We start from the raw sequence: 129,415 nt of genomic DNA, 5'->3' as shown, positions 1-129,415 counted from the left end.
ACTCCTAGACCTCAAAAGTGAGGTGGTGGTCAATGCGGGGAGGCTCATGCCTGTGGGTAACCAGGCCACCCACCTCCTCCATCTGTCTCAGTTGTCCCCATTATAGGCAGCAGTGCTGGTGTGGGTCCAGGAAGGACAGTTTGTTCAATCTGCACAAGAGAGGAGTGATTACCAGCGCTGGAGGGGTGAACAGCTGTCCCTCTCCCTAGCCAGTCCCTTCCACCCTCACCTGATGGTCTCCCTACGTGTTATTGAATCTGTGAGTCTTGCAATTACCTCTAATTTCATTGACTTCATTGCAAAGGAAAGAGTTTTTCCCTGCAGCTGTTTTTTATGTTCCCCGGGCTTTGCCTTCACAGCCCCTAACCTTTTCTTTTCTCTCCCAACAAGCAAAGTGAGTCAGTGTTTTCCAAGACAGGAGTTCTGCCAGAACCCCGATCCCCAGCTACTCACACATTAAGACACTGCCTTTGAGAAGAAGCAATTGTGGTTTGGATGCCTCATGGAGTCCAGCACTCTCCAAGGTAATTCTGTTATCCCTGCTCCAAAGTTGAGGAGAGTGAACCTAAGAACCTTTACACTTTCTTGACCACTTGCCACCTCCCGCTCTGCAATTCAGGGATGTCAATCGTGTTTTGGACCCTGGAGATGCTGTGCCATTCTCACCTCTCAGTACCTTTGCCCATGAGGTTCCCCACATTTCCTTCAGCATCTTCAAAAGCATCAGTTTTTGGAGCACTAGGTTAAGTGCCATTCACCAGCTGTGCAGAGTCTGACTGAGTACTCACCACTGCCTGTGGAAGGGGCTGCTGGCCAGCCCACCAGCCCACAGGCGACTCCAAGGCAATAATCATGACTTCTCCTGGTCCTACTATCCCAGCACAGAGCCAATATTCTAAAATTATTGGCTGAATAGCACAGAGAGGTGAAGCCACTTGTCTACAGCTGTACTGCCAGCCTGGGGCGTAGCTTTGAAGCATGGTTGCTGCCAACAGAGGGCACCTTTGTGTGAGTTAGGAAGTCTCCCCTTCTGAGTGGAACTGCAAAAAGGCAAGTGCTCTGGTGGATCAGTTGGAAAAGGGCAACTTTCCTGGCTGCCACAGCCTCAGTGACATGGCTGGGCCAGTGTGGACAAGGTTTTAGCCCCCACTCATGTTCCTTGGGCCAGGGGTCCCAGGTCAGGCATGACAAGGGGTGGTTTATTTGAACCCAAGTCAGCTTAGTCCTAAAACCCACACTTTTCTTCTCTGCCATGTGAACAAGAGCAATGGGTCCCAAAACATTTTCAAACTAAGAAAAACTTGTGTGTGTGAGACAGAGATTTTTTTTTTTACAAGAAATAGGTAAACTAGTTAATGCCCCAAACGACTACTGCCTCGTTCCTTTAGAAGTTATTCTCCCCCAAACAAGCGGAACAAAACTCATCCCCTTTCTCTGAGCATCAATAGTTGCCAGATGCAGTGGGGCAAGAATGTCTGAGAGCTGGGCATGGTGACACACAACTCTAATCCCAGCCACTTGCGAAGTTGAAGCAAGAGGATCATAGATTTGAGGCCAGCCTGGGTAACTTAGTGAGACCCTGTCCCAAAATAAAAAAGAATATAAAGGGCTGGGGGTGTGGCTCAGTAGAGTACCCCTGGGTTCTATCCTCACTAACAAAGAGGAAAAAAAAAGAGGATCTTGAGAAAGACTAAAGTCTGCAGGGTCAGCAAAGATCAAGCAAAACCACTCCCAGGGAGCAAGCATTGAGGAGAGAACACAAAGGGAAGGTGTGTCTTCAAGTGGTTAGTAAGAATTTGGATTTGAAATCTGAAGGCTGAGGATTTGAAAAACTGGGCATTTTCTGCAAAGAGCAATGAATGTAAGTAAGTATGCAGAGGTAAATCTTGCAGGGCTGGATTAGGGCCAGTGATCCAAAAAAAGGGTGAGCCTTAGTTCTTTCATTTGTAGAATGGGGTTAATTATACTTGCCTCATGGAGTCCTCATGGGAATTAAATGAAATAATGAGTAGCAGAGGGTCTGGCATATATTTTATTTATTAATAATGATTGCAATTATCTTGATTAAAGGATTTATGATGCCCACAATGGTGGTGGTATAATACTCAGGGTAAGAAATGTCTGTCACCCAATGTAGATGTGAAAAGCACTTGGCCAGACTCTTCTAGAAAGAGAGAGCACAGGAGTCTCTCATCCTGCTCTTGTTCCTGATGGCTCCTTGCAAGGCTAATGCAGGTATTGAGCAGAGTTGCTAAACATGTTGGCAGAAGAGCCACAAGGGGACTGGAATGAGTGGAGAGAAAGTTCACTGAGTCCTTCAGGTCCCTTGCCTGTCATCCCTGCCCCCTGCCACAGGGGCACCCTGTGGGCATGGAGGAGCCAGGAGTGTGGGGTGGAGTGGGATTCAAGGTTTAGGGTAACTCCAGGGGTGAGAGAACAATGGAAAGGGAAGGAAGGAACCAGGAGCAGGAACATCTGGGACAGGAGAACTGGAGAGCTGTGGAAATCAAATGTGTCAGTCTGGTGTGCTTGAAGACCACGCTGCTGCTGTGCCGTTCACTCGTGTTATTTGGCATTTGGCATTTACTGAATGCCTATATGCCTGGCACTGTGTTAGGCCTTTGGGATCCACAGTCACACAGCAGAAATGATCCCTGTCATTGCAGAACTGACTTCACAGTTAGCTGAATAGTCTATTCTGTTCTGAGAGCAAAAGTATCCACAGTTGCATAGGCCAAATCTTGGTACATTCTTGTCTTCTTTCTTTCTCTGACACTGTCCAATCCATTGGCAAGTGTGGCTGCCTCCATCTTCAGTATATGTCCAAAATCTGATCACTTCTCAACACCTCCACCCTTATCACCCCAATTTAGTCCACCATCATCTCTTGCCTGGACTACTGCAGTAGCCTCTTGGTTGCTCTCCTGCTTCCAGCCAGGTCTCTCAATGGTTCCTTCTCCCTATGGTAACCAGAGTGAAACTTTAAAACGTGAATGCTTATTCTGCTTCTTTGCTTAAAGCCCCTCCATAGCTCCTTATCTCACTCTGACTGAAAGCAAAGTCCTTGCAATGACCCACAAGGCAGTCAGGGTCTTGCCTCTGGTTGCCTTCACAGCCCTGTAATACTCTGATAGCACTGAGAACTGGAAGAATGATGTGATCTCCACTCCCTGGAAAAGGCAGGGGAGAAGATCACTTTGGACCTAGCAGGTTTTCCAGGAAGCACTGTGCAATGACCTCCCCAAGAATAATGGGAGGTCAGATCACCTGAAAGCATCACTATAAAAAAGTTTAAAAATAAAGACAAAGATTGGGCACCTGCCCACAATCCCAGTGACTCAGGAGGGTGAGGCAGGAGAATCAAAAACTTGAGACCAGCCTGGGCAACTTAGTGATACCCTGACTCAAAATGAAAAGTAAAAAGGGCTGGGGATATAGCTCAGTGGTAGGACATCTCTGGATTCAATCCCCAGTGCCATAAGGTAAAATAAAATATTAAAAAATAAAGACATGGATATGCAGGTGTAGCTCAGCGGTGGAGCACTTGTCTAGCATGTGTAAATTCAATCCCTAGCACTGCAAAAGGAGAAAAAATAAATAAAATAAAGACAAGTCTCACAGAAAAAAGGATCGGTATCCAGAATAAATAAATAGCTCTTATAAATAAAAAAGAAAAAAATGAACCAGTAGAAAAATGGGCCAAACATATGCAAAGGCAACTAATAGTACAAATGTAAATTGTCATGCACATCTGGAAAAAACAAAGTCAACCTCATCAGGAATCAGGAAAATATAAAACAAAGCAATAAAATATCATATTTTACTAATACAACTGGCAAAAATAAGAAAGATGTATGAAAGGGTAAGGATGTAGAGAAATTAGGGTGCAAACAGGTACAATCTTTTCATAATTAAGATGTTTCATTAAATTTTTTTCTTTCTTTTTACCTGGTGCTAGAAATTGAACTCAGAGCTTCATTCATTCATGCTAGGCAAACACTCTTCCACTGAGCTATACCCCAGTCCTATTCAACTTAAAACTTTTTTGACATAGTAATTTTGTTGTTCATATGTCACAATTGTGCCGACTGAGCTAGCTAGGTGCTTCCGAGGTAGTTTTTAAAGGTGAAAAATTGGAAGAGATTTAAATGCTCACAAGTAGGGTTATGATTCAGTCACAGGTCATTCATTCCTTGGAGCAGTGTGCATAAGTTAAATCTCTATGCATTGATAGAGAACCTTCTCCCAAACACGTTCTTCTTTATTTTTCTTTTTGTGGTGTAGGGATGGAACCCAGGGCCCTGCACATGCTAAGCAAGGATTCTATCACTGAGTCACATTCCCAGCCCCAAACACACTCCTAAAAGAAAACAGTGAGTTGCAAAACAATATGTAAGATAGTAAAATGAACAATATGTTCATTTTTAAAGAACAAAGCGAAACAAAAATCCCATTTACAGGTCTCTATTTATACATTCATGTTGATAATGTATGTAGGACAGACATCTAGTTCCTAGAGTGGGAGGGATGGAATTGAAGATGTGAAGGAGTTCTTTTTATTTTATTTCTATGCTATTTGCTGCTTTACCAGAATAATGTGTTCATGTATTATTTGTGTAATTAAAAATTGTGCATAAATATGATGTATTTAATTTATAAATGCATATAAAATAGGTCTTTCACAAACTCAGTGTTTTCCCCACACCCCAGTTCACTTAAACCATTTCACAGATGGGAAAGTAGGCAGAATAAAAAGGACTTGTGAGACTGCACAACAAGCCAGGACTTAGGGAATGGAGAAGAATATCTGCAGAGAAGTCAGAGTGGTCAGCGTAGGGTGAGAGGCCAAGGGTATGAAACAGTCCTCATTCTCAAGAAACTTAAGAGTCTCACTGATGGGACAAACCATTCCAAGACAAAGTGGTCTAGCCTGGTAAAAACCCATTTAATCAGAGCTAACATTGCTTAAGGGCTAAATATGTGCCACGCAGATTGCTAAGGGCTTTAGATGCAATAAGTAATTTTATTCTCCATTGACCTTCTGATGTAAGTACTCCAGTTATTACCCCGATTTTACAGGCAGGAAGACCAAGGCACAGATGGTTTAAGGAACTTGTAGGTAGAAGGTATTGGAGGCTGAACTGAATCCATCTCACTCAACCTTCCTGTTGTTGAAAGAATGGATTTTCTGGGAAAGTGGACAAGCCAAGAGGCATTAGGGAAGAGAAAGCACGTTCACAGTTCTGTTGTTCCTACGCAGTGGCATGCCAAGGATCCTGCAGTGTGGCTCTTTATCCCAGGGGAGGGAGCTCCTTCCATGGCTAGCTGGTCTTGCAGATTAAACATGAAAAGCATTATCAATGAAGATATACACAAGTTGCTTGGGTGCCAGGCAGGTTGAAGGGGACCTTTACCTTTTTGGTTGTTGTTTTGAAAATTTTCAAACATAAGCAAAAGTAGAGAAGAAAGTAGGATGAACTCAATGTTCCAGGATGCTTTGGGTTTAAACTATGGTGCTTGGCAGGGAAGGACCCCCTGGGAGAATTCAGAGAAGCTTGGGGAAGCCCTGCCTCCTTTGTGGGGTATAGGGGTGGGCTGTGGAGAGGATGAGAGGGTGTTGGGCTGAACCCAGAGGAAGGGCACATCTGACTGCTGAAAGCCCTGCACCCACTAAGAGCTGGCTGCAGACCTTTCCAATTCTGTGGGACCATCCGAAACTTAGAACTCTTTCTTTAATAAAAAATCACAATGTAATCTACATACCATAAAATTCATTATTTTAAAATGTACAATGTGATGGTTTGTAATATATTCACAGAGGTGCACAACTCTACCCATTATCAAATTCTGGTACATTTTCATCACCCCCAAAGAAACTCCATGTCCATTAGCAACTACTCCCTATTCTTCTCTTCTTATGGCTCCTGGCAACCACTCTTCTACTTTCTGTTTCTATGGATTTTCCTATTCTGGAGATTTCATATAAATGGAGTCAGACAAAATTTAGTTTTTGTGTCTGGTTTCTTTCAACTATGCTGTTTTCAGATTCTATTCATGTTGTAGTATGTATCAATACTTCATTCCTTTTTATGACTGAATATTATTCCATCGTATAGATACAATGGCTTTTGTTTGTTCATTGATCTGTTGATGGGTATTGGGTTATTTCCACTCTGCAGCTATTATGCATAATGCCACAAACATTCATGCACAAGTTTTTGTATGGACATGTTTTCATTTCTCTTGATCACATACCTAGAGATGGCATTTCTGGGTCATGTTTTAACTCAATGTTTGAATTTTTTTTATAATTGAAATTTTCACAAATTGTAGATTCACATGCATTTGTAAGAAGTAACACAGAGGAATTCCATGTGCTCTTTATCCATTTTCTGCCAATAGGAATTTGCAGGCTACAGTACAACATCACAACCAAGATTGGACTTTGATACAATCCATGGGTTATACAGATTTCTACCTGTTTAACTTTTTGAGGAACAGCTAAACTGTTTTCCATAGGAACTACACATTTCCAACAGCAGTGTATGAAGAGTCCAATTTCTCTACATACTCACCAATATTTCATATTTTCCTTTTTAAGGCATTATAATCATACTAGCAGGTATAAATATCATTTTTTTTGTTTGTTTTTGAAACATGGTCTCTCTATGTTGGCCAGGCTGGCCTCAAACTCTTGGGGTCAAGAGATCCATCTTGTCTCTGTCTCCCAACTACCTGTGAATATAAGCACACACATTGCACTTGGGTTTTAAAATCATGTGGCTTTGATTTGCATTTCTCTGACGCCATTGATGTTGAGCATCGTTTCATGTCATATATGTATCTTCTTTGGATAAATGTCATTCAGATCTTTGCAACTTTTTCCTTTGAGTTTCCTTTTTCTTCTTGAGGTATGTAAGAGTTCTTTATATTCTCCATGCTAGGCCTTTATGAGATATATGATTTGCAAATATTTTCTCCTATTCCATGGTTTGCCTTTCCACTTTCTTGTGTTCTTGAAGTACAACCATTGTGTTATTTTAAGTTCAATTTATTTTTTCCTCTGGTTGCTCGTGCTTTTGTTCTTCTATCTTAACGAATCATTGCCTAAATCAAAGTTACAAAGAAGAATGTTTATGCTTTCTTCTAACAGTTTTATAATTTTAGTACTTATATCATTTAGTCTGATTAACTTTGAGTTGATTTTTATATATGGTATAAGATAATGGTAGAGTTTCCTGTGGGGACTGATCTCTTTCTCTCTCTCTGGCCCAGTGGTGCTCAATCATAAAGGAATGCTATTTTACTGTTCATATTTCAACAACTGGTGTTGGTGGGACTACCAGTTCAAATTCTAGGTCCAGAAATGAAGTAGTAGCCTTAAATGTTTCCATGTGAGTAGCATTTGATAGTTTAAACTCCATTTTCCTCTCAGATGAGAGGTGAGTTGCCGAACCCATATGGAAGTTAGAACTTGAACATTGAGGAGAGAGCCCTGGAAAAGGGAGATGGAAATTCTGGATGTTAGCTACAAAGTTCTGCTACTTGTTCTTGGGTGAACTTGCACAAGCGATGTCCCTCTTGGAGTCTCGGATTCACCATTGGTAGGTAAGGAAGATGTCCCTGAGCAATTATCATATTGATAATGTACTGAGGTTCCATGCCAAGAACTTTTAAGTGTAACACCTCTTACTCTTTTAATAGCCTTATAAGTTAAGGATAATTTTCATTTCCAGAAAATGAACTGGGGATTCTGAAGCCAGTAACTGAGGACAGTTGGCTTGGACATGTGAAGACAGAGCCAGAAACCCATGCTCCTTCCTCTCAGCCACTATATCTCCAAGTCACTTACCCTCCTTGAGTCTCAGTATCCTCACCTGTAAAACTCCACAGTCAGGCACTTGGCCCACACCTGAAATCCCAGCAATTCCAACGGCTGAGGCAGAAGAATTGCAAATTCGAGGTCAACCTCAGCAAATTGGAGAGGTCCAAGCAACTTAGCGAGTTCATGTCTCAAAAAAAAAAAAAAAAAAAAAAAAAAAAAAAAAGTGTTCAATCCCTAGACAAAAGCAAAAAACAAAACCAAAATCAAACCCAATAACAAACCCAAAGTGAAAGGCAAGTAGAGGTTATGAGAGTAATTTAATGCAAGGAGCTTTCACTGTATGCCCACCATGTGCCAGCATGTCAGTATTGGACACTGAGTATTCAGTTTGATATGATAAATACTATACTGGTACAAGAGGAGATCAGCAAGAAGATGATTTCTTAGCTAATGAAATGGTATGAAGAATTATTATTATTATTATTATTATTGGTACAAGGGATTGAACTCCGGGGTGCTTAACCACCGAACCACATCCCCAACCCCTTTTTATTTTATATTTTGAGACAGGGTCTCTTAAGTTGCATAGGGTCTCGTTAAATTGCTGAGGCTGGCCTTGAACTTGTGATCCTCCTACCTCAGCCTCCCGAGTCTCTGGGCTTACAGGCGTGCGCCACCACGCTCGGTTTACGAAGAATTCTTATGCATGTAATTGAAATGTGTCCTGGTGGTACAGAGATACTGCTGCAGGACAGCAGAGAAGTCCCCAGGTTAGAGCACCAGGTTTTTCTTGTCTGTCACTAAGCCTCTGTGGCTTCCCCTCCTCCCGGCGCCAGGGTCGCTGCAACATTTCTCAGCTGAATGGTGCCGCGCTCTCCCTACTTCCCGTCTCGCTGTGAATAACTTCCGTTGGTTAGCGGAAGCAGGGTCTGCGGCCGCGGGAACCCGGGACCTGAGGCATGGCGGGGGCGGGGCCGGGGGAGGTGCGCACGAAGCTGACTGCGGCGTCCCTCGCCCCGGCCCCTTGAACCAGGACCCGACAGGTGAGGACTTCTTCCTTTTGGTCCAGCCTCCAAGCGGGTCAGACCTTCCCCAGCAGGCTCCTCCCCGCCTGACGCCGCGCCCTCGCGACCCCAGCCATTCCTCAGAATTCCCTTCCCATCGAGGCCCCGCCCAGGGCTTTTCTTTCCGGGGGCGCCTCCTTGGGCACGTGTGTCTTACCCTTGGCATCCTATTGTTGAGTTGGAAGCTGTGGCGAGGAAATGAGGGATGTATACACATGGGGAAACAGACCTAGTAGGCGGAAAGGACTTTGTGTCATACATGAGTTGCCCGATTCCTCCAGGCTTTCCTAACTTCTTTCATTCCATAATATACCGAAACGCCTAGTACGCGACCCAGGTTGGACTGAGACTATCGAGGTGGAAAAGTAGACATGGTTATTTCCTGTTTGGAGAGTAGAGGGTTGCGGGAGACTCAGACATTAAACACAACCATGCAAGTGAAGGTATAAATACAAATTGTGATAGTTACTCTAGGGAAAAAACAACAACAACAACAACAACAATGATGAGTCCTGATTTAGATAGGGTGGTCAGGGAAGACCTTTTGAAGGAGGTGACACTTAAGGTACAACTGGAGAAGTTATAGCAAGGGCAGGGAGAACATTTTAGGCTAGGGAATGTTCCTAGTGGATGCCTGAGTTGGCAGAGCACTTGGCATGAGGTAGATCCAGTTTTTAAGAAGAAAGTCTTGCTCCGTGTCAAGCACTGTGATTGGCATGCAGGATGTAGTAGTGTTTGTGTACAGCTCACCATCTGGTGAGGGCTTTAGGCATAAGAAAAAGGCAAAGGCAGAGTTGGAAGTGTAGTAAGTGCAGTGAAGGAGAGAGGTGGTGAGCATATTGGGATTTTATCTAATGGAAAGAGAAGAAAGACTTCCCTGAAGAAGTGATGATTAAGCTGATATAGCAAGCCAGAAGAACTTCTGTAAAGGGCCACATAGTAAATATTTTAGACCTATGTGATCTTTGTCTCAGCCACTCAGCTGTCTCTTTATAGGGCAAAAGCAGTTATGAGTAATATGTAAATGAATAGGTATGTCTGTGTTCCCATGATAAAAACTTTATTTACAAAAACAGGGAGGCAGGCTAGATTTGGTCAGAGAGCATTAGTTTACTAAACCCCTCTTGCTCTAGTCTGGATTAGTATATATTTTATATCCTTATCCAGTTTGTATAACTTATGAAAAGAGTTTTACAAAACAGTGCCCTTACTGTATATGTAAATTTTTTTGGTGGGGGGAGCATTGCTGGGCATCAGACCCAGGTCCTATCACTAAACCACTCATCTGATCCCCCATTCCCCATTGTAGTTTTGATTTGCAGTTGATTAATGATTGTGTGCATTCTTTCATTTGCTTTTGGCCATTTGTATGTCATTCTAGGTCTGGGAATGTAGCTCAGTGGCAGAGCACTCACCTAGTTTGTGCAAGACCCTGTGTTTGATCCCTATTAAAAAATTGTATGTCTTTTTCTTTTTTCTTTTTTTTTTTTGGCAGTACTGGGGACCGAACCCCTCAGCTGTATCCTCAGTCCTTTTTTAAAATTTTGATACAGAGTCTTGTTAAGTTGCCAAGGCTGGCCTCAAATTTGGGTTCCTCCTTACTCAGCCTCCTGAGTTCCTGGGATTACAGGCATGTACCACCACACCTGGCCTACTTTGTCTATTTTTAAATTGAGTTTTATGATTTTTTTTGTTGTTGAGTTTTAAAAGTTCTGTATATATTCTGGATTTCAGCTCCTCATCAGATACATGATTGACAAATATTTCCTTTCATTCTGTAGACTGCCTTTCACTTTGTTGATTGTATCTTTTGATGTGCAGATATTTTTAAGTTTGATGTGTTCCCATTTGTTTGTTTTTGCTTATGCTTTTGATATCTTATAAAAAAATTGCTAAGACCAAATGTCAGCTTCTCTTTATGTTTTCTTTTAGGAATTTTATAGTTATAGGTCTTATGTTTAGGTTGTTAATTCATTTTTAATTTTTGTAAATAGTATAAGCATCCAGCTTCATTCTTTTACATATGGATGTGAGATTTTCTCAGAACTATTTGTTGAAGAAACTGTCATTTTCCTATTGAGAGGTCTTGGTATGGTTGTCAAAGATCGTTTGATTAAATATGTGAGGGTTTATTCTCAGGTTCTCTATTCCTTGGCCTATGTCAGTACCATGCTTTTTTGATTATTGTGGCTTTGTAACATGTTTTAAAATCAGGAAGCACGAGTCCTTCACCTTTGTTATTTTTCAACATTATTTTGGCTCTTTGGGTTCCTTGAGATTTCATGAATTTCTATTTTTACAATATTTTTTACATTGGAATGTTGATAGAGATTGCATTGGAATGGTAGATTGCTTTAGGTGATAGTACCATTTTAATTGCCTGGTAAGTATTTTTTGTTTGTATGAGTGCACATTGAATATCATTCTTATACTGTTCAAATCTGATACACTTGTATTCTACTGAACATTGTTATTAGCTGAACATACTTGGGAGATATTCATTGTGAACTCCATTCCTCAAACCTATTTCAAGGCTTAGAAGTATCAGAACTACTTCCTGACTATAATCTGGAAACACAAATTGCTGGTTACTGTCATCTCAGGGGCTCCTAGGTTTACGATAGAAATCTCTTTGACTTGTGTATCTTTACATTTGGTAAATTTTATTTTATTTTCTTGACTTCTGCCTTACTTTTCTGTGCAGAGATGTGATAATGGATCATCATGTTTCCACTATTAAGCCTCGAAGAATACAAAATCAAAATGTCATTCACCGTTTGGAAAGGCGGCGGATCAGTTCAGGCAAGGCAGGTACCCATTGGCACCAGGTTCGAGTGTTCCACCAGAATGTCTTCCCTAACTTTACAGTTGTCAACGTTGAAAAACCTCCTTGTTTCTTGCGTAAATTCTCACCTGATGGACGCTACTTTATTGCTTTTTCTTCTGACCAGACATCTCTTGAAATTTATGAGTACCAGGGCTGCCAGGCAGCAGAGGACCTATTGCAGGGATATGAGGGGGAGATCCTATCCAATGGCAATGACCAGCGGTCTGTCAACATCCGGGGCAGGCTTTTTGAACGCTTTTTCGTTCTGCTGCACATTACAAATGTGGCAGCCAATGGCGAGCACCTGAACCGGGAGTGTAGCCTCTTCACTGATGATTGTCGGTGTGTGATTGTGGGCTCTGCTGCCTACCTCCCGGACGAGCCTCACCCTCCTTTCTATGAGGTATATCGGAACAGTGAATCAGTGACCCCAAATCCACGGTCCCCTCTAGAGGACTATTCCCTCCACATCATTGACCTTCACACTGGCCGCTTATGTGATACGCGCACATTCAAGTGTGATAAAGTGGTCCTGTCACACAACCAAGGGCTGTACTTGTATAAAAACATTCTGGCCATCTTGTCTGTGCAGCAGCAGACCATCCATGTCTTCCAGGTGACTCCTGAAGGCACATTCATCGATGTGCGAACCATTGGCCGCTTCTGCTATGAAGATGACCTGCTCACTGTGTCAGCTATTTTCCCTGAAGTACAGCGGGACAGTCAGACAGGCATGGCCAATCCCTTTAGGGATCCTTTCATCAACTCCCTAAAACACCGGCTACTGGTATACCTGTGGCGCCGGGCAGAGCAGGATGGTAGTGCAATGGCCAAGCGGCGCTTCTTCCAGTACTTTGACCAGCTGCGGCAGCTGCGTATGTGGAAAATGCAGCTTCTGGATGAAAACCATCTGTTTATCAAGTATACGAGTGAGGACGTAGTGACACTGCGAGTCACTGATCCATCTCAGGTATGCGCTGAGCTCTCCCCTTTACATTATCAGTCTTCTTGACAAAATGGGAAGGTTTCTCTGTTTGTGTGTAGCCAGCCCCTAAGGAATACACATCTTAGGTAGTCTGAATGTTTGCTATCCCAGTACTCAAACAGAATCAGCTCCATTTTTCTCTGGCCACAGGTATTGGTCTGGACAAATGGAAGCTAAATCTCAAGCTATTGACCATATAGATAGTTCAGTCTTTAATTATATCCTGATTCTTCTATAGAGCATTTTCAGGACCCCTGAGATGGAAACTCAAATACTATAAGGTCAGGGTTTGACAACCTAGGGATAATCCCGCCTTGATTTTGTAAGACTGTGCTTACGGAGCTGGCTGATTTGGTTCTGGTAATGAGATGAGCACTCCATGCAAAAATGAAATTCCCCTAAAACTCTAACTTTGCTATCCTGCTTAAGTAGTTAAGTCAATTTACTTCTCAATAAAGTCCTTTTTCTAAGGTAGATATTAGGTAAATTCATTTGATGCAGTTTGGGACTTCACCCTGACCTTGCCTGTGTACTAAAACAAGTTGCAGATCAGTGAAAAGATCAAAGGGAATCTCAGATTCCTGCTCTACCAGGAGAATCATCAGGAATATAGGTATGAAGGACTTTGAGTTTGGGTGACAGATGTTCATAAGTGGAGAGGCATTTCTCAAAAGGGATTAGGGGGTGTTACAAGCGGAGAAATATAAGCAAAAAGTTCATGTGGAAATTCAGGGTGCTTTGAGCATTTGTCTTTGAGAAGCTGTGCACTTTTCAAGTAAAAGATGAATCTTTCTGTACCTTTGCTCTCCCCACCCCAGTCTCCTATTGCAGACTGCTTAGGTACTAGTTTGGAAATTTAGAATAGCCAGCCCACCAGTAAACGATGAAGCCAGTTGAGTCTGGCGTCTCTCATTGACCTACAGTTGATTCTGCCATTGAAAGAAACTATACAGGGCTTTGTTCTCCAAGCCCTCAGCAGCCTCCTGTGGTAAAATATCTTCCACCAGGTTTGTTTTTAATCAGAACCTGTGTATTCTAAAAGAGTAGTAAGGCTGATTATATTTTTGATTCTTATGATGAACTCAACCAGTTAGCCATCGCAGGTGAACTCCTAGTTCACCTTATGTGTTATGGGAAATGGGTGGTACAGTCCTTGCCTTCTATCCCCTCCTGTCCTTAATTTCCTAGTTTGCCCTAGAGAGAAACCTAGCAAATGTTTGTGTAATTTTATATTGATATAATTATGGGAGATTCTGGTAATGCCCTGATATGATCAAAGTGTTATCTGGTCTATAGAAAGGACACGAGTTAATCTTTTATTTAGGTTAGAACTATAATTACCCTTTTATTTTGGAGGGAATAAGTTGTCTGTAATTACTGCATTTGAGATTATCCTTTTTTCTGTTGCTAAAGGGTGACCTATATTTTTCTGGTAGCTACAATAAGTTGTAACTGGAAAGCTTCTAGGGCTCTGTCCTTTGCTTACAGAGTTTGTAACTCTAAACCCAGTCTCCTTGCCCCAGTTGTCCTCACTCCTCCCCCAGTTTAATTTGATAGGTTCCAATAAGGTTGATGAGTAAAAAATGCATCCAGACACAAAGCCTTGGTAATATTATGGGTACTATTCTCAGGTTACTCTCCAGCCTCTTTAATTTACAGCTAAATTTAATTCCAGGTGACTGCAAAAGCCATGTAATAGAAACTCTGGGAAGAACTAATTACTAGTAAAACAGGTGGGCCAAATGGCTCCAGAAATTGGTAATGGAGATTTAAATAGTCAGAGGAGGGTGAAATACTAATCCCAGTGTTCTGAAAACTTGTGTCTGGAGTCCTGTTGGAAGCTTTCAAACTAATCCACACTGCTACATTCATGATGACAAAAAGTAGGGTTACTGGAGCTTCCTGTTAGAGCACTGCACTGGAGGTTTAAAGGAAGAGGGCTAGTCACCTAGGGGCCCATTCAGAAAAAGCTATAACTGCCACCTATGGCATTTGAATGCTTTTCAGGTTCCCCCTCTGACCTTAATTGCTACAAATTTCAAATGTATCCTACAAACGCTCTTGACTGAAAGAACATTTGCAAAGAAAGAAATGGAAAATGCCTCTCTGATTTTTCATTTGTTCAGCAGCAGTATCCTGCATGGATACAACTTACCTGGGCAGTTTTAGCACACAGTGTACTTAAGGCGTCTCTCTGCATGTTAGAAATATTAAGAAGAAAAAGTAAATGCCCCTAAATTGAACTTTCAACTATACACACAAGAGAAATTCATTTGCCAACAGGCAGCCCCAGGCTGCAAATCACTTTCTCAGTAGGAAAGAAAATTAAATATGGCATTTTAAAATAGTGGTTTTTTTTGGTTCTGTTTTGTTTTGTTTTTTTTTTAATCTCAGGGTGGGTTGGGGAGCAAATAGGGAATAAACACTTGGAAGGAAAAATATCGAATGTGCAGTTTGAAATGAATGATTGAAAACCTTTCTATACATAATATGCTGGCAATGCAATAATTCTAGCAGCAAAGATGCCATGGGAAATCTGGCAGCATTGAGACTCCTTATTGATAAGGCCACTGATGCTTCCTCCTTTCCCAGAACCACTGGCAGCCATGTTTCTACTGTAGTGTAAAAGCTGAGGTTTTTGCTTGTTTTGTTTGGGAGGCATGCATTTTAGGCCAACTGATAAGTTTCTAGACATGTCATTACACTCAGCTGTCCCATAGCTCTCTCTCTACCTCTACAGGCATCTTTCTTTGTAGTGTACAATATGGTGACAACAGAGGTGATTGCTGTGTTTGAGAATACATCGGATGAGCTTTTGGAACTCTTTGAGAACTTCTGTGATCTCTTCCGTAATGCTACCTTGCACAGTGAAGTCCAATTTCCCTGCTCAGCTTCCAGCAACAATTTTGCAAGGCAGATCCAGCGCCGGTAAGTTGTACCACCAAACTTCACAGGCTTAACTTTTCTTTAGAAAAATTATTGTTGTTAGGCCAGTAGTCATTTCCTCCAGGACACCCCCTTCTCTGTCCACCTGACCTTGGTTAGGTCTGTCTATTGCAACCAACCCCTTGTGTCATGCTGAATTTCTCTCTTTCAGTACTTGTGGAATTTGTGCATTGTCTGGATTCTTTCTAGACTGTATGTGAGCTGCAGATATAGAGTGTGTCTGTTTATTACTATATCCTCAGTGGTGCATTGTTGAGTACGTAAATGTTTGTTGAATGAATGATTAAGGAAATCATGTTAGAACTTTTGCTTAAATATGATGTGTTGAACACATGAATCTATTTCTATTTCACTGCAAAACTCTGCCAAAGTGACAGTAAGGAAATTAGAGGTATGAACCTTTAAGAACATAGAGAATGAAAGAATAGATAATTGGACACAAGAGGCATTAACAAAGTTTTGGAGGCTGAAGAGCCAGTGGATGAGTGAAAACTAACCTAGCATACCTCAGGGAGAAAGACTGAAGGCTTCTGAACTTAGTTATCAAGAAACAAGCCTGCCTTATAACAGAGCTCCACAAAGGGTCAGAGGTTGGAGGCCCTAGGTACCTCCTAAGGTACCTGTGAGGTAGGTTGAAATCAGAATTGTTAGGCCCTCTAGAGTCCTTCCCTAGACCATCAGCAACCAAGATACTCTGTTCCCCTACCTTCACGAAGGGTTTTAAGTTTATTGTCTGGACATAGTAAACCAGAGAGGCTCTGGTTTCAGGTTCATGAGACAGAACTGACAGTAGGGTGAAACATATTATGCTTAAAACAGAAATTAAGTTAACATACTGAAGGGTAAGGTACTTATCCTTTTTCTCAGATATGATATACAGGTTTATATGCCCCACACAGGAGTTAGAGATTTTTCCGTAGGGAAACTGACCACCCCAAAGAAGAGACCTTCAAATATTGATACTTGAGTTCCTTCACCAAATACCTTGGCCATTCCGGATTGATCCATACCAGTTAGCAAGGTTCTCTTATGAACCAGAGCTTCTAATAACTACCTTAGTTCATTATCAAGAAAGGAATGGTTTCTTTGGGCTAAGGACTCAAGATAAATCTTGCTCTAGTCAAATAGGACTTCAAATACCTTAATTGTTCTAACTTTAACCAGATATGGAAGATATTTGCTTTAGTTTCTGAGATGGATCATACCACAATAAGTAGTTGAATTGGATTAAGTATTACTGCTACTGGAAAAAAATGAGCAAAGCACATATCTTAATATATTGGCCTCATATTTATATGAAAGGATAGGATTCAACTGGTAATAGAGGGATGTTGATGTTCAGCTAATTAACTTACCTTTCCTTTTTCTCTGGTGCACACAAATCTTTTGCCTTATTAGCATCTCTACTCAATGTAGAAGTTGTTTTTGGAAATTGAACATGGCTCAGATTCTGCTTCTTTCATTGTGGAATGAATTTTCTTTCTCTCTCTCTCTATTTGCAGTGCTGGGGACGGAACCTAGGAATTTTCTTGTTTCAAAATTAACTTTTATTTTATTTTATTTTATTTATTTTTTAAATTTTTATTTCGAGATAGGGTCTTACTAAGTTCCTTAGGGCCTTGCTATGTTGCCAAGGCTGGCCTTGAACTTGCAGTCCTCCTGTCTCATCCTCCCCAGCTGCTGTGATTTCAGGTGTGTGCCAGTGCACCTGGCCAAAATTAACTTTTAAATTGTGCAGATCATTAGCAAATTCAAAAGGTGGTCCACTCAGTCAAAACATCAAAGACGTCCGTAAGAGGTAAGCTCCATTAGGGCAGAGATTTTTGTGTATTGTATTCACTGCCATATTCTCAACACCAGGGCCAGGGTCTGTCATTTGGGAGGAGCTCATCGCTATTTGCCAAATGAATGAAGCATCCAGAAAGTAAAGGAAACTGTTTTCTGAAAAGTATTTCACAGTGCCTCTGGAATTAAGCAGAACTGCAAGAAACCCCTGGAGGAGAAAATAAAGAGAAAAGTTGTATATTTTAGCTCAGTGATCTTCAAAACAGTTTTTCTTCGTATGACCAAAGGATTTTGAAAAAATATGGATAACCTTCACATTTTTAAGTTGATCTCTAATTTTTTTAAATGATTACTACTAAATTTAAGTAGTTTTAGAGGACACTATTCTCAGTGTATGTTGAACATTGACATTTAAAAAATAAAATAATTGCCAGGCATGGTGGTGCATGCTTGTAATCCCAGCAAGTAGGAGGTTGAGGCAGGAAGATTGCAAGTTCAAGGCCAGCTTCTGCAGCTTAGTGAGACCCTGTTTCAACAAAAAATAAAAAGGGCTGAGACTGTAACACAGTTGTAAAGCAACCCTAGATTCAATCCCCAGTACCAAAAATAAAAATTAAAAAAAAAATACATAAATAAAAATAAAATTGTGATTCCCAGAATCATAAACACACACACAGAAATAATAAAATCATTATAGCATTCTTAAGTATAGCCAAAGGACTCTGTCATAATAATTTGTGTTCAAGTTACTTGATATAAAAAATATAGAGCAAATTATTCCCATTATCTTGGAAATTTTACATTATTTCTTCCTATTTTCAAATTCATATATTATTCCATCTCACCTGAACAAGTGTATCCCAACATAATATGTTTCGTTGACTACCCTGTCATACTTACACTGAAAATATAATGTATGTGTAAATAGAAACAATTTTTCATTTCATATGAACACTGGGCTTTAAATTCCAAATTTTATGGTTTTTTTTTCTCAGTAATCTTTTAATAAAAATAAAAGAACATGGGCCCATTGTCAGAATTTTAAAAAAATTCCAAGGGTCATGAATCATATCCTTTATCTTAAAAGAGAACAAAACAACATTATAATGCATAAAGAGAAGGGTATCCACATCAAATTCATTTTAACAATTGAAGATATAAAAATAGTAACTTTCCTAGAACAATGAGAAGCCCTTGGGACTTAAAGATTATTAGATATAATTGAGGAATTCTCCAAGAACATAAAATAAAAAGATAAGGGAAATGGGACAGAAACAGTTAAAAAAAAAAAAAAAAAAAAAAAAGAGGATCTGCTTATGAGGGCGAGCATCTGGCTAATTCCAGAATAGAGAAAACGAAGGGGAAGAAATCATGTGAGCTGTTTTTTATTACTGAAGTACCTAACTTTCCCAACTGGCAGGGCCATCCAGTGGTTACTGGAACTGACTCATTGAGTGTGTTTTCATGAGAGCTGACTTAAACCTTCAGGAATTTTTTCAAACTGATCGTTAAACATAGCCATTATTAAAAATTAATTATTTCATAGTGATTGATTTCTCCTTATTTTGCCATAAGTGGTGCTCTTAAGGTTATTTTTATCATTTCATGTGTATGGTGAAAGCATTATATAATGTTGTGTCATGTCTGGTCTCTTGACAACTCCTTTTGATGACATCACATTAATACTTGTGATTGACCACAGTAGGAAGGGTTACACCACAGAAATTGGCATGTTCTACAACTCATGGTGTTTTTTTCCCCAGAGGAAAATTACTAACCTTTATCATCATACTATTGAATCTGTCAGGTACCCAGTACAGTCAATTCATTGACACATTTGTACAGATACATATCATGAAATTTTAGAACATTAAAAATAAGAGGATTGAACCCAGGAGCACTTAGTCACTGAACCACATTCCTAACCCTTTTTTAAAAATATATTTTATTAGAGGCAGGTTCTTGCTGAGTTGCATAGGGCCTCCTGAGATGCAGGGATTACAGGTATGCACCATCAAGCTTGCCTCAGAAGGAACATTTCTATGTTAATAAAAGTAAGTCATCTAAATGACATTGAACTTCTTAATAGCAACATTGAAAGCTTGAAGCTATTAAAATTTTATGGAAAAGGGGATTTCTGTTCCAGAATTTAATATCCAAACAGAGTAGAACAAGGACATTTTCAGATATGTAAGACTAAAAAAATTACTTCCTGTGTGTCTTTTCTGAGGAAGCCTCTGTAAAATGTATTTCACCAGTAAACACAAAGGAATGTATGCAGGAATGGAGAGTCATATACAGGGGAGAGCTGACAGAATTCTAAGAATGATGGTAAGAGGAAGTTGTGGGGTGATAGTCCACTAGTCAGACCAGTTGGCAGTAGGAGTGTGTAGGATTGCAGAGTATGTATCCCAGGAGAAAACAATTGTGATAATATCTGGTGTTTTGAATGTCTTAAAAATTAGTCACAGGACTGGGATGTAGCTCAGTGGGAAGAGTGCTTGCCTAATGTGCCCAAGGTCCTGGTTCAATCCCCAGTATGACACACATACACAAAATTGTCAGTTCTGTTCTAATAGGATTGTCAGTGGTATTTGAGCAAAAAGCTTTTGAAGGAGATTAGGGAGCAAGCCATGTGGATATGAGGAAGAAGAGTATACCAAAAGAAAGAAAGTAGAAAGAAAGTAGAAAACCTAAATATCCTGAGATGTTTTTGCTGCATTTGAGGCATACCAAGGAGACCAGGGTGGTTGGATTGAAGTGAGCAAGGGACAAGAGTAGGTGGAGGTACAATCAAAAACCAGATTTGAGGGATGAGTAAAAATGGCCATTTTATGGCTTTGACTTTCACTGTAGATAAAGGTAGATTGTACAGTGTTTGAACACAGGAATTATGTAGTCTTACTTAGGTTTAACAAGATCACTTTGACTGCTTATGCTCTGGTTTAAGAATAGACTGGAGTGGCTAGAATGGAAACAGGAACACCAGCAGAGACTATTGCAATGAATGATCCATTAGATAAAATTATTAATTCTGTTTTCTACCACAGATTTTAGGATTTAAAGTTCTTTTTTGGTTGTTGTTGTTCACTGGTATCTCCTAAGCACATAGAAAATTGCCTGACACATACCAGGTCCTCTGTAATTACTTGTTGATTAGCAGTGGTAGCTTAACTGGGTTCAGTAGTGCACACATGTAATCCCAGTGACTTGGGAGACTGAGGCAGGAGGATCACAAGTTGGAAGCCAATCTGGGAGACACTCTAAAAAAAAATGCTGGGGGGATTAGTTCAGAGGTAAAGTGCTCCTGGGTTCAATTCCCAATTACCTCTACTCCAAAAAACAAAAACACAAAAAACAATGGTGGTGGCACTGGGGTAGTAAGTGATTGTATTCTCAAAGTAGTTTGAAGGTGGAGACCAGTAGATTAGTGAAGGATGGGATATAGGTTATGAAAGGGCAAAGTCAAATATGATTCTAATGTTTTTTACTTGGTCACCTTGCAAGAGAGAGTTACCATTAAACTGTAGTGGCAAAACCTGTGGATGGACCAGATTTGAGGGAGAATATAAGGTTCTATAAGTAGAGAGGTTTAGTAGTTTGGCCAAAAGGATAGATTGTTAATTGTGTTAGAGTCACCTGACAGGCCAGATAATAAGGATTGATAATTAAATATTTTTAGTAGAATCACTGGTGACTTTGGCAAGAGCAGTTTCAGTTAGGTGAAAAACTGGGTGTGTTTAAAAAAGAATGAGAGCCTTGGGGTGTAGGTCAGTGGTACAGCATGTGCTTAGCATGCATGAAGCCCTGCATTCAATCCTTAGCACTCCTCCCACCCCCCCAAAAAAAGGATCAAGAGTGGAAAAAGTTAAAAAGTAGGAGACAATACAAAAAATGTGTTTTGAGGAGTTTTGTTGTAAAGGGGAACTGAAAAGCAAGTTTATATGCAATTAGAACTGATCCTGTAGAGAAAGGGGAAACATACTTTAGGCAAGTGAGGAAAGAATTGTTTTAAATATATGAGGGGAAGGGGTCTAATGCACAAGTGAAGTGACTGGATGGTTATATAGGGACAGATTTTGGGCAGATGTGCTGGGGGTGGCTTTGAGAATTTCTGCTTGCTTCTATTTATCACTAACAAAGTAGGCAGTGCCATTAGTTGAGAGGGTGCATGGAGGAGGGATGAAGTCATGGAAGAGAATGGGAGCCTGGCTGCACTAGCATGTGTGCCCTGCAACATTAAGGGTCCACGTGAGGTTCCTGGTCATATGTTTAAAGTGAACATTCCTGTATACTTTTCTCTAGCCACAGAGTGGACAGATGTGGAATAGGCAGAGTTGAGTATCTTTAGAGTCATGGTTTTCCTAAGCAAGTATGACAAAGAGAGTTTAAGATTGTTGAGAATGAGTGCAGTGGAGTGATTTTCATGATTGTGGAATATAAACAAGCTAAGGAAGAAAGGGAGGATGTGACACAGGTGTTGAATGGCAAAAAGTTGGTAGATTGTACATCCCGTGGGGTTGAATTCTGAAGTTGGGGTGAGCAGAGGGCAGGTGCTGTGAAGATAGAAGATGGTTGAAGCATGAATGCGATGGCCTTGCTGAGACTACACAGGGGTTGCAGTCATTGATAAGGATGAGGTTGAGGATGGGACCACGGGAATGAGCAACTGAACCTGAGAGAGCACTAGAATCCTGAGGTATTAGAAGGATCATTTGAGAATTTTAAGATTACCTAGAATTAAGGGAGGTTGATTGGACAGTGACACTGAGTCAGGAGTTAAACTGGCAAAGATGTCAGAGAGTGACTGCTTCATCTTTTAGGCAGTAGAGAGCATGAAGAGTGGAGCAGGTGGGTGCTGCTGTGGAACAAGAGCTGTTTCAATCTAAAGACTGTCATAGATGCTTTGGCTCATGGTAATTACAAGGCCATGAGCCAGCCCCCATCACTTTACCTTCTGAAGTCAGATATGTGTCTGTTTGTCACCATTATTCTAAAAACTGGTATTTCTGCAGGAGTGTAGGTAGCTCATTCCCAAACTGTATTTAAACTTAGTTTGTCCAAAAGTTTGGTGGAAACTGACTTATAACCGATCCCAAGAAGAGTCAGGAGCTGCTTCAGTATTCCCTGCTCTCCTTCACTCCTCCTCTACTCACTGTTGGGGATAGTAAGTTCTTGAATTTTTCCCCCTAGTTGAGCTATTATCAAAAGAGGGTAGAAATAGGTGTTATGGAACAGTAATAATTCATTTTAAACTGGTTTGTAGAGCCTTTGTTAACTTTTCTAAAGTAATGTAATGTTCCCATTTTTGTTTTCTGCATTTTAAGAGTATCTGTAGCTAGCCAGACTTACAATGTATGAGAGAGTCCCCACATATTTAATATCTGGAATTAAATATTTATTTACAAAGTGAGTGGTTTTAAACATGTCTGTCAATTTAAAATCCAAGGCAGCCTCTAGGAAAGCCTTCCTCACTGGTGCTTTGTTTTAGGTTCAAAGACACAATTATAAATGCCAAGTATGGAGGGCACACGGAGGCTGTGCGCCGGCTGCTGGGTCAGCTCCCCATCAGTGCACAGTCCTACAGTGGCAGCCCCTACCTGGATTTGTCTCTATTCAGCTACGATGACAAATGGGTGTCAGTCATGGAGCGACCCAAGACTTGTGGAGATCACCCCATCAGGTACTTTGTCACTGCCTCAGCTGTACACTGCTCAAGGGTGAAGACCACCTGCTTCCCTCTCTCTCCTTCCCGAACATCATGCCATTGTGACTACCTCTGCTTGTATTCATGGATTAGACTGAAAGGGCAGGCTATTTCTGTAATGGACTGAGTGCTTTGATCATTTAGGTACTAGTCTTATAAATTAACTACTTTTTACTCTTTGCTTGCCATCAAAACATCTAATTCAGATAAGTGTTTCCTTTTTAAAGGTATCTGGGAAAGGAACTGTACTCTGTGCTAATAGGAAGAGGAACTGGAACCACTGGGACCAGCGAGGTTCTCTGGGGGCGGGGGAGTTGTATCCCTGGAGCCCTAAGCTGGAGCTTGGAAGGTGTTTTCACATAGAAACCATGGTTGGTAGAGGTTTATAGTAGATGTCTTTCATCACCCAGCTTCATTGTAAATTAAATGGATCTGTGTGGTATATTCTGCTTAATCAATGTTTATAATATTTCCATTGGGAGATTGCAATCAATTCCAAAACCAGTTCAACTTCTTCTTTTTTTTTTTTTTTTTTGCGGTGCTGGGGATCGAACCCAGGGCCTTGTGCTTGCAAGGCAAGCACTCTACCAACTGAGCTATCTCCCCAGCCCTTCTTCTTTTTTTTAATCATGGAAAGTTTTAAACTTATAAAAAAAATAGGAACGTATGATGACTTTCCATGTAACTGTCACCCAGCTTTAGACCAGTCTTTTTTCTTTTCTTCCCACCATAACATCCTTCCCTTTCCACTGCCACCCCAGATTATTTTGTAGCAAATCCCAGTAATCCTAGCATTTTCTCCGAAAATATTTCAGGAAAAATTTCTAAAAAATAAAAACTTTAGCAATAACAAAAATCCTTAACATCATTATCCCATCTTAAGAAAATTAACAAAAACTTATTAATACCACCAAATATCTAGTCAGTTTTCACATTACTGTCTTGTAACTATTCTTACCACTTTTCATTGTTAATATGGTTAGCATAATATCTTGTTTATTCTTTGTTCTAGTCAGTATCTAGACAAAGATGATGCATTGCATTTGGTCACCGTTGCCTTGAGTCTTTTTTATTCTGCAGGTTCTACTTCCCTCTTTTATTTTCCTTACAATGAAATTGTTGAAGAAACCATGTTGTTTGTTCTATAGTGTTCCCATATTCTAGATTTTGCCCATGGTATCCCTGGGCAAAATATAGTATTTACTGTATTTACTGTATTTCTCATTCCCCCTCCTACTTCCTGTGCTGGTCATTAGGTTTAGAAACTCTAGAAGCTCAAGAAACTCACTGTAAATTATGAGCCCTTTGTGTGTTGGGGAGTGTATGGGTAAGGTTAATGTGCTTTTTACTCATAAAAGTGCATAATGGGCCTCATTTGATATAGTCATGTAGCAGTAGATATATTTCTGTCCTTTCTGACTTCCCTGCCTTCCATTTGAAAACACGAACCCAAATAACATCTAGTAATACCATGGTTTATGACAAAGGGGTTTTCTTATAGTTCTTATTTTTAATTCAAAACAAGAAATGTAAGGATTAAGGTTTTGAAGAGGTACTCTAGTATCTTCATTGTATATTCCATTCTAGTGTTTGTCAGTATGCATGTTTATATTATTATAATTATGATTAGTGTCACATTCTATAGTATTCTGAACAATTTTCCATCTTCTTGTGTAGTCCTCATAATTACAGTCCTAATGATGGCATATTATTTCATCAAGTAAATATGCCAAGGTTTATTTATTTCCTTAATGCTGAGGACTTATGCCATCATAAATGACTTTAACCAAGTCATCATTTACTTTTTTTTTAACTTAAATTCTGAGGATATGAGTTCTTGGGAATGGAATTATTTCATCAAAGCCTATCTTTCGGTAGGTTTACATATTTTCTTTCCAAAAGGGAAATTATAGAGCTGTTTAATTCAGGGCTCTTCCTTTTCTAGACCCTGCTTCCAATTCAGCTCGTAGCCTGCCAATTATCTCTAGGTCCTCAAACCAAAAGCCATTTATTTTGCAAGATGAATGGATGGGAGCACAATTAGTCTCACTGTACTAGATGAAAAATTAAAAACTGCTTAGTATTTGTGTGCAAAAAAGAAGAACCTTTCAAAATAATTCTAAAAAATGAAAAACTCGAAAGATAGTCCTAGATCTGTTCTGTCCTATATGGTAGTTGCTACCTGCCTATGGCTCATGGAGCACTTAAAATGAGGTGAGTCTGGGTTAGGATGTGCTCAATTGTCAAATACATACCAGATTTCAAAGATTTAATTAAAAAGATGGGAAATATGAATATAAATATGGGGCATATACATATTTATATTGAACATAGGCTGAAATAATATTTTGGATAATTGGATTAAATAAAATATTTTATTATAACTGATTTCATTTTTTTTCTTTTTTCTTTTAAATATGGCTACCTGAAAATTTAAAATTGCACTTGTGGCTTGATTTTATTTCTAGCCCTGGCTTAGATAGTGTTTAGGCAGCAGCTTCTAGAAGCCAGGAGGCCGTGATTGAGAGTGTAATAAGGGTCATCTTGGGAAAGAGAAATGATCAGTAACCAGTGACTCAGGACATCTAGTAAAATTCATAATCACTCTGCCCCCAAAATGAATTGAGCAGACCTAGGGGATTTTATAGATCTGATAATCTGGGGCTGATGTATGAGATTTCATTAGTTAGATAAAACAAATGAGTTGTTGTATCCCCTGCTGTCCAAATTTTAAGGTGGTGGTGAATATCAACATGGTCCTCTCTTTCTGTCTCCTCTTTCCATTTAGGTTCTATGCCCGGGACTCTGGCCTGCTAAAGTTTGAGATCCAGGCAGGCTTACTGGGCCGCCCCATCAACCATACAGTGCGACGCCTCGTTGCCTTCACCTTTCACCCTTTTGAGCCTTTTGCCATTTCCGTGCAGAGGACTAATGCTGAGTATGTTGTCAACTTCCATATGCGACACTGCTGCACGTAGGTCCCTGACCACAGCCAGGTTATCTGACCTTCCAGGACTTTGAACCCTTCTTATATCAGTGGACTCTAGAGTACATGATGCCAACTACCAGCTCTATGGGTTCTGCACTGGTATACCTCACATAGAACAGAGTCAGGGAGAAGCAGGGGCTCTTCCTAATGGGATTTTAAAAAATTGTATACAATACTGCTACTGATTGATTTGAAGTCCTTTTGCCTTTTCCCTGTGGGAATGCCCAGCATTAATTAAGTCCATTTAATTTTTATTTAGCATTTTATTGCTGTGAAGATAAAAGCATTACACTTTAACCCCTTTCATGTCATTTCTTTGGCATTATGGTATGCAGCCCAAAGCAGGTAAATCTTGTTTACTCATGAGAACTGTGTACAGTTTTTCCATTTACCAGCAAGCAGAGCTATCTTTATAAGAAAAAATTAAAACCTTGGTATTTTCTTACTTAAACATATCCTGTCTGATGACTGCCTTATGCTCCCATCACACAATGCTTTTTGAGTGCTTGGGTTCCAGGAGGGACTGGAAGAGGTGAGAGTCCTTGATGCAGCAGCTGCTCCTGGGAGCGTAAGTGGTGTGTGCCAGCATAGAAGACAGTTACTTCCAGGATTCTTTCTCTCCCCAGGGATTTCTCCTGGTAATCATTACAGCTGGAGGAGTGGGGCATAATTGCACAGTTTCATGTGGAAGCATGCTCATATCTGTACCATCTGGGTAATGCAGGTGGAAGAGTGAGCAGCCCTTGTTGGGCATAGTAGAAACAAACACTGAGTAGCACGTACTGTCCTTGTAGTAGTGGGAGCTGGCAAACTCCAGGTGCCCCTAAAGAGATCTGACTGGTTGTCCCTGAGTAACTGAGCTGTCACAGACTACTGCTGGCTCCAAGCCTGCATCCTTCTGTCACATTCTTAACCAGTCTCCTCTGGAGGGCTTCTCAGACTGTTTGTTTCATCTGCATAATGCATCCCCTGGTAATGTAGTCAGTGTGTTTAGCAACATCTGCCTTTGAAGGTAACTTTGAAATGTTGAGTTCCAGAGCAGACTGTGAAAGGAGCCATGGATACAACCAGCTGGATCCTTTATTCCCTCTGCCTTTGGGAACATAAAGACTGATATGAGATGCTGACTCCCACCAAAAAGGGTATCGCTAATTTCATCAGTATTGAACAACTAAATTCATTCTCATTCAGCCTTCAACACAAGATTTGAGCACCTACTATGAGTCATGTAGACACTATGCACAGATGCTAAGGATGAGGAGAGAAATAGAGATCTTATAATACAACATGGTTAAAGCTCTAGTATAATCTCTCTGAGGACTATGGAAGGAGATTGGGTAGAGGCAAAGAAGGAAAGGTATACTGGGAAAGGGGCAGTAGAATTGGATAAATGGGAGTGTGTGTGTGGTCCACAGTAGAGGATATTTCAAGGAGAAGCTGGCATGTATAGAGGAAGGAAAATGAAAAGACCTTAAAGGTTGTAGCCTAGCAAATAATCTAATAAGTCTATAGCATGAACTGGGATAGAGGAGCAGGGAAGATGTGACTGAACAGGTAGGCTGCCCTGATATCATAAGAGGTCTTGTGTGTGGTGCTATGATTTTACATTGTGGAAAGTATAACATGAATTTCACAAAGGTCACTTTGAGCAGAATGAAAAATGGTTGGGAATGAACTAAAGAGAGGAGACCAGATAAGTCACTGGTGGTCATCTAGAGAAGAACAGGAGGGTTCAAGCAACATCAGTGGGCCTCTGGATGGATGACATACTTTGTAAATCATGATGAGCATTGGTTCCAATGGTGCAAGTGATCAGATCATGTATGAACAGCACTCCTGTTCTTGTGCCCAACTACTCATTTCCCTAGGAGATTAGTCATGTGTTTGTGAGGCCACATCAGCTTGGCCTTTTTCTGTAGAAGCACTTAGCCTCAGCATGTACCTGAGGACTCGGAGAGTGGCAAGAGTGAGGGTATGAGGTCCCTCAGGCCTCAGTGGGAATTCTGACTTTCTGCTTATTAGCTATGTGGTCACAGTCTGACCTCCCAGTCTTTCTGAGACTTAAGGAGCACTTCCTTCCACTTCAGTCACACTTGCCCCTGGTTATAGCTTACATCACTTCTAATGCCCAGCTCTGAAAGTATCAGTTTCTACACCCACTCTTGACAACCCCCTTGCAGCACCTAACTCATTCTACCCCCACTAAAATCAACTTCAGACATCAGTGACACTTCTGGCCCCCAACCCAATCTGGATTAATTAGGAGGGCTAAACTCCTGGAACCAAGAGGCCCCTCTATGCAATGATTCAAACAAGAGTAGAGTTTGGATTTCTTTCTGTCTCTGCCACAGGCAGATGTTCAAAGTCAGTGAGTGGTTCTTTCACACACTGCCATTCAAAGTCCTAACTATCTTCTGTCTTGTTTCTCTGCTGTCCTCTGTGGCATCTTCCTAGAGAGAGGATGAAAGAGCATGAAGGAGGCTGCCTGGTCACAGGGCCCTGACCATTAGTGATATTTGTTGCTTCCAATTCACAGTCCATGGGAGATGTCTCCTTAACCATATGGCCATAACAAGCAAGAGAGCCTGAGAAACAAAATGTACCTAATCAACCATGTGCCAGGTACTTTCAAATTCAGAATAAGAAAAAAGAGAGTTTTGGTGGATGGTTACCTGTCTCTGGGACACTGAGCATCTCCATTAGTTGTCATTTCCCCTCAGGTCCTCTCCTTTTTTCTTTTCTTTTTTTTTTTTTTTTTATTGTAAACAAATGGGATACATGTTGTTTCTCTATTTGTACATGGCGTAAAGGCATACCATTTGTGTAATCATAAATTTACATAGAGTAATGTTGTTTGATTCATTCTGTTATTTTTTCCCTTCCCCCCACCCCTCCCACCCCTCTTTACCCTCTGTACAGTACTTCCTTCCTCCATACTTGCCCCCCTCCCTAACCCTAACTCTAACCCTAACACTAACCCTTCCCTCCCCCCCATTATGTGTCATCCTCCACTTATTAGTGATATCATTCGTCCTTTGGCTTTTTGAGATTGGCTTATCTCACTTAGCATGATATTCTCCAATTTCATCCATTTGCCTACAAATGCCATAATTTTATCATTCTTTATGGCTGAGTAATATTCCATTGTATATATATACCACAGTTTCTTTATCCACTCATCAATTGAAGGGCATCTAGGTTGGTTCCACAGTCTGGCTATTGTGAATTGAGCAGCTATGAACATTGATGTGGCTGTGTCTCTGTAGTATGCTGATTTTAAGTCCTTTGGGTATAGGCCAAGGAGTGGGATAGCTGGGTCAAATGGCGGGTCCATTCCAAGTTTTCTAAGGAATCTCCACACTGCTTTCCAGAGTGGCTGCACTAATTTGCAGCCCCACCAGCAATGTATGAGTGTACCTTTCTCCCCACATCCTCTCCAACACCTGTTGTTGCTCGTATTCTTGATAATCGCCATTCTAATTGGGGTGAGATGGAATCTTAGGGTGGTTTTGATTTGCATTTCTCTTATTACTAGAGATGTTGAACATTTTTCCATATGTTTGTTGATTGCTTGTAGATCTTCTGTGAAGTGTCTATTCATTTCCTTAGCCCATTTGTCGACTGGATTATTTGAATTCTTGGAGTAGAGTTTTTTGAGTTCTTTATAGATTCTGGAGATTAGTGCTCTATCTGAAGTATGATTGGCAAAGATATTCTCCCACTCTGTAGGCTCTTTCTTCGCATTGCTGATAGTTTCCTTTGCTGAGAGAAAGCTTTTTAGTTTGAATCTGTCCCAGTGGTTGATTCTAGCTTTTATTTCTTGTGCTATGGGAGTCCTGTTAAGGAAGTCTGATCCTAGACCAACAAGGTGAAGATTTGGACCTACTTTTTCTTCTATAATCTGCAGGGTCTCTGGTCTGATTCCGAGGTCCTTAATCCATTTTGAGTTTAGTTTCGTGCATGGTGAGAGATATGGGTTTAGTTTCATTCTGTTGCATATGGATTTCCAATTCTCCCAGCACCATTTGTTGAAGAGGCTATCTTTTCTCCATTGCATATTTTTGGCACCTTTGTCTAGTATGAGAAAATTGTATTTATTTGGGTTTGTGTCCATGTCCTGTATTCTGTACCATTGATCTACCTTTCTATTTTGGTACCAATACCATGCCATTTTTGTTACCATTGCTTTGTAGTAGAGTTGAAGATCTGGTATTGCAATACCCCCTGTTTCACTCTTCCTGCTAAGGATTGCTTTAGCTATTCTGGGTTTCTTATTCTTCCAGATGAATTTCATAATTGCTTGCTCTATTTCTGTAAGGTACGTCATTGGGATTTTAATTGGAATTGCATTGAATTTGTATAGCACTTTAGGTAGTATGGCCATTTTGAGAATATTAATTCTTCCTATCCAAGAACATGGAAGATCTTTCCATCTTCTAAGGTGTTCTTTAATTTCTTTCTTTAGTGTTGTATAGTTCTCATTGTAGAGGTCTTTCACCTCTTTTGTGAGATTGATTCCCAAGTATTTTATTTTTTTCGAGGCTATTGTGAATGGGGTAGTTTTCCTAATTTCTCTTTCTGAAGATTCATCACTTATGTATAAAAATGCGTTGGATTTATGGGCATTGATCTTGTAACCTGCTACTTTACTGAATTCACTTATGAGTTCTAAGAGTTTTCTGGTGGAATTTCCAGGTTCCTCTAAATATATAATCATGTCATCAGCGAACAGGGATAGTTTGAGTTCTTCTTTCCCAATTCGTATCCCTTTAATTTCTTTGGTTTGTCTAATTGCTCTGGCCAGAGTCTCAAGAATGATGTTGAATAGAAGTGGTGAAAGAGGGCATCCCTGCCTTGTTCCAGTTTTTAGGGGGAATGCTTTCATTTTTTCACCATTTAGAATGATATTAGCCATGGGCTTAGCATAAATGGCCTTTACAATGTTAAGGAATGTTCCCACTATCCCTATTTTTTCTAGTGTTTTGAGCATGAAGGGGTGCTGTATTTTATCAAATGCTTTTTCTGCATCTATTGAAATAATCATGTGACTCTTGACTTTAAGTCTATTAATGTGGTGAATTACGTTTATTGATTTCCTGATGTTGAACCAACCTTGCATCCCTGGGATGAAACCCACTTGATCATGGTGCACTATCTTTTTAATATGTTTTTGTATGCCATTTGCTAAAATTTTGTTGAGAATTTTTGCATCGATGTTCATTAAGGATATTGGTCTGAAATTTTCTTTCCTTGATGAGTCTCTGTCTGGTTTAGGTATCAGGGTGATATTGGCTTCATAGAATGAGTTTGGGAGGGTTCCCTCCTCTTCTATTTTATGGAATACTTTGAGAAGTATTGGAATGAGCTCTTCTTTAAAGGTTTTGTAGAACTCGGCTGAGAACCCATCTGGTCCCGGACTTTTCTTTGTTGGTAGGCTTTTGATGACTTCTTCTATTTCAGTACTTGAAATTGGTCTATTTAAATTGTTTATGTCCTCCTCGTTCAGTTTAGGCAATTCATATGTCTCTAGAAACCTGTTGATGCCTTCAAAATTTTCTATTTTGTTGGAGTATAGATTTTCAAAATAGCTTCTAATTATGTTTTGTATTTCAATCCTGTCTGTTGTGATATTTCCTTGTTCATTCCAAATTTTAGTGATTTGGGTTTTCTCTCGTCTTCTCTTTGTTAGTGTGGCTAAAGGTTTATCAATTTTGTTTATTTTTTCGAAGAACCAACTATTTATTTTGTCAATTTTTTGTATTGTTTCTTTTGTTTCAATTTCATTGATTTCAGCTCTGAGTTTAACTATTTCTTGTCTTCTACTACTTTTGGTGCTGTTCTGTTCTTCTTTTTCTAGGGCTTTGAGCTGTAGTGTTAGGTCGTTAATTTGTTGAGTTTTACTTCTTTTATTAAATGAGCTCCATGAAATAAATTTCCCTCTAAGTACTGCTTTCATAGTGTCCCAGAGATTTTGATATGATGTTTCTTTGTTCTCATTTACCTCTAAGAATTTTTTTATTTCTTTCCTAATATCTTCTGTTATCCATTCATCATATAATAGCATATTGTTTAATCTCCAGATGTTGGAATAGTTTCTGTGTTTTACTCTTTCATTTATTTCTAACTTCAATCCATTATGATCTGATAGAATACATGCTAGTGTCTCTATCTTCTTGTATTTGCTAACATTAGCTTTGTGGCATAATATATGGTCTATTTTAGAGAAGGATCCATGTGCTGCTGAGAAGAAAGTGTATTCGCTCTTGGTTGGATGGTATATTCTATAAATGTCCGTTAAGTCTAAATTATTGATTGTGTTATTGAGATCTATGGTTTCTTTGTTCAATTTTTGTCTGGAAGATCTGTCCAGTGGTGAGAGAGGCGTGTTAAAATCACCTAGTATTATTGTGTTATGGTCTATTTGGTTTCTGAAATTGAGAAGGATTTGTTTGACATACATGGATGAGCCACTGTTTGGGGCATAGATGTTTATGATTGTTATATCTTGTTGATTTATGCTTCCCTTAAGCAGTATGAAATGACCTTCTTTATCCCTTCTGACTAACTTTGGCTTGAAGTCCACATTATCGGAAATGAGGATGGATACTCCAGCTTTTTTGCTGAGTCCATGTGCATGGTATGTTTTTCCCCATCCTTTCACCTTTAGTCTATGGGTATCTTTCTCTATGAGGTGAGTCTCTTGCAGGCAACATATTGTTGGATCTTTCTTTTTAATCCAATCTGCCAGTCTATGTCTTTTGATTGATGAATTCAGGCCATTAACATTCAGGGTTACTATCGAGATATGATTTGGTTTCCCGGTCATTTGGTTCATTTTTTAAATTTTATTTATTTATTTGTTTGACACAACTTGTTTCCTCCTTTATTTGACAATTCCTTTAGGATAATTCCTCCCTTTGCTGATTTGCTTCTTTGTTTTTCATCTCTTCCTCATGGAATATTTTGCTGAGAATGTTCTGTAATGCTGGCTTTCTTTTTGTAAATTCTTTTAGCTTTTGTTTATCATGGAAGGATTTTATTTCATCGTCAAATTTGAAGGTAAGTTTTGCTGGGTATAAGATTCTTGGTTGGCATCCATTTTCTTTCAGGGCTTGAAAAATGTTGTTCCAGGCCCTTCTAGCTTTTAGGGTCTGGATTGAAAAATCTGCTGATATCTGTATTGGTTTCCCCCTGAATGTAATTTGGTTCTTTTCTCTCACAGCCTTTAAAATTCTGTCTTTATTTTGTATGTTCGTTATTTTCATTATAATGTGCCTTGGTGTGGGTCTGTTGTAATTTTGTGTATTTGGAGTCCTATAAGCCTCTTGAACTTGATTTTCCATTTCATTCTTCAGATTTGGGAAATTTTCTGATATTATTTCATTGAATAAATTGTTCATTCCTTTGGCTTGTTTCTCTAGGCCTTCCTCAATCCCAAGAATTCTTAAATTTGGCCTTTTCATGATATCCCATAGTTCTTGTAGATTCTGTTCATGATTTCTTACCATCTTCTCTGTTTGTTCAACTTTGTTTTCAAGGTTAAATATTTTGTCTTCAATGTCTGAGGTTCTGTCTTCCAGGTGTTCTATCCTATTGGATATGCTTTCTATGGAGTTCTTAATTTGGTTTATTGTTTCCTTCATGTCAAGAATTTCTGTTTGGTTTTTTTTCAATATCTCTAACTCTTTATTGAAATGATCTTTTGCTTCCTGTATTTGCTCTTTTAACTGTCGATTGGTGCGATCAATCAATGCTTGCATTTGCTCTTTCATCTCATCATTCAGTGCGTGCATTTTCTCTTTCATCTCATCGCTTGCTTCTCTGATCATTTTAATTATGTACATTCTGAACTCCTTTTCTGTCATTTCTTCTGCCATGCAGTCACTGGGTTTTATTGATGTAACATCTAGATTTGTTTGCTGCATTTTCTTTCCTTGTTTTCTCATATTGTTCAGGTATCAGAGGACCGCTGAGATATTGCAGATTTCCTCTATTGACTTACAGTGTCCCTGAAGATTTCTATATATATCCCCCCTTAGCCTTCAGTAGGCTGAAGTCTTGGAGGAAGTTGATAATGCGGTGCTCCACAAGGAAGCTGCCTCTCTAGGAGTGGTGGCCTTCAGGTGGGGTATAATCCCTGCTAGTGGGCAGAGGTGCCTCCACTTGTTGACCAATGGTCATCTAAAGGGGACCTAGGCTGTGTGCTGAGGCAAGGCCTGTTTGGGCCTGAGTCTCTCGTTTTACCGTCCTTGTGGGGAAACCTCACCCAGCAGGGAAGACTCACCCGGTGGGGAGGTCTCGCTGGTCAGTTCCCTCCTAGAGGTTCCCCTCAATTTCCAGCTACCGCCTGGGCTGGGCTGCCTTCCTCTGCAAAGTTCCCAGGGGCCCGGCCCTACCTCCTGGGCCTGGGAGCCTCACCCTTTGCAGATGACTCTCCTTAGGCTGCCCTTCCTCAGAGAATCTGCCCGCAGGCCTGGAACCTTCGCTCCGCCCTAAGCCTGTCTCTGTGCGGCTCTTCCACCAAGAAGCCTCCTAGATCCTGGGACCCTGCTCTGCACCTAATCGCCTGGCTAGGCGGCCCCTCCTCTGAGCAGCCACCTGGGGCCCTGTACAATCGCTCTGAATCCCAGAGACCCGCCACACGCCGCTTCCTCCAGGCAGCCGCCCAGTATTCCAGTGCGGTCACTAGGAGTCCAAGAAACTCACTGCGTGCCTCCACCTCCACCAACCACCCGTTGCCCTGGGCAATCAATCACTCCGAGTCGAAGTGACCCTCCCTGTTCCTCCTCCTTCTCCAGATAACCCCCCGGGTGTTCAGGAGCGGTCGCTCTGAGTGGCTCTGAGTCCACGTGACCAGCTGCACGGGTCCTCTGGGCAACCGCCCGGAGCTCTGGTGCGGCCACTCAAGACCAAGCGTCCCACCACACTTCTCCTCCAGGCAGCCCCCCTGTGTTCAGGAGCTGTCACTTTAAGCCCAAACAACTCACCACTCGCCTTCTCCTCTGAGCAGCCGCCTGGAGCGCTAATGCAGTCACTGCGAGTCCAAACGACCCCCGCGCTCCTCCTCCTCCTCCTCCTACTCCTCTGGGCAGGCCCCGGGGTTCAGAAGTGGTCTGAGTCCAAACAGCTTGCCATGCAGCCCCTTCTCTGGCAACCGCCTGTAGCTCTGGTGTAGTCACCCCGAATCCAAGCGGCCGCGCTCCTCTTCCTCCTCCTCGTCCTCAGGGCCAGCCCCGGTGTTCAGAAGCGTCGTTCTGATTCCAAACAGCTCGCCGCGCAGCTTCTCCTCTGGCAACCGCCTGTAGCTCTGGTGCAGTCACTCCGAATCCAAGTGGCCACGCTCCTCCTCCTCCTCCTCAGGGCAGGCCCCGGTGTCCTGAGTCCACACAGCTCTCCTCGCCACTCTTCCCCTGGGCAGCCGCCGGAGCCCCAGTGGTGGCTCCGAGTCCCAGCGCTGTGCTGAGCGGCCTCCTTTACGATGCTCCCAGTTGTCCGAGTTCACTGCTCCAGCGGGGGGAGGGGCGTCTCGCCGGCAGTTCTACTTCATAAAGTTTCCTGTGTTCCGGGACCACCGTCCCATCCGGGACGCCTTCCCAAGGGGTGAGAGTCACCCGGCTGCTTTGAGTTGGTCCCAAGCGTCTCAATATCTCCTCTTTTGAATCCTGAGTCCTGGAGCAACATGAAATGCAGCCGCCCTCTAGGCCGCCATCTTGAAACCTCCCCATAAGGACATTCTTATAAGAGTCTCCTTTTTTCTTATATAGCTGGGTCATGTGGGTCTTAACACTGTAAACCACTCCCTTGCAATTACACTTCAACTTCTTGCTATCATGCTTTCATCATGCTAGTTTAGAAAAATCTCAACTCTGTATATATTTGTGTTTGAACATGTAAAAATTGCTACAGGAAAACCATGTCTGTTCTTAAATTCTTGATTACAGGCGAAATGGGCACTCAGAAATCCTTACACTCTCCTTGTCTATTTATTATCCCTCTCCTGGAAATTACTATTTTTCTACTTTCACCTACCATGTCCTCAGAATTACTCATACTTCTCAGCTGGCCATCTTGCTACCTCCTTCAGGGAAGAAATGGATATGATTATTTAGGAATCCCCTTCTATTTCCCTTTGTGTCAACCCTCTGTCTTGCATTTGTACTGTTCCTTGCATTTCCTTCTGATTCAGTGAATGAAATATTCCTGCTTCTCTGAAATGCCAGCCTCTCTGCCTTCCACTGAATCCTATTTCCTTTTCATTTCTCAAAAGACTTTGGACTTTGTTCCTACAATTATTTTCTCTCCTGCATCATCTCTTAATAGGTCATCCCCATTAGCTGATAGATGTGCTCTAGGATCTTCTGCCTTTAAAACTTTCTGCTTTGGTTCCCTCATTCCCCTTTAGTTACTGAACATTTCTTTACTGTCATTCACAGCAGAACTTCTCAAAAGAGTTGTCTTTATGTTTTCACTTCCCTATGTTCCATTTTTCTACAACCCATTCCAGAGAGGTTTCTGCCCCTACCATTGCACTGGCACTGCAGTTATCTGGGTTTCCAGTGATTTCATGTTGCCAATACCTCTTGTCCCTCTCTTATTTAACTTCTCCATGTTGGACATAGTTGATTTCTTTCTGTATCAAGAAACACTTGGTTCTCCTGGTTTCTGAAACAGCACATGGATCTGGTTTTCCTCCTGCCTTCCTGACTTTTGCTTTTAGATCTCCTCTCTTGGCTTCCTCTCTGCTCTGCTTCAGATGTTGAAGTGCCCTATTGCTCATTCAGCCTTGTATATTCACCTTTTTTTCTATTTAGTTGATTTCTTTCATTCCCATCATCTTAAATTCTAGCTTTATATTGATAACTCTCAAAGCTATAACTCTAGCTCTGACCCCTTCCTTGAGCTCCAAATTCATTTATCCTATGATTTACATGACATCTTCATTTGGATATCAAATAGGTATTGGAGATCTAACATGTCCAAATTAACACTCTGATTGCTGCCCCTACCTCCAGCCTGTTTTCCTTTAAGATTTTCCATATGATTGGGCATGGTTGTACACACTTGTAATCCCAGTGACTTGAGAGGCTGAGGTAGGAAGATTGCAAGTTCAAGGCCTTGGCAAAAAATCAGTAAAGGACTGAGCATATAGCTCAGTGGTAAAACCCAGGTTTGATATCCAGACCCACCACCAAAAAAAGAAAAGAAAAAAGATTTTCCATATGGCTTCAAGATCTACCTATTTACTTGAGCCAAAACTTGTGACTTATTCTATTTCTCTTTTCCATCACTCCTCACTCCTGCCAAACCTCCCCCCACCCTGCCTCGCCCAATATCTGACTTCACTGTAGGGATGTGCCTTGAGCAATCTAAACTATTGGTATCACTGCCATATTCCTTGCCAGTGTCTAAAAACAGAATCCTAGGTCAAAACTATTCAGTGGAAGGGGTTAGTTTAGGGATGTCATGGGTCTTAATTCAGGTCTGTGATACCACAAGGTAAAGATTTCTGGGAAATATTTCTCTTGAGAATGTTAGGAAACACATAATCCACATTTCCATTATCCAAGGCCCCATGACCATAGTCAAAAAGAAGCTGCACCAGGATAAAGCTGACCTGGATGCAGAATAAAGAATAGGAAAGAACCATGCTCCTCGATGACATGGCCGATTGGCTGGAACATAACAACCCTGAAACCTACCCTACATCTGTATTTCTAGTTCTGTGAGACAGTACATTTCCTTAACTGTTTAAGCCATTTTGAATTAGATTATCCATTTCTTGCAATTAAAAGTAAATTAATATATGGAAAGATTCATAATACTCTTTTAAAAATTTTTTCTTTGTGGTACTGGGGTTTGAACTTAGGTCATTCTACCACTGAGCAAAATCCCCAGCCCCCCCCCTTTATTTTTTTTTTTCCAAATATTGGGACATGGTCTCAATAAGTTGTCGAGGCTGGCCTTGAATTCCTGATCATTTTGCCTCACCCTCGAAAGCTTCTGGAATTACTGTGTCCACTACTGTTTGTGGCAGATTCGTGAAATTCTTGCTGAATGGGTACCTTCTTAGATTCAGTTCCAGTTTCTGTGAGGCCCTATTGATGTGAGGATTCCTGTTCTTGAATTTCTGTAAGTTTCCCTGGCTCTTCCATAGCCCCTTGCAGCCATACTTGAGCTGGCCTGAGTGTTTTTTGTAAAAGAGGATTTAACTTAAATGGGACATAAAGAACTCAGTCCATTGCGTACTTGACTGGCATGTGTTTATATTAGCTTTGTTCCTCAAGGATTAAGGGTAGTTTTCAGTAAATTCTAGTATCTTCTCCATAGATGTCCAGTGAATCTCAAGAATCTTTGGAGAAACAAGTTCTTTGGAACCAGAATGTTTAAGAGAAACAGGGACAGATTCAGAGAATATGTCTTTAAGATCTAAATTCTTTCTTGGACTTTTCTTCTCTTATCTCTGCTGGACAGAGAGCTGGCATGTCAACATAAGTGAAGCTGCTCTGGATCTTTGACAGAAAGATTTCATTTAAATATAGCAAAGTCTCTTTAATTTGGAACCCTTACAGAGAAGTGCAGTATAAATGAGTGAAAAGCCTAAATTAGATAATTTTAAAAAGAATGGTAGCTTCATTATTTTTGAGTACATGGAGTAACTTAAACTCAGCAATGAAGTGTTCCATTCTATAAGCCCTTGGGGGCATTCCTTAATGAATAGATTCTAATTATTGGTAATCAGCAAAACAGTTCTCTGCAACTCGTGCTTTGACAGCATTTGAGCTTATTAAATGATTTTGATGTTCCAGGGGGCAATTTTGTTTACAACATTAATTTGCTCAGTATATACCCTTTATGGCTGTAACCCTCTGTTGTTTAAAGAGAAAACTTGTAAAGCCTCTCCATCAGACAACATTTGATTTCCTTTGTAGGAGACTGAGAGGTATATAGTAGGATTGGGATTGTTTTGTTTTGTTTCAGTGTTAGGGATTGAATTCAGAATCTTGAGCATGCTAGGCAAGCACTCTACACTGAACTACACCTGCAATCTTTTTTACCATAACTGAGACACGGTCTTACTAAGTTGCCCAGGCTGCCCAAACTTGTGGCAATCCTCCTGCCTCAGCCTCCCAAATGGCTGGGATTATAGGCATGTGCCACCATTCTCAGCTGGGTTGGGATTCTTTACCCATGGTGCCCTGATAGAATTATGGAAACAGTTCCATCTTGCACTTGAGGCCTGGTGCAGCCTTGGCTGTGTCAGCTACTAACTGTGGAACTCTGGGCTTGATAATTAGAACTATACGGAGTCTCAGTATCTCCTTTAAAATGGAGGTGGGTTTTCTACTTTTCAGGATTGATGTGAGCACCAAATGAGTAATTAAAGCTCTTAATACAGTAAGTACTCAGTAAATGCTAGCTTCCTTCTTTGTTCACTCTAGATCTTTTGGCCTGTATAGGAGGTTCTCCCAACTCCTTCATGCCACAGAGATAGATTTCAGCCCTGGTATTAACTCTTCATTCCCTGGTGACCAAGTGACATAAACTTGACCCTTCTCCAGGCTCAACCCCTGCCCACTCACTGGAAACCAGAAGTATCTGAGATACTGCCATTCTTCTGCCACAGACTCTGCCCCTAGATTAAGAAAGAAAGTGGGTGGGAAGTGATGCCCCCATACCAATAATCCTAGGATATACAGATCTTAAACCAGAACATTCCAAACCCGCTTTGCAGCTAAATTCATTGGTTAAAGGGTGCTTCGTTGTGGGTTTGTTATTGTCATATTGCTGAATCACATTATTAAGAGCTTACTATGGGCTGCAAAAAATAAAAAGCAGTGACTCCATAAATTCTGAGATGCATTTAAAAACAATTTGGAGTATATGTTAAAATTGGCATCCTATCAAGGTCAGTCAGGCTGCAGTTGTGACATCTGCTGTCATCACCTGTGTTTGTGCAAATTGGGCATTTTCTTGCCATTTTGATTATTTTTATGAGTGATGTGCATTGTTGGTGCTACAGGTGTTCAATGTAAGTGCTTTTAAAGATACTTAGAGATAAATTATACTATGATTTGGTATGATAGTAAAAGATTGTTTTGTACTCAGAAAGGCACAGATGCAGAGCAGTGGAGTAATGTTGATATTAGGCCCAGATTTGTCATTGGAGGAATGAACAAAAGGCCGTAGTTTTTTTGCAAAGCAGCAAGTGTTTTTTGAAATTAAGAAAGAAAGATAGGTGGGATGTGATGCCCCATACCTATAATCCTAGCCATCTAGGGAGGCTGAGGCAGGAGGATCGCTGATTCAAGGCCAGCCTGCGCAACTTAGAACCTGTCTTAAAATGAAAAGGGCAGGGGTTGTAGCTCAGTGGTGAAGCACCCCTGGGTTCAGTCCCCAGTAACACCAAGTAAGGAAAAAAAAATGTATATATATATATATATATATATACAAACATCATCAAGGCAAATGAATGAAAGAGAAACTGTCCCATCCCATCCCTGGATTAAGTGGAAGAAGTTTTGATGCAGTGAGAGACCTTGAGAGGCCTAGTGTGACCAATTCATGGAAAGCACAGGACTGATCATTAAGGTGTGAATTGATTTGTCAGAAACATCCTGCTGACTTTGAACCACGAGCTGATTAACTCCTAGGGATGTGTGATCCAATATAGGAAAAAATGAAACTGGAGTTTAAGTCAAACAGGAAATGCTGATGAATCTGGGTATTTTTCAGCATGCCTTGAAATCTGGAAAAAAAGCGGGGGGTGGGGCCTAAAGTGTTCTTCGAGTAAGTGTTGTTTTAAAGAACTTTGTCTTCATCAAATATGGTAAGGTTCACAGGGATTTGTCCTCATCATGTATGTGGCATACAAATGACTGTCATGAGGGAAGAATTTGTTATACTCATAGGTCCCTAAAAACAGGAGATAAGGCACAACACACAGGGCCACTCATGGCAGCACTTGGGATCTGTCAGGAGGAAGCAAGGGGAAAATGTGAAAAGGATCCTTTATTGTGATTTCTGCAGGAAGGAATGGGTGAGGCAGAACAAGCAGGTTTGAGATTGGCTAATTTGGATAATTTTAGTGGACTCTGGGGTATAGAAGCTATCCCTAATTGTCTGGTACTTGGCCCTGAGGTGATAAGGCCCAGTGTGAGAGCCCCCTAAAGAAGGTGGCTTGGGTGTGGGCTCTAGATTGGTTTGCATATGAAAAGCATGTTCTTTATGAGGGTGTGGTGGGGTACATACCTGTAATCCCAACTATTTGGGAGGGTGAGGCAGGAGGATTACAAATTTGAGGTTAGTCTAGGTAATTTAAGGAGACCCTGGCCCAAAATTTTAAAAAGGGTGGGAATGTATGTAGCTTAGTGGTAGAGCACCCTGGATTCAATTTCCAGTACCATCCAGAAAACTAAACAAAAGAACAACAACAAACATATTCCAGGGTTTTTGGGCTCTCTTTAGAATTAGCAGACTCTGACACTGCCCCTGAAAGAGGAAGTCCCTCCAGAATCAGTGAGACCGTAAGATTTCAGATAATCAGGAAATAACAGACATGGTTCATATAGTATAAAAATTACTGCAAGTAATAAGAAATCATTGTCATGGTTTAGTTGATGGGTTCTTGTTTTTTAGGGCCACCTGTAGTAGCCAACCTCCAAGATAGCCTACTGTGATCCCACCTCCTATATTCATGCTCTTGTGTAGTCCTCTTCTACTTTATATCTGACTTGGTCTGTGTGACCAATAAAACAGTGGAAGTGATGGTCTATCACTTTCAAGGTGTAGTTACAAGACATTTCAAAGCTAGGCTTTTTCACCCACCCTACCCACCTTGAGTCACTGTGAGAAAAACCAGGTGCCATATCACAAGGACACTCAGCCAACCTTCTGGAGAGACTCACTTTCTGAAGAACTGAGACTTTGTTCCAGTAGCTATGTGGGTGAGACATTGGACTTCCATCCCCCAGTCCCAGTCAGCCTACAAGTGACTGACCTCACCAGAGCCTCCCAGTAAGCTGCTCCCAGAAACCATGTAAAGTGATAAATGTTCTAAGTTGCTGCATTTTGGAGGTAATTTGTTCTTTAGCACCATATAACTCACACACACATAAAAGTGTATTTTGTAACAAGGCATCTTGTATTTAAAAGGAAAAGGTTTGTTCCTATTTTATATATAAGGAAACTGACTTCAGAGAGATTAAACTGTTTGCTCAAAGTGATACTAGTTAATAGCAAATAGACTTAATCTAACCTGTGTCAGAACTCATTTAAATTTTGAATTTATTTAGATCTAAATTGGTATTTTACTGATTATCAAAACATGATTTAATAGGGAGTTCTGATATTTTTGTGACTATTTATCTGTCTTCTTCCTTATAGGGCAATGACCCAACAAAGATATCTTTTATTAAGTATTAATAATGCATTTGGGGTGTTTTTTCCCTTTTCCTTTCCCTCCCTCCCTCCCTTCCTTCCTTCCTTCCTTCCTTCCTTCCTTCCTTCCTTCCTTCCTTCCTTCCTTCCCTCCCTCACTCCCTCCCTCCCTCCCTCCCTCCCTCCCTTTTTCAGTACTTGGGATCAAACCCAGGGCCTTGCACATTTTAGACAAGTGCTCTACGATTGAGCTGCATCCCCCAACCCTTTTTTTAAATTTTGAGACAGAGTCTCACTAAGTTGCCCAGGCTGGCCTCAAACTTGTAATCCTCCTGCCTCAGCCTCCCAAGTTGCTGGGATTACAGGTGTGCATCACTGTACCTGGCTTTTCTTTATCTGTAGCATTAATGTGTTGACTTATAAGCCTTAAATGTTTATGGATGACCTACTAAGTGCCAGGGACTAGGAATATAAGAACGTGTTGATAGCTATAACCTCTGAGTTTCTAGTCTGACAATGTTTCCAAATATCATTCTCCTTCTTTTCAAAAGAAAGAGACACCTTGCTGTCTCTCTGGCTCACCTCTTCTGCCATCAGTAAAGGAACCAAATCACCACTCTGTGGAGTTGGCAAGAAAGAGCTGAGTATTGGAGTGCTTTTTCATGGAAGCCCACTGCTGCTCCATAATTTATTCTGTTGCTGAAGTTCCATCTCCTCCTGCAGGGAGCATGCATAACTTCAATTTTAATGAGCACAAGTGGGCTTCTAGGCCCCCTGCAGTTGCACATCCAGCAGCCTCTCCTGTCCTGGCCCTTGCTGCTTCTGGAGACTAAAGATGGTCTGCTCTCCAACTCATTTCTCTTCTAAACTTATTAACTTTCCAGGATTAGAAGAGACTGTCTCTTAGTTAACTAATTGCTGAAAGAATGGAGAGGGGACTGTATTCCACCAAAAGAAGGAAAAATTTAGAAAAGGGAATATTCTGAATAGAAACAAAGTGAATGAAAGGTAATTTTTCCAACTCAAGCTCTTTGCCCTAGTCTTTAGGTTTTTGTTGGGGGTTTTGGGGTTTAAAATCTCCAGGAGAGTTGTATTACTCAAAAAACCTCCTCCTATAGATTGTTTTCCTTTGAGGTCAATCCCTTTTTTCTTTTTAAATGTCATTATGGATTAAAAGATAGTGTATCAGAAAAGCAGTTCTCAGCTCAGGGTAGGTTAGGGATAAGATTGAGGTAGTAGGCATGCACAGATCTTGAGAGGGATTTTTTTCCTGCAAAAAATAATATCATTTTTTTAGGAAAAATTTGTAAATTATTATAGTGCAAACTTAAGAGTTTGAAAAAAGTCTTGTCTGATGAGGTTATGTAAAAGACATGGTGATTCATAATTGGACACATCCCATCAAAATCTTGGAGGTACATAAGATGTTCCTGGTTATTGAGTGGAGAAATGAGTTCTAGAAGAATAGAAAACATTGCATTAGCTGGCTTGTCATCCACCGACATTATCCTGGTAACCTGCCTCGCCATTGTGCAGTACCTGAACTCTAAGACCTACAAGCTAGGAAGGTGGCGTCACCAAGGAAAGCTGCCAGCACTGGTCCTCGTGGCGCCAGGTGGGAGGTGATGGCTTCTTGTGTGACCTCCGTGCTGCTTGAGTGGCTGCAGATTTTCAGCGTTCACGTGGACACAGCTATTTTGTTGGGTTTCAGGGCGAGAGGCCTGCTGTAGGGCAGCTGAACTAGCACCAAAGAGCTCTTCCTGGACAGGATTGAGAAGGTCTGTATTGGCAACAGAGGACTGTAAAGTGTATTTACTCTCTTGAAAAAGAATGAGTTTGCTGACTGACAACTTGGTGAAAGGAAAAATTACAGCATTGAACGTAGAACAGAACTTTGAAGGTGTTACTTCATGGAAGCCTGAAGATACATTGAACAGTCAACACATGGAAACTCCACTTTGAAAATGCTAGAATGTCCATCCCAAATGTCCTTGAAGTTGGAGTCAGATTTAAGACAATTGCTCATGCTGACATCGAACTTGACATCCTCCTCTATCAGCCGGGGTGGAATGCCAGGACATTTGGCGCTCTCTCCTTCCTTCTGCAAAGGCGTGGTGTGAATAGGTGATGGTGTTGAAGAAGTGGAACGTTTTTCTCCTGGACCGCTGCCACATGTCAAGCCTGTAGTAGGACACATCTGTTCGTCTCACAGTGGAGGGGGAGGATTCCTGAAGGATCTTCGAGGAAACCATGGAATAGGAGGGAGTCCCAGAGACCCTTCCGATGAGACAAACCTCTCTCTCTCTCTCTCTCTACCCCTCCCTCCCTCCCTCCCTTCACCCCCTTTTTCTTTTCTCCCCACTCTTTTCTTCTGGGAAATGAGAACCCCCCGGAGTTTAAATAAAGAATAACAAACAGCGAGAGAAAAAAAAAAAAAAGAAAAGAAAACATTGCATTAGAAAAAGGTTTAGTTTCCTAAAAAGGCAGAATGGGAGAAGCCAGAATAGGATCTCACAATGAGAGGACTCGGGGAGGGGCTGACAGCAAGTGTCAAGGTTAGAGAATGAGGAGGGACTCAAAACAGACTGGTAAACCGGGTGCAGGGGTGCACGCATGTAATCCCAGTGACAGGAGGCTGAGGCAGGAGGATCACAAAAGTTCAGAGCCAGCTTGGGTAACCCTGTCTCAAAATAAAAAAAAATTTTAAAAAGGCCTGGAATGTTGCTTAGTGGTGAAGCATCCTTGGATTCAATCTCTAGTACCTAAAAACAAAACAAAACAAAAACCCAAAATGGCTTTACAGTAACTGAGGTGTCATTGTCTTCTAGGTGGTTAATAATTTTGCAGTGAAAAAGCCTATTCATGGGCTGGGGTTGTGGCTCAGTGGCAGAGCACTTGCTAGCACAAGTGAGGCACTGGGTTCGATCCTCAGCACCACATACTAAAAAATAAATGAATAAAATAAAGGTCTATAAAAAAAAAAACCTATTCAAAGAAAGGGAGGAAAGCCCTGTGGAATTGAATACATACAAATAAATACTTAGGCATGGCAAAATAAAGTCAAATGACAATACCTTTATTGAAGGATCGATTTTCTTAGCTAAAACATTTTATAAGTACATAATGAAAATATGAACAATCCAAAAGAAAAAAAATTCACAGAATAAATAAATATACATGTTCAACAAATATATAAAAATGATTATAATATTTATTTTCTACCCATCAGATTAGTAAAGGTTAAACATGTTTGATGAGACATCCTTGACAGTATTGACAAGGATGTAAGGTGCTCTCGCCCACTGTTGGTGGGAGAGTAGATTGATTCAGATTTCTTTTAAGACAAAAAAGTAGTTTCTTAAGTAAATGTGTATGACTTTTAACCTAGCTAAAATCTAACTCTGAACATGTATTAAGGCAAAACATTCGCTTATGTGAACAAGATGTGTGTTCATTGTAACTTTTCATTATGAAAATTCAGAAACATTAAATGTGCAGCAATAGAAGACAGACTGGATAAATCGTGAACATCTATGAAATGCAATCTATTAAAATAATGAGGTAAACCTATAGGTATAAATGAGGAACAGTGTTTAGCATGATGCTATTTTTAGTAGGAGGAAATAACTCTATTCTTCCAATAGAGTTACTTTAGATTAGGTAGAGGAAATTGAAGGGAGGGGAGAGGGTATGGGGATAGAAGGGACAGTAGAATGAATTAGACATTATTACCCTGTGTACATATATAACTATATGACTGGTGGGGTTCTACATCATGTATAACCAGAAGAATGAGAAATTATACTCCACTATATATGATGTATCAAAGTGTATTCTACTGTCATGTATGACTAATTAAAACAAATTTTTTTAAAAGAAAAACAACCTCTACTGAACCTGAAGGTCAATATAGACATAAATAGATCCATACTGGTCCAGTCATGTTATAGAAGGTTATTAATATGGTTACCTCTGCATAGTGGCTTGGAAATGAGGGAACATGAACTAGCTTATTAAACCTTTTATGAATGCATTTTTTAAACTGTGAATATGTATTTCCTTAAAATCTTTTAAGAGTCAAACAGTTTTTAGTTATAGGACTGGGGGTGTAACTCAATAGTAGAGTGTTTGCCTAGCATGTCATCTGTTTTTGTCAGTTTTTTCATTGTTGTAACTAAAAGACCAGACAAGAACAATGTAGAGGAGGAAAAGTTTATTTTGGCTTAGTTTCAGAGGTATCAGTCCATAATTAACTCCATGGCTCTGGGCCCAAGGTGAGGCAGAACATCATGGCAGAAGTGCATGGCAGAGGAAAACATCTCAGGATATGGCAGTTAGGATGCAGAGTGCTCCGCTCACCAGGGACAAAATATAAATCCCAAAGTCATGTCCCCCCAGTGACCCACTTCCTCCATCCACATCCTGCTTGCCTATACTGACCACCCAGTTAATCCATATCATAACCCAATCGGTTAACCTCTGAAAATTCTTGGATTACTTAACACGTGAACTTTTGGGGGACACTACATATCTAATCTAAACTATAACATCATTTTAACCATTTCTAAGTGTACTATATAGTTCTATAATGTTAAGTATATTCACATTGTTGTACAAACATTTCACTTTCTCTTTTTTTTTTTTTTCTTGGTGCTGGAGATTGAACCCAGGATTTTGGGCATGTTAAGCTTGTGCTGTATCACTGAATTTTGCCTCCAGCCCCTGTAACTTTCATCTTGCAAAACTGTAACTTTATTTCCATTAAGCAGAAATTTCCCATATTCTCCCAGACCCTGGTGACCACCATTCTACTTTCTGTCTCTGTGATTTTGAGTTCTTTAGATAACCTTCAAGTAGAATCCTACAGCATTTATCCTTTTGTGACTGGCTTATTTCTCTTAGCATAACATCCTGAAGGTTCATTTATTATAACATGTGTCAGAATTTCCTTCCTTTTTAAGCTGGAATAATATTTCATTGTATGTATATATCATATTTGTCCATTCATTCATTGGTGAACACTTGGGTTATTGCTACTCTTGGCTATTGCAAATAGTGCTGCTGTGAACAGGAGGTATGCAAATATAGCTTAGAAATCCTGTTTCCATTTATTTTAGGTATACATACAGAAGTGGGATTTAATGATTTTTTTTTTTTTTCAAGTATTTAACTGCTGCGTGTGGTTAGTACATGCTTGTAATCCCCGCAACTCTGGAGGCTGATGTAGGAGCATCTTATGTTCAAGGCCGGCCTCAGCAACTTAACACAGTCCTGTCTCAAAATAGAAAAATAAAAAGGAATGGGATGTAGCTCAGTGGTAGAGGGCCCTTTACCATTAATATTAAAAATTAATATTAAAAAAAGTATTTAATGGATTCTCCTGCAGCAGCAGAGGTGATATTAAATAGACACTCTGGGCTTGTTGAACTGAGTTTCTGAGGCCAGGATTTTCTTTATCTGCTTCCTGGGGGTTTAGCAACTTCTTTCCTGTCCCCTGAGCCTTTCCTTTGCAGAGACAAGAGGAGACTTAGCCAGCTTGTGAATTGGGCTGCTCCTGTCTGCATTAATTCAGCACATTTCTATAGCTCCCTGAAGGAAGAGACGCAGCAGCAGCATTTAATCAGTGGCCAGGAACATGCTTTTCCAAGGACACAACTTATTTCTCAGCCAGCTGTTGCTGGTTGCTTCCTAGCAACGGGCAGCCCTCACATGTGATTGCTCTAAGGCTCTTTTTCTCCATGGCCATCACCTGCTGTCACAATCGGATGGGGGTAGAGGGGTTCCTGGGGGTAGAGGGGTTCTCTATAGGATGTGAGTGATCTGAACCTGTTATTCCTCCAGCTTTGGTGCTAACCCTCTTGATCTTTGAACATTCTATTGGTTCAGGTGTTCTGCTACCCCTGTCCTTCAAGTTCATGATTAGAGCAGGTAAGTGTCACCAGCTATGTCGCAGAGAGAGTAACAGGGACTGGAAAAGTCCATTGGGATTCTAAAGTGCAGCTGAGATGAAAGAATTGGAGAAGAGAGAACGTGTCTGCTACCCAGCTGGTGGAACCTGCCTTTCAAGATGGAGTGGGGGTTGTTGGAGGCCCTGGCAGCACACAGTCTGTGCAAGAACAACAGGGATGTCTCAGCCCAGGTGGTTTGCAAATTCTTGACTTCCATGGACATTGGAAAGGGGAAGTGGGGTGACTGATGTCAGCAGCAGTTACTACTTCTTGAGTCTGAACTTGCCATTCCCACTAGACTTGAGAGAGGGCTGCTGTGGGTAGGTTCCTTCCAATGTTTCTGCAGAGGTGCATGCTGGAGGCTTTGGGTTGAGGCCCTGCTCAGTGATGTGCTTCATTTGGCGTTCAGTGTTTTTGTAGTCTTGAAGTTTTGTGGAATATCCTGCTTTTTCATGTTGCCATCAGGAGGCCCTCAGTCCCGCATGCCAATAGTCAGCGACCCCTCTAGACTGAGCATGTGTGCTCTCCAGCAAGCTCATTTCCTACCTCCTGATTCATCAGTCCTGGTGAGTGCATGACCCTACTCTTCTGTATCTACTGTGGTGAGCATGGTTGACTCTGTCGGGGTCACCTCAGATTCACCCATGCATTCATCCCCCATTTACTGAGCTGCATTTGAGTACCTGATCTTGAATTAGGCACTGGGCTAAAAAGACCAGTAAGGTATCGTCCTTGCACTCCCTAACTTTATGGACCAGATGGGAAGAAAGACAAGTAAACAGGCTGGGGTGGGGAGAGGTGCACTGAGATCCAGTGATAGAGGGGAGCATAGAGACCTTGAGTATATGACCCAGACTGGTGGCAGTGGGGCATGGAAGCTTCTGGAAATATGTCACCTGAGTTGGAAATTCTGTAGGATGATATGAGTTAGGTTGGTGACAAAGGGAAAGAGGAGGAAGAGTGGGATAAGAAAAGTGTTCCAGCCAGAGGTAGGTTACAGAGGCATGGAGGTATGAGAGAGCTGGCATGGTGGGGATTAAAAAGTACACCTGTGGGGTGACCAGGGTGGCAGTGGGAACAGCCTTTTTGGCCTGCTGAGAGTTTGTACTCACAGAGTCCTTAAATAATTTAATCTGTGAAGCACTCGTTAGATTTGTGTTCATAGATTTCTCTGGCTCCAGAATGGATTTGTTGGGGGACTGGTAGTGAGAGGCAGGGAGGTCCAGAGGAGAAGCCATTGCAGTAATATAGGAAAGAAATGATTTGGGCAGAGGGACTGCCTGACTCACTGATCAGCAGCCCCACAAAAGGGAGGAGCAGAAACTTCTCTCTGCATATAGCTCTTGCTCTCACTGCCTCCCCTGCCCGATTTGTTCCTAACTTCTTCCACCCCGTCTGGGTTCCCAGAACTGGCAGCTGGACTCTATAATATCAGCAGAGGCAGCTCTTGTCAGATGACTTGGCTGCCTGAGAGCATGGCTTCTGTCCAGCTGCTGTGTCTGGGTGGTGGACTTGGTGTGGGGCATTCACATGCGACTGGACCTAGTCCAACACATCAGGCCTGCTCCTCCTCCCCCAGAACAGGGTTCAGTGCCCTGCAACCTGGAGGGGATGGACAAGTGTCTTGAACTGGCAATAGTGAGAGATGGAGAGGGTGGGGTGGGGTGGGGTAGTGGAGGAATGAGGTGTTGTGCCTACAATGTGAGGGAAGGAGGATTCAGGGATGAGTAAAAGCAAGTGGGGGAAGGTGGTGCCCAACCAAGATGGAGGAGCCAGGAAGAGAAGACTTTGGTGGGGGGAAGGTGCCAGACACAATGGTTAACCACACTCATCCAGTGGGGACAGCCACAGGTGAGGGCTGGGAGTGAAGCTGAAGAACCAGAGCTGTGGGCTGGGGGAGTTCAGGATGGATCAAAGAGCCAGGGTTAAACCATGCTACTGACCTCTGATAGAGTGGCCAGGGATATCCAGGGAAGTGTTCTGCTTGAGAAGAAAATAATAACAGCTAAGTTTCTTAGTGGTTACTATGGTGATTACACTTTATATTATTAATTTCTTAAATCCTCACAACGGCCTCATTAAACAGATAGTACTATGGGCTGTCACTTTAAAGATGAGTAAGTGGAGGTTAGGGGACACTTCTAGGCCCCTCAGCTGCTGGCCTTAGTTATGAATAGAAGAATAAGGACTGAGCCCAAGTGACTGGCCTCCTGGACTTATGTGGAGAGCCATCATAGACCTCCATTGCTGCTTCTCTGGGCACCTGTCCTATGGAGTTGTCAGCCGTTTGTATCAGTCTAATGATGACTCCTGAGGGTGGTAATAATATTCTCTTGTTTAGATTAGAACATAGCCCTAGATAACACAGTGGAAGTAAAGTCAGGATTTGAAACCATTTCCATTTGATTGCAATGTGAAGTGGTTTTCATGAGCACATGCTGCCTTTAGAGTCAGGCTAGACCTTGAAGAAAGTGAGGGCCCCATACAAACCTGAGGCAGAGGGGTCAGGTGACTCGAGGGCTAGGTGAAGCACAAAGGAAGTAGGAGCAAGCAGGGAAGGTTGGGAGGAAGGCTGGTGAGTGGCTAAGAGCTTGGCCTCTGGAATTCTGACTCCCTGCTTTCTCAGCTCTCTGACCCTCTCCTTAATTTGTGCTACCTCTCTCAGCCATAGTTTTCTCATCCATAAATAAGCATTAGAACACTGATTTTTCCATGGTTATGTTAAGAATGAAATAAGAGACTGTATGTCTGGCCTGGTATCACACATGATGCTCAAAACACGTAGTAGAAAGCACTTGCCAAATGCCAGCCTCGGTGGCCCCTCTCGAGGGAGCTCAGAGCCTCTTGGTCAGTCAGGGTGGGTGTAAGGAAGTGCTCAAAGGGTTAATCTGGATGTTGAAGTCATTGTACTCATGGCGGAAAAAGACTAGCTTTTTTCATTTCTAGAGAGACTATAGGAGATGACGACCCTTGGTTCTGGCTTCCCTCCCAGCTGCTTCTTATTGATGAAGTGAAAATGGGAAGCCACCGCCTCTCCATTCCCCACTGTGCAGGCCAACCTGACTTGCCTCAGCCTGCAAACACCTCCTAGGTGTGTGCATTTTATGTTGTGTGAGCCACAGAACCATAGGAGGCCTGGCTTGGGGTGGGAGTGCAGAGGAAGGCAGGGGAAGGCTGTGTGCTCCCCACACCTGGCCCAGCAATACCATGGAGCCAAGTGTCGTGGAGCTGAAGGTAATCTTGCACACACCATCACCTGAGCAGAACTGGAAAGGATGTCAGAGGCCACCTAATTCAGGCTCAGACCAGTCTCTAGTTCAAGGCCTCTATTTACCCTCACAATGACTTCAGTGGGCTCACCTCCACAGTTCTATATTCAATACTCATTGAGTGACACCGGCATTCATTGGATTCCCCAACATTAGAACCACTGTCTGGGCTTGTGGGGTTCTTCATTCATGAGTTTTGACAGGGAATAAAGTCCAGCCTCCCCCACAGAAGCACTCAGCTGAGACTCTGCCCACACACGTCAGACTTCCTGAAGCAGCTATGCCAGAGGGATGGTGCAGGCAGCTCCATTGCTAGGGCAGCAATCCCCAGATACTAGTACCACAATTTAGTATCAAAGTAGCACTTTCCAGTTCATACCTGGAACAGCATAAAAATTTATTGAGATTCTAGTGCTAGATGCTGGGCATGGTGGTGCACTCCTGTAATCCCAGTGACTTGGGAATCTGAGGCAGGAGGACCACAAGTTTGAAACCAGTCTCCCAACTTAGCAAAGCCTAAGAAACTTAGTAAGACCCTGCCTTAAAATAAAAAATAAAGTGTAAAGTACCCTTGGGTTTAATCCCTGGTACTAAAAAAAAAAAAAAAAAAAAAAAAATGGCAAAAAGAGTTTCTAGCACTCTAGAAACTTTTTGTCTAGAGTTTCTAGACAAAATGATACAATTTTTTTTTCAAGTAGGAAGCAACAGAGAAAAAGAACAAGGAAGTCACTGAAGGGAAAGCTGGCGTGCAGGCTTTTTGTCTGAGTCTTTCCACTAGATTCTTAAGGTTCACTCATGGGTTTTCCAAACCAAGGGGAATGGACAATAGCCAAATTATGGAATAGACAAATTATGGAACCAGCCTAGGTGCCTGTCAAGCAACAAATGGATGAAGATAATATGGTGTATATACACAATGGAGTTCTACTCAGCCCTAAAGAAAAATGAAATTATGTCATTTGCTGGTAAATGGATGAAACTGGAGAGCAGCATGCTAAGTGAAATCAATCAGACTCAGAAAGTCAAGGGCCAAATGTTTTCTCTCATATGCAGAAGCTAGAAAGAAATAAAGGAATAATAAAAAAAAGGGGGGGATCTCTTGAAAATAGAAGGGATATCAGTAAAGTAGAGGCAGAGGGAGGGAGGGGAGGGAAAGGGAAGTGAACCAAATTATGTCTATGTATGAATATGTCACAGTGCATTTTACTTTTTATGTAGTTTTTCATTTGCATCTCACATATATAACCATAAGGCTATTAAAAATAAAAAATAGGGAATAAAAAGCTCAGGGGAAGTGGAATGAGATGCTCCAAAGATAAGCACTATCTTAGAGACATGTACACAGTTCTTGCCAGGGAAGGCTGATGGCAGATGGGCAGCCATGGAGCCCAGCCCTGACCAGCTGCTGTTTGCAGGAGAAAACTGCCTGCATGCCCCTGTGGCAAGTACATGGTGACAGTGGGATTAGGTGTACCCAGAAACCTCAGTGACCATTGGGTAGAGATGCACAGTGGGCCCTTCTGACTGACCTTCCTGCAACTCTGAGTCCTGGGTGCTTACAGTTTGCTAATCTCCATCCCCATGGCAGCAGGAGGTGACAGAGCTATCACTAAGGCAGTGGAATTTCCCACTGCTTGATGGCCGGTCTGTTCACTCAGCAAGTATCTCCTAATATGAAGTGCTGGAAAGGAATAGCTTTTCCATAATTATGAGAGAACCTCCTTGTATTCAACCATCTAGATATGAGGATGTAAAACTAGAACAGTGGACCCACAGTCTACTGCTGGAGTGAGTGGTATCTCCCCTGTCCTTCATGTTTCCTACAGCCTCTTTGATTTGGGTCTTCTGATTCATTTGTTCTGTCTTGTTTCCTGCCTCATTTCACAAGGGATTTAAGAGTTCTCAAAAATGCATTCAAAATGATAGGAAAATAATGTAAATATATGAGTGATTTGAAGCCAGAGGAATATATGAACCAGAGGTGGATGAAATGCCAGGACTACTTACCTTAGTGACCGTTTTTCAGAACATTTGACCCCATCTGGAAATACACCAGTCTGTCTTATGTCTTAAAGCTCAATTTTAGGCATATTTTCTTCTTTTCTTAATATTGTAATGCAAACAGTTGATTCATTCAGTAAATATTCATTATTTACTTTTAATAAATCCCCACCCTTTTCATTTCTAATTTTTTTTGGTTACATCTTGGAGACATTCCTGTGTGTCCTGTCAGAGTCCATCACTGGCTAATATTTCAGGTTCTAGTTATCTAGAATCCACTCCCATGTATCACCATGTATCATTTTGGTCATTCATCTCATTGGTAACCCAGTTTTGTCATTTATTGTTTTGGAATGCTTCTTCAGAAACATTTTTGAAAATCATCTTAAAAGGCACATTTTGTAATGTTCTCTGACATTCTCGTGGCATTTTCTGGAACAAAACTGAATCTGGAGCTGGTTTTTTGCTCCTCTGCATTCTGGAGTATGTCAGGACAGCCCTGGGTAACCAACATGGTTATCAGCAGGTGAGGCCCTGCCCTGGCCACTGGCTTAGGCTCTTCTGTTCAGTGAGGCCCTCATTGAACACCTGTCCATGTCAGCACTTCTCCAGGCTGCAGGTACAGCAAAGCCACACATCCTGAGACTGAACATACACAGAGAAACTAATAAATAAATAATATGATCTGATCTGTGTTTCATTGGAGGGCTTTGCTTGAAGGAAGGGGTGGAAGGAAACAGGGAGGCCAGTTAGGAGCCAAGGCAATAGGTCAGGCAAGACCAGGGTTCTAGCAGCAGATGTGGTACAAAAATAGTCAAATCAGGATCCATTTTGGAGGTAGGACCAATTTCTAATATTGAACACTGAACTGTCTGTCTGCCACCTGCAGAACCCTTGTTTAAGACCCCTTAATCGACCAGCAGGTGTGTTTCGTGGCTGACCTCTCCCTGACTGCCTCAGCTTCTACCCCTGTGGCCTACCCCAACCAGCCTCTTACTGTGAGGACCCCTGAGGTGAGTGGGTTACCAGTGATGTTGGCTTAAGCCTGGCTTCCTCCTCTGTGCCCACCGAGCCACAGAAACCTTGGAGGCCCCTTGCTTACCTTTGTCTCACCAGTCACAATCAGCATGGGTTCCCCAACCCCTGCCCTTCTCTCCTTGTCTTGCAGGATAGGCTGCACCTCCAGCCTCCAGCCACCATTTTTTTTTTTTTTTTTTTTTTTGGTCCCAGAGATTGAACCCAGGGCGCTTAACCACTGAGCGACATCCCCAGCCCTTTTTAATATTTTATTTAGAGACAGTGTCTCACTGAGTTGCTTAGGGCCTTGCTAAATTTCTGAGGCTGGCTTTGAACTTATGATCCTCAGGAGGCACTATTCTTGATCTTCATGTATGTGCCCCAGCCAAGCTCTGTAAGAGACCATCAGTATTTCCCTCCCAAGAACTCTCCTATCAAACCCTGCTGTCCAGGCTGCACGGAGCAGGTTCACATGTTCTCTGCAGCTCAGCAAGCCTCTGGTCAGAGCAGGAGACCCTACTCTCCCTTTCTGATGGGCTCCCAAACTCTAGAGCCATCTTTCCATTGCTTGACTTCAGAGCAGGGGAAAGCAGCTGAGAGTGTACATGGTATTTCACTAGTCCCTTGCACAAAAGTTGGAAGAAAGAAGAGAGGCAGAGGCCATCCTCCCCTTGTGCCCTACCTGCTTTGGTTGGGGAGCTGTAGTACTTTTTCCATGGCAGCTTTGTGGGTGTTGAGAAGTGGATGTGGCAGTAACTTGACAGCCCCCCATCCCTGGGTTAAGGAGAGGCAGTGGCGTGGAGGTCACCCACCCCCAAGATCCCTCTGGAAGCCCTCCTTCCTGGTGAAGGTGCAGGTGGAGCAACTTGGTTTCTGCAGGCAGATGGAGCTGGGCCCTTCTGAGATGTAAACACCTAATTTCCAGTAATAAATTCTTTGCTGCCTTAAATAGCCGAGTAGTTTTTGTTTGCTGCATCTGTTAGCCTGACTGGAAATGCAATTGGAATGGTGTGACCTGGACAATACAGCTCTCTGGGGCTGTCCCTGGTGCTGACAGCTTTTCCAACAGCAGGGCTACAGGCCCTTCTCTGAGAAGGTGTGGGCAGCATAGCTCCAATGTCCATCTCAGAAAGGTCCAGGGCAGAGGTCTCTGCATGGGTGGGTGGGGATAAGTCTGTAAAGAAACCACCATTGGACCCATGACATAGCCACACTCTGTATGGGAGAGAGTATGGGTCTGTGTGAGAATATGTAGGGAGGTATGATGGCTAATGTTGGCAAGAGAGCCTCACAGATGGCACCTGCTGAGAAAAACAACCTCTGCACTTTCCCCCAATTCTCTCTTCCATCATCCCAGCCCTGAAAGGGCCTGGAACTGGGGAATGGGGAGCAGGTGGGGCAGGGAGAAGCTTTGAAAGGGTTGTGAGACTGAAGTCTTACTATAGATTTGACTGAACTTTTAGATCCCCGAAAGTTGTAATTGTCAAAATGGAACTTGTGTGTGAGTGTGTTGTTGTTGTTGTTGTTGGGGACAGAATCCATCTAGTATGCTTTGCACAAGTATGTAAGCTACTAAGAGGAGGCTTTACCACTGAGCCACATCCCCAGCCCCAAATGGGGCTTATTCTTACAATTAAAAGTAACAGAGCTGGGTACAGTGGCACATGTCTGAAATCCAGCAACTCGAGAGGCCGAGAGGCTGAGAGGCAGGAGGATAGCAAGTTTGGGGTCAGCCTGGACAATTTAGCAAGACCCTGTCTCAAAAGAAAAAGATCTCGGTGGGGGTGTACCTCAGTGGTTCAATCACTAGTACTGCCACCCTCCCAATCCTCCCCCGACCCCACAAAAAAAAAAAAAAAAAAAGGGAATAAAGCCAGGGTATTGTCCTGTGATAGTGATGCTGCAGATGTGACCCACATAGTTGACTTCAGGCAGCGATGGGAAAATAATCAGGAGTCCCATCCTATGAGTCCTTGGGGCTCAGCCTGTGTAGTGAACTTGCTGCACTCATGAGCGGCTGGGCAGTGAAGGGGTCTCAGTCTGCAGAGACTGGCTATGTCCTCCAGTGGCAGGGAAGCGAGTGAAGCTGCACTTTTTGCTTGTTGAATTCTGGGAGGCATTGGAGCCACGTGGTGACCCAGTTTTCTGCCTCTGTCTGAGCAAAGTGAGCTCTGATTATAGGAGGTGTGAGGGCTCTAAATGACTGCAAAGTACTTTTCAATCAGACAGAAAATAGGTGAGAAATGCATTTCCGTTAATGCCCCAATTATCCCAGTCCCAACAGGACAAAAAATGTGCTTTTGCCTGCTCCCAGGGACTTGGCTGTCAGGGTCCACATTGTCCTCTCCCGGATGTGGCTTTGTGCTCAGATGGCATAGCTGAGAGTGGCTGGAGAGGCATCCTCACCTGCTGCTTTCAGAGGGCCTGGGATGCAGGCCCAGGAAGGGAGCCTTAACCCTTAGAGGCAGGGCCCACTCAGGCCATGGAAGCAGGAGGAGCCACAGGTTCCTGTTAGACTCTCCCTGCGGCAGCTTCAGAGCTTCTCTCTCATCTTTGACCACAAAGTGGTGCTTTTGCCTCCTCATCAATCACCTGGGTTCCTGTAGGTTTTCCTGCCTCCTCCTGTCCTTCATCCCCCCATTCCTCCATCACAGTGCCCCAGGGTGGTCTTTCTGAAAAACAACCTCCACCATGCTGTGACACTAGTAATTCTTTCAAGGGCTGCCACTGCTTATTGGCTATAGAGGGCCCTTTTGGGACCCCAGTGGATCCTCTTGATGTTCCCAGACCACCAAGTGGCTGGCTGTCTTTTCCCTACATAAGCCTTTTCCTAAATGTCTACCCACCCACTTCTCTCCACCCTTACTGATTACTCCGGCACTCTCTTCTATCCTCTCTCCATTCAGTATTAGACTCCTGTGGCTGCTGAAACAAATGATCACTGACACTTGTTCCCCTACAGTTCTGGAGGCCAGAAGTCTGAGGTCAGTTCTCACTGGACTGGAATCAAGGTGAGTCTGGGCTCTGTTGCGAGACCCTAGGGAAGACTCAGTCTTGCTTTTACCAGTTCCCCACAGCTATGGACTTTCCTTATGCTGCTGTGACTAAATGACCCAACCGGCACAACTATAGAGGAGGAAAGGTTTATTTGAGGGCTCATGGTTTCAGAGGTCTTAGTCCACAGAAGGCTGGCTCCATTTCTTGGGCCTCCAGGTAAGGCAGAAGAACATCATGGCAGAAGAGCATGGTGGAGGGAAGCAGCTTGCATCATCAGGCAACGGGGGTGGGGGTGGGGAGGTAGGAGAGGGAGGAGAGGGAGAGAGGAAGGAGAGAGAGGAGAGGGAAGGAGAGGAGAGGAGAGGAGAGAGAGGCAGGGGAGAGAGGAGAGGGAAGGAGATGAGATGAGAGGGAGAGAAGAGAGGAGAGGAGAGGACCACAACCTTGGTTGTGGTTGCCTCTTCAGTCCCTGCCTCTGTGATCATGTGACCTCTCCTGTGCGTTCAAGTCTTTCTCTGCCTCCATTTTATAAGGGTACATGAGATTGAATGTAGGACCCCTCCCACCCTACACCTCCAGATAATCCAGGGTAATCTCCCACCTCAAGATCTTTAATTCAATCACTTCTGCAAAGACCACTTGTGACATTTGCAGGCTCCCGGGGTTAGGACCTGACTTCTTTGGAAGCCTTTATTCAGACTGCTACTCTCTCCCTACTTTACGTTGTGCTCGAAACAGTTTGCAGTTTATCACATAGATTGTGTCATTTCTGCATGCTCTGTTCATGCCATCCTTTCTACTGGAAACCCATCATCCTCCATCATCTCATCTCCCCACATTTACATCTCATTTATTTTTAAAAATTTTCTCCCAGTACTGGAAATTGAACCCAGTAGTACTTTACCACTGAGCTACCTTTGTTTTTATTTTGAAACAGGGTCTTGCTAAATTGCTGAGTCTGGCCTCAAACTTGTGATCCTCCTGCCTCAGCCTCCCAGGATTCACTGGAGTTACGGGTGTACACCACCATGCCTGGCTCCTAACTACTATTCATAGTTTGAGCTCAGGTGTCACCTCTTCTAGGAGGTATTCCTTGATCCCTCTTCTCATCACTCCTATCATTGCACTCACTCTTGGGTGCCCCTATTATGTGGCAGCCCCCTGTGAAATTAAATAGACTTTCTCTGAATTTGTCTTCCCCACTAGCCTCCAAGCAGCTCAGGGCAGTTACCTGGGCTTGGACATCTTGTATCTGAATGTTGATAAATGTTCAAGGAAGGAGGAAAGAAAGACTCTCAGGAGATACCCTCTTGAATCATTTGGCTTTTTAATTTCATTTCATTTTTGGCTACAAATTTTTAACAATCTGGTTTAATCTACAGTTGAGTGAATTGAAGGAAATAGGATGATGGGTGACTGGCTCCTATACAACATTTTCTAATTAAAATTATGGGAAGAATGTTTGAGAATAATAATAATAACTACAACAGATGGGCGTGCATCTGTATTCACTACTAGGTTCCCAGTCAGGACTGCAGAATGGAGCCAGGCTCTGTGAAGACAGAGATACCACCTCTGCAGTGTTAGGGCAGGAGGGCAGGAGAGGCAAAGCCATCCAGGATGACACCCCTGGGCACAATCAGAGTACACAGTTATCTTAGGGAGTCCCCCTAATGGCACCTAATAGGAAGGGAGTAACTGAGGTTCAGAGATATGCAGTCATCCCCTCATCCCTCCAAGGTCACACAATAGAGCACTTAAACCTGGATCCAGGTGACTACAAAGTTTAAGCTCTTCTCACCCCAGCAGCCTGAAGGAATGGATGACTGGGAGGAGCACTGGCCAAGAGCCCAGAGGAGAACTAATTGGATTCTCTGGGACATCCAATGTGGCTTTTACAGCACCCTTGGGTTCTGCCTCAAGGTGATCTAATGCATCAGGACCTGGGCATTCCTCTTTGGGTGAGTTGTAGGCTCCTCAGATGCCAGAGTTGCATCCCACTCTCCTCCCTCACTGTTCTTGAGGGGGAAACTGAGGTCTGATGGGTGGGTGAGTGGAGTGTGGGCTCAACAGAGTCTAGACAACAGGTGTCCTTCCAGCCATACTGCCCCTCAGTTGACATTTCAGTTCACGGAGATTATTCAAATCTAAGGCAGTTAAAGTGCTATACGGGACTATGGAAACAGAGCACCCTGCTCTGTCTGCCCCTCCTTCTAGCCAAGCAATGAAAACACTGAGGGGGACTGTTCTGGCAAGATTTGTTATGCTAATTTGAGAGCTAGGGCACAATTTGATTTGAACCTGAGCTGGCAATACTTACCACAACAAATTTCAGAGGCAAGTCAGGTGTCTTTCCCCAAATCCTGAACCAGCAATGGGGAGCAGGAAGTGTTACAGGGTCCATGTGTATCAGAATGTATACTCAAAACATTCGGATAATTTACATAGTGTCTGGCTACAGCTTTTATATACTTTTCTTAAACTTTTTATTTCTCTTATTTTAATTGACTCAGTGTAACAACATGAGCATGATACTAACTTCTAAAGGTGGGAAAGGTGGGATGTTCTTCTACCTGATACCTAGCTCTTCAGGCCTTCAGTGTCTCTCTTTGGAGTTGAGTATGCTACCAATTTTGGGATATGTCTTTCAAAATGTCCAGTGCATCTATAGACCTATGTGGACACATGTTCTCCCTTTTCTACAAAAACTAGTGACTATACAATGTACCTTTTTTTTTGGTACCGGGAATTGAACCCAGGGACACTGTACCACTGAGCTACTTCCCCAGTTCTTTTGTTTTTTATTTTGAGACAGGGTCTCACTGAGTTACCCAGGCTGACCCAAACTAGTGATCCAACTGCCTCAGCCTCCCAAGTTGCTGGGTGTGCTAACATTATAGGTGTGTGCTAACATGCCCTGATCCACTTCTTCATTTTTCACTGAGCAATACATCTTAGTTTTGTTTCAGGGGTTACAGTCTGTGTGGATGCACTGTAATTTCTTTCACTAACCCCCTATTGATGGTGTTTATGTTCAAACCTTTACTGTTACAGTCCTCAGTGGCTAACTTTGTATACTTGGTACACATGGGAAAAAATATCCATAGCTGTGCTGTTCAATATGGCAGCCACCAGCCACATGTGTCTATCTAAATTAAGTCAAGTTAAATAACACTGAAAATTCAGTTCCTTGGTCACACTAGCCACATTTCAAGAGGCCATGTGGAGCTGTTCGCTTTCATACTGGCTGTGCAGACAGGGAATCCTTCCATCTTGCAGAGAGTTCCTGCTGAGTATTGCTGCTCTTGCTAGAGGACACATTCCTACAGGGAATTAGGAAGCCAATGGCCTGTACATCTTATGTGTTGACAGATATGGCCAAACTTCCCCCTGAAGAGGCTTGTTATATGCATTCCCCCAGTGACAGCTGAAGGAGAGGAGAGTTCTTTTGTTTGAGAACAATTATATGAAATGTTGAAAAGAACAAGAAATGTTCCCTGTGTACTGATTCCAAGGACGTTCTGTTTCTGTTGAGGTGTCCATGTTGCTCATATCAGATGCTGCTGTTCCCAACCTAACAAAGGGCACTCTTGTCCCTAGGGTCCCATCCTGTGCTCTCCCTTGGAGGCCTGGTCTCTTGCCACCTTGCCAAGACCTGTTTCTCCCTAGCTCAAAGCCTCTTCTTCCATTGCACACCCCGACACAGTCCACCATGTCACAAAGGAAAAAGTGATGATGCTCTCTGCTGTCAGAAGACGACCTTTACTGGAGATTCCACTCTTGGCCCACACCAACCTTTCTTCCCTTCCCACCATCTCCCATCGTCATATCCTTTGGTGAATCATGGCCTCCACACTGCAAAGCCCCCATGGGCACCTTCCAGGGCTTATCCTACAAGGGCCTAGCTGACCTCTGGGCAGCATTTGCACAGTCATTGTCTTTCTTCCTGAAGCGCTGGTCCCTTTGGCTTCTGAGATCCTGCACCTTCCATCTTCCTCTCTATGACCACTCCATCCCTGTACCTTTGCCAGCTCTCCTCCTTATGGCATTTACAGACTGGGTCATCTTTCCCTTGTTCTGTACTTTTCCCTTGCCAGTTTCATCCCCACTGTGGTTTCGATTAACATCTCTACTTTGGGGGATCGATGGTAACACCTTTCCGTTTCCTTGATGACTAGTTAGATTGCATGTCTTTTCACGGCTTGTGACCTTCTGTTTCATCCTTTATAGAAGCAGAGTCAACACTGGATGTTAGGCACAGATTCCAGATCCGATCCTGGATATGGCAAGGCTCTGGCCCTAGCCCTCCTGGCCCTGGGGACTCTTCTGGTTATACACCCCATCAGCATCTCCACCCAGTCTCTACATAGGCACCCTGTCCCAGCTCTCAGCTTGCACTCTGAACTCTCATTCCCTTTCCCTTTCCTCCCTGGTCCCATCTCCATTCGCCCTACTGAGAAGAGACAGCCTCTCATGGTTGTCATTTCACCAGTGCTCCTTGCTCCTTCCCTTCCCTCACCTGACAGTGACAGTGCACACCTGTGCATCGCCAGTGAGCCAGCATGCTCCCTCCCCACTCCTCACCACCATCTGGATATTATTCTGCCACCTCCATGCAGCATTCCTTTGCCTCTGAAGTTCCTACTGTCCTTCTCTCTTCTTAAACTCCTGGACTCCTTCCTAGGCTCTGGGACACTCCACCTTGCTTAGGGACTTCAAATCTCATAGACCTCTTCTCTGTCCCTTGCCCTGGCATCCACTTTGGGGTTTTAGTATCAGTAACATTCTTGGTCAGTCCACATCTTATATTACTTGACTTAAAACTCTTTTATTTCAACTGAATTTTAGACACTCATGTACCTTCTTTCACTACTTTTACTCTCTCAAGTTTGTAACCACATCCTTCTACACACCTGCCTCTTTTTCATCCCATCTGTTGAGCATGTTGTTATCCTTGGTGTGAATGCAAGGTAGGTTTTTGTTTGTTTGTTTGAGACAGGAGCTGGCTAAGGTGCTGAGGCTAGCCTTGAACTTGTGATCCTCCTGCCTCAGCCTCCCCAGTTGCTGGGATTACAGGTATGCACCACCAGGCCCAGCTCCTCCAATCCTTTCGCAAGTTTTGACCTCTGTTCACCTCCCTATTCAGTCTGAACCCCCTGACCCCAGCTATGCCAACTAAGCCATAACCAGTAACCTGATGACCTCTCACCCCCTTACCTTGGGTTGTGTGCGCTACTTTGCCAATTTCTAACCCTAAGTCCTTGCATTGACCCAGTTGTTTGCCTTGCACATCTTCTCCTAAAGGTCTTTCCTTCAATTCATTTAAATGAAGATCATTTTCACTCAAACACTTATAACTTAACTCTTTTTTATGGAACTTCAATCTAATTCAGCTATATCTCTGCGTGGTCTCCACAGACTGTGAACTCTCGCACAGTAGTGACACACAGTGCCCCAGTTTCCAGACTCTGTTTGCAGTTAACCTCTGTTGGTTTAATTTGGTTGAATGAACAGTTTTTGCTTTTGGCAATGACCACTCCATCACTTTGAGCTGGTATTACCCAGATTTAAACAGCAACATGTCTTACCAAAATTAAAAAAAAGAAAAAAAGAAAAAAGAAAATGGGGGAAGATGTATATGCATTTTTTAAAATGGGCACTTTAGAGCCAGGTTGCAGGCATATGATTTCTCCAGAAGTGCTAAATGACATTCTGGTAGCAACCAGGGACTCTAGTGTTAAGCTGGCTTATTTTGGCAGTGATCATACATCTCAGTGTCAGGTGATGGCCTTGGCTGAAGGCAGCAAAAACACTGCATCTATGCTGAAAGGAAAGAGATTGGGTTTGTACTTTTGCTTGTTGTGTAGCAGAGGAGAGACATCTCTGGTGTAGCCAGGTTTTGTGTCATCAGCTTTAGAAGCAAAACTGCAAATGCACACATAGAAATTATCCAGGGTCCTGCTGCCAGGAAACAAGGATGCGTGTCACACACACTTATGCCAACACTCTACTTGTGCAAACACTCAGGACCCAAATGTTGGGCTCTGCCTCTTCTCTGCCTGGGGGAAGCACAAGTACACATTCCACAGTTTTCTCAGGACAGACCTGCTGCTGAGGACTTGTGGCAGAAGCGGAATGGCAGCCTTACTTAAGGTAAACAAAAACTGCCTTGCTTGGACAGTCTTCAGGAGAGATGTCTTGGTTTCCCCAAGGGGCTGGGAACCAATTTTTGAGAAGCCAAGATCAAACAGTTAAGAATAGCAATTTAGGGGGCTGGAGTTGTGGCTCAGTGGTGGACAGCTTGCCTCGCATGTGTGAGGGCACTGGGTTTGATTCTCAGCATTGCATATAAATAAGTAAATAAATAAATAAAATAAAGAGTATTGTGTCCCTCTACAACCAAAAATTTTTTAAGAAAGAAAAAGAATAGCAGTTTAGGGGCTGAGGTTGTGGCTTAGTGGTGGATAGCTTGCCTCGCACATGTGAGGCACTGGGTTTGATTCTCAGCACTGCATATAAACAAGTAAATAAAGGTCCATTGACAACTAAACAAATATTTAAAAAATATACTGTGTCCATCTGCAACTAAAAATATATATATATATGAAAAGAATTACAGTTTAGAGCAGTTTTGTTGGCCACTCAGAGCCCAGAAATGATGTGCACTAACAGAGGATGACAAAAAAACAATGTGCACCTCCCAGTACATTTTGGAAAGGCAGGTTCATGTGGACTGACTCCTGGGACTTGGGCCAGGCACTTATTTCTGGATCCAAAACCGTTGATCCTTTAGGGTCCTCAGTTTCCTGTACATACTTGTAGCCAGCCTCTTCTTTTTTTTGTGTGCTAGGGATTGAACCTAGGGGCACTTAACCCCTGAGCCACATCCTCAGCCTTTTTTTTTTTTTAATATTTTTTATTTAGAGAGAGTCTCACTGAGTTGCTGAGGTTGGCTTTGAACTCTTGATCCTCCTGCCTCAGCCTCTGGAGCTGCTGGGATTACAGGTGTAGGCCACCATGCCTGGAACCTCCTATGTTTGCTGTTTACTATGGGGCCCTCTAGATCTATCCTGTGGCTTGAGAGTCTGAGTCCCCAAAGACCACACCACCAGGGGAACCCCAACTGGAGACCAGCAGGAAGAAATGGTATTTTTTCTTCTCTTCTCTGCCAGGCCATGACTTTGGCTTTCTTCTGTGGTAACAGTTCCTATCAGGTACCTGCCCCATTCTGGTAACTGTTCTTACCCTGCCCCTGAGGTCCAGGGTGGTGGCTAAGTTGGGCTCATGCTAGTCCTGTGTGTTCCCTACCTTTGCTTTTTCCCGTAACCCTGCCTAATCCTCTGTATAGATGCTCTATTAAGTTTTTACCCTCAACCTTTTCAGTTGTGTCCTGCTTGGGGCCCTGATAACTGTTCAACTGCTCCAGGCCCTCTATCCACCTGAATAAAGGCCAAACCATATCAAATCACGGCTCAAAAGACCCCTTACCCCCACTTTTCCCTATTGTGTTTGAAATCTTTACTTTTATTTTCATGGATATAACTGCTACAGAAGTTCTCACATCTTTTCCTATACAGCAGTTGTTTAAAAATTTTTTTTAATGTTGTGTTTATATGTATATGTATTTTTTTCAAGGCTGGGGATTGAATCCCATGTTTCATACACACTAAGCAAGTGCTCTACCAAGCTACACCTACAGCCCTCCAGTCAGGTTTATTTAGTCATTTTCTCAAGATAATCTTGATAGGTCCTACCGAGAATGAAGATAAGGCAGAAGGGAGATATTTTTCCTTCTACATTCTCATCTGGGTTCCTAGACTTTCCCTTTCTCTAGCTCCAACAGCCTTTTCTGCCAACGTGAAGGGGCATTTGTGGATTTCACTACCATGAGTACAGGCATATCCCGGGACTCAACCAGCAGGGCATGGAGGTATATTCCACAGTGCCTTCCCCTCTGGTCAGCAGGCCCTTCTGTAGCCTCATCCGAGAGGAGCAGTGCTTAGTGTACAGGACACCTCCTTTTTGGCTTGTGAAGCTCTCACCCTTCTGTGGAAGAGGGTTGTCTCTTGTCATGTCTCTAGAGCCCTCACCTTTGGCTATATATAGGGACTGTGAGGCCCCAGCCGAGGAGCAGTCAGCAGCCTTGGGATCCTCAGCTGTGCTCACCTGTCACTGCTATCTGGTTTCCATTAGCTCACTTTCCTGTACTTCTTGATTTGGCTCTCCTAGAGCCCATCATGCCATCTTCCCTAGTTTCTAGAGAATTTCTTATCCCACCATCCTCCACTTTGAGATACTCCCTCTTGGGTGCTGGAACTGTCAAGTTCTGTGGAGTGTGTAAAAGACAACTGCCACTTGAGGATGAGGAATCTGTTGCTACCAGAATATCTGAACTGCAGACAACCCTCTGCACTGTTAGGGCTAACTTTAAGCCTGCCCACTGACTGGAGTCTTCTGTCAGAATGTGGGGGTAGAGGGCAAAAGAGCTCTCCATTTGGGGTCAAATTACAGGTCATTAGTAAGAAAAGTTACTATGAAGAGCTCTGGAAACCCTGGTTGAGGGGCTACAACAAAATATGGGAGGCCAAAGAAGGGATGTGGTAAAGAGCAGCTCACATTTACACTTTAACGCTTCCACAGAGGGTCTCGCCTCAGTTGAGTCTTTTCCAGGAGGAAGGGGGGATTACTGTTTGTCACTCCAAGAGCAAAAACTCACAATTGCCTCAGATAGTACAGATAGTCCTTTATTTTTACACAGCAGAGGCTGGATCCTGGGCCTCAGCTGCCCCTTAGCTCTCCTGCGTATGAGAAGCATGTGGCTTATAATTTGGCTCCCAATGGAGCTGTCCACCTCTGGATGCTGATAGAAGAATTCACAATTAGTGGGCATGCTGAAGTTAGCCACAGCAATGCAGGTTTGTCCCCGCTTGTGGAGCATGTCCACCTCTGTTAGAGGAGCCAGAAAAGGTTGTGGTACATGGAGGCAGAGCTTCCTGTAGGAGAGCCAGATGGTCTCCAACAGGTCTTCTTCTGGAGACAGTTTGGCCAGGAGGCTTCTTGCAAGGTCCAGCTAAAGGCGAGACTTGAGGTCAGGCTCCAGAGCAGGCTTCCTTCCAATTACAGCCTCCGAGCCTTCCTGGGGCGGCAACCATTGTGGGGGATGGGGGTGTTGTCTGTGATTGAGATTACTTCAAGCCCCCCCATGGTCAGTCCCTTGATGGCAGACTGGAAGCAAAAAAACAGAGGAGATTGGTGTAGTCCTAGAAATGATGACCCGGGACCTCCAGACTGGGCTGAGGGGGATGGTGTGCTGCAGGGAAGGGAGAACGGGGCTTGGATACCTACAATCCTGATCTCATTCTACTCTCACAAATCCTTTAACCAAGTTCTCAACACTGCCTGCCTCTCAAGTCACACTGGCCACCTCCTACTTTATGCTTTACAATTTGAAGACAAAGTCTCCTTATAGAGCCTTGCATACCTTAAGGATCTTTTGTAGCTTTACCTAAGCACTTTCCTCTCCCTGGAATGTATACACACACACACACAAACACACACACACACACACACCTCATCATTCTTATAAAGTCACCTCTTTGGGGAAATTAAAGATCATCCCTGCAGGGTGTGGGACCCCTCCACAAAACCCCAGTGCCCTGGGCACATGCTTCACCACTGTACTCACTTACTTAGGGATCTGTTTGTGATGGTCCCCCAGCGACCACCCTCCCTTTCCCAGGACCTGGCACACAGCAGTCACTCGAGAAGGGTCTGATGAATTAAACTAAGTGATCTAAGTTTGCTTTGAGGGACTTAGTGAATTATAGGAACAACAGAAAGAAACTTGAAGCCATGTCATGGAAATCCACTAACAAGGACATTTGCATTTTTTCTATAGGTGGCTCTCAAGCCCCAATTTCTCTCACTAAAGCAAGCATACAAACCATGGAGAACCGAGGTCACTTACCCAGCGCCCTGGCCCCAGGCCTTTCACCACCACTCGGATGTGGGTTACACCCTTTCCTGTAGCTTTCTAGAGAGAAGCAGCAAGTGGTTAGTGCCCAGGTTACTGCACCCCAATCTCTTGCTACTGCCTTGGTGTGCAAGAGGGGAATGGCACCAGCAGAAGTAAGAAGTGGGGCAGAGAGAGAAGGAAGCAAAGCAGAGATGGCTGCAGTGGAGGACAGAAGCCAGCAGAGACCATATAATGCAACAAGTCAAAGAACTAAAGTGACTGATCTTTTCACTCAGGATAGTACCGCCACCTAATGGAGATTTTGAAATATCGTTCAGATTCTTCTCAGGTAGGTAAATGTAAAATTTCAGACCATGAGGTACCACCCCGGACTTCAAGACTGACCCTAAATATCCACTTAAAAAATGTTATTTAGGGCTGGGGGGTAGCTCAGTGGTACAGTGCTTGCCCAACATGCGTGAAGCCCCAGCAACATGAAAAATAAAAGGGTTAATTAGTGTTAGAGTTAAATTTTGCTTTCTTGATTATAAAAGCAGTTCCTTCTAGAAACTGAAAAAGACACAAAAGTCACTCATAACCTACATTGCAGAAGCCACTGTTAACAATGACATATTCCTTTGAATTATAATCTATCCATTATTTGACCTTTCAATAATTTTTGGTGATCATTAACATACAGCAATCAATATCTTTGGATGCCAAGTTTTGTGTGACGGTCAAGGTTTTCCTTCAGGAAATGCTTCTACTTTGGCAGAGTGTAAACATTTGTAAGGCCTCTGCTATAGCAGAAAGTGTGCAGGTTTTGGTTGTAGGCCAATCTGGATTTAAATCAGGGAACTGAACTGCAGCTTGGCTCTAAAGTCACACACACTCAGATTCTTAACTGGTTCTTGAAAAACTACATAACACTATGGGTCTTTTGAAGAATCATGGTAATAAATTCAAATTGCTTGGAACATAGTAGTTGCTCAAAAAATACACTAATAGCAGTACACTAACAATTTGCTTCTAGAAAGTCTACAACACTTCACAATTGAACTGGTACTGTGTGAATCCTCACTAAACTGCATGCTCCCCAGATAGACTACTATCACCCTTCCCTCACTCCACTGGTCTTTAAATTGAAGGGGCTTTGGTTCTTAAGCCTTTAGCATCCTCGCTCTTATTCTTAAAACAAACCAAGTGTTTTACCTCCAATGAAGTTACGAAAAAAAAAAGAGAACCTTGTCACATAGATCTCTTCGAGTCACCTGCAGAGTCAGGGTATCTAACAGGGTTGCAAATACCTCATTGCTTTTGAATGACTAAGGAGAATCATCTGCAGTGATCAGTCATACAGAGAGCAGAACATACTGAGATGGAAGTACAGAGCATTGTACTTACTGCTGCTGCAGCTATGCCTGCTGTCTGTGCAGCTATGCCTGTGCCCTTCTTGGCATTCCGAAACCCCTCTGTGCCACAGGAAGCACGGGCCAGGGGCTGGTGAGTGGCAGAGACCACCTGAATCTGTGTGCTAGGAAAAGGAAAAGAGGCATAATGGATGTAACTACTGTTCAGGGAAATAAAAGAGACCTATTTACTTTATGCCCTTAGAAGCCAGAGTAAGAAAGAGAAAGAAATTCATTTGCTTTATCTTGAGTTGAATGCTTTTTGAACTCCTTTAAGAAATATCAGAAAGGGTCAGAATCATCCCCTAAGCCTAACGGAGAACTGACAAGTCATATGATCTGAAGAGAGCTCCATAATCTGAGGATGGCTAAGCATCACCAGAGGAAGTGTCTTCCTTGTAGCCAGCACTTAAATTAGGTGTGATGTCCTTGTCTTTTTTCCCCAAGAAATTAGCTGTTTAATTATCAGGTAATTTTTCAAGAGTTTTCATTAGGGAAAGTTTCAAACATGCTTCCCATACAAAAGTGAAAAGAACAGTATGTGAACCAGGAACTCATCACCCAGCTTCAATTACCAACTCATCTCCAATTCAGCCTCATCTATAAGCCCTGCTCCCACTCCCCTTACCAATGGATTATTCTGAAACGAATCTCACACCTATCATTTCATCTGTAAATATTTCAGTTCATACCTCTAAAAGACAAGAACTATTAAAAAAAAAAAAAACCCACAAAACGATTGTCATGAACAAACTGTCACACTGGATAATTCTTATGCTTATTATGACACTCTGTTCCATGATCAAAAGTAATTTTAAATAAGTGAAACATTCTCTAATTATCTCTAAAATGTTAAATTACAATTAAGAATGGCTTTAAGAAATTCTAAGACATGCTTTATGTTTCTCTTTTAGTAATCATCACTCCATTTTCTAGTCTGGAGAGCTGCCTGGAGCTCAGAGCAGAGGGAAGTGAAGGCTACTGTATGGGTGTCCTGTGGGAGGCAGCCCTGTACTTAGGGATCTGTTTGTTGGCCTGGCTGTGGCTCTGCCATTCCCCCTGCCAGGGCTTCTTGCATTTTCTGTACTGAACAGATGGGTAAGATCCTTGCTTGTTTCTAAGATGACCTCAACAGTGATGAATAGAAAATACCATCGAGACATCGAGGGGCTGGGGGGCCAAGGAGGAGGAGAAGGAGGGGGAGGAGGAGAGAGATTAGAAGAGTAGAGAGAGACACCCAAAAGCATAGAACTAACCTTTGTCCCTATTAGGGACAGAGGTAAAGGAAAAAAAATTCAGCTGCTCTCTTTTCAAGTTTATCCAACAAATGAATCCTATAGCATTTCATCTGTGCCACACACTCTAGTCTGTGACTACAGTCTTGTACTGTTCTTTAAGTTGCCTGGTGGTCAAGCTATGATCAAATCAGATACAAATACAGATTTCCAAGTATGGGCCTGACCTGTGAAGTCACTAATACCAGCAATGCTTCTGTAGTTCACATACGACAACTCCCTGGACACCTGTTTGTATGCCACACAAGAACATTAGTCTTGTCAATCTGAACTCACCATTTGCATGTAGTCCCTACAAAGCAAAGGTCAGTGCATAGTGGCCCAACCACTAAAGGGAGAGCACCTATTTGGAGGTTTATATTCTGGTTTATTAATAATACATTTATAGATCTCTCTTATTTATATATTTCATCTGCCCTTTTCCCCAGTACTCAGTACCACTTAATATACATCTTCACAGTGGGACCATATGCCCCTAATACAATACAGTCCCTCCAATAACTCTTGAGCAGGACTGGGAAAATATTATTCCCAAGAAGGTAAAGAAATCTTGTAAATATGAAAGACACAATCTACTTTATATTTTCATGAGACATAAGGAAATTTTGTAAAGACAAAAGTTGTTTTCCCCAAACAAGAGGGAGTAGCCTGGGGAGCCCTGACAGACTTCACACAGGCTCCACACCCAGACCCGCACCCCAATAAAGGATGGAACGGCTTCCCTCCCACTTACTTGTTGTAGGATGCTTTAATGTGTGCAACTGGGATCTCCTCAAATTTCTTTCCTGCCCATCTCAGAGAGCTCTCCTGGCCTGGAACTGGAGGATAAATGCTGCAATTAGAAGATATATTTTATTTAAAATTGCCTTGATTTTTTAAATCAAAGGAATATGTCACATGGTTAAAAAAATTAATAAATCAAATGGTACAGATGAACCCAGAATGAAAAACAATAGCCCTGTCCTACTCCAAAGACAGCTGTCCCTACCATTCCTTTCCAATCCTTCCAGTATCTGTGAATACAGTACTTAGGTTTTTTTTGTTTTTTTTTTTTTGCAGTGCTGGGGATCACCCAGGGTCTCACAAGTACTAGCTGAGCACTCTACCATGGAGGTACATCCCCAGCCTGGGGCTATTTCTCAACTTGTTGACTTCAGACATAGGTAGTGACTTTCTACTACGTGAAAAGAGAATTTAATTGATACTTCCTACCTCCCCTTGCTTTCTGGTAGCATAATCATATTTCAAGTCCTTTACAGACTACTCTTTCTGCAATTTAAAGACAGTCAAACTTGTTTCTTGTTTCATCAAACTGACAATATCTTGTCTGTACTTTATAAAAATGATAAAGTAATTTTAATATTCATCACTACTATTAAAAAATATCCAGTATCCCCTACTATTCTATGGACATTAGCCAACTTCTTCCCTAAGGGATAGATAGTAAGTATTATAGGTCTGGCAGGCCAAGGGGTTTATTTATTTATTTATTTTTGGTACTGGGGATAAAGCCTGGTGCCTTGCACATCCTCGGCAAGTGCTCTATACTGAGCTACATCCCCAGCCCTTTTAAAATTTTATTTTGAAGCCAAGTGTGATGGCACATGCCTATAATCCCAGCAACTAGGATGGCTGATCAGGAGGATTGCAAATTTGAGGCCAGCCTCAGTAAGTTAGCAAGGCCATAAGCAACTTAGTGAGAACTTGCCTCAAAATGAAAAATGAAAAAAAGGGTTGGGGATGTGATTCAGTAGTTAAGCCCCTCTGGGTTCAATCCCTGGTATCAAGAAAAAAAAAATTATTTTGAGATAGGATCTTGCTAAGTTGCCCAGGCTGACCTACAACTTGAGATCCTCCTGCCTCAGCCTCGTGAATAGCTGGGATTACAGGTATGCACCACCATGCCTGGCTTCTGTCACCACTACTAAACTCTGTCATGCTATCATGTATGTAGCCATATACAATAGCAAATTAATAGGTGTTGGTGTTCCAATAAAATTTCATTTACTGAAACAGACCATAGTTTGCTAACCCCAATTCTAGACCAGTGACTCTCAATGTGAACTGAGCAGCAGAGTCCCCTGTGAACATCCATATGCTTAACTCTACCCAGACTTAAGGATGGTACCTTGGGACCTATTTACACATACTCCAGGTGACTCAGATGTGGGAGCACTGGCCTAGACATTGTGTTGAGTTCATGACCTTTCAGTTTCAGTCTTATCTGTTTTCTGGTTTTCTTTGGGTAAGTACTCTTTATTTTCAGATGGAAACGCTAAGGTACAGGTAGGGGCATAAAGTCAGTTGGTGGACCTAGAAGATCTGCTTCAGTTCAGAGTTTTACTCACCAAGTTGTGCTTTTCATAATTTAAACACACGATTATCATTGCAGCTGGAAGAAAATCACTGTTCTAATCTGCACACCCACATCAGACTCATGTTTGTGTCCCACATAGCCACGCTTGACTTCTACTACAATGAACTCCACTTTAGAAAATGCACTATAATGTGAGCACCAGCCCTACTGGCTTTCCAAGAGATGTTCAAAAACAAAACAAAACAAAACAAAACAATAGCACATTAGTACCGAAAGGGTACAAATGTATTCTTTTCCATGTCCTGGGCCCCATTTTAAAGATGATTTAGAACCTCAGCATGCTCTTGGCTTATCAGCCTATATGCTGGGATGGAAACTGGGTGAATCTTGTAGATGACATTAATGTTTATAAGATGTTCATTTCAGCTGGGCATGGTGGCATGCACACACCTGTAATCCCAGTGATTTCAGAAAATGAGGCAGGACCATTGCAAGTTCAAGGCCAACCTGGGCAACTTAGCAAGACGGTCTCAAAGTAAAAAAGGGTTGGGGGTATAGGTCAGTGTAAAGTGACCCTGGGTTCAATCCCAGTACTGTGGGTGGGGGGTAAGAAAAGATGATCATTTCCCCACTGATAATTTTCCCTTGTTGACTTGAGGATCAATAAACACAGGTCTATTAAGTCTGAGTGTAACCAGTGTAATGCCTTTTATAGATAGTACAGTTTTGGAACTAGGAAGGATTCAGATGCTGAGCCACTTAATTGAAGACATAGGCAAGTTAAGACCTTTAAACCTCCCAGGTTCAATGTGTAAACAAGTAAGTGGTTCATCTAAGGAAGTCCCTAAACATGAAAGACAAAGTGTTTTGGTTCTGGTTGCTTGCCTCTTTCTATTTATACTCACACCAGGAAAATGTAGAGAGGCAATCCATTTTCTAATTGCTGCCAGAGACAATGTTTTTCAAAATGCAAACAAATGCAGAAAAATGCAAAGACCACAGCTCCTGGCTCAGTGTCCCTTAACACTACTCCTGTTATAACTATTGGGTTCTATTTCTAAACCTTGTTTCCTTTAATGATCATGTGTCTTCTTTCCTACCTTAGCTTCTTACTCCCTGGGTCACACCTAACCTTTGTCATTACCAATACTTGTTAACCCCACTGTAACTTTGGTTTCAAATACCATACTCCCTGGCAACCACCTCCTGCCATACCCACTCACTTCCCCTGCTGTCTTCACTTTGGGAATCTTTCAATCTCACAATCCAGTAACCCTACCAGCTTTCCATTTTCCCTCACACTCCACATGTATCTACTTCTCTCCTCACCTAGACTGAATCGTGTGGCCAATTCTGACAATTACTCCCTTGCAGGCACTCTCAATGCTGTTTCCTCTTACTTCATTTGTGCTGTCCTGGCAAATCGTTCACGGTGATCAAATCCACCTCTCCAGTCACTCTGAGCCTGTGCAAATACACAGCAATGCTGACTAACTGATCTCTCTACCAGGGCTTCTCAACCTCAGCACTATTGACATTTGGGCAAGATAATTCTTCACTGTGGGAGGCTTCCCCATGAATTGAGGGGTGTTTAGCAGCATCGCTGGCCTCTACCCACTAAATATTGTCACCAAGCTGTGATAACCAAAGATAACCTCAAACATTGCAAAAAAGTTCTCTGAGGACAAAATTAATCCCCATGGAGACTTCCTACCCTATTTTAATGACTTCTAGCATCAGGTAGGCGCTCAGTACTGCCTGGCAATCATCCCTAGTCCAATTATCCTTCCATTTTCCTGGATGACTGTTCCAAACCTTTTTTTTCTCTCCCCAAACCTCCAACTTCTTCCTGTTTCCTCAATGCCAGCTGATGACCTCTACGAAGAAAGGGCAGCAATCAGAATTTCTTCTGGCTCCCACTACCAAATATCTGTGCCCATAGCCTTTGCTGTCTCTCCCATTACCATGTTCCACTTGTCTATCAGCCTTCAAGGACAGTGCTCCAGCAATGTTCCACTTCAGTACTGTCATTCTTTCCCTTATCTACTGCATCATTCTAGCAGCAAAACATACTGTCATATCTCAAACCTAAGAAAAAACCCAAACCTCTTGAACCCAAAGCTCCCTTTGGCTGCCCATTTCTCTGTTCCCTCTTACAGCAAAGCCTCCTTAAGGAACTAACTATATTCATGTTTCTTCCTGTCTTCTATTCTCCCTGCACCCACTCTAATCAGATTGTAGCCTCTACCCCTCCACTAGAAGTGCTCTAATCAAGGTCACCAACTACTTCTATACTGTTAAATCCAATGTGCAATCCTACCATTGGTCTACCCACCTATCATATCAGTGTGTATACAGGCTGATTCCACATTTGAACCACACTAAAAAATCTTTTCTGGTTTTCTTACTACCTCTCTGGAGGTTCCTTGTCTCTTGGTGGTTCTTTCACATCTCTCTAATCTCTAATAGACTTCATTGTATCTCCACTTAGTGACTAGGCATCTCAAACTTAACCAGCCAAATCTAAACTCATGGAGCCTCTCCCATATTAATAAAATAAAAACTCCATCTTTCCAGTTGTTTAGGTTAAAAATTTTTGAGGCTTCCTTCACTTTTTTCTTTTTCTTATATTAACAAATTTACCTTATATTAACAAATCAGTCTGACCATTTATACTACTTCCATAGCCATCTCTGTGGTCCAAACCTCCATCATTTCTTTCCTGGATTATTTCAGCAGTATTTTAACTCCTTGGAAGATTTCTTCCATCCTTGCTCCCTGTGGTTTAATATCAACATAGTAAACAGACTCTTTTAAAAAGTAAGCAAGATCACGTCAAACATCTATTCAACTCCCCAGTAGCTTCCATCTCAGAGTAAAAGCTAAAGTTCTCAAGATGTCCTATGAGCCCTACAGAATGTGGTGTACATACCTGCTAGTATCCCTGCCTCTCACAGTTATAACTCCCATATTTTACTTGTTTTCTATTTACTATCTCCTGCCCACTAAAATTTAAGTTGTATGGAAGGAGGGCTAAAAAAAAGCTCTGGCTGTTTGGTCAGGGATATACCCCCAACACTTTGAATAGTGCTAGGTATTGCTGAATGAATGATTACAACAGACTCTTGGTTTAAATCCCTTCAACAGCTCCTTACTGCCTGCAGTAGAGACAGTATGAAATCTCCAGGGTGACAGAAGATACCTTCATCACCACACGATGCGTAATGCCAGTTACTTGGGAGGCTTGAGGCAGGAGGACTGCAAGTTTGAGACTAGCCTGGGCAACTTAGCAAGACCCTGTCTGGAAAAACAAACAAACGAACAAACCAACCAACCAACAAACAAAAACCCCCCAAAGAAACAGAATAAATAGGGCTGAGGATGTAACTCAGTGGTGAAACACTTGCCTAGCATCACAAGGTCCTGGGTTTACTATCCAGTATTGAAAAAAAGGACCTTCACCATTCTGATTCCTTTTGGCTTACTAGCCTTATTTTTCATCACACACACCTGAATACACCATATTCATTCAAACTGCACCCTTTACAGACTGTTATCTTTGCTTACGGTGATCCCTTTCATCTTATCCAGGTGAATTCCCCTTCAATTCACTTCTGAGCTCATTGAATTATCCATAGTTTTGCATGCTTTTCTCAGGAGTGGACACTTATTCTTTCATACTTCCAACCAGTTCTAACTCCATCATACTATTAATCAGATTATGGTGAAAACGTTTGCACATGTGTCTTTCTTGGAAGACCCTAAGCTACTTCAGGGGAGGAACGATTTTTTCTATTTCCAGCAATTAGCACTGTACTGAATGTGAGGATAAGTGGACGTGTCCACTGCCTGCACATGGAGGTATTGGCACTGGTGGGAAGCACAATGCCACTTCCTAGGACTGAACACGAAACTCACCCTGGACCTTCAATCAACTCCAAGAAGTGCAGGATAATCTGTTTCATGGTATGTCACCCCCACTCTTCCCATTTTGTGTCTGAGGCGGGGAGGTTATTTGCCTGACGTGAAATCCATCTCAAAAGAATTTAGAAAGCTATCTGACATTCATTCAACCAACCAACCGATGTTCACAGAAAAGTTACTTTGTGCCAGAGCTCATCTCATTTAATTTCCATAACCAAAATATTACCCCCACTTTTAGATAAGACTCAGAGATAGATCTGCACAGATGTCCAGTGACAGAATTGGGAATTAACGGATTTTCAGACTCTGCAGGAGTGCGGGTCTCCTGAGGGTTGGACCAGAAGTGGCCCTTACCTGAAGCTGCTGTGGCTCGGAGCAGCCTCCTCAACTTCCTGCTTGGTCGCCGCATCTTGCAGTTTCTGGGTGCCGGTGTGGATACTACGGGAGGGGACTCCGGCTACAACCCTGAGGAGAAGGAAAGCTCGAAAAAACTCCGGCCTAACGATCAACAGGGCCCAATAGCACATGGGCCACTGGCAGGAGCGCAAGACTGCCGTGGGCTCCAGAGAGCAATCGTTCTTACCCGGTTGTCCCGGGCCGAATCCACGACCGCAAGATCCAAGACCCCGTGTTTCTTACAACCTGCATGACTTGAATTGACCCCAATCAGTTCCGGTCGGCAGCGTCCGGCATAAGCTGTAGTGACGCTCACACCTTGAGCACCTGTGGGGGAGGGTACAGAAAGGAAAGTCATCTGATTGCTCTTTATAAGGTCCATTAAGTATTTTTATTCAAATTTAAGTGGTCTATGAAAACACCTGGCAAGCGCTTCCCCTTTTAGGGTTCTAATATGAGAGCTTGACCCTCCCCGCGACACACCTTGGAATGGTTCGTTCCAATAGTTCTTGGAACAGAACTCCCCTATCTTGCCATCCGCGTTGCCTTATGGGAATACGGGGTTGGCTGAGGTCCCCGCTGGGGGTCGCGGTGAATTGTGGGAAGCCAGTAAGATGGCGGCGCCCGTTAGCCGGACTCTGTCAGGGTTGGCGAGGGGCTGGCGGAGATTCGAAAGGATATGGACAGGTAACCTGGATTTTCGCAGCCTTGCCCTTGAGGCCGCCCCCTCAAGAAGCGAGTCCCCATGGCGCTTGTTGGGCGCGTTGTGTCTGCAGCGGCCACCGCTAATATCCAAATCGCTGACCCCACTGCAGGAAGAGATGGCAGCTCTGCTGCAGCAGGTAGGATTGAGATACAGGCGTCAAGGGGAAGTAATAGCTACACGCGGGCCTTGGTTCCATCTGAACTCTGGCACCAGTCTGTGCCAGACTTTGATCAAGTCATTTCACTACTCTGCGCTTCCGTATACTTATCTGCAAGATGGAACAAATCTTACTAAGTTGGGTTGGAATGTTGTGGACGTTTAACAAATACTGTTTTCATTGGCCTTTTTTGTTTTCACTTGGGGCACTTCTTAGGAAATATTTTATTTCTTGTTCATTGAGCGCAGTAGGGCTCTAGTTGCCAACAAGAAATCAGTACTGGTTGCAAGGAGCTCACAGACTGGAGGGGAGACAGTCTTTGTGATGAGTGTCAGGAAGTGTAGTAGACAGTGGGCACATCTGTAAGATGCCTGCGATAGAGTCTGCTGTGTTTTACCTAACAGGGTTATTTCTGTGAAGGGCAAGTGAGGAAATATGGGCAAAACCTAAGTGTAGTGCCTGTGAAGGTGTTAAATCCCCACAGATAGTGACTGAAGGGTGTTATGTTTCCCTAGAATATGAGATGTTTTCGTCTTGGGCTACTGATAGCTGTTGAACTTTTCTTCTGTGTATTTTGCTCAGTTTGTTAATTTACTAACTCTTGGCATGTTCAGTCAGTATTCACCCCACAGATGTTCATAGCACATATCAGACAGTGTGTTAGGTGATAGAGATGCAGAAGTGGATAAGACAGGCATAGCTATGGTTTTCAGAGAGCTTCAGTTCAGTGGAATGGGGGAGACAAGACAATAACAAAATAATCAAATGACTAATCACAGATTCTGATAAATACTTTAAAGGAAAACAGTACTATGAAAGTACTTCACAGGGACATCTCATTTTTATTTTATGGGTGGTGCCAAGGAATATCTGAGAGAGTAATGTGAGATCATACAGATGAGTAGAAATTCTTGCAGGAGAAAAAAAAAAACGAGGGAAAACACTTTAGAAAGAAGGGACAACATCTGTAAAGTCCCTGAGGCAGGAAAGACCTTGGTGAGTAAGATGATGATCAGGGATTGCTGTGACTGGAGCATAAGCAGGCAGGCAATGCCTGTCCCATTCCTTTGTTCTTTGAAGCAGTTTTGATCCCCAATCACATTCTGACATTTTGGTAAATGTAACTCATGCTTAAAGTGCAGGTGACCTTTTTCTTTGTCTCTTTTTTCTCTCTGTGTCGTGTTTTGATTGTGTGTCTAGTTATATTAAGTGATAAACTTCTGAATCTATCAAAGATGCCGTTGCTTCGTTCTATTTTTTTTTGTTGTTCTTTTAATTTTCCTAGATAGAAATAGAGAACAGCCTGTATTCAGACCATGAGCTTCGAGCTCTAGATGAAGCCCAGCGACTGGCAAAGAAGAAAGCTGACCTTTATGATGAAGAACAAGATGAAAAGGATATATTGCTTGTGCAAGATTTGGAAGATATATGGGAGCAGAAATTTCTACAGTTCAAACCTGGAGCTCGTATAACAGGTTTATGATCTTTTTAGGCTAAAAAAAAAAAAGGAAGGGATAGGGGTATTCTGGTTCTCAAATACAGTACAATTGCTTAGTCTGTGCTTTGTGTTTTAACTAACAAATTATAATTTTTTTTTTTTTTTTTTTTTTTTTTTTTTTTTTTTGGTGCTAGGTATTGAACTCAGGGGCACTTAACCACTGAACCACATCTCCATCCCTTTTTTGTATTTTCTTAGAGACAGGGTCTTACTGAGTTGGTTAAGGCCTTGCTAAGTTGCTGAGGCTTACTGTAAATTCATAATCCTCCTGCCTCAGCCTCCTGAGGTGCTGGGATTACAGGTGTGCACTGCTGTGCCTGTCCTAACAAATAATTTTAAATTACAGAACAACTTTGAGAAAAATAATTTTCCAAATTCCTCACATCTACCCTAATACAGTTTTTAAAAGGCCTTTGTTAGTTTTGAGTGGGGGGTAGGTAAGAGTGTTGGGGTATCCTTTTCTCTCCGTTAAGCTTTATGAATGTTATCTGAGTTTAACTCCCATTCTGGGACAGAGAGTGGTTTAAAGTAGGCCCTTTTCTTCTTGTTCCTGTGTTTTATTGGAAATTGTTCTTAAAGAAGGGGGTTCTATTGTCCTTGTTTTACAGAGGCAGGCTGAAGAAAAGAGAAAGTGAGGGCTAGTTAGGTCAGTAATAGTGTTAAGTTCTATGAAGCAGTTGTATTTGAATTATGGGTGTTGCTTTTTTTTTTTTTTTAAAGCTCAGAGTATATTTTACTTTTTAAAGAAGTTCAAATCTTGGTTTCTTTTTCTTACTTTTCAGTTTCTTTAAGCATATGAGGCTATACCCTGAAGGAGGTCAGAATTAGAATTAAAGATGGGTCAGGATAGAAATTTGGCTATAATTTCTTTGAGAGAAAGGATAGTGACTCAAAGAAACATTTTAAAATTCAAAGCTCATTGGTCCTGGATGATTCCACTGACTCTCTTTTCTTCGTAGAGGCTGATAAAAAAAATGACCGAACCTCATTGCATCGGAAGCTGGACAGGAACCTTATCCTGTTAGTTAGAGAGAAGCTTGGAGATGAGGATGTTTGGATGCTGCCTCAGACAGAGTGGCAGCCTGGGGAGACCCTCCGAGGGACAGCTGAGCGAACCCTGTCTACACTCTCAGGTGAGTTCCTCAGAATCGTACAAGATTCACTTGGGACTCAGCCAGAAGATTTATAGGCTGATTGTGGTAAAGGGCTTAAGAGTAAAGAGTGGGAAGGTTAATGGATACTGATGTTTATAAAGGGTTATTCTGTAGGATGTTTAGCAGTATTTCTGACCTCTGCCACAAGATTACAGTAGCACAACCTCATTCCCATCCCCACCCATCCCTCACCCCACTACTAAAATTATATGTATACATTGCCAAATATTACCTGGACAGCAAAATTATAGTGTTCGGGAACCACTATACTGAACTGTTGAAAGGGATGCCAAGAGTTTCCCCTGGCTTTTGTGTCATACCTTTCCATGCTGCTAGCTGAGCTTCCTACAACACAAATCCCTTGTCATGCTTTGCATAGAATTCTTAAAAGTTGTCCATAAAAACTCAAACTCTGAAGCACAGCTTAAAAATCCTTTTTGTTCTTGTCTTGATCACGTTAGTCTTCTGTCTTGCTGAGTTCATGACATTCCAGGTTCTAACCTAGTAAAGCTTCTGCGTTCCTTGAATAATGTGGTCTTTTGTATGTTTCTGCTTTGGGGCATGCTGGTGCCTGGACAGAATGCTTTTGTCCTCCATTACCTGACTGCTCAATTTATAAGACTTGGCTCATATGCTATATACCGTATGTAGTGGAACCTTCCCTGAGCCTCTAGACAGAGAGAGATCCTTTTGCTCCTGGGTTCCCATGGCACATGGCTGTGCAGCAGACCAGACATTTTACTCTGTGCCTACCATCAACTGCGCCCTCTCTAGACAGAGGGGTCACAGTGATGAATTGGACACTAACCCTGTTCCTTCGGAGCTCATGTTCTAGTGGAGAATATATTCTCTCACATATGCCATCACATTATAATTGTTTTTTATATATTACATTTCTCTCCCGAGCCAGAATTTTGAGTTTCTTGAAGGATGGCCCAGTATGTGTTCTTTTTTATGATTTTAGCTCTCAGTATACTAAGTAGGTTTTTGCTGAGTGTTTTTTGAGTAAATGATTTGGTGGTATAGGTGCACAACCACTTGGCAGACCTGCTACCAGCATAAGGCTCCTAGAAAAACATCAGCAGCCAGTGTATGCCCCTTAACCCTTTCCTACCAGGGACCTCTTTGGCCTATACGAGAGGCAGCAATGCACAAGGGAATGCAGAAAGCTTGGCTTCTCTCAGTCACTCCGCTGTCACATTGGAACTGATAAGCTGATTTTCTTGCCAGGATCCTTGTGTCCAGATGTTCAGCTTTCTTTGCATCAAACCTCCATGTCATATCTGCTCAGCTCTATTTCCTGTGTGTAACACGGCAGGAGTTGTTATTTGACCCTATACTTTCCTTTTTTTCATGTTCCCATTGTAATAAATATGTATTTAGGGAAATGATATTAAAAAATATTTATGTCTGCTAGCTGCATATAAAATATGTTGATTTATTACAAATATCTATTACAAACTAAAATAGCAAATAATAGAAAATAATTAGAACAGCAAAAAAAAAAACTCAAACAATATAGGAGAAAAGTGGAAATACATTATTCCCCACTGACTCCATACTTCCCATATCTGCAAGATGAAATTTCTGGAGCGGGAATTCATGGGTGAAAGGTATACACACTTAAGTTTTTGATGAGTACTGCTTGCTAGTCTCCTAGAAAGTAGTTATGTAATAGTTGACATTTTCAGGAACAGTATATGGGAGTGCCTGTTTGCCTAGACCAACATATGAAATAGGCCTTTTTTAGTTTTTTTCTCTCCAGTTAGTAAAAATGATCTATATTGGATTATCATTTTCAAGTTTGCTCATGAGATTGACTATCTTTTCATGTTTATTGACTTTCTTTCTTTTTTTGTTAATTGCCATTCAGATTCTTGGCTCATATGTATAATGAGCTATTTTTTCTTTTTGATTCGAGTGTATTTTTTAACCCATTTTTTCCAGATCATAGAAAGGCAACATGCATCTTTGCATTATTGAATTAAGTTTGGAAAATTCTGAAAAGGGTAAAGAAATATACTAGTGTAATTCTATCATTCATAGATACCTGCTGCAAGCATTTTGTATTGTATGTGAATTCACACCATATATCAATTCTTCATCGAATGCTAGTAGTGCTTTTTTTTTAAAAAAAAGAATATGAGAAAAGCAATTCACATGTATGGTGAAAAATTACCAAGCAGTATTTGGTAAATGTGGTATAAGAAGTAGTTTCCCTTCTCAGAGGCAACTTTTGTTAACAGTTTTTTTCTCTGTATCCTTTAAGAAATTTTCTATGCATATTCAAGTACCTAAGTATTTTACACTTCTATTTTTCTACATAATGGGAGCATATACACACACTTCCTTTTTCCTCATGTAGCTTTTTAACATCTTTCCAGATCAGTTTATGCAGACTGATTTTAAACGTTTTTAACACTGACATACTATTTCCTAATATGTTGGTACTGCATTGTGTAAGATGGCTCTTGCTTTTACAAGTAAAGCTACAGTGAACATCCTTGGGTACTCATCGTTGCTCACATGGGCAAATAAGTATGCTGGGAGGATAAATTTCCAGCAGTGGAATGGTTAAAGTATATGTATGGTTAAAATTGATACCTCTTGCCAAACAATGGTAGTTATAGTCATTTATATCCCCATAATTTATGTGAAGGTACCAATTTTCCCCTATCCCTTACAAGTAGCGTATAGGACATATTTTTTCCTATGGTAAATTTCAGTTTATTTATATGGTGCGTAGTATGAATTTTAGTTTATTTATATGGTTAATAGTATTTAGTAAATGTAGTATAAAAAAGTAATTTTACAGTTGTTTTTCAGTATCTGTAGGGGATTGATTCCTGACCCCACCCTGCCCCTAGATACCAAAATCTGCAAATGTGTCAAGTCCTTCTACAAAATGGCATAGTAGTATTTGCAGGTAACCTGCGCACGTCCTCCTGTGTGCTTCAAATCATCCCTGGTTTACTCATAATACCTAATACAATGGAAATGTTATGTAAATAGTTGTTATACTCTACTGTTTAGGAAGTAATGACAAGGAAAACAGTGTATATGTATTCAGTACAGAAACAGTTGTTTTTCCCCAAATATTTTCAACCTATAGTTGGTTGAATTCATGGATTCAGGACTGGCAGATATAGAAGGTTGACTGTAATGATACGCTGCTGTTTGATTTGTACTTCTTTAATTATTAATAAAATTGAGCACCTTTTAATTTTTAACATATATTTATAGGTAATTGATTTTTATTTTCATGTGAACTTCCTGTTCATGTGCTTGGTTCATTTTCTTTTGAATTTGTTGGTTTTTTTTTTTTTTTTTTTTTTTTTTTGAGACAGGATCTCATCCTGTTGCCCAGACTGGCCTTGAATTCTGAGTTGCTGGGATTACAGGCATGCACCATTATACCCTGCGCTCTAAAGTGTTTCTTCTCTCTCTCTCTTTTTTAGTACTTGGGTTTGAATCCAGGGGCGCTCTTATTTTGAGAAAAGGGTCTGGCTAAGTTGCTGAGGCTGGCCTGGAGTTGGGATCTTCCTGTCTTAGCCTCCCAAGATTATAGGTGTTTGCCAATGCACTTGGCTCTCTAAGTATTTCATGATACCTTAAGATATTCTTTGTTGAATGTGTTGAAAATGTCTTTCCAAGTCTATTTTTTTGTCTTTGATTTTTTTTTTTTTTTTTTGCTCTTTTTTTCTTACAGAAAGATGTAGTTTTTATTTAGACAAACCCAAATCTCTTTTATGTTTTTAAATTTTTTTTTTTGGTCTTGCTTATAAAGTTCTTCCTCTGCCAATAATTCAAGAAGTACCCACATTTTCTTCTAATGTGCTGATGATTTTTTTAAGTGAAAAACTTAAAAATATAGGATTCAGAAAATATTAATTGTTCATGAAGCTATCATCCAGAATGAACAAATCTTTTACAGAAATTTGAAATTTCTGCCAAATCTTTGATCTAACATATAAATTTTGATGTAAGAGCTGAGCTTGGGATCTAGCTCTTTTTCCATTTAGCTAGCTAGTTCATCAGATGCCATGTAGTAATTAATTTATCATTTCTTCATCCTCTGAAAGGCTGGCTTAGGGTTGTTAACTCTAGTTAAAGACTGCAGAAACTGTCTATTAACTTTATTTATGATGTTTTCTCCCTGTAGATATCAAATCTGAGGGCCTTTTTATGCTTTGCACATGACACCCCTTTTAAAGGTGGGCAAACTTTGCTTTTTAGATACCACATGTCCTGGTCCTTTATTGACAGGTGGTGGGTGAATGGGCTTAATATAGCAGGTGACTGTTTTGACTCCCAGATAGTGCTACTTTAATTGCACTGCTGAATTTTAGTCTAAAAGTGGTAGCTTGGCACCTGGGAATGATCCAGAGAATGTCTACTCCATGGCCAGGAAGCATTTGGATTGAGAAAGAGGAGGCTTTTTGCAGGAATGATCCTTTTCTTCACTCCTGGGAAGGGGTAGAAGTGACTTTCCCAGAGACATCCTATGATTTGGGAAGCCAGAACAAGCAGATGAGTGTATCTTTATCTTTAAATTGTTTTTTGTTTTTTGTTTTTTTTTTCCTCCCTTAGAAAACAACATGGAAGCCAAATTTCTAGGAAATGCACCTTGTGGCCACTACAAGTTCAAGTTCCCCCAGGCAGTGCGGACAGAGAGTAACATTGGGGCCAAAGTCTTCTTCTTCAAAGCACTACTACTAAGTGGAGACTTTTCCCAGACCGGAAAGAAAGGCCATCATGTGTGGGTCAGTAAGGAGGAGCTGGGTGACTATTTGAAACCAAAATACTTGACCCAGGTTAGGAGATTTCTTTTGGACCTCTGATGGACTGAGCTGCCTGTGGACAATGCTCAGACATGTCATGGGTTAGGGCTTTAAGGACATTTGTATGGTGGCCCCACATTTGCTGGGAATGTCAAGCAGCAAACTAAATTCTGAGAATTAAATGAGTCTGTCGTTGTGTTGTCTCAACTGATTTGCCCTTTGAGGATGACTGGCTTCTCCCAGTGAAGAGGGAGCCATCTCTTAGGGTGCCTTTCCATTTTCCCCAAGCTGATAACTAAGTATTGTATTACTTTTTATTGAATTAACAGGCCTACTGGGCTCAGGAAGAAAGAACAGAAGGATATGAATTGACCTGAAGCCTTGAGTTCTGTGGAAACTTCTAGGCCCATGAGAAAAACTTAATTCCATGTAGCTTCTCAGCCATTTTTCATTTTATTTTCCTTTTCTTTTCCTTTTGATATGAAATAATTTTGATCTTGCCTAGGAATTAATGCTTCCTTTTCCCTCCTTTCCTCTCTCCATCCTTCCCTTCCCTTTTCTTTCTTTCAAAAAGTATTTTATATTTAAAAAGAAGTTAATCACATCTTAATCTGTTTTGAAAACAATCATGTGAAGTAAGTTAAGTTTAGCTTATCTCCATTCTGCAAATGGAGGAATCATGGCCAGGCTATAACTTGGCTTAGAGTCATGCTTTGCATTCCTGATGGGTGCTAGAGAATGGTGATCTCTTGCTTCTGGATTGGGACTTGTTGGCTATTGTTTGTTTGGGTCACCACTGGTCCCTAGTGCCTGGTACATAGAAGGTACAAATAAATATTTGCTACACAAGTGCAGGAGAGCAAGGAACTTAGATACATTTGTCTGGCCAGAATAGTGGTTCCAGTTGGAAGACTACAATCCTGGGTCCCATTAAACTTTACCTGGTTTCCTCTTAAACCCTTCTGGGTAAACAGACTGGCTGGTATGATGTGAACTTGTGAAGTGGGGTTTCTGTTTCTGTATCAGATGTAGTCTTGTGTTCTTACACAGGGCCAGGGAAATTGTAATCTGTGATCACAGTGAGGTGACTAATCCTTGTATCCCTCTCTTTGCCCTTTAACTCATTACTGAGGGGAGATGTCTCCTGGGTGGGGCTTGCTTATCACCAGCAATAATGGCATGTTGGAAAAGCCTGGGTGTAGCCATAACCAGGATGCACTTTCTGGATTCTGTAGTGTGTTGTGTACATGATCTCTACTGCCTATTCTTAGGACCTTGGGCACCTGTAACCTAGAAGGGCAGAAATCATCAATGTGAATTGGCAGTTATTTTCATAACCATGTTATAACATTGTTTACATGTTTTGTTTTGTGTTTTGCAGTGCTGGGGATCAACCCTAGCCCTTGTGCATGTTAGGCAAGTGCTCTACCCCTGAGCTACAGCCCCAGCTTACAACATTGTTTCTTTAGGGGGAAATAGCATATGTCTGATGGATAAGGAGAGAGATGGTATCAGCATAACCTGAAATTCTGTTAGTTCCTATGAGATTTCTCCCAGAACATTTTGAAATCACAGACAAAATTGAACACCTTTGAGAAAAAACAGAATTTCATAGAAATTTCATTCTTCTTTGCAAATAGGAACTGATATAGTAGCTTCAGAAATCACTAATAGCCCTTCCATTATATTCGGCTCTCTGGGGAAATGAGTGGAAAGGAGGAAACTGTGAAGATATTCTACTCCATTTGTTTTATTTATTCATCTTACTTTTTAAAAATTGATGCATTATAGTTATACATAATGGTGATTTCATTGTGTTGTTCATATGTGCACATAACATAATTTGCTCAATTTCATTCTATACCCACTTTTAAAAAATTGTTGAAGAAGGCCCCATCTTGGACCACATTTTTAATATTGTTGGAACTTCTCTCTACTAGGACATATTTCTCAGGAAATGGCACAGGTACAGGACTTAAAGCCAGGTATTAGTGTACACAGTGGTGGAGATTTAATTGCATTATTAGTCTCACTGGGCTTGTTTATGCTCTGTTAGTGCTCTGGCTGCAAAAGTCCATAGGTTTTAGGGGTCTTCCCCAAATGTTGTTATTTTTAAAGTGTGATTTTGCAGAATGCAGGACATTCAGCTTTGTAGTACAAATGACTGCTGCTTGCTAGCTTGAACCTTCTACTGACTGCTAAACATGACCAAAAATTGTTTCTAACGTTTCCTTTGGGGGAAGATGACCAGGGACAAAATAAGCAGTGATATTCTCTGTACGAACGGATGCCTGCCTTCAAAGCAAACTACGTGGGAGGAGAGTGGTGTTGTGTGATGTGGTGGGGACTAGGAGTTGCAGTTTGAGGTGTGTTTGTGCAACCTAAAAAGAGGAACGTGTGTGTGTAACACATAAAACACCATCCAGCTCATCAGAAGGATCCTCCAGAGGTGTAGGTTTAGACCTCCACTTTATTTCTTTCCCAGATGATCTCCACTGTTTTTTTTTTTTTTTTTGGTGTTGAGGATTGAACCCAGGGGTACTTAACCACTGAACCATCTTCCCAGCCCTTTTTAAAAATTTTTAATTTTTTAAAAACATTTTTTTAGTTGTCAATGAGCCTTTATTTTATTTATTTTTATATTTATGTGGTGCTGAGGCTCAAACCCAGTGCCTCACACATGCTAGGCAAGCTTTCTATCACTGAGCTATAACCCCAGCCCTAAAATTTTAAATTTTGAGACAGGGTCTTAACCAAGTTGCTTAGGGCCTTGCTGAGTTGCTGAGGCTGGCCTCAAACTTGAGATCTTCCTGCCTCAGCATCCTGAGTCACTGGGTTTATAGGCATGCACCACTGTTCCTGGCTATAGTCACTCTTGACCCACTTTTGCTGGTACTGTGGAGAAAATACTACTGTGCTTATTCCTGGTCACTTGCCTTCCAGGTAACCTCCTGCTGGAGCAGTTCTTTTTTTTTGTTACCAAGGATTGAACCCAGAGGCACTTAATCACTAAGCCAGATCCCCAGCCCTTTTAAAAATATTTTATTAAGAAACAGGGCCTTGCTGAGTTGCTTTGGGCCTCGCTAAGTTGCTGAGGCTGGCTTTGAACTTGCGATCCTCCTGCCTTAGCCTCCCAAACTGCTGGGATTACAGGTGTGTGCCACCTTGCCCAGCTTTTGCTGGACCAGTTCTGCAACAAGTGTTTCTACACCTAGCATTTCATAGGGTAATTAGTCTGACACTCATACCTCACTGAACTTAAAAACTACATAAATTAAAGCTTCTATCCCCATGAATATCCAACTTGGAGTCAGAAAACCAGGGTTTGAATTTGTTTTATGATCTCAGGCTAATTATAGCAACTATCACTATTAATGTTAGTGGAGTGACTTCTTGGGATCAGGCATGGTGTGAGGGCCCTTACCTACAATGAAATTTTTTATTTAAACCAACAGGGCAGGATCATTATCCTTATTTGATTGATGAGAATAGATTCATGTTCGTCAACTTGCTTAGGATTACTCCCTGGTAAGTAACGAGGCCAAACTCAGATGTGTGTACACAGCTAGTTCTTAACCTGTCTTAACTTTACCTTTCTCATTTATAAAATGAAGTTGCTACTTCTCAGATAATGTGATAATTTATTTGAAAGTACTTAGCACCCTGCAAGGCTTGTTATAAACACATGTTTCATTCCTTCCAACATAGTTAGGCTTCCATATTCTCCTCAATTCAGCTTTGTCTGTAGCTTTTACAACTCCCATTCTCACCTTCTCTAGGTTATGCATTGTGGCAACCAAGCATTTCTGACTTGTTTGGAAAGGGACCTGGGTAATTTGGACATTAATGGATTCCATCAACCAATCTTGAAATGGGTTTGTGGCAGGTCAGCCCCATCACTATATCCAGCTGATTGGGCACGTTAGCCCCATCCCGCCCTGGGCCAGGACACCCAGAGCCACTGTTGGGCGCAGGCTTATAGGGCACTAAAAATGGAATAGACCTGCTGACCCATTCTATTACCCCAGCAGGGGAAAAAGGAGGACCATTGAAAGGTCAGCAACCCAATTACTAAGAGCTCATGGATTGCTAAGCCGCAAGTACACACCGCAAGATAAAGCCTGTTTGCCTGAAATCTCAGGGCAGCCTTCTTGGCTTTATTTCCTAGAAGCCCTTGGAGCCTGGATTATGGCCAGCCACTTTAGACTGTCAGTTACCTTTCACCTGCCTTTGCATTTCAGTTCTCAAGACAGGAAATGAGGGAGGGAGCTGCTCATCCCCTGCATCCAGGAGAGGCATCCTGCACCGGTGCTGCTATAAGGCTCAGTGATAGATCCACTCCAGACAGAATTGCTGGGGTGGGACCAAGGTCCTTATGAGTGAAGGATGGGGGTGGTGAGGGAGGGCATTACTAACAGAGCAAGAAATAGGTACACTAGCATGCCCATGCATGCTTGTGCACTCACACACACACACACCCACTCAGCTACCTTACCCTAAGCCTGAAGTGGACCAGAAAGGGCAGCAACAGGAGTCGTTCAAAGGCTTTCTAAGTGCAGACACACTATTGATCACTGAAGTAGCAGATCTCTGGGCCTCTAGTAGTGCTGGCTGAAGAAGAGGTTGAGGTGGGGGAAGAGAGATCCCTCAAGTTCTTTTTGGCCCAGAAAATTCTCCTTGTACAGTCAGTGAGGAGCCCTGAGAGGAGTGATCTTTGGAGGCAAAAGGGCTGAAGGATGGAGTTGAGAACATTCTGGGAGTAGATTTGGGAGGACACCTGCAGATCAGGGTGCTTTGTGGTAGCTTTGAGGTAGTAGAGCTGACACCCAAGACTGAGAAGCCCCAGAAAGGTGGAGGGGCAGGGCAGGGTTTCATGATTGATAGGTGGGGCCATCTATGTGAGTACCACAAAGTTGCAGCGCTTCCCTGATGTATGCAGCAGGCTGTCCCTGGAACCTTCACTGCACCTGGCCTTGGCTGCCATCTTTGGAGTAGATTCTTGCCTCAGACTGAGTGTCATTCTCTGTCCTGTCTTCTGGGATTGAAGGGCAGTGAGAAACTGGCATGCAACCAGCCAGAATGGATTTGGGGTGCTTGTGGCCATCTCAGACTGCCACAGATGCATGTTTTATTCTCAGGATTTGTCCCACACACTGGGGCCACTTCGTGTAGCCTCTTGCTAGCCTACCTGCCCACACAATCTGCCTCACTTAATTCGTACATCAACTCTGTGTGGCAGTTTTTATTCTTACTGTTTCTAGATTAGCAGTCCAGTTTTGGGAGGTGAAGAGATTCCATGAAGTTCATATAGTCAATGTGTGATGGAGCCAAGGATTTAAATCAAGAGCTATACAATTCTGAAGCCTCTCATGTCCCCTGTTGTCTGGACCCTTAACCTTTGTATCAGAATTACTGACTGGTCACCTGGGACCACTTACTGCAGGCTGTGGGATCCCTGGAAAGTCCTGAACTGGGGCAGTTTTTAACAATTTGAAGTAGAGAACCTTGAAGCTTAAGGGGTTGCATTTCTGAAACTTGGAGAAAAGAATGATGGGAGTTGTGGGCTTCAGGTGTGTGCACTGCATACAGGGATGCCAAATAGTTGTCTTCACCTGAATTACTGGAAGTAAGCCTAAACTGCAGCCGTAGGAATTTTGAGAAGTTACACATGGGAAGAACTCTCTTAACACATTGAAAGGAATTCTCGAAACATTCCAGTTACCTTTTTACAAATACTTGTGGAGGAGGTGGGTTTACTGCCAACTACTGGAGATAAAATAGTGATCACAATACTCCTGGCCCACATCCTCATGATGGTTCAGTGCTGAGGGTGGGGGCAGAAAACAGACCTATCAACAAACAAAGGGGAATGTGTGCTGGGTACCCCATCCTGTCTGGCTCAGGGAAGGCCTCCCAGGCAGTCATGGCTGAGCTGAAGTCCTGAGCTGAGATCTGAAGAATAAAGAGGATGGTAAGAAACATGTAAATAAAGCCCTCAGAGGCCTGAACAAGTTCTGTGGAACTGGAGGGTTGGAGGGCGGCACATGTGGGGTTTATCTTAGTGTATTAGGTTCCTAATTGTCCAAGACAGCTGAAGAGTAGTCTTATCTAAAGACAAGAATGACTTCCTTGATCTCTTGTGTGGAGTCACGTTTTGCTTGGGAATGGAATTCTAAGTCACAAATCATACATTGTCAAAGTTGCCAAGGAAATACCCCTTTGAAAGGTGTCACGTTGACAAGCACAATGGCACATGCCTTTAATTCTGGTGACCCGGGAGGCTAAGGCAGGAGGATTACAAGTTCTAGTCCAAGCTCAGCAACTTAGTGAGACCCTGTCTCAAAATTGAAATTAAAAGGTTTGGGGATGTAGCTCAGTGGTAAAGTGCCCTGGTCCCAATCTCCAGCACCACAAACACGAACAAACAACAATAAAACAAAACAAAATCAAAAAATAAAAAACAAACCAACAAATATAGTGTTACATTTGGTGACTGGCCTGGGCTCTTTGGGAATCCAACATGGCTAGTTTTTCCTCCAGTGATGGAACCAAATGTGGTTAATTTGAGCATGAAATTAACTGGTTGGCTTCGTTTAGGGGCCATGATGTATAACATGTCAAGATTCCTGTATCTGTAACCACAGTTAATTGCAAGTCTATGCCTTCCACCACTAGGAAGGCCTGAATTGGGACAGTTGAAAAAATATGAAAATAATCACACTGAGAGAATATGAAGAGAATCACACTATGTATCATGAAATGCTCACACAAAAACAGACTCTTGGGACCCAAGATAGAGTCGCCTCAGCCATCTCAGGCTTGCTCCAGGAGCCTATGGAAGAGAATAGTGGATGAAAATATAGTATTATTTGTCTCACTTTAAAAAATTCCAATCTAATAGCTTGAATTCATAAAAGTCAGATTTGCTTATGATATAATTCTACAGGTTCTGCAGTATTCCTGGTTGTTTGCGTAGCTCCTGCACACTCCCATCTACAAAGCTGCTTATCCAGCAAGGAGGCTGTTTTAATTCATACACCCAAAGGAGGCTTGGCCTCAAAGGTGACAAAGTCACTTTGTTTCCCCCTTTGGGGGAAATTCTTAAGCCAACAATAGGAGTGATTTAAGTGGCTAAATTTTGTCATTGTGGCCTCAGCTGATAAGAGTATGTGATTATGAGAAGTGGTTGGAATTTTTTTTGTTCAGCACATAGACTCTGAAAGTGGGTCTGAAAATTTCACTATGCCATGACTGCGACAATAAAATGGGAATTTAACTTTTTAAGGTGACTCCTTTGAAGCAGATAACACTTAATTGGATGGAAAAGTCTGTTTAGAAAAACAAATTTTGTTTCCTGTATGTCACACCTCATATACAGCCTCTGAATACCATCCTCTTACCTATTTTGTGTGAAAAAAGCTATTTTGTGAGCAAAAATGTTTAGCATACATATCTATCCTCTAAGACACATTTTTAAACATGTAATAGGGAACATTTTTGCACATTTGTGCTTTTTCATCCTCACTTTTTCTCAAAAATCTCTCTCACCCACAAAATCCACACACATGTCACACAGCTTTGATCATTCTTTCACATCACATATATGCCTTCTTGGCCACTCAGTGCACACATACACACCAAGAGCTTCTTTAAATATTCTCATCACATACACATACCCTTGAATGTTCACATCACACACAAACCCTTGGATGTATGTTCTTCACACACAGATACAAACCCTTGAGATCCATCTGATACATATATACCCTTGAATGGTCACACCAACACACACGCACACTTGTCACGTCTTTGCAATAGATACAATGCACATGCTCATTCTTGAGAATTCATGTCACATGCTCATGAATATTCTAACCTCACACACTGTTCAGGTCATCTGCCTGTTGCTTTCAGATCCTCAGATCCTTGCTCTGCTGTTCTGAGCAGTGCATGTGTGCATGTTGTGTGAACATGTTGGGGGATATGCATGAGGACACCTGCACATCACATTTCTCAAGTTGTCTTGCCCACTGGAATCCAACTGGATTTGGGCAATAAGAGGTACTGGTGAGAAACTGAAGGGCAGAGAGGCCAAGCATTTCTCCTCTTTCTTTGCTTTGGTGGCATTTCCAGTATCTCTGTGGTCCCAGATCCCACTGGCAGCCTTCCTGCCTGCAGGATGGTTGAGGCTTCTGGTAGCACCACTTCCTTTTCCTCCAGCCTGAGGAGTGGTGGTGGCTTTTGCTCTGTTCTCTGGGCTGCTTCACCATCCCCTGCATTTGTTTTTCCATCTTTCCAACACCTTTGTGACTAGTATTAAATTCCCTCTTCTGAACTCCCTGGCATGGGTGGCTTTCCTAACTGGATCCTGACTGATGCTCGGTCAACACCTACTTTAGAATATTGTCATCCCTGGTCTACAGCCTTTCCTCTGACTGGTCAGAGCTTTGTTGGGTCAAACCCTGGTTTGGAGTATTCAGTATATGTTGAATGAGTTTAGTGACAACTTTTCTTAGAAATAGAGATTGTTGACTCCCTAAAGAGGGACATCTTCAGCCCTGTCCAGGGGGATTACCAATGACACAGTGACAGTGACCAGCCTCATGGGGTCTTGATCTTGGGCAAAGCCCATTTGGGAGTTGGAGGGTGAGCATGCCCTCCATGCTCTTGTGGAAACTTCAAGGGACAGCAGGCACAACCAGATTTTGCCTCAGTAGGCCAGATGTGACTTCAGAAGCAAGGGGACCATCAGTGACTGAGTTAAACAGGAAAGAATCTCTCTCCCTAGAGACTCAGTTGCACTTACAGTCTGAGCACTGGTCACTAATCTAAATTCCTAACTCTGAAAATGGCACGGGCAAGCCACCCTCAGCTTTCTTGGTTTTGGAATTATAGGATATTATTACCAGTCACTTATTTTTGTTTTCAAAATGCTTAATAAACTATTTAACCTTGAACAAATTATGTGCCAGCATATGGATCTCATTTTCCTCACTGGCTGCATAAGAAAGTTGGATTCACAAGCCTGCTGGGAGCCTTGGCAATTGGGGCAGATACTATGCAGTACATGTAATGTCCACAGGGAGGAGCTACACCCATATATATGCATCACTCCAGCACTGCAGGTGGAGGACCGTTGCAGGTCAAAAAGGCCACTGTTATTGCTATCTCTTCCCAAAGCCTCTGGAATGTGAGTACCCCTGGTGATCATCTGCCTATTTCAAATTGAGTCAAGGCATTGAAGGCCACTGAAAATTTGCAGCAATATTGCAAGGCAGAAGTTACCAACCAAATTGTTCAAGCATTAGGTTAATGCATTAGAATAAGCTAACAGGATTAAGCAGAGTCAGGGAGAGGGTGTGGGAATTCAGGAGAATAAAATAAGAAAAGGTAAAAGATAAGTAGGAAAAACAGTAATGACACCAATATCCAAGCATTTTCTCATGTTTTTGATTCAATTTAACATATCTTCACTTTGAGCAGATGGATCTGTTAGATTTTCCCTGTAGTCCAGTGCCCTAAATTTTTGTGATCCTCGAAAGATGCCTGAGGAAAGTATAAGCATTACTAATTGACAGATGAGGGAAGTTCAGAGCTGGGGAAATGAAATGGCACACTAACTAGTCAGTGGCAGAGATGGGTCTTGAGTCTAGTCCTCATGAACCAGGGTGTCAGGCCTATGAACCCTTTGGTACTGGAAACAGTCAATGGGGTGGGGCACCCTGTTGCTTTGGGTGGGTTTGGATGACTTATCTGATCAGTGACTCCTGACATGTAACAGGGAGTCAGTGAGTGTTTGGGCTCACACATGACAATAATTAAAGCAAGGTGGGCTCTTTAAATTACCTGTTTCTATCTCCTTTCTTTACATTTGGGAGTAACAGGGTTCAGAGATGGAGAGTCACTTTTCTTAGGTCTCACACAGAGAGGAAGCAAAGCAAGAGCCTCTGGGAGTCCTGATCCCAACCTGGACTTTTGCCCAGTGATGCATGTGAGGTCTGCCTGGCCCCCATGAGAGATCCCTGGTGTCTGCTGGGAGCCTTCGGAAGTCTTAGGAAGTCTTGGGGTCTCCCCCACTGGCCTCAGATGCCAGGCTCATGAGGAGCCAGAACTGCCCTGGTGGCAGCATCTCCTCAGCCCCTGGCAGAGCTCCTTGGCCTTCATAAGACCCGCTGGGTAGAGCAGGGGATTACCCAGCATGCCAGGCCTGTGGAGGCAGGGAGAACCAGGCTCTTGGCTCCACAGTTTTCCCTGGGATTACAAGATAATGCATATGAAGAAACATTAACTCATCCAAGTTTATGGATTATGTGGAAATCAAATTGTAGTAATCTCCCTGGCCATCTGGTCTTGATGCCACTAGCCAGGACCTCCCAGCTCCTCAGGTCTTCATGCAGGGCTGGGGCCAGGGTTGGACATGCTCCTTATGTCTGGGGCCAGGCCAACATTTTCCAAGGGTCCTGGAAGGCCAGGAGGGTTTGTGCCCTCAGTATCTGAAAGAGGAGGGCAGGGCAGCTGTAGCCAGAGCAGAGATGCAGGAAGTCATTTATTACCAATAATGCTGCATATGGACAGTCCACCTGTTTTGATAACAAAAACTTGACTTTGCATTTTAGAAAGCATCATTAGGCACATTTCTGGGCTGATGGGAGGGGTATTTTTTCTCAAGATTTAATGCACATAGTTCTCATCCTTTTGAAGAAGTGGGACCTGAGCAATGGATTGTGCTTTTGAAGGCCCCAGCCTTCTCTGCCTCCAAGGAACTGAGAGTCACACTTTCTGCAGCTGGTAATTTGGGTTCTGCATTCTTGGCTGACAGGAAGTACAAGCCTACTGAAGCTATTGAAGGGGCAAGAAGAGACCTGGGCAGTGTTATATGTAGGTGAAGCATGTGAATTCTGGCTCCCGCCAGCCTACCAAGTTTGAACTGTTGCTGAATAGCTGCATGACTTTTGGGCAAATCAGATGACTTTTCAATACCTCTGTTTCTCATCTGTTAAATGTGGATACAAATAGGTCATACTTTCTGGGGTTTCTGTGAGAATTAAGAAGGTGTTATATACTTATTTATTTTTGCAGTACTGGGGATGGAACTCAGGGCTTTGCATATGCTAGGCAAGTGATTTACCACTGAGCTATACCTCCAGTCCTTAAGTGTATAGATTCAAAACCTGTAGAAGATTGCCTGTTACCAGAGTCCCAGAATACATCGAGCATCCTGAGTATTAGTGGGGTTGTAGCTGATGTTTAGTTCCAGTTGAGTGCTAGTAAACAAACACTTGGAGATAGTAGGTGGGTGGTGGTGATGGTGGTGCTGTTTCATAGCTTTTGCTCATTTCCATGGTGTAAATATTCCCATCGTGGCTGATTTTGAGGCATCAGTGAATGCAGAGTTGTGAAGAGGTACATATACCAAGAGTTGGTGTGAGCTGTTTCTAGTAGAGCTCTAGCCCAGTACCCACTGGTATGAGAAGGCTGTTTAACAAATATTACAAATGTTCCTACTACTTGGTAAATAACCAGTGCCTCAGGAACCCTCCCTCAACTCTGTTAATTCTGGCTCTTCCCCTACCAAGCTTCCAACCTCCGATTCATTCCACTCCTATGATTTGGTCATTATTTGCTCTGATTGGTCAAGGCTATGCCAGACAGTAGATAAACTATTTGAATACCACAAATACCATGGGCCTGCAGCCCAAATGATGCCAGGTCAGTACACAGAATGGTCTGACTTACGGGCATGTTGCCTGGCCCACCACTGCTTTGAAAGATGCCCTCCCCATATTGTCCCCCAGCATGGCTATAAGACAAGGTGGAGTCCTGAATCTGGAAGCTGAATTGAAGCAACAAGGAGGGAGTGTCTATCTTTGTTAAAATAGAGTTTGCACATGGTTTGCTTAAATGATTAAAATGTAATCAATATGACCTGCTTCACCAGCTTGAAATGCAAATACCATCACATTTCTTTTATTTCTCCAATTAGTTGCTTGAGCAATCTTTATTGTTCAGAAGTTTAGGATCTCTCTTTTGAGGTTTCCTGCCCCATTGAATTGTTGTTGACTCACTGTGAAGGAAGTAGACCTACTTCCCAATGCTAGGATAAAAGCAACTAGAGTCTGAATGGGGGGCTAGCTGCCAGTCTGGATTGGTGGCTGCTGTTGTGCCCTTTCTCAGGTCTCCAAGCCTGACCCATTTACCAAGGTAGTTGTATCCAGGTAGTGGAGCCACACAGGCAGCAGAAATGAATGTGATGAGCCATAGGTGAATAAGGCATGATGTGGAGAAAGTGGTGGCCATGTGGAATAAAGGCCCTGCATTGCCAGGTTTTCTCATGTTTTCAAAAGAGTTTTATTTTGAGGTATAATTTGAGTATAATATGACACACAAATCACAATGAATTTTCACACATATATACATTTTACATATGTAACCTTCATCCATAGTAAGATCTGGTATATTTCCACCACCTAGGAAGTTCCCTGGTGCTCCTTTCCTGTCAATAGGTACTCCTGCCCTACCAAAGGTAACCATTGACTTCTGTAGCAATAAACTAACTTTGCTTGATTTTGAACTTCTCAGAATTAAAATCATATATTTTGTATTCTTTTGTGTCCAGTTTCTCTTGTTCAATATATATTCTCAAGGTTTTTCCATGTGCATACACCACATTCATTTCTGCTGCCTGTCTGACTGCACACTGCCCAGGTACAACTACTTTGATGAATGGGTCAGGCTTGGAGTCCTGAGCAAGGGCACTACAGTAGCCACCAATCCATGTTGCATGCACCACTATTCCTTTTTATTGCTGAGTAGGACCAAGTATCCAAATTTGTTTACCTATGCTCTTGTTGAATATTTGGATAGTTTTTGCTTGTGGGCTATTGTGAACAAAGCTAACATGAAACATCAAGTGTCTTTTTTGAGGACACATGTACTCAGTTTACATCATATACATGTACATGAGTGAGTATTGCTAAGTCATAGGGAGGTCCATGAAACTTTATTAGAAATAGTTTTCCATAAAGGTTATGCCATTTTACCCTGCTCCAGCAACGTATGAGAATTCTAGTGACTCCACATCTTCATCTGTACTTTTGACCATTCTCTTGGGTAGGTAATGTACCTCATTGTGGTTTTAATTTACATTTCCCTAATGGAGGGTGATATCAATTATATTTATTCAGAATCTTCTGTAAAGTTCCTATTTAAGGGCTGGGAGTGTGGCTCAGTGGAAGAGCTATTTTTTTTCAATTTTTATTGGTGCATTATAGTTATACCTAATGATGGGATTTCTTGTTACATATTCACACAATATAACAATATAATTTGACCAATATCACTCCCCAGAGCTTCCCCCCTCCATTGTAAGGGCTTTTATGGAGTATGTTGTGAGGCTTTGAGTTTGATCCCTAGCACTGCAAACAAAGCAAAATAAAACAAAATGAGTCCCTTTTCAACTTCTTGTCCTCCTTTTCCTTTTTGATTGGATACCTTCTTATTACTTTGTATTACATGTGTTCATACATTTATTTTGCTTATGTTTAGCTTTTTGTTGTTATTGTTAATGATTTTATTTTGATCCATTGGGGTCAAAGTATATACTTTATAATTTTAGTCCTTTGAAATTTATCAAGATTTGCTTTTTGTACTGGTGTGTGGACTATTTTGATGACTCTTCCATATGGACTTGACAAAAATTATATTCTGGAATTGTTAAATATTGTTACCTATAAATATTAGTTAGATAAAATAGTTGTGTTCATAGTTGTGTCAACAGTACTCAAATCTTCTGTATACTTCTTGATTCTTTTGGTTAGTTCTATCCATTACTGGGAAGGTACATTAAAATCTTCAGCTATGGTCTAGATCTATTTATTTTTCCCTTTTTAGTTTTTGCTTCATGTATTTTGAAACTCTGTTATTAGGTACATATGCATTTGTGATTGTTAAATCTTCCTGGTCATTATAATGTACCCCTTTTTACTTGCAGTAATTTTCCTTTTCTTGAAGCTTTTTTATTGAATAAAGACAAGTATAGCTACACTAACCTTCTGATTAGTGTTTATATATCTTCTTTCATTTGTTTACTTTCAAACTGTGTTCTTTAAGTGTGACTCTTGCAAACAGCATAATTTGAGCTTCTTTATCCAAATGATCTCTCTCTCTCTCTCTCTCTCTCTTTAAAAATCTAGGCATCTGGTGTATTTACAATTAGTATAGTTAAAGATAGGATTTGATTTATGTTTGCCCTTTTACTATATGTTCCATCTTTTTAAAATATATTTATTCCTCATTTCTGGCCTTCTTTTTAATTAATCAAGTACATTTTTATTATTCTATTTTATTTTTTTGTTGACTTCCAAACTGTACTTCTTTATATCATTTTGAGTATTTGTTCTAGAAATTATAGGTATCCTTAACTTTCCACATTTAACAAATCATATGTGTTAGCTTTCCATTGTTGTGACAAAATACCTAAGATAATCAAATTATAAGGAGGAAAGATTTATTTGGCTTATAGCTTCAGAGGTTTTGGATCATGGTCATGTGGCTCTGTTGCTTTGGTAACAGGATGTGGCAGAGGAGGCTACTATACTCATGGTGGCCATAAAACAAAGAAAGAGGAAGTGAAGAGGTCCCAATATCCCCTTCAAGGGCATGCTCCAGTGACCTAACTTCCTTCTACCAAGTCCCACCTCCTAAAGGTTTCACCACCTCCCAATAGTGCAACAGGCTAGTGGTGAAACCTTTAGCATATGGCCCTTGGGGGACATTTAAGATTTACATAACACTATGTAATTAGTACTAATTAATATTACATCATTTAACAAAAAATGTAATGACCTGCACCTCAGGTCAATGTACAAATTGTACAGAGTACGATTACGATTCCTTTTGCTTATTCTCCTACTATTTGTGCTATTTTCCATGTACTTTTTCATCTGGACAGAATGTTAGCTCCATGCTTCAAAGTTATTGTTTTTGCTTTAAATAGCAATACATATATGCACACAGGTTGCAAACATTGCCCTTCTCCTGTACTCTTCATTGCTTGAAGATCCAGGCCTTTATCTCTTGCTCAGCCCAAGGAGCTTCCTTTTGTATTTCTTGAGTGCAGTCAGTCTGCTGGCAATGAATACTTTCTTCTTCTTCTTCTTCTTTTTTCTAAAAATATCTTTATTTTGTTTTCATTTTGAATTGTTTTCATAGTATACAGAATTATAGACTGACAGTTTTTCTTTCATCATCTAAACAGTGTTCTTCATTACTTACTGAATTCCATTGAGAAGTTTACTATAAATCTGTAAATATTATGGTTCTTTCTCTAAATTTAATGTCTCTCTTTTTCTCTGCCTAGTCTTAAGATTTTCTCATCATCTTTGGGTTTCAGTGGTTTGGCTATAATGCGCTTATATATAGTATTCTTTGTATGGTTTCTTTGTCTTTGGGTTGATATGGTTTATAAAATTTTGAAAATTCTGGGTCATCATTCCTTCATTTTTTTAATGATACTGGGTATCAAATTCAGAGTATCACAGATGCTAGGCAAGCATTCTGACACTGACCTACATCCCCAGCCCTTTTCATTAATTATTTTGAGACAGGGTCTTGTTATGTTTCAGAAGCTGACCTCAAACTTGTAATCTTTCTGCCTCAGCCTCCCTAGTAGCTGGAATTATAGGTATGTGCCTTGCTCAAATACTTCTTTTACCCCAATTCTTTTTTCTCTTCTTCTTGAACTCTCATTTATATTCAACTGTTTGATTTTTCCCCTCCATAGCACTCTGATGCTGCACAGTTTTTTTATTCAATTCTGTTTTCCTTTTTGTGCTTCAGTTTTTTTCATATTTATTGTTTTTAAAAATTTTTGCATTGAGGGGTTAGTGTTAGGGTTAGGGTTAGGTTTAGGGTTAGGGATAAGGAGGGTGGTAAGAATGGAGGAAGGAAGGAGTGTATAGAGGGAAAGAGGGGTGGGAAGGATGGGGGGGAAAGGGAAAAAATAACAGAATGAATCAAACAACATTGCCCTATGTAAATTTATGATTTTTAATAAAAAAATTTTAAATTTTATTTGTTCTAATTATGTGCTTCAGTTTTGCTGTTTTTTTTTATTGCCCTAATTTTAAGTTTACTGATCTTATCATCTACTTTGTCCAGTTCATTAAAAAGTTGCTTTTTCATTTACACACACACACACACACACGTGTACTTAAGATACATTTTATATATATGTATTTAGGATATTTGCCTGTATCTATATATTTAAGATATCTACCTATCTATATGTATAAGTTCTGAAATTTTCTTCTTTAAAGTTTGTTTTTCATATGAAATTCTCTTTTTATCTGTTACATGTATGCTTTCCACTAACTTTTTAAGACATTTGTAATAGCTATTTCAAAGTTCCTGTCTATTAATTTCATTATTTGGGTCACCAGTAGGTCTGCTTCTATCGGCTATTTTTCTCTTGACTATATGTGCCATTTTCCATTGCATTTTTTGGAATTTTAGCTTACAAGCTAGATGTATTACATAAAAGAACAGTCAAAAACTGAAGTAAACACTATTTACCCTCAGAAAGATGTTCTTTCTTCTTATAGCAGCAAAAATAACTTCCATTGATTCTAAACATGTTGGGGATGGGATCAAGACCTCTCCCTTATAATCTGAATATTAAAATGATAAATGATCTTTCTCAGTTAGTCATTTCCTGCTTCCAGATTATTATTCTATTCTTATTCTGTGAGAGATTTCTTGCTCTGCTTTCCAGTTCAGGTCAGCATGCTACTGCATATTCAATAAAAGTTCTGTGAGGGAGAATTGGTGACTGGTGAGTATTGTCTTTACTTTGAGGGCTCAGTCACAATCCAATCTGTCTTTCCAACTCTGACCATCACTATAAGTGAATCTCAGTTCTCTTTAATTCAGTAAAATATCTCTATTTATTGTAGTTTTGCTTCTTGGCCTGCCCATGTCCTGAATAATGAAAATAGCCACTGGTGTTTATTCTCTTATAAAAGGCTTGCCTCTCTCTAGGATCTAGTTCAATTAGATTTCTCTGCATCCTGGTGGCTTACAAAATATGTATTTGTAGTTTATCTGAAATTTTGTCATTGTTATTGTTAGAGTAACATGTTTCATATTCTTGTTCATCTTAACTAGAAGCCCAGATCTTGTTCTTATAGTTGAAAGTTTGTTTTTCAAGGTAACAAAAAAAATTCAAATATTATATAGAATAAAAGAAATGTTTTGGTAGACTAGGTTGCTTTTAGACTGTGGACCAAAAGTTTATAGCCCCTGATCTTAAATAATTCACCATTATTGATGGGGAAACTGTGAATTATTGTAATATCTTTCTTTCCTGAAAAACGGTATGAGGTTTTATTAAGATCTGCTTGTACTTAGGGAGTATGTTGTGTTTATGTTCTTCACATCCTTTGTAGGTGTTAGAGTTGGGGGAAATCTACTTGAAAAGGGCAATTGTTGATACTCAAAGTCAACAGTTCTCCAACCACTCAAGTCCTTGGATCCCAGCAAGGCCTACCTTGAGTACAAACAGGATGGCATTTCCTGGTGGGGTGAAGAGCAAGAACTCAGGTTACCAGAGTCTTGTGTGTTTATTGTACTTGGGGAAACTGATTAGCCAGGTGTCTAAATCACCACATTCAATATGCTGTATAATGCCAACACCCTGGGCATCATGCCAGACTGTCCTTTCTACAAGTCTAGTGAGTACCTGAAGCATGGATCAGGAGGACTGTCTGATGACCCAAAGGGTAGTGAATAACCCCAGGGGTGGGGGATGATTGGAAATGAGCTATTCCCAGTGCAACACACCTCATCCCAGCAGATCTTTCTTTGCTATTAATAAAAATCACATTTTCCCATCCATTTCATTGTGAACAGTTAATCTTATTCTCCTCAAATATAACTTTTAATGAGGCCAATGATCAAACATTTGACAGAGCCTATCATTCTCTAGGATTTGAAGTTCTGTCAAAACTCTTTCCCTGGGGCTGATAGCTGATCAGTGAAAAAAGAACCAGCAACCTGTTCTTTTGAGTATGAAGGGTAATATAGCGAGTGAGAGGTGAAGAGTGTCTCAGCTCATGGTGATGCTTATATTTGTTATGTATTTCCTCCCTGGGGTTCCACGTGCTGATTGTAGTTTGTCGATGATTTATACCTGGAATATCCCTGTATCTTTGTTCTGCAGCATTTTCTTTTCTCCCATTTCCAATCTTTTTCTTCCACCCTCAAGCCTCTGCTCATCTTCACGATGACTGTTTCATTTCTGCATTAGAGTTGATTTGATTGCTTCTCTAAAGTTGGATAAGCAGTTCCTCTATGGTTTCTCAGAGTTCTAACATTTGGTTAGCCATTTTTATCTTTCTTGAAAGTCTAAAACCCTCAATTAAATAAATGTATACAAACACATATGCATTTCTGATTAAGTAGATAAATGCTCAAAACAATGCAATTCTCATGAATATCTTTATGCACTTTATGTTGAGAAGAAGAGGTGACATGCTTAATGAGGCACTTTGCAGAAATTCAAAGGTTAATTTAGAAGATTAAATAAATACTCGGAAATGCACACAGTTCTTATAAACACTTTTATATACAGTTCAAAGTAGGTGACATATTTAATAGCATTGCTATAAAAATCTAAATTTAATTTGGAAATATTAAATAAACAAATGCTGTAAAGTATATCAGTTCTTTCAAAGGCAGTAACCAAGTGGACAGGCATGTTTTTCAGTGACTGGAGCCTTTATTTTGAAGTCACAGACTCAGCAGAATCTTGGGGAAACAAACCTTTGGAATTTATATGTCAGTAAATGAGGTTCAGAACTCAGCTCAATCCTGGCTCCAAACCCAGTAGAGGAATGAAGGGTGCCAGAAGTTGGGGGCTCTGGTAGAAGATCCACCTGGTCTGCTGGCACTACAGTGCTCAGCTCAGCATCAGCCTGGCATGGAAGAAGGACCCTCTCTGAGCCCATAGGAAAGCAGATCCTGCTGGCCAGTTTACTGGGTGGGAAGGTTGAGAAACTTCTCTCAAGTAGTGCCATGCCTGAGAACTCTTTCTAGTTGCAGATCCCTATTCTCTACTACCCTCTCCCTCCCCTCTTTGAACCAATTTTGGGGACCAGCCCCATCCAGAGAATCTTTTAAGTAAAGGGAAGGTATGAACCATTTCCCTTTGACATACCTCCCCCACCAACCCTGTCCAAGGTAACCCCCACCAAAGAAGCGTGGAGCTGGGAGACCAGCTCTGCTGCAGAAAGAAGAGGTGACTTGTTTGCCTTCACTTAGTGTGCTAGTTTCAGGGTCAGATTTCTGCACTTCTAGTCCAGTCCTCTTTCTACTGCTGTGGGACTAGTTTTTTTTTTTTTTTTTCTTTTATTCCTTTTCCCATTCTATATGTTTGCACTGCAATATCTCAGATGCTTTTAGACCAGTGTGGTCTGCCTTGGCAAGGAAGCTCTTATGGAGCAGAGATGGTGTTGATTGATCTGGATCATAAAACTGTCTCTGATTTTGTGTTCTGCTCATATAAGAGTCCAGCAGGAGCTTCTGATGATAAGGCTGAGTGGAAAGATTGTTTTGGGTTATAGGCTCAGGTGGAGCAAACCTTAAGGTCAGTCAGTGGGAGACACAGGATGGGTTTGTGTGAAGTTGGGCAGATTGCTCTCATAGGGACACAGTTGAGTCCCTGAGCTGTCATAGGTCACTCTCCTTTGGACTCATTATTACTCCCTGGGACATTGGACTTGCTCTCATTTCCCTGTGGGAGAGTTTACTTGAGGGCAAGCTTTCCCAATGGACTGTGGTTTCAGAGAGCTGGGACCAGCCTACAGTGGATATGCCAGTGTGTTTGTGTTTCTGCCCACACACTCTACTTACTCATCTGATAGGACTCCAAGTTTCTGGAAGGGGAAGCTCTCTGTCCCATGTTGATTAGAAAAGGATGGGATATATGGCCTAATCTGATCAGTTCATTGATCAAATTGATTCTCCCAATTGATTTCAATTGATTCTTAAAACTCTGAATGAGTTGGTGACTTGTGAGGTTGAGAGGGGAGGTCCTGTTGAGTCAGAACTGAGTCATCCTGGCCTAGGGGGGCCCAAGGAAGTTATGGATGAGACAGAACTAGTACCAAGGTGGGAGCATTCTACAGAAAGACCTGGAGACACGATGTGCTTCCCAGAAATGGGAGAGAGAAACTGGAAAGGACTTTCCAACTTCTGTGAAAATTATTTTCACTTCCTTCTCAATATTTCCTTGAGTTTCTCCAGTAGCCCTTCAGTTAAACCTTCTATTAGTTGTGCTCATTTGTGGGGGGGTGGTTCTGTTCCTTGCAACTGAGTGATTCGTGATGAGGATGTCACTCACATATGCTGCATCCCTAGCTCCTTGAAGTGACTCCTGCATGTTTGCTGAATGCATACCTCTGCCACTGTGTTAGAGGGGCAATCAGCAGTCCAGCAGGCCCATGGCCCAAGACCAGAACTGTAGACATAAGTGCTTTGTAACTTGATGAGGGCATTGGGAGGAGCAAGCCACTGGGTGTTTCTGGGATGACCATAATGGAGGCTAGTTTCAGGAACATAAGACAAATAGCTCTAGTGTCTTCTTCAAAACCATGGGGACAATGGAATGTTATTCAGAATGGTCTAGAGACTATTCTGCTTAGTGAAATAAGCCAATCCCCCCAAACCAAAGACTGATAGTTCTCTGTTATGCAAATGTTAACACAGTAGGTGGGGGGGGGGGAACAGTAGAAGTTCAGTGGATTAGACAAAGGGGAATGAAGGAAGGGGGGATGGGAATAGGAAAGATAGTAGAATGAATCAGATATAACTTTCCTATGTTCACGTATAAATAGACCATTAGTGAAACTCCACATCAGGTACAGCCACAAGAATGGGATCTTAATTAGAAAAAGTTATACTCCATGTATGTATAATATATCAAAATATACTCTACTGTCATGTATATCTAAAAAGAACAAACAAAAAAGAATGATCCCATTTCACACATGAATATAACTGATGCCATTGAATTTTTACACTTAAAATAATTTAAATCACAAATTTTATGATATGTATTTTTATCACAATAAAAAATTAATGACTAAACAAAAAACAAATCCATATGGGACGTGAGTGTTGCTTGTCCCCTTGTTCTCACCCCCTTGTTCCTATGCCTCTTGAAATCCTCAAGATGTTCCCTGGCCCCCATGGCACCCTTAATTAGTCCTACCTTGATTCTTTGAGTTTCAATCTCATTCTCTTTTCTCTTCCTTCTCTTTTGTTTCAGACATACCTAACAGTCAAAGAACCTGTAATACAAGGTGTCAGATACTCTCTGATTAATTCTTGTATCCTCTGGGTCTCACCTGGCTCCTGGAACCCAGCCCACCCTCAGGCCTGGGACCGTTATCTCCTATTCTGTCCTGTGCCTAACACATGATAGGTGCTTAGGAGATACTTGTGGAATTGAATTTTGGGGAATATACGTGATATAATAGGACACTCTTTTACAATCTGAGGGGAGTTATAGAGCCCCAAGGTCCTGGGGCAATAGAGAAGAGGGGCAATAGGAATGTGAGGGACAGTTAGGAGGTGGAAGTAACCAACTCAATGTTTTGGTAACTAAATTATTGAGGATAGTCCAATTGCTATAGCAGAGAAACTTGAGATTGCAGTGTCTTAGCAGAATAGAAGTTTATTTTTTGCTCAGATATGTGTGTGATATGGGTGTTTGACAGGTGGTCTGCCATGTGGTAATTCAAGCACCCAGGCTTCTTCCATTTTGTAGCTCCACCACCTCAAAATATTCTGCTGGATGCTCTATATTGAGGGGAGGGAAGGAAGGAGGGAGAGAGAGAGAAAGAGCAAGCCCTCTAGCTCTGCGTAGGAGGTTTTCCTGGGCTAGTCCTGGAAGTAGAATTTTTCAATTCTGTTTTTATTCCCTTGCCTAGAAGTTCAGCCTAATGACTATGTTCAAATATAGGTTTTATTATTTAGGTATGGAGATTCCAGCAGATCAGGAGATGATGGCCATCGAAAAGATAGTCTACCACTAACAGTTAAGAGGATGGGGTATGCCATGTTGCATGGAGCCACAGGTGGAAGCACCTTGATCAGTCAGGAGGCAGAGGGAGCCAGGAGAGACTGCAGGACATTATAGTGGTTGACTCCGGCAGGAATGGGTGAAGTAGAGTAAGCAGGTTTACGATTGACTGACTAATGTAAATGATCTATCTCAGGGTGTCAGCCAGTAGGGGCTGCCTTCAGTTTGATGAATGGCCCTGGGTGGTTAGGGTAGGGAAAGTGTACCACGGTATCAGAGCCCATTTAAGTAGTTGTTGAGGGTGTGGGCTTTGGGTTGGTTGGTTTGGACATGAAAGAGGAGCACTTGGGACTGTCCTTTTTTTTGGTACTGGGGATTGAACACAGGGCCACCACATCCCCAACCCTTTTTATTTTTATTTTGAGACAGGAACTCACTAAATTGTTTAGGACCTTGCTAAGTTGCTTAGGTTGGCCTCAAACTTGCAATCCTCCTGCCTCAGTCTCCTGACTTGCTGGGTTTTCAGGTGTGTGCCACTGTATCAGCTTGAGAGAGTTATTTATTATATCTAGAAACCTGCTGACCCAGGAAGGGGCCGTTTCCCAAGGTCAGGAAGAGCCTAGATGTCAAAATATCAGGCTGAGAAGACAAGCTTAATTCAATGACCATGTGTAATTGTAAGAAAAGCAGGGAAATATAACCTAGATGTGTGCCCAGGAAAATGTGGCACTCTGATCTGGTAAGCTCATATTTAATGTCTACAGCAGCAATTTACAGGAAGGAGTTTAACATTTGGAGTTAGAAGCAGGGACTGAACTGGCCTAGGACAAGTAGCTGGTGAGCTTGGACAAGTCCACCCTTTCTTAGAACATCAGCTTCTTCAGCTTAAAAAAAGGGGGAAGTTATCAGAGCCTCATCTTGCAGCTATTGGAAGAATCAAATAAGATGCTGTGTAAGACGCATTTGGCAAATATCAGAGTGTTGTTCAAATGTTAGCTGTTTTTGCCATCTTTCCTGCTGTGCCTCTTCCCCTCCTCTTGGAGTTGGAGCTCTGCTGTCATTTAAACACAGGTCCTGCCCCCCAGCCTGCTTGGAGTTGGACCCAGGAAGCAGCTGGGATGACTTGGTTCCCCAAAGTCACATGCAGAGGCTCAGAGGGTCTTTACAAGGATGGCACTAGATTAACAGATGTGGCCAAGAGATTTCATGCCATATCCAGCTGGGAACACATGCGGCTCAACAGGAAAAATGCTGATTAGTGACTCTGCCAATGCTTTGGAAAAAAAAAATGTTCTTTCTCCCATTTTAAATTGGTACATGCTCAGTAAGGAAATAGGGTTAAATATAGAAAAATACGGGGGGGTGGGGCGGGGAAAGTAAAGGCACTCCTAGTACCACCACACAACCACTGGTAACATTTTGTTTCTGTTTTTTCCCCTTTTGGTGTTCTCTCACTGTGAAATGGCTTTTAATTCATTTATTCTTAATCAAAATTCATTTTGATACATAGTACATATAAAATTCAAACGTTACAGAGGATTATGCAGTGAAAAAGAAGTCTCCCTCCCCCAGATCCCTTCCTGGAAGGCAGCCTTGGTTACCAGTCCCTTGTGTTTCCTTCCAAAGTTAATCAATGCACATATAAGTATATGCATGCACATTCTTTTATTTTTAAACACACTCTAGCATGGTATACACCCTCTTCAATAACTTGCTTTTCTACAACAATATATCTTAAAAATGTTCCACATCAGTCCATGGGGGCTGCTGCCTACATTTTAAAGGCTGCATAATATTCAGTTACGTAGATTATATCACAATTTATTTAACCAACCTGTTAGGGAAGGAGATTTAGTTTGTTTCCAGTCTTTTCAATTTTTAACGATGCCACTATGAATATTCTTATACATATGCCATTTCACACATGTGAAAGCATATCCATAGGGTAATTTTCTGGAATTGCAATTACTGGATTAAAGACTCTACACATTTTAAATATTGTGGTTTATTGCCTCTATAAAGGTCGCATGCACTGAGAGTGCATATGAATGAGCATGTCAGTTTCTTCATACTCCTGCCAACAATCTGTTATTAAGCTTTGTCAACTTGGCCAACATTTAGGTAAAAATGATATGTCATTTTAATTTGCAAATCTTCTTATGTTTTTAAAAAATCCATTTTATTTCAGTTACCGTTAACTATTTTTCTTTCCCACAATCTCCTATTGGTTTGTTGATCTTATTGATTTGTAGAAGCTTTTTATATATTATAATATATAATATATTATTATATATTAGCTTTTTGTCTGTGACATGTATTTTCCTCAATTTGTTAATCTTATTTTATCATTATCTTTCATAAAGAAAGATTTTGTTTTGATGACGTTAGTACTTCTCATACATTTGTGATTTTATTTTACACGTTTCTTCCATCAGGGATTAATTTTTATGTAAATAATAAGGTTGAGATCAATCTTTTCTTTGAGATTGACTTTTTTTTTAAATCAGCTAGAGACACTGACACCAACATCATGAATCTTGTATCAGTGAATCTACTCATCTGAAATGTCTTGTTGATCCTGTGTTTTAGTTTCATTTGTATTTTGGCATATTTCTGGAACCCAAAATCTGTTTTTTTGATGGGTTCTCTAAAGAAAAAGGACAGACTTGGGAGGAGTGATCAGGGAAATTCTATGGAGGTGACATTTTAACTGAGGCCTGAAGGATTATCAGGAATTGACTGGCAAAGTGTGGGAGGGTGGCAGGGCCTTTCAGGAGGAGAAAACAGCGTGTGTGGGGACTTTGAGTTGAGAAAGGCCTTTGGGTTAGTCTGTAAGGACTGCTATAATAAAATACTGCAGACAGGGTGGCTTAAGCAACAGAAGTTTATTTTCATACAGTTCTGGAGGCCGAAAGTTCAAGATCAAGCAGGGTTGGTTTCTGATGAGGCTTCTGTTTTTCTTTGGTTTGCAGCTGGCTGCCTCCTTGCTGTGTCCTCACATGGCTTTTTCTCTGTGCATGTATGCTTCTGGTGTCTCTATGGACACCAGTGCTATTCTTTTTAGCCTTTTTTTTTTTTTTTTTGGTGCTGGAGATTGAACAGAGGGGTGCTTAACCACTGAACCACATCCCAGCCCTTTTTTATTTTTTTTTAAATTTTGAGACAGGGTCTTGCTAAGTTGCTTGGGGCCTCACTAAATTGCTGAGGCTAGCCTCAAACTTGCGATCCTCCTTCCTCTCATTTAATCTTAATTACTTCCTAAAGATTCTTTATTCATATACTGTCGCATTGAGGGTTTGAACTTCTTCAATCTGTGGGATTTTATGGGATGGGAGATATGACTCAGTCTGTAATAGGCTCTGAACATTAGTCTGTATTAGGCTCTGAAGAGGCTAGAGAGTGAGGAGGGGACTGATTAGGACTCAGGAACTAAATTGAAGATTTTGTACTTCATCCTAAGCATTGGGAGCTTTTGAAAGATCTCAGGAAGGAGAGTGACTTAATTCAAGTTTACACACATATTTTTAAGTCTCTTTTTTCTTCTTTTCTTTCTCCTTCTCCTTCTTCTTCTTTTGGTACTGGGGATTGAACCCAGGGGTTCTCTACTCCTGAGCTACATCCCTATCCCTTTTTATTTGATATATTTTTAAAAATTTAAGACAGGGTTTCACTAAGTTTCTGAGACTGACCTTCAGCTTGAGATCCTCCTGCCTCAGCCTCCCAAGTTGCTGAGATTACAGGTATGGGCCACTGTGCCTGGCTTAAGTCTCTCTTAAGATGTGTAAGTGCTTGTTGAAAGAGTGAAGACACTGTAAGCTTCCTTCTGCAAGTCCTTTGAGAGCCCATCTTTTCTTGGCTCTTGAGGTTCCAATACAGCCATCAACTCTCCCTCTCTCAGTGCTTCCTCATGCTGAAAGCAGTGAGACCTGCATATTAGCCACTAATTAACTTTTAATTAGAAAAAGCATGGCTTTGCCTTCATGAAGGGACAAATACCTTTAAAAATTGAATCACATTAATTGAATAAATCTTTTACTAGATAGTTCTGAAAATTATAGTTCTTTCATTATGAGCCCCATCGAGCAAAACCATTTGAAAGTGCTCAGTTAATATAGCAGTCACTGGAGCATCATTTGGAATGCAGTTGTTTTATCATGAAAGGTAGCTGGACTCTCAGCTGTCATAATGTTCTTTCTGATGCTCAAAGATTTCCTTGAAGTTTCTCTTAAGCAGTGCTACTCAAAATGTGGCTCAGGACCTGTAGCATTAGCAGCAATTGGGAGCTTTCTGGAAATGCAGAATCTCAGGCTCTACCCCAGACTTTTTGAATCAGGACCTCTGGGGGCAGAGCCAGGAAATCTGCTTTAAAAAACTCTTCAGACAATTCCCAGGCATACTGAAGAGCTCAGTATGCAACTAAGACTGTGTCTTCTTGGCCTGTTTGTAGAGGTCCCAGGACAGGCCATGCTCACATAGAACTTCCAATCATGTATTTACTCTACAAATAGTCATGGAGCAACTACAGAATGCCAAGCATTCCTTAGAGATTGGGAGTACATGATAATCTCTGTCCTTCAAGAATTTTAAATCTAAGGTGTTTTTCTTTTTCCTTTTAAAGATAGCATGAGTGGAATCATTTAAGAGGAAAGTCCAAGATTCTATGGAAGCCCAGAAATATATCTGAGGTGGACCTGTGGTTTTTTCACCCAGCATCAGTTCTTCCTTCTTGGGGTAGGTTCTTATGCTTTGCACTAAACACCCACAATCTTTACATTTCAGAAAAAACTGAGCCTACCTGAGTCTCCAACAGTGGTTTAGACTCACAACCCAGGACACAGAGGCTACTTTAGCATTGGACACAATCCCTGTCCAGTGCCCAAGAGAGGAAGTAGGTCTTTAGCAGATACCTGGTTGAGAGGCTTCTCCCTACTGGATGTGAACTTGAGTGGGTATGAGGTCTAGATCTGCTGCTGTCATCTGACTACCTTGAGAGGAGAACCTGTGGAGGAGACAGAGTTAAGCTATAGTTAGGCTAAAGTCTTGGAGACACTGTTTAAGCCCTTGCATTAAGCAGGGCCTGAAGCTAGTCCATCACTTGGAATTCTCAGCTATGTAAGGTCATAGATTCCCTTTAACTTAAGTCAGTTTGGGCTGGGTTTTCTATCACCTACCAAAAGAGTACTGATTTTCAATATCAGAACAAATTGATAATACCCTATTTAAGTATTTATTTCATGTGATGCTAGAATATGGATGTTCTTCCACTTTTGATGAAGTTACATCTGCATAAACTCATTTTGAAATGAAAAAGTACATCTACAATGTGTTGAATCTACCTAACCTACAAACACCCTAGCTCAGTCACATGGGTATACTGTAGAGAGCTGGTTGCTTTCCTTGTGGTAATGGTCTGCTGGTAGCTGAGGCCACCACTGCCCAACACCTTGAGAGAGTATCACAGTATCACATTGCATATTGTTAGCTCAGGAAAAATCAAAATTCAAAGTCCAGTTATTATTAAATACGTAATGCTTTCACACCATTGTACAGTTGGAAAACAGTATGTGGAGCCATTGTTAAGTTAAGGACCATCTGTGCTAGCATTAATACTGGTTTTTAAAAATTAAGTATTTAAAATTCATTTTTAAATCATCAGTGAAACTAGCACCTTAATACCTTTCAAATACAAAATTAGTATAAACATGTTACAAAACACCTACTATAAGTGTTAATTAGAATGTTAACATTAAACAAACATTATTATTCTAGTATCATCTGACACACAGCATTAACCATCCCTAGACCTGCTGCTTCCTCTCCATGTATTATGTATATGTTGCATCTGTTGTCTCCTGCTTCTCTTGTTTTCCCATTTAGGAGTGGGTAAGGTTGCTCTATGGGGCTAGGCCCAGGTATGACTGGCTGGTGCTCTCTCTCTCTCTATATATATATGTATTTTCTACCAAACCATGTCTACATATTTGTATGTAGTCCTTTTGTTAAACCCATCTCCTTATCTCAGTTATCTAATTTGAGTGCTCCATCCATTTTCTGATACATGTCTCAACCCCAAACCCAAACTACTCATTGCAATCTGAACAGAAGAGTGCTAACTGGTGCATCCTTTGAACTAGCTTAATGTGAGGTGATCAGGGATGACTTTTGTGGGGAGAGGATATATGCACTAGTTTGGAGGGATGAGTCAGAGTTGAGCAGATAAGTGGTGATATAGTTCACCGCTGCAGACTGAGCCCTGGTGCTACTTTCTGATCTGGTGCTGGGAGGTACTGGAGAATGATAGAGAAGATGTTTCAAAAAGAGAGAAAAAAGTAAAACCTAGGGAGGCACCAGGGGGCTAAGAGATGCAAGGGTTTCAGCAAGACATGAAAGTAGGCCAGAAGGGAGCAGTAGGGACAAATAGAGGCAGGCGAGGGAGGCAGGATCTAGGACTCCACTATATCCAGCCTGATGGTGCATTCTCATGAAGATTCATGTGTATATGTGTAGAGATGAGAATCAGACCCAGCACCTGGAACATACCAGATAAGTGCTTTACCACTGGTAACACCCCCATAAGATGGCATGTTCTCTACCAACCAGCCAGATGGAGGACAATAGCAGCCATCTATGTCCTCCACACTTTAGCTTGGATGTTTGAATTGGTGGTTGTCTTGGTATGAATGAACCAGGTTGTGTTTGGTCCCAGGATTTCCCCCAATGCACAGGAAGACCCTTGAGGGCCCTTGTACAAGACTCCTCTCACCAGGAGGGGAAGATGAGATAGTCCGTTTGTACCAAAGGGTTTGGCTGAGAAGACATTTCCTGATAGAGTGGCTGTGCCATTGAATATACGGACAGCTGAGGCTGGATGATGTAAAGGAACCTACCTGTGAAACTCTCATCAACTGGGGACAAAAAGTCATTTTGATTGACTGGTTAATTAATATCCTTGAAGGGTGGCATCTGGCTGTATGATCAGGTACAATGATGAGCTTGGAGCTGAGGACTTCCCAGGAGAGCCAGTGACTTTCTGTGATGTGTTGCTGGTTGACCTGGCAAGAGAACCTGTGAAATGAAGTGTCCCTGACACTTACAGGACACTCTCTCCCTTATAATTCAAAGCTGAAAGACAGAAGGAATATGAATACTCAGGTGTGCTCACCTGAGACCCAAGGTACTTCTTAGGTAAACCACAATTTACTTCTCTTAGAAATGTGGGAGGCAGTCACATGAAAATCTTATTTTAATATGGTTTTGGAAAATGGGGGCAGGAAAGGAGAGGGAAAGAAAATTGCCGTTTATTGAGCTCTTACTATGTGACAAAAGATAAAAGCTAGGATCTCAAAATAACTTCAGTGAAATCTTGAAAGTAGGCATTATTTAAGTCTTCTTGATTGGTGATAAAATAGAAGATTGAGGAGGTTAAGAAAATTGTCCAGGGTCACATGACTAACAAAGGATGAAGTTGGACCTTGAAACCATGCCTATTTGGCTCCAAAGGCCACACTCATCCATTCCACTGAAGGTGTAGCTGTACTGAAAATTGACAATAAGTGCAGCCTTATGATGTAAGAGCTACACAATGTATGATGAACTTGGACCTGCTCACTGACTGAGTGATGTTGAGCAAGGTCTTGTAACTTTCTGTTCTTCAGGTCCTCTAGCTGTAGCTCATGGTGATCTTTGTGGAGACCTTCTAACTGGCAGTAGTGGAAGAGCATCTATTTAGAGATTGTAGTGAAATAGCCTCTGAGAGAGTATAAGAAATGCCAAGCGTTTCCTTGTCTTCTGGGTGGGAAAAGAACTTCTCCTGGGTCAAGTCCAGTATTGGTACTTCGTTGTGAATATCTTTAATCTGTTGATTTAGGCAAGGCTGAAAAAATGAGCTGTTTATATCACTGGCATTTGCTCATCTCTGCCTTCCTTGTCCAATTGGCTCTGTAAGCCTTGACCCTGGTGTTTTTCAGGACCTTGGCTAAGGGCTTGCCTACCCTTCTGCAGTTTGGGGGCCTGCCTTGTGCCATTCAGCTGGCACCACCTAAGGCTGGTCTGGAACAATTTCCCTCACCATTTCACAATCCACATGCTAATTTACTCCAGAATGTCCCAGCTCCTGATATTTCCATTTCTGACTTTGTAAATTCAGTCTTTGTTCTTTCCTGAACTATATTTTGGAGTCTTCCTCTACCTACACTGTCTTTGGCTGCTTGTCCCACCCAGCCCCAGGGCCTTTCTACTCAGCATGGCCTCCATGCCCTTCTTACTTCTGCCAGGTTTATTTTGGCTCAGTGGATAGGACGTGGAGGGTTAAGGTTTCTTATACTGTGGCAGAGGCATGGCTTGAAAGAATGACAGGACTGACTGTATCTGAGCTCAGGTATAATAAATCAGTATTACCAATTCACTTTAGGAAAGTTGGTGTGCCCTTTGGAGTGCCTTTGAGAAGAATTCTGAAACACTGTATCTGAAAAGAACCCAAAGGATTACTCCAATGTGCCACTCTCACAAACACAGTGACTGAGCTTGAATGCATTTAGATGCCTTGCCAGTGACACACACTCATTTTTGATGGAATCAAATCAGATTTCAGAGTCTGAATTTCTATTTTGATGCTCTTTATTCTGCTTTATAAATATGAACAAGTTTTTCTTTAAAATTAGGGCATTTTCCCCAAGAAAGACACATAGTCATTTCTTAATAATCCCAAGCAGAGGAACTGATGGGATGAAATATCAAAGAGAAGAAAAAGGGCCAGGAGTGTAGTTGAGTGGAGAGTGCTTTCTTAGCATGTGCAAGATCCTGGATTCGATCCCTAGCTCCCTACCTAGCACTGAAGTGGCGGGTGTGCAGAGGAGAGACTTGCTAGGGAAGCACTCTGCACTGAGCTACACCTCAGTCCTGAGATTTATTTTAAAGGTAGGGAAACTGAGGCTTAGAGAGGACAGATGTTTTTTGCAAATGACCACTAAGAATGGATAGAAGAGGGCTTCAAACTGTGGCTTATTTGCTTCTAAAGGTCAGAGATTTCTAAAGTGTATGTATGTATATGTATGGGGACATGTTAATGTATATGTGGGTGAGCAACTAATTGTGTGTCTTTGTGTGCTATGCTTTTACAGATACAAGGGGACAGAATGGAAGCCCTTTGTCCCAGAGAGAAGCGCCTGAGTAGGCTGTGGTTGTTCATTTCTAGTCTGCCCTGTGGAGGAGGTAGAGGATGCCAACATGTGGAAGTTCTAGCTTGGCTGGCGGCTGTGCCTTCCAAACAGAACCAGTCCAGGCTGCTGTGTCAGGAAGGCTCTGAAGAAGCTTGAGACTAGGTCAGTGGCCAGCCGTCTAGGGGGTTACAGGAGCAGGCTCTGTCCTAAGAGGGGCTGTATCAGATGGCACAGAGGGGACATTCCTGGGACTCTCACGAGGTAACTGAGATCACCAGCAAATCATGGGACTCTGGGTTTCCCCCTGGCAGGTGGGTGAGTGTTGGTGTGTGTGGGCTCAGGGACTCACCAGTGTGTATGCAGTCCAGGGTTGACAAGAACCATTTGGCTGGGCCTTATGCTCACAGAGGGCTTCAGATGTGGGCTCTTGATATTATCCCCAAATGAGGTTACACAAGCAGCCGAGAGATGAGCTGACAAAACGATGAGGAGAAGGCATTCATCATCTGACTCTAAGCACATCACATTGCCAAAGTACGCTGCTTGCAGTGCCCTAGGAATTAATAGTTCATAAGTCCTATAATTATTTGGTGGATAATACAATTATGTGGCATTTAAAACAACAATGGTAATTTGTTAAATGTAAACATTTAGAACAGTTATAAATTTTTGAGCTCAGTTATAGCAATTTCTCATTCTTGAACATGGGGGAAACTTGAAGACTATAAGTGGTCTGGGTCTCTCATGACCACTGAAGACCCTGGGTGTGGGTATTCATGCCACTATCATTGAAGATGCTTATTCATGTGAGTGTAGGTAAAATTGTGCATTTTTGAGCCAGCGGAGTGTTTGTGTTATGTGAGCATTTGGATCTGTGTGATTTTGAGAGAGTGTGTTTATGTGCTGTGGGGGACGAGGATATGACCATCCCTAACTTGTGGGAACTGAGGGTGGGCAGTTGGGGAGAGAGGCATTGTTAGAGCACTGTAAGCCTAAGATGTCAGGAGCATAACTTGATTTGGCCTGAGTAACCTTCTCAAAATAGAAAAATCAAGGACTGAGAATGGAGGCAGCCTGTCTGGGCTCGGTTAGTAATAGGACTAACAAGGGTTGATGGAGCCTGGGAGCGATGGGCTGGGATGGCCCCGAGCTGCCTGGCACCCTGTGCCCTGCAACCACCCAATGCTGCCCAGGCTGGCCTAATGCTATAACCCATGAAGATTTTCATTGATAAAGGCTTGGTGAAAAGGAGGGAACAGCCTTGCCAGCCTCAGTGGAAGGAGAGTGGGCTCTGCAGAGCCCTGATAGGAAGCTGCCCTTGTAGTCTGACAAAGCTGGGATCCCGCCATAGAACTTTCTAGAGGGTATTCAGTCAAGTGTGCACTAGAACAGGGAGTCTTACCTATCCTTTAGCATTATTCATATGTATAGGTATGTATATGTAATATATATGCATATGTATATCTCCTAATACATGTTAATTTTAAGAAACTAGAAGATATAGATTGTATTAAAGAAAAAAGAAGCAGCTTTACCCAGAGATCACCATTATACTCATTTTCTCAGCAGAAGTTTCTCCTCAACCACACATGTGGTCAGTACTAAAGTCAGTCCATCAGGAGAATAATTACCCTAGACCATTCTCAGAGACTTGTCACTTTGGGGTGGTCTCTCAAGTCATACAACTGGGTTGTTTTCCTCTGGGGTTGGAATAGATCTGTGTATAGTTGGTTGAGTCATAGAAAAATATAGTTGACTGGCATGTAGGGGACAGGTCGTATAAAAAAATGCATCTTGAAACATTAGCATCATAGTCAACTTTGGAGAACACTCACATTCTAGAAGGCAAATGAAAACTGAGAGGGATTGAAATTCTAGCAGCCTCGCATCCCCATCTCATTAATGTGCTCAAGGAGTAGAGTGCCAGGTCAGATCTCTTTTACAATTTGTTATTTTGTCTGTCTTTCTGCTCCTCTGTCTCTTTTTGTGTGTCTCCAGCTCTTTCTCCTTTTTCCCCCACAACACCTTCTGGAGTGCATAGAGTTGAACTCAGAGAAGCTAAATGCATGCATAATGTAATTCTATATATTTCCCAACTTTTCCTATGTGTATGAATATGTCTGTATGTTTGACAAAAATGGGATCATATTGTAGGTGCTCTTTTCATTTATTATACCCTGGGTATTCTTCTATATAATATCTGTATTATCATTTTCTTCCTGGCATTCCACTGAAGAAATAACACCATAATTTGTGTAATTATGTAATCAATTCATTATTGCAGAGTAGTTGCTTTCAAACTTTTGTTATCCTAATAATTGCAACAATAAATTTCCTTCTACAGGAACCTTTACTTTCCTATGCAATTACTTTTCTAGAAGAAATTTTCTCAATGAGGAATTTTGTGTCAAACACATTTACAGTTTAAGCCTTTGGTCACAGCTTACCTGCTGTTTTTACTTTTATCCAGGGAAGAAGAAAAGCTGAGAACATCTTGATTGCTAGTCTGGAGAGAGGTGCATTTGGCCTGTTTGGTGAAGGGCATGTGGCAGTGGATCCAATCTAAACTCCAGTTGTCTTATTTTCACCCATCTTCTGTTTCTCCATCATTTGCCCGTTGTCATGGGATCATTTCCCCACCATCAGTAGGGTGAACTAGGTTTAGGTCACCCCTGGTTGAAGCAATGGAGATGATTCTTACATTTATGAAATGCTTTACAGATTTTAAAGTAGTTTTATGAGTTTTATGTTGTCAAATCTTCACAAGCCAGGGTTTATTAGTTCTTCATTCAGAAAAAAAGGGGATAGAAATCCAGAAAAGTTACGGAAGATTCTCAAGTTCACAAAAACATCAAGAAAAGTTGGAAGTCAGACCTGCATTTATTCTAGAAAACTGAAGATGCTGCTGGGATCACAAAGCAAGAAGAGTCAGGGATTCAGTTGTAGACTGTGACAGTCACCATCCCATTTGAAGCCCAATAGAGTAGCCAGAACTTCCTGTGTAGTGGACTGCTACTGCTTCTGTCTGCCCAGCATCCATTTGCTTTTCCTTTGCTAACATCCTAATTTTGGTTTGAGAATTACCCTTGAGTTAGGGGATGCTAACTTAGAGCATGCTTTGCATTTTGTAGAGCAACACCTCAACCTCACTGATGGGTCTGCCCTGGTGCCATAACTTCAAACAGACCATCTCTCCATTCTGTAGGGCTTTTGAGTAATGAAACACTTGGAAGGGATCCATTCTGTCCTTCAGATTTCATCCTGCTCTCACTATTCAGGGCATGCATACTACCCAGGCCTAGCATATTCTATCCCCTTGGTCATGGCAATTGATCGAGTGATGAACATGTGACCTAAAATGGGTCAATGAGATTCAATCCAGGGACATTTTGAAGTGGAGAGTGGTTATTGGAAAGAAAAATTCTCTTACCGCTGGATTTGACTCTGCAGGATCCACCACAAAGGACAGAACCTAATTGTAAACAATCTCAGTGCAGAGGAAAGCAAAGTCAGGAAGTGCAGATGGATAGAGAAAAATCCTGATGATATTATTTTATCATTTGGAGACTCTGTGGATGCTGGGACCTGCTGCTCAACCTGTACATAACTCCAACTAGACCTCTGCTACATCAGAACTTCTGTTACAGCTTCTGCCAGACTGCATAGGACTCCATACTGACTTGACCTCACGATTTTTATTATTTGTCTCATTAGTCTCTATTCTTCTCTCTAAATTGCATGCTAATGCATCTGTTCAAACAAAGCTAATTTTATGTCCATACCTTACTGAAAAGGGAGGATGGGAAGTGTAGGTTTTGGATTTTGTCTTGGAAAGGCAGAATTTACAATGTGGAAGTGTTAAAAATGTTAGAGATGTCTTTACAACCACCCCTTTGCTGACTAACACCAATGTGTATCTTAATTTCATACTTTTAGGTACCAATAATTATAGTAACAGTAACTTGGGCTTGCCTGATAGAATACAGTTACTGCTTGTGCAAATGAAAATGCACTCACTCAAAGGGAGGACACAAAGTTTTATTGCTACATCCGGATCTGATTTCATGATTTCTGGGTGATATTCATTTCTCCTGTAGTTCAGTTAGAATGCCATACTGGTGTAGTCTGTAACCTCTGGACAGACTCTGGAAATTTTAAAGTTAACTGCCACCCACACAGACTAGACACATAGCAGAGAGGAGAATTAAGGAAGAAAAAATTAAAATGTATTAAATATACATAAACATGTACATGATATAGCAAGTGAAGAAGAAAATGTAGATAATACATTTCTATGTTACAGAACTTATTTCTACAATGGGTCATGAAGTTGACATTGATATTTACAATGTCCATCCTCTACCCATCATGTTCCTTTTGTCCTCAGCAAGCAAGACAGCTGACCATGATTCTTTATCTGTTAGGGTGACCCAAATTTCATTCCTGGGGGATCTGAATACTTAGTGGCTCTGCTCACATGGGGTTAAAAGTTACCTTCTATTAACTTTTATCAAACAACATGGCAATTTTAAAGATGTCCCGGAGAATCTCTTTGTTTACAGAAATAGTCTTCTGCCCACATGTGTGATAGCAGTTTGCTTTGATAGTCTGGATCAGTCATTTTGTCCAATAGGGCATGATAAATCTCAGATGTCCAGGTGGAAGTCTCAAGTTCCAATTCAGTGGACCCATTATTGTGTCTTTTGTTGAAAGTATCCCTCCCATTTGTTCAAAGACTTTAAAAGAGCAGAGCCCAAAGTCACAGAAAGCAAAACTTTAGCAAGTGGTTCATTAGGTATCATTATGAGAGGAGATTGATTTTCACCTTTTGTTTCTTGAGGTGAAATAGTGGTCATTAACTTAAAGCATGTGCTAAATTTTGTAGGCAATGCCTCAACCTCCCCAGGTTTTGTCCACACTGGTGCCATAACTTCAGTAGTCTTTCCTCCCTTCTATAAAGCCAATTGCTTTTAGTTGATGGAATGCATGGGAAGACAGCAAATGACAACTCATCACCTTAATACTTTTTCTCTACATGAATTCTCTGGTTAGAGCAGTGTTGTGAAAAATGCCAATATTTTTTAATAAAGCATTGAGTAAGTTCGTTCATTTTGTGGTCTTCAGAAATAAGGTTAACAGGTAGTGCATACCTTTAATCCCAGAGGCTTAGGAGGCTGAGGCAGGAGGATTCCAAGTTCGAAGCCAGCCTTAGCAACTTACTGAGGCCCTAAGCAACTTAGGGAGATCTTGTCTCAAGATTAAAAAAAAAAGCAAAGAAAACGGCTGAAGATGTGGCTCAGTGGTTAAGCACCTCTGGGTTCAATCCCTGGTACAAAAAAAAAAAAAAAAAGGAGAAAAAGAAATAAGGTGAGCAGGGAAGAAGTATTAGTTTTTCAGGGCTTCCATAACAAAACATCACAGACTGGTTGACTTAAAACAATGGAAATTTATTTTCTCCCTTATTTTATTTTCTAGAGGCGAGAAGTCCAAGGGAAAGGTGCTGGCAGGTTTAATTTCTTCTGGGAACTTTCTGCTTGGCTTATAGTTTGCCATCTTCTCACTGTGTCCTCACTTGGCCTTTGTGTCTGTGCATCCCTGTTTCTCTTTGTGTATGTTCAAATCTTCTATTCATATAGGGACTCCAGTCAGATTGGATTACAGCCTATACTAATAGCCTCATTTTAACTTAATCACAACTTTGTAGACACTATGTCCAAATGTAGTAGCATTCTGAGGTACTAGGGTTTAGGGCTTTAATATACAACTTTTGGGGAGATACAATTCAGTCCATAACAGAAGACAAAACCATATCTAGAATAAGTGTTTATTAGTAATAAGAAATTACTGCCTTCTCCATGGAGAAGGATTCCAGTGCAATCAATCTGCCCAGAGTGGTAAGCCATTTCCTTGGAGTTATGCATCTTGTCCAGGGATCCCACCTGGGTCATTACCATTGGCACTGTGTACTTAGCAATGGCAGTCTCCCTGCCCATGTTGTTGACCCCATGCCTAACGTCCATCTTTGTTACAGTGGTTATGTTTTTCACAAGCCTGTATTGAACAAACATAAGAGTAGCTGACAAAAGAGGTTTGATATTCACAGAACAATCATTTGAATATTGTGAGCTTCCTTTTCAACAAGAATTACAAAATAATCTCATACTGTTCATTTTAAGAGGTCCATCCTCATGCCTCTTCTTTAATGCTTTTTGTCACCAATGCTTCAATCTGATCAAATCATTAGCTACTGCCTCTGAGTCCTAGAAGATCTGTACCCTATGGCATCTCTCATCCCAAACAAAGTGGAACATGAGATGTACCCTTGAAAGCCTGCCTGCTGGGAGATATTTTTCTTCACGTTCTGTAGAGCTACATCTGTGAGTGCTTATAGTTCATTTGTGTCTGATGCCTGCATGTTATGTAAAGCCATGGAAAAATCAGGCTCTAGTTTTTTACCTTCTCAGTTAACTGGTTATATGAAATGCCTCTTAAGGAACTAGGTATGAGTTGAAGAGGAATGGAAGTGTGGAGGGAGTAGATAGTCAGAGGAGTATAAACCATGGAGTTTTCTTTTATCTATTTGATCTGCCAAGTTTATCCTTTATACATCATTTCCATTTGATTGTCAAGTGCTCTGAGACACACCATAATGCCAGTTGATACTCCCCAATTAATGATGGGCAGCTTAATTGCAAAGCCACTAGTTTTCCTGACAATTGTGGACATTCTGTTTCTGCCAGGGCCAATAATAAGCTAGAAGCTATTTCTCAAGAGAACATTTGCTTGCTAAAAGGACGTGATTTTGCTTCAGAGCCCCAGATGTCTTAACTGTGGTTCTTATACTGGGACTGGCCAGAGACTCTACATGGCTCTCAGTTAGCCACGTATCTACTATGTTGTGAAGGCCTAGTGGTAGAGCTTTGTACTTCATCCTGGCTCTCCTCAGAGCCTTCTCTTACTCCATGTGCCACACAAAATTGGCAGCCTTATGGGTTATTTAGTATATGGTCACAAGAGGATGATCAAATATGTCACTTCCATGTCTGAAGAGAATCATCCAGCAAGGTGAAATATGTCTTTCATTTTGGAGAGACATACTCTAAACTTAGGATGTCAGAAACTTCATGAGGTGATACGTTCCTGAATTTTCATGAAACTTATTTCCCATTCCTGACAAGCACTGTCTCTTCAAAACAGCCAGGGTATTTTGTACTTCTTGCTTATTAGCTGCTATCAGCATGATGTCATCAGTGTAGTGGTCCCATGTGATATTCTATGGAAAGATGTGATAATTCAAGTCCCCGCGGACTAAATATAGCACAGAGATTGAAGTGAAATTATTTTTTGATACAAGATTGTAAGTATGAAGGTGTATTGTTCTGTTTGTCAGGTGAAAGCAAAGGATTTCTGGAGTTCTGTTTGTTAGGATAGAGAAAGCCTATATTTGAGATAATTCAGATACCAGGGGCATTGCTTAATTACCATACAGTAAATAGGTACTAGGTACTAGTTTTTTGTTGCTGTGACTGAGATACCTGAAAAGAACCACTCAGAAGAAGAAAAGTTTATTTTAGGATCATAGTTTCAGAGGTCTCAGCCCATGTCAGCTGACTCCATTGCTTTGGGCCTGAGGTAAGGCAGAACATCATGGTAGAAGGGTGTGGTTGAAGAAAGTTGCTTAGCTCATGGCAGCCAGGAAGGAGGGGAGAGAGAGAGAGAGAGAGAGAGAGAGAGAGAGAGAGAGAGAGAGAGAGAGAGAGAGAGAGAGAGAGAGAGAGAGGAGAGAGAGAGAGAGAGAGAGAGAGAGAGAGAGAGAGAGAGAGAGAGAGATTGAGAATAAACCCCAAAGACAAGTCTCTAGTGACCTGCTTCCTCCAGCCACACCTTACCTGCTTACAGTCTACCATCCAGTACAGTAGTTCTTTCAAGTTATTAATCCATTGAATTGATTAATTCTCTGATAAGGTTACAGTTCTCATAATCTAATCATGTCATCTCTGAATATTACAGTGTTGTCTCACACATGGGCCTTCAGGGAATACCTCATATACAAACCATAACAAAATATAACACATCTAGGATGGCAGTTGTGATTGGAGTATTAAACTTACAAAAATTTATTATCATCTAAGATTCATCTGTTTCCTACAAAGCCCAAACAGAAAGAATTAAATGGGACCTCAACCTTTCAAATCTTTGATAGTGGCATTAATTCTGACAATACCCCCAGTAAATGTAATAATGAATGCTTTGTCATTTTGTTAGGGAAGAGAGTGCTAGGGTCTTTTGCTTGGCTATTTATTACAAAATAGCCATTATTCACTGGGTCATAGAGTTATCATAGGGATTCTGATCATGGTTGAATATTACCTATTTCAATTATAATCTATATAATCGTGAAGTGGTGAAATAATCATAACTCACGGCCACCTCCATTTAACCCTTATTTCCACAAGTCTGTGTATTAGCAATGGACCATAGTGATATTTATGTTGCCAGGGACTAGTGCTAGCTCAAAGTCAGGGTCAAATAATCCCTCAAAGTTCTAGGTATTCCCTTTTTCCCCGAGGTACAGTTACTCTGAAAAATATTTGTATGTCCCTTTGATAACAGTTAGGTAAATGATTTATAGTTCATGCTGTGATATTGTTACATAATTGTACTTCAAGGGTACTGAGTCTCCTTTTTAATCAGAAATCTCTGGTTCACAGAGATTTAGGTCTTGTAATTTGGGTAAGAGGTAGGGAGTCTCTATAATGGTGACTCAAATCAATCTTCTGCTTGCCAAGTCTAGCATTTTTTTTTGAAATGCAAATCAGTAGAACCTTAGGGGACAGCTCAGCTGTAGAGCCTTCATTATTTACAAAAATCCCTATTGGTAAACCATTTTTTCTGTTACTCTTGCCTTGCTACCTACTATGGTAACTACATGAACCTTTTCTTTGGTAGTTGGGGACATCTACTAGACCTTTGTTATCCTGAATTTTCATCATTGTTACTTACTTCAAGGAGCTCATTATAATGGCAGCATCTCTGACTTTTATAGTTCACCTATAGTAGATAGGTACTAATGTGATTTTGAAGGATGCTAGTGCTCTTGCCATCTACGCATTTCTCAATACTGTGATTCTTCTGAACTCTGTCAGAGGTTATTTTGGGAATGAGATGATGACTGCATGCTTTATCTGCTCTTAAGTTCATATCTCTGACTTTTTATAGTCTTTCCTCTGTATCAAGTTCTTTCTGGCATTTCAAATTCAAGTAGGCTACTGTTGACTCTCATTTTCAATCCATCAACCAACCAAATAAATTGAATAGGTCTAGATAGTTGCTTGGATCTGTATTTTGAATCTAGAATCTCTGGTAGGTGTTAACACATTAAAACTTTGACCTGATCTAAAGTTATGTTTCTCTCTCCCTGTTCCAGATTGATGAGACTCCGTTCCCTTTTTGGCATATAATCCCATGTTTAATGCACATATGGATTTGTGTAATTCCTACCACAAGTAGGACCCAGACTGATTCAATCATCCCCCCCAAAATCTATTTGTAGTTACACCCTTGTCTTTCCCCAAACTCCTAACCATTGATCTGTTCCCTTACTACAGATAGTTTTGCCTCCTTGATAATGTCACATAAATGACATCATAGTATATGTAGCCCTTGAGACTGGATTCTTTCATACAGCATAATGCATTTGAGCTTCGTCCATATTGTTAGCATCAATGGTCCTTTTTAATTGCTGAATATTCTGTTGTTTGAATGGATGACAATTTGTTCACCCATTTGTTCTTTGAAGGGCAGTTCTTTTCCCTAGACTTTGATGATTATGAGTGGAGCTTCCTACAGTATTTGCATGTGAGATTTTTGCGTGAATGTTATTTTCATTTCCTTAGGGTAAATATACTATAAGTGGGATTACTAGGAGTCATATGCAAGCACATGCTTAACTTTATCAGACACTGCCACTGTTTTCTGTAATGAATATGTTATTTTGAATCCCCATGAATAATATATGAGTGTTCAGTGGCTTGTCATCCTTTCCAGAACTTGGTATTGTCCGTTTTTTATTTTATTTTTGTGTTCTAATAGGTGTATAGTAGTATCACATCCTGATTTTAATTTGTGTTTCCTTAATGGCTAATGATATACATCTCTTCATGTACTAATTTTACATTCATATATTCTCTTTGTCCAAGTATTTTGTGTATTTTAAAATTGGGTCGTCTTTTTTTAACTGTTGAATTTTTAAGAGTTAAAAAATATATTCTGGACAGAAGTAATTTGTCAGATATGTGATTCAAATGTATTTTCTACTGGTCTGTACCTTGTCTTTTTCATTCTCTTAACAATGCTTTTTATAGAACAAAAGTTGTGATTTAAATGAAGTCAACTTTTCTTTAAGGATTTTGCTTTTGGTGTCATGTCTAAAAAACTTTGTCCAACCCAGGTCATGAAGATTCTCTGTTATGTTTTCTTCTAATAGTTTTTTAGCTGATACATTTTGAGTTCTTAGAAACAAACTGTGAGATTTAGGATAGGGTTCATTTTCTCTCTTTTTGCAGTAGAAGTCTGATTGTTTTAATGTAATTTGTTGACAGAAATACTTTCTTCATTGAATTGGTTTTGCACCTATGTCTAAAATCAGTTGTTTCCATATGTGTTTTGGTTTCTAGTCTCTCTGTTCTGTTCCATTGACTTATCTACTTATCACTTCACCAACACGATACTGTCTTGGTTACTGTAACCTCATGGTAAATCTTCAAATTAGGTCATGTGATTCTTACAACTTTTATTCTTTTCTTCTAAAACTATCTTGACTTTTCTAATTCCTTTATTTCCATATGCATTTTATAATTAGCTTGTCTTTATCTATAAAAACTCCTGCTTTATTATTTTATTCTATAAAAACTAGAATTTTGAATGGAATTACATTAGACTAAGATCAATTTGAGAATTTATAGCTTTATCTCATTGAGTTTTTCAATTCTGTTATTGAGCCATCCAGTGAGTTTTAAATTTGGGTAACTGTGTTTTTCAGTTCTAAAATTTGTATCTGGTTCTTCTTTATATATTCTAGTTCTTCGCCAAAGCTTTCTATCTTTTTATTTAGTACATCCTTACTTCTTATACATTTTTATAATAACTGCTTTAAAGTCTGATATTTTCAATATCAGTGGCATCTGTTGATTGTCTTTCTCCATGTGAATTAAGATATTTTTGTTTTTTTCTTTTGATGGGTAATTTTGAATATATACTGAACCTTTTAAATAATTTGTAAGGAGATTTTGAATCTTATTTAAATCTCACGAAGAATGTTGATATTTTCATTTTAGCAGGCAATTGGCCCAACTGGGTTCAAGCTGCAAGTTCCATCTAGTTAGCCTTCTGTGGGTTGTAGTTTCAATGTCAATTGGGTTTTGAAAGTCTTCACAGTGCTCATTAGATGTGTCTCACTTGTGTGTCACCCGGTGGCCAAACTTGGACCTGGGTAGTGGTCTACCCTATAGTTCAGTTATTTGGTCTGCTATTTAGGGTCTGATCCACATATGTGAAGCTCGAGGGTGGGACCAGAGTTTATAAACAACTTTATACGATTGGTTTTCTGAGTTCTTCCCTCTCTGTTACCATTCTGGGATTTTCCGGGTCTCTGGTACTACTCTTCTCTGTTTTATAGCCAGAAAGCTGGGACCACAGATACCCTTACTCTGTCTTAAACCCAGAAGAAAAATGAGAAACAAAATAGCTATGAGGTTCGCCTCATTCTCTTGGGAATATGGCTTCTTCAGTCGAAGATGAGGATTTCCTTCTTCAGAGTTTAGGAATCTGATGAACCTCTGCTCTCACTTTCTGTCTAGCCCCATGACATTGTCTGGGGGTTAGAACACTAGAGAATGGTTAAAAGGGTAGGGGTAGGGGTTGGTAATGGAGAAAATGCTCACTTTCTCTGAGGGTAAAGAGTTTTCCTTCTTGCTTTTTGACCCAGAACTAGAGAACTCTTTTTAGCTTTCTCTGTTCATGCTTGGAATTTTTTTTCTGACTTTCTTGAATTCAGGCTGGGGGATATCAGAGGAAAAACAGAACCTTATCATATGTTCATTGGTCCTTGGTACTTGGAGTTCTGGCCTAATTCCCCACCTCTATTAACCTTAAATATCTACATGCATTCTGTTCAGGTTTCATATGAATATTCACGAGAAATACAGAATATAGCAAGCTTACTTTATCTTACCTAGAACAAGAATTCCCTCCTCATATTTTTGACAGAATCAATGGCAAAATCTTGCATTTCTTTTGATGTATTGACCATTTTCTACTAGGTCTGACTTTATAATTGGCCTCCTGTGAGTGGAGATCCTCATAATGGATCTGGAGACAATGAGAGGCTAGATAGAGGTCATAGGAGAATCCTTACAATGTAGCTATCTCAGGAGGGATCATTACAGCATCAGCACACCAGGTAGAACCAACTTCATGAGACAGGGTGGTTAGAAACTTAGTAGGTTTTGGGGATTAGGATAATCAGAGTAGTCTGGTCCTCCAAAATATCATTGTTCCTGTTCTTGGGGGGGTCTTACTTTATCCTAACAACTGCTCTTTCAAAAGACATGCTAGGGCTTTGAGTTCAAGCTTCAATGCAATTCAACAAACCACTGCAGCAGGCTCCAAGTCTAATTTTGGTTTCATCAGCCCTGTGAGAGATATGCACCTCGTTCTTTTCTGGGTAGTTATAGAAACTCAGTTCTCTGAGTTTCAGTTCAGTTCTTTGAGCTGAAAACTTAAGCTCCAAGGCTTTCATTTCTAGCTTCTAAGCTTACCTGGGCGAAGTTATGGATTGCTAATCTAC

The 129,415-nt window shown here is 41.5% G+C and overlaps 3 protein-coding genes across 7 annotated transcripts; 2 read left to right on the top strand and 1 right to left on the bottom strand.

Annotated features, from left to right (window-relative positions):
• The first annotated feature begins 8,728 nt into the window (after positions 1 to 8,728).
• Positions 8,729 to 71,123, top strand: DET1 (DET1 partner of COP1 E3 ubiquitin ligase). Of its 3 annotated transcripts, none has more exons than XM_079127840.1 (5): positions 8,729 to 8,868; positions 11,594 to 12,686; positions 15,442 to 15,629; positions 51,400 to 51,544; positions 70,016 to 71,123. In XM_079127840.1, exons 2-4 carry the CDS (start codon positions 11,604 to 11,606, stop codon positions 51,542 to 51,544), a joined length of 1,416 nt encoding a protein of 471 aa, XP_078983966.1. In that variant the 5' UTR covers positions 8,729 to 8,868; positions 11,594 to 11,603; the 3' UTR covers positions 70,016 to 71,123. The 3 variants fall into 3 exon arrangements, with proteins under 3 accessions (XP_078983966.1, XP_078983965.1, XP_078983967.1); XM_079127839.1 differs by lacking the exons at positions 51,400 to 51,544; positions 70,016 to 71,123 and adding exons at positions 22,924 to 23,115; positions 25,928 to 26,583; XM_079127841.1 differs by lacking the exon at positions 70,016 to 71,123 and having other exon boundaries at positions 51,400 to 51,679.
• On the bottom strand, positions 66,466 to 77,575 carry MRPS11 (mitochondrial ribosomal protein S11). Of its 2 annotated transcripts, XM_079127844.1 has the most exons (7): positions 77,456 to 77,575; positions 77,221 to 77,360; positions 76,992 to 77,102; positions 71,130 to 71,228; positions 69,097 to 69,226; positions 67,705 to 67,770; positions 66,466 to 66,962 (listed from the first exon to the last, which is right to left on the bottom strand). In XM_079127844.1, exons 2-7 carry the CDS (start codon positions 77,283 to 77,285, stop codon positions 66,855 to 66,857), a joined length of 579 nt encoding a protein of 192 aa, XP_078983970.1. In that variant the 5' UTR covers positions 77,286 to 77,360; positions 77,456 to 77,575; the 3' UTR covers positions 66,466 to 66,854. The 2 variants fall into 2 exon arrangements, with proteins under 2 accessions (XP_078983970.1, XP_078983971.1); XM_079127845.1 differs by lacking the exon at positions 77,456 to 77,575 and having other exon boundaries at positions 71,130 to 71,214.
• Positions 77,509 to 85,536, top strand: MRPL46 (mitochondrial ribosomal protein L46). 2 transcript variants are annotated; one of them, XM_079127842.1, is made up of 4 exons: positions 77,509 to 77,875; positions 79,182 to 79,371; positions 80,354 to 80,527; positions 85,139 to 85,536. In XM_079127842.1, the coding sequence occupies exons 1-4, from the start codon at positions 77,648 to 77,650 to the stop codon at positions 85,387 to 85,389; spliced, it is 843 nt and encodes a 280-aa protein (XP_078983968.1). In that variant the 5' UTR covers positions 77,509 to 77,647; the 3' UTR covers positions 85,390 to 85,536. The 2 variants fall into 2 exon arrangements, with proteins under 2 accessions (XP_078983968.1, XP_078983969.1); XM_079127843.1 differs by having other exon boundaries at positions 77,647 to 77,875; positions 79,186 to 79,371.
• The last annotated feature ends 43,879 nt before the right edge of the window (positions 85,537 to 129,415 follow it).

This window comes from Sciurus vulgaris (assembly GCF_902686455.1).
Source record: "Sciurus vulgaris genome assembly, chromosome: 2".
NCBI lineage: Eukaryota > Metazoa > Chordata > Mammalia > Rodentia > Sciuridae > Sciurus > Sciurus vulgaris.
Note: the sequence above shows the minus strand (reverse complement) of the source record. Positions and strands in the feature narration are given on the sequence as shown.

What these genes read in the sequence shown, in the direction of transcription:
- DET1 (XM_079127839.1), top strand. Translation starts at nt 11,604, where the DNA reads ATGGATCATCATGTTTCCACTATTAAGCCTCGAAGAATACAAAATCAA. An exon ending in GAGTCACTGATCCATCTCAG is followed by an intron (nt 12,687 to 15,441) that starts GTATGCGCTGAG and finishes CTACCTCTACAG; the next exon opens with GCATCTTTCTTTGTAGTGTA. An exon ending in GCAAGGCAGATCCAGCGCCG is followed by an intron (nt 15,630 to 22,923) that starts GTAAGTTGTACC and finishes GCTTTGTTTTAG; the next exon opens with GTTCAAAGACACAATTATAA.
- MRPS11 (XM_079127844.1), bottom strand. Translation starts at nt 77,285, where the DNA reads ATGCAGGTTGTAAGAAACACGGGGTCTTGGATCTTGCGGTCGTGGATT. An exon ending in CAGGCATAGCTGCAGCAGCA is followed by an intron (nt 67,771 to 69,096) that starts GTAAGTACAATG and finishes GCTTCTCTCTAG; the next exon opens with AAAGCTACAGGAAAGGGTGT. An exon ending in GCCTGGGGCCAGGGCGCTGG is followed by an intron (nt 66,963 to 67,704) that starts GTAAGTGACCTC and finishes TTTTGCTTCCAG; the next exon opens with TCTGCCATCAAGGGACTGAC.
- MRPL46 (XM_079127842.1), top strand. Translation starts at nt 77,648, where the DNA reads ATGGCGGCGCCCGTTAGCCGGACTCTGTCAGGGTTGGCGAGGGGCTGG. An exon ending in TGGCAGCTCTGCTGCAGCAG is followed by an intron (nt 77,876 to 79,181) that starts GTAGGATTGAGA and finishes TAATTTTCCTAG; the next exon opens with ATAGAAATAGAGAACAGCCT. An exon ending in AACCCTGTCTACACTCTCAG is followed by an intron (nt 80,528 to 85,138) that starts GTGAGTTCCTCA and finishes TTCCTCCCTTAG; the next exon opens with AAAACAACATGGAAGCCAAA.